A 144,179-nucleotide genomic window follows, 5' to 3' on the forward strand; every position below is an offset into this window, starting at 1 on the left:
TTGTTCGAACAGTAATGCACACCGTATACAAATCACTTTTGAGCAGGTAACATGTTTATTTTGCCTTTTTCTATTAAAATAGCTTGTATTGAAACTGTTATGCACTCTACCATAAAGCTTATTTCAGCATAATAAGCTTTACGGTAGAGTGCATAACAGTTCTCAAAAGTAATTTATATACTGTGTGCATTACCGTTCGATTACATTCACAACAAATACAAAGACGTCCTTGTTTCAGGTGGCTCGCTTTGGAATGGATGGAACAACGGCGTCCCCTTTTGGACAGTTCCTGATTGTACCAATCCACCATGTACCATAATGATATCTGATTACATGGCATTTTGAATGTAATTAAAACGTCCAAGGCTATGTATTGATAAAATAATGTTCTCACCGTACGTAATTATGTCGATTACCATTACAGACGCTGCCCGATTTACGAACAAGTTAGATTCATGACGATCGTTCGTAGGTTGAATTTGTTCGTAAGTTGCTTCAGTGCTATATTTTGTATGTTTAAGTTTTATACAAGTATGTTTAAGGCTTATATAAGTAACCTGCATTGTTTTGTACTTAAAAATAAACATTTCATAAAATAGTATGCTCTATAAAGATAAATAAAGTGAGATTTAACTTACTTTTGGGAGATGCACTTCTCCATGGTAAAAAGTGGCAGAAAAAAAAGCGTTCCGACCATTTTCCCAACCGCATCAGGCTTTCTTATCCCGCTTGCCTCTGCTTTACACCAACCATATTGAATGGATGCACAAGATAATAAATAATAAAATGGCAAAGTTCTTAGCACGCTAAAGATAGTGTAGGCGTAGAATGTGAGGTGCGCATGAATGATGTCAGTAGGGCGAAAGTTGGAGCGAGAGTTTAGCTTTGGAGTTCGGTATGTTTACAATAGACGGACGGCTGCTGACGCTTGTCACTCTCCAAAGAGACCGTAAGTGTTTCTGAGTATTTTTTCATGAACGAGGAACAATCCATTACCTACACCAAACGACAAGCTACATTGGTGGATTTTTTTTTTAACTTCTGGGTGGATGCTGAATAATCTCTCACAGCGCCACAGAAGCACAACTCTAATGTCCTGTACTCGAAAAAAGGTGCACACACTACAAAATCTAACTTACAGCAATATTTTCCGACACCCTGAAAAAAATTTTGTATCTATCGTTTTACGTAAGTCAAACGGTTGTAAATAGGGAAGCGTCTGTATAGCGTGAAACTTTATTTTTGCGCTCGTAACTTTCAGCGGTCGAAAACTCTCATAATCTCTGGCGCCTTCCCTTTCCTTTTTTCCCATCATTAATCTCTGTTTTAATAAATTGTGTGTGTCAATCGGCCTGGTCCATTGAATCCATTTTCTTGGGATTAGTTATTCATATCAGAACTCTACGAACTCAAAGTAACAATGTACTTTAACTTTTTTTTATCAGTGTAGGAAATTCGAGCATCCTTCACATAGTTGTTATGTATGTCGATAGCCGTACTTGTTACAGTGGCAATACTGGTATCTGCTGGACCTCAGTGGTCGTTTTAAAAGTGACAAATATAGCAAAATAAGAGAAAAAAATCCATCATTTATTGTTAAATAGTTCCTTCATTTTTAAAGTAAATAAATTAATTTATATAAATAAATAATGATAATTTTAATAATCGTAATTCTTTCATGCCAATGAGGTAATTTGGTTTTGTGTTTGTTTTCTGATGTCATGCACTCGGTGGCCAGACTACCTGGAGACCACTGCTGCTCTACAGTGGTAGTGTTTGAAACTCACTTGCGTGTCCAACTTTTTTGTTCGCAACGGATTGCAAACAGAATAACAGTTGACTCACTTTCGGCAAACATGAATCAACAGGTATAGTTCATAACGTGTTTCCGTGGTGTAGTGGTTAGTATATTCGCCTAACACATGAAAGCTCCACGCTTCAAGACTGGAAAACATATGTATCCCTGAAGAGGGATGAGCGCCATTAGGTAATTGCCCAATTCACACCATATAGGAAATGATGCCCCTATTTGGTTAAGAGATAGAAATTAACAAACACGTATATAAAAATGTATTTAAGAAGTTCCTAACTTTGATTTGTGAATACATGTCTTTTGTACATTTTCCCCATTTTGTGGCGAACACATGAGCTGTTAACACGGTTTTGCTTTTCGTGTGGTCGGTCCTTGGGGCTTTTAAATACTGCCGCAGATCAGAGTGAAAAACATAAGGCGTTCACTGTCCATGTCATTGCTGCTCGTATTTAACCATCATCATTAAATCCTCGTATCAGCCGCTTGGGACATTCCTTTTCCGGTAAAATTTGAGATGTCAAATTGTTTTGTGTCTTTTCAAGGTGTTCTCTGAAATGTACATTTGTTTCAAAACTGTTGTGTTTTATGATATGTAAAAGTGTTTCCTAAAATGTTAAAGTGTTTTCAAAAATATAAGTGTTTTACACAATTAAAATTGTTTTCTAAAATGCAAACGTGTTGTACACAATGTAAAAGTGTTTTCCTCTCGGCCACCGAACTTTTGGGACAAAACCGAGTTCACCACAAAAATTTAAAACGAGCATTAAACACCGGAAGCCCCCCACAAAGGAGACTGGGAAAAGAGGTGTAGTTTACTGAAAGGAGGCGGGGCTGCTAGGTGGGGTGTGCCCGGGTCCTGAACGGACAGCTCCCACCTCATAAAGCATCTGGTCTCCCCCTCCTCACCCCAGTCCAGCCAGTCCCAGCCATGAACCAATCCAGCTCCCCGTCGTCCAGACCCGCGCTCGCTCTTGGCCCGACCTGCTGACGCACGAAGTAGCCATGAAGAGGCAAAACGTGCGCACCCTTGCCCTCATCATCTGCACCTTCACCTACCTGATGGTTGGCGCGGCCATTTTTGATGCGCTAGAATCGCAGACCGAGACGAGCCAGAGGAGAGAGATGTCCCTGCGCCGAACCGAACTGCTGCACGCCTTGAACTTGTCCATTAAGGACTTTGAGCGGCTGGAGAAGGTCGTGCTGCAGCTCAAGCCACATAAAGCCGGCATACAATGGAAATTCACAGGCTCCTTTTACTTTGCCATCACTGTCATCACCACTATAGGTAAGTCCCGCGTCACGTTTCTCCGGCAGTGACTTGTTGAGTTTTGCCACGCGGGGGTTAGTGGGGGAAAGAAAAAGTGCAATGCGTATGTTGAATGAGCAAACTCTTGAAAAGAACACTAACACACCACAGTTGTCCTGTTTGCATGTCACGTGTCATTTACGATTTCAAAGCACGTATGTGCAGAAAGATAGAGTTATCTTTAAAACAAATAGAATGTATATCTATTGAGAAAACGATCATCATTTAAAGTGAGGAATATGATTGACAAAAAGGTGCAAAAGATATCACAAGGACAAAAATGCATCTTTGCGGCAATAAAATATATTTAAAATATTTTAGGAGTTGTATAAAATGTCCTTTACTTCTCACCAGTAAAATCACTACGGTTACATTTACAGTAGAACGTGTTTTGAGTGTCCAGACATGTGAAAAAAAGCTTATTTATTTTAATTGGTATTGGAAACACTATAAACACGATAGAACAGGGAGACTCATAGTGGTGCCCGTGGGCACCAGGGTGCACCCTAAGGACAACCTAAGTGACCGTGCATCTGTTCTAAAAATAGCTCACGAGTGCTGGTTCATTTGGATTTTCTTGTAAAATGATTGTTTTAGTTGCTGACCGAGTCTATGTAACCTCACCTCTAATAATAATTAATCTGATAATAACATAGTGATCTAACAACATTGCAATAACATGATAATGTTGCTATTTTAGAAATACATATAAAACTTGGTGCCCTTTGTACTAACTAGAAACAAAAATAACTCTCAGCTTGAAAAAGTTGGTGATCCCTGTGACAGAATGTTATGGCAAAACAAGCTCCTTGCAAACAAAAAAGGGACACTTATAAAAGTGTTATATACCCCTGGATTCTTGAAAATGTAAAAGGTTAATCTGAATTTGGTATTTGTGGTATGTAGAGCAGGGGTCACCAATCTTTTTAAGGCCGAGAACAACACAAAGGGCACCTCGTTATCGCTTTTCCGAAATGAGAATTTTAATTAAATTAATTAATTTAATTTTCTATCTTACAGATACTTTACATGAGACCTGTTTTTAATGATTAATAATTATTCAGAATGATTCAACAAGGTAGAGAACATATAAACTTCAACATGCAATATTTTATTTCTTCTTTACCATTCCAATTATTTCAATTGCAGATGCTCAAAAGGAAACAAAAAAAAAAACAAAACAACAACTTTCACAACATTTTGCAGGAAATCACGGAAAATTTTTCAAGACGTTATCATCAGTTTTAATTTCATGAACTTTTACAAATGTTAAATAAAACATATCTTTTAAACTTAGTATCACATTTTCAAGAGTGTTTCAATATTTGAACTCCATCTTTTCCACGGCGCTGAACTGTTGCCACCAACAACATTGTAATTTGTTTGTTTGCCTCTTTAAGAACCTCCCTGTCAGGAAATGCCTTCTTTCTCTTTATCAAAAATTGTATGTGCTTTTTTGAGAGTTTTCTTTACTGGCCTTGTAAAAAAAGACTGCTGTTTGCCCAGAGTTGCCTTTAACCCGCGGGCCTTTTCTGTCGTGGTGTGCTGCAAGGCTGGTAATTACGGTAGCATCGAAGCTTTTCTGACAAGGGCTGCAGTGGCGATCCACGTTGAGCCGCTTTCCGGTGGCCACAGTCAGCCCGCAAAAAAGATGCGCAGATTTTTCTTTTACATTAATCAAAAAAAATTCTTCTCATTCACTATGAATTTATTTTTCATTTATTCTGCCACATTTATGTACGTAAAAATCAATTTTGACTCATTCGCGACGTTTAAGATCAAGGCTGCAATTGCCATGCGCACTCACCTCTGCCCCGTGTTACGTCAGAGTTCTTAGATCATCGAACTCTTCTACTTTGATTTTTTTTTTTAAGTTTTTGTTTATTTTTTTAACTTTTTGTTTTTAATTTAAATCACTGTGAATGCAATTTAAAAAAATGAAACATAAATTAATCACATTGTTGTTTCGTGGTTAGGTCCGTTGGCAGGTGATAATGTTACCGTGGGTGTCGGCGTTCCCGCGGGCACGGGGTTAACGACCCCTGATGTAAGGCTTACTTTTTCAATAATTGAAAAAACACCACTAAAAATTGTGAACTCCAACATAAACTTGCTACTATTAAGACATGATCATTTCCCATTGTCAAACATTTTTTAAAAAGCACTAAGGAGCCATGAAGGAGGGCCACAAAGCTGCATGCGGCTACAAAGAAACCTGTTGTTGAGCATGAAACTGGCTTGTTACGTATGTAACATACATTAGGTAAGGTTCGTAACAAGCCAGTCATATTGTGCAAAAACCTTTATGACAAATTCTGTTGAAGCACAAAAGGAAAAAGATTGAGTACCAATACCAGGTGTCTACTTCTATTCCGCCTCCGGTAGCAGGCAACAACTTTCAAATTGGTAGACACACTACGGCATTAGCATCCATGAGTACTTCCACAAACAATTCACTCATTGTGTGTGACATTACCCATCCTCTTTTACACAAGCTGGACGCTTGTGGCGCACTCACAGGAGACACTTAATAGTCACAGGAGAATGATTACAAGTCACATTTAGTTGGAAATGTGAACCATTTCACTAAAGCATCAGAAATGGACCCAAAAAATGGAATTAAGCATTAGGCTCTGCAGTGTATCCTCAGCTACGTTCGCCGCTTTATACACACCGCACAGTAGGGCACGCGTGTGTGGCGCCAGTCGGAGAGGACACCCTTATAAATAGAAAACATTGTTCCACATCAGAGCTCAAAGAGCTCGGAGCATTTGGATAAGTTTCAGCATAGGGCCAGGGGTCCCCTTAAAGTCAAGAAGTGATCTGCAGCTGTGCTGCCTTTGAAACACAAACGGGCCCCAATAAGAAAACAAAACCCATTTTACAGCTTGCTGACCGTCTCTCCCAAATAAAACCAGAAGCTGTTTCGTTTGTTTGGGCTAGCATTACACTAAGCTCTAAATAGGTACACTTTGTCGAGAGAAAATCTAGTACAACACTTAAAATATGTATGTCTTAATGTAGAGTAGTGTTCCTTAAAGTTCTTCTATTCATTATTCATGTTTTCTATTTTTAGAGTTATTATATAAAAACGTGTATTTAGCAAAACTAAAAAAATACTGTAAAATGAGCAAAAATATCTGCTACCCACACATTATGTTATTGTGAGAACCCAAACAAACCGACCTAAATGGGTAACGTTTTCACACCAAGCTTTATTTACGGAAGCGGAGCAGTCATGCACAGGAACACAAACACCGGCGATTCAGCAATCGCTGGGCAGAAGCAGGACAGAGAAGTCAGGCGCGGTAAAACAGGAAGCCAGGGGCATATGATCAGGATACCAGACAGGACAGGACAGATGGGATCGACACAGGATAACCGGGCTTGGATAAGGGATCGATACAGGATATGGGATAGACGGGACCGATTCTGAATACAGGATACAAGATAACGGGGTTTGGATCCGGGATTGATACAGGATACAGGACAGACGGGATCGATAACGAGCAGCATATCTGACAGGACGGGACAGACGGAATCGAAAAACAGTTAAATTCCGTGGATGGCGGAGTCCCCTGTGGAAATTGTGTAAAAATAAACCGATTAAAATAAACCACGTGGCTTCAGTAAAAAGAAAGTGTGCACGTTTTAATTTAAACAAAATTAATTAGAAGTTCGTTTGTCTGGGCCCTGTGTATGTCTTATTTGTTGTCTTGTGAATTGTTTTATGTCTACTTTGCTATAAATTTTTTCTTCCATTGTCTTACGTGTTTAATGTCACTTGCGTTTAGAAAAACCGGCTCAAACAATGTGCTCCTAAAATGGTGAAAAACACTTTTAAAAATAGCGGAGATTGTTTAAAAATGTGATGTTTTAAGAGGAATTGATAGAACATATCGTAAAGAGTCAAAAAAATTGACTTTTTGAGAAATTGGCGTTCAACACGGATGGTGCGCAACACAGGGAGCGCGGGCCACAGACGGCTCCGGAGATTTTTTTTCCCGGTCCAAATTTTTGTTGTTGATTTTTAATTGAAAATCGATAAATTAAAGAGTGAGAAGCTTAGGAAAAATATGAGTGAGTGATTTTAGATGCGTTAAATCAAGATAATGCCATAATAATACAGAAAATGATAAAATATTCCTGTTTTCAGTTCAAAATTGGAAAATTAAGGACTGGGAAGACTAGGAAAAATCTAATTGAGTGAATTGAAATAGATTAATTTGAGATAAAGGCATTTTATACAAAAATATTGAAAAATCGTTAATAAACACTTTCTTCTAAAAAAATTATGTAATGAAAATTTATCGATTGGAATACAAAAGAGTAAGATAACTTGTTGCAGATCAAGATACGTCATTTTCACATTAAATAGGTGAAGCAAAAATGATTTAATTGGAAAAGAGAGACAAAGAGCATACAAGAAAGAAAGAAATGTAAAGGGGAAAGTTAATTAAATAAAAAAATAATAATGATAATTTGTTGAAAATTAAATGAGACTAACCGTTATACCATAGATTCGGACCAATAATTGAACTTTTTCAACATTGAACAGCAGTGGCTCAGGAGGTAGAGTGCTCGTCTTGGGATCAAGAGATCGCAGTTCGAATTCCCGGCTCCTCCGTGTTACATGTTGAAGTGTCCTTGGGTAAAACACTGAACCCCTAATGCCCCCAAAAAGCAGGTTAGCGCCTTACATGGCTGCACAGCCGCTATTGGGAAATGTGAAGCACACTGTAAAGCGCTTTGGGAAGTCTTGACTTGAAAAGCGCGATGTAAATGCAGATCATTTCATTTTAAATCTAGCTGATTTTAAGTGAATGGGTAAGTATGAAACACAACACTTTCCATTTCCGGTTCCAACATGGCGGCGCGTATTTACGTTGCGGCTAGTTACTCTCCGGCTATCCTGCTACTTACTATCGTTCTCCTGCTTTCTTTTTTGGACACATGCGTGGCCAATAAGACTTATAGTCAGGAGGAACTTATTCAATTGGGTGGGCGTCTAAATTTCGACTTCTCGGGCACTTTTTATACCACCTATGATATCCCGAACGAGCTTCAAAGCGACTCGGTTCGCCGTGGCTACCCACTCTAACTAAGAAAAGACGAAGACGGCGCAAAGACAGAAAGCAGAAGCGGGGCTGTCGTGCAGGGAAGCGTGTAAGGTCGAAGGACCAAGAAGGACATGAAGATGTGTCTAATCCAACCATTATTTCTTCATCGATCTTGCCGGTCAACCGACGCCTGAAGCCCAACGCACCCGAACGGCGACATCTTGTGACGATCTCGACAAAGACTACAGCTAAGTTAAATGATTCAGCAAAGCAAAAATTTGGTCTTTTAAATGTTAGATCGCTTGCTCCTAAAGCTTTACTTGTTAATAGAGCAATTAATAATATTATTCGCGATTATAAACTTAACTGTATCGGTCTCTGTGAAACTTATTTACGCCCGGACGAGTTTTTACTGCTAAATCACGCTTTTCCTCAAGACTACGTGAGTAGCCATGTAGCGCGCACGATGAAGAAGGGTTGCGGTGTCGTGCTAATTTCTGAAAAAACACTCAAATTTACTCTTCGTACCTCTAATAATGACAGGCGTTCGAGGCTTTTGTTTTGCGGTCCTCTCCATTGTCAAATTATGTAGTAACTATTTATCGCGCACCAGGGCCATACACAGCTTTCTTGGACAAATTCGCTGAACTATTGTCTGAACTAGTAACCTATGCAGACAAAATTATAATTATGGGGGACTTTAACATTCATATGAACTCCCCACTCAATTCACTCACTGTTGTGTTTCAGTCTCTAATTGATGCATTTGGTTTTAACCAACTCGTTGATTTGCCAACTCATAAAGATGGAAACACGCTGGACTTGGTTCTGACTCGAGGAGTTTCAACCTATAACATGATGGTGTTACCGTGTACTACAGTTATCTCGGATCATTATTTAGTTACATTCGAGGTACTAGCTAAATGTAGTACTAAAAAAGCTGAAGGGTTTAGTGAACGCAATATAAGCACTGGCACACTTTCTGAGCTCTCCGATCGTCTTCCAGGAGCAGTTGTGTCCATTCCTTCATACAAAGGCTCTATCGACTCACTCATGAATGAGTTAAATGCTACCCTGGCTAGTGTCCTGGATTCAGTAGCGCCCATACGGCTTAAATCACGACCTAAAAGACGCACGCCTTGGTTTGATGATGAAACTAGATCCCTTAATCAAGAATGCAGGAAATCTGAAAGAAAATAGCGCGCTACCAAGCTTGAGGTTTTCCACCAAACCTGGTGTGACAGTCTGTTGAAGTATAAAGCGGCCCTTGCCTCTGCAAAATCAGCCTACCTTTCGAAGGTGATTGCGTTACAAAAGAACAATCCCAAAGTCCTTTTCGAAACTGTAGCATCGCTTACAAGGCAACAGACTATCCCAGATAGTTCCACCCATTCAGCCCATGACTTAATGGTCTTCTTTACTAAGAAGATTCAATGCATACAGGAAGAAATTGCTAAAGACAGTATTAATACAACACATACTAAAGCGCTGAAATCTATAGATGCACGACATGGTGGCTGTCCAGGGAATTTGTCCCGTTTTAGTGAACTGTCACTTGATAATCTTAAACAGATGGTGAATACCGCCAAACCGACGACTTGCCAGTTCACCCGCTTCCAGGTTCACTTATTAAAGGTCTTTTTGGCGTCTTTGCACCTTCAGTTATAAATATTATAAACATATCACTCTCCTCAGGAGTAGTTCCAGCGGCTTTTAAGTCCGCCGTTATTAAACCCACACTGAAACGACCCAACCTTGATCCAGAAAGCTTATGTAATTATAGACCTGTGTCAAACCTACCATTTCTTTCTAAAGTACTTGAAAAAGTAGTGGCACAGCAGCTGAATGATTTCATATCCGGGAACAATCTTTTTGAATCAATGCAATCAGGATTCAGGGCTAACCACTCTACTGAGACAGCTCTGATTAAGGTAACCAATGATCTCCTACGGGTAATGGACTCTGGCGCTTCATCACTTTTGCTGCTGCTGGACCTTAGTGCTGCTTTTGACACAGTGGACCATAATAACTTACTAGAAGTTGGAAAAATTGATTGGTCTCTCAGGAAACGTCCTCTTATGGTTCAGATCCTACCTCTCAGATAAGACACACTGTGTTAAATATGGCTAAATGACATCTGAGCCCTTTAGTGTTACCGCAGGGTTCAGTGCTTGGCCCCCTTCTTTTCAGCATTTACATGCTTCCATTAGGTGATATTATTCGCAAGGATAATATCAGTTTCCATTGCTACGCAGATGACACTCAACTATATCTCCCGATGAAGGAATCTGCCACACTAAACTGTGCAAATTTGGAGGCCTGCCTTACTGAGATAAAAGAGTGGATGTCACTCAATTTCTTGCGTCTTAACTTTGAAAAGACTGAAATTTTAGTTATTGGTCCATCTAAATGCCGCGACTTATTCTCTAAAACTGCCGTGAACATTGACAAATGTCACATCACACAGAGTGACTCACATAAAAATTTAGGTGTCACATTTGACCCCGATCTGTCCTTCAAAACACATGTGAAGAAAATTACTAAAACCGCTTTCTTCCATCTTCGTAACATTGCTAAAATTCGTCCTTTACTGTCCCAGTCGGATGCAGAGACTATAATTCACGCGTTTGTTACCTCCCGTCTCGATTATTATAATGCACTACTCTCCGGTCTTCCGATGACCGGACTCAAGAGTCTTCAGCTGGTACAAAATGCTGCAGCGAGGCTTTTAACTCGAACAAAAAAGTCAGATCACATCACCCCAATTTTGGCTAACCTGCATTGTTTCCCTGTTAGCCTAAGATGTGATTTCAAGGTTCTCTTATTATTATACAAAATTATACATGGACTTTCCCCCTCATATCTTTCAGATCTGATTTCCCCCTATGTTCCGGCCCGAAGCCTTCGTTCCGAGAGCGCCGGTCTTCTGGTGATCCCAAGAGCCAAGAAGTGTTCCGCAGGTTCGAGAGCGTTCTCCATCCGGGCATCGCTGTTGTGGAATGCTCTTCCCTCTGAGATCCGATCTGCAACCTCAGTGGAAATTTTTAAATCTAAGCTTAAAACTAATTTCTACTCTATAGCATATGAATAACCTAAACTGCTTATGTTTAATAACCTGTGAAGCCCTTTGAGACTCTTTGTGATTAAGGGCTATGCAAATAAAAATGACTTGACTTGACTTAACACATTATAGAGTTCTTTTGGAGGTCTTAATTGACTTAAAAAGCACTGTATAAATGCAGACCATTTTACCATTTATAACAGTACTTTTATAGAAAAGCTACAAAAATTATTACAAGGATGAATATGTAATTGAATTCTTATAAACATGGACATAATATATTGTTTTGCTTTAGAAGAAGAAGAAAGAAATACCACAGAATTCATACACAAATAATATTATAAAGGGAAGATGCTGAGCACAGAGGTACGCAAAATAATCAAATAAGTTGTTCCACACTTGGGTCCGAGTTAAACCTCTCGGATTTAATTTCTTTTAATTCAGCCATTCACTTGCAGTTAATCACAAAGGAAGAAAAAATGCAATGGCAAAGTGTTACAATAATAAAAGTTCTACTACATAAATACTTAAGAATACTACTACACGAATATTATGACAGAAATACTATAATAATGAGACTAAAAAATACAAAAATACTATAGAAATACTATACAAACACTACACTACTTAATTCTTACAATAATAAAATACTGGTACATAAATATTACTAAAATACAACTACAGGAACATTAGAAAATATTACGAATATACTACGAAAATATTACCATGGAACTACTTTGAAAATTCTACCATGGAATACTTCAAAATTAAGTCTACAGTGACACTACTTCACTAACACTACTTTATAAGTCCTAAAGATGGAGCCAGATAACAATGAAAAGCGCCTCTTGTCTCATTTGGACTCCACATGCCGACCCCCATGGCCAGACCAAGGAGGTACAGAAAAGAGAACAAGATGTAAAAGGTAAGAAAGTCGATATTCATTTTGCAGATATTCAAGTTATTACCAGAATCACAGAAGATAGAAGAACCAAGAAATGGAATGAAGGTATCAAAAATGAAGGTGAGTAAAATAACAATGATGACAATATTAAATGAGTTAATAAAAGTGAGTAAAATAACAATGATGCCAATATTAAAGGAATATGACAATGTGATATGTTGGTCGTTTTGGTTGTAATATTTCTCAGAATTCACTGTGTGAATATAACTTGTTTTTATATTCCTAAATATAAAAACAATCTTTCACACACACACACACACACACACACACACACACACACACACACACACACACACACACACACACACACACACACACACACACACACACACACACCCATGAAGTAACGTTTCAATAATCAGTCTAATTGCATCTCTTGTATGTTTATCAGTCTTGTACTCTTTTATTTTGAAGTCGCATTTCCGGTGTTTCCTGTGTGAATAAAGTTAACTACACACACGGGAGGGGGCAGTGCTGCCGAGGTCCTGGCCCGGATGATGAGTAATTATGCCAACATAGAGTTTATATAAGTTTTAACTTTAACTCAATGACTAAGTGTGTTAATAGGTGAAAAACAAGAAAATGTTTTATGTGTTTGTATTCAGCCGGTATGAACCATAGACATGACATACATACATACATACACATATATATATATATATATATATATATATATATATATATATATATATATATATATATATATATATATATATATATATATATATATATATATATATATATATATATATATATATACAGGACTGTCTCAGAAAATTTGAATATTGTGATAAAGTTCTTTATTTTCTGTAATGCAATTAAAAAAACAAAAATGTCATACATTCTGGATTCATTACACATCAACTGAACTATTTCAAGCCTTTTATTATTTTAATATTGCTGAATTTGGCTTACAGCTTAAGAAAACTCAAAAATCCTATATCAAAATATTAGAATATCATGAAAAAGTATACAAGTAGGCTATTCAACTAATCACCTGAATCATCTAATTAACTTGAAACACCTTGCGAGGTTTTCCTGAGCCTTAAAAACACTCAGCTTGGTTCAGTAAACTAAATCACAAGTATGGGGAAGACTGCTGATCTGACTGCTGTCCAGAGGACCATCATTGATACCCTCCATCAGGAGGGTAAGACACAAAAAGAAATTTCTCAAAGAGCAGGCTGTTCACAGAGTGCAGTTTCAAAGCATATCCACAAAAAGTCTGTTGGAAGGGAAAAATGTGGCCGGAAACGCTGCACAACCAAGAGAGATGACCGCAGCCTTAACAAAATTGTGAAGAAGAGCCGCTTCCAGAATTTGGGGGAGCTTCAAAGACAGTGGGCTGAAGCTGGAGTCCAGGTATCAAAAGCCACAGTTCACAGACGTGTCTGGGAAATGGGCTACAATAGCCTTATTCCCATGGTCAAGCCACTTCTGAACTCAAGACAACGGAAGAAGCGTCTGACTTGGGCTATGGAGAAGAAGCACTGGACAGTTGCAGAGTGGTCCAAAGTCCTCTTTTCAGACGAAAGCAAGTTTTGCATTTCATTTGGAAGTCAAGGCGCCAGAGTCTGGAGAAAGGCTGGAGAGGAGCAAAATCCAAGTTGCTTGAAATCCAGTGTGACGTTCCCACAGTCAGCAATGGTTTGGGGAGCCATGTCAGCTGCTGGTGTTGGTCCACTGTGTTTCATCAAGTCCAGAGTAAATGCAACTGTGTACCAAGAGATTTTAGAGCACTACATGCTTCCATCTGCTGAAAAGCTCTATGGAGATGAGGATTTCATTTTCCAGCATGATCTGGCACCTGCCCACAGTGCCAATACCACCAGTAACTGGTGCACTGACCATGGCATCACTGTCCTTGATTGGCCTGATAATTCCCCTGACCTGAACCCCATCGAGAATTTGTGGGGTATAGTTAAGAAGAAGATGAAAGACACCAGACCTACAAATGCAAATGAGCTGAAGGCCGCTATCGAAGCATCCTGGGCATCAATAACACCTCAGCAATGCCACAGGCTGATTGCCTCCATGCCACGCCGGATTGATGCAGTAATCCGTGCAAAAGGATTCCCAACCAAGTACTGAGTGCATCAATGGACATTTTCAAATGTTTGATTTAGTTTTGCTGTAATAAAATTATTTTTTTACTTGGTCTGAGGAAGTATTCTAATATTTTGAGATAGGATTTTTGAGTTTTTTTCAGCTGTAAGCCAAAATCAGCAATATTCAAATAACAAAAGGCTTGAAATAGTTCAGTTGATGTGTAATGAATCCAGAATGTATGACATTTTTGTTTTTTTAATTGCATTACAGAAAATAAAGAACTTTATCACAATATTCTAATTTTCTGAGACAGTCATGTATATATATATATATATATATATATATATATGAAATCATTTGACATCTGAACTTTCAATAATGACAATTTTGTGGCAAAAAAGTTGCGTCCCCGAGACGCACGCTGATTTGAGACTATGCGTCCCCAGCAAAAATGATGCGTCTAGGATGCAGGGACGCGGTCAAACGAGAACACTGAGTGTATAATACTACGTAATTATACAGAATAGTTTAGGAAGAAAAAATATGTAAATAACAAGACTAATCATTTCTCGTTGGACATGTGAATAGCGAAATGGTAAAAACTCCTAATACGTGTAGTTTTGCTCCTAATAAAGCAAAGACGAATAAAGCAAAGACGGTGACTGGGAACCAATGATTTTAGTGTCCATCTTCTCGTTCGTTCGTAAATGGACCAGTTCGGGAGAGGCGTAATGTAGAAAAAATATATTATTTCCTTAGTTTTTACCCATATTCAATAACAGATTACTCTCAATAGAATATTGCACACAAAAGAGCAGGTGATCTGAATCGTTTTAAATAATCAAAATTTTAAAATAAGTTTGTAAATAACGACGTATTAACACAGAAAAGAAAATTTGAGATTAGAAATCATTAATAACGTAGCTGATGCTATTTCAGTCACTGAATGAAGTGTGTTTTCTTTTTAAAAGAAGGAAAAAAGACACACAAGGATTTATATTTGTTTTTTTGTATAGCCCTTAATCACAAAGGATCTCGAAAAGCTGCACAGAACAAAGACTATTGCACGGAGCAAAGACTATGACAATAGTATAATATAAATGCAAGTCAACAAGATAATTCATATTTACAAACACAACACCCGGAGGCTGCAATGTTAATCTCTGGGGACTTCAACCACGTGACTCTTGATAAGACACTGCCCTCTTTCGTCCAGTATGTGGACTGCAAGACCAGGGGAAATAGGACTATTGACCTTCTGTATGCAAACATCAAAAATGCATACAGTGCAAAACCACTGCCTGCCCTTGGAAAAGGAGACCACAACCTCATTCTGCTTAAACCTCAGTACAAACCAAAAGTGAGGAGGCTACCAACAACCACACGCTCTTTTAGAAAATGGTCCACCGAGGCAGAGAATGCTCTGAGAGACTGCTTTGGACGTACGGACTGGGATGTCCTGCTAGGGTCCAGCAGTGGGGACATTGAGGAGATGGCAAACTGCACTACTGACTACATTAACTTCTGCATGGACAATGTTGTTCCTATAAAGACTGTACGCTGCTATGCCAACAACAAGCCTTGGATCACGAGCGACATCAAGTGCCTTCTGAACCAAAAGAAGAGGGCCTTTAAAAATGGTGATCAGCAGGAGCTAAAACGAGTACAGACGGAGCTCAGAGTCCAGCTCCGGAAAGGGAACGAGCAGTACAGGAGGAAGTTGGAGAAAAAGCTGCAGAACAACAACATGAAGGAGGTGTGGGAAGGGATGAAAACAATTACTGGCTGCAGCACCAAGCAGGGTGTGGCTGTAGATGTAGATGTGGGGCGAGTCAACCAGTTGAACAACTTTTTCAACACGTTTGACCACTCCGCCTCATCCTCACCCCTGAGTACTGCAGCTGTCTTTCCACCTCCCCCTCTGGACACTAGGATGGAAGACATCCCCCCACTCAAAATAACTACAGCCCAGGTGTGTGGAGAGCTGAGGAGGCTGCGAACCAGCAAGGCAGCTGGTCCAGATGGAGTACCCCCCCAACTGCTGAAAGCCTGTGCGTCTGAGCTGGGAGACCCTCTACAGCGCATCTTCAACCTGAGCCTTGAACACCGATCCCTCTCTCACCTGGATAGGGCTAAGAGGGCTGTGAGGATTACATTTTTGGACTTCTCCAGTGCCTTCAATACCATATAGCCTCTGCTACTGAGTAGGAAACTGACAGAGATGGGAGTTAGCTCACACCTTGTAGAATGGATTACGGACTACCTGACAGGGAGACCCCAGTATGTGAAACAGGGGGGCTGTACATCGGACACTGTGGTTAGCAGCACAGGATCTCCGCAGGGGACCGTGCTCTCTCTGTTCCTATTCACTCTGTATACATTAGACTTTAAGTACAACTCTGAGTCCTGCCATGTGCAAAAGTTTGCCGACGACACTGCGATCGTGGGATGTATCAGAAATGGGCAGGAAGAAGAGTACAGGAAATTGATTCAGGACTTTGTCCGATGGAGCGACGCAAACCACCTGCACCTGAACCCCACCAAGACCAGGGAGATGGTGGTGGATTTCAGGAGAACTAGAACTCACCCAGTTCCTGTAACCATCATTTTGCGTAGAATTTGTCCAGACCTACAAATACCTGGGTGTGCAGCTGGACAACAAACTGGACTGGACTGCCAACACAGACGCTCTATGTAGGAAAGGTCAAAGCCGACTTTACTTCCTCAGAAGACTGGCTTCCTTCAAAATCTGCAAAAAGCTCCTGAAAATATTCTATGAGACAGTTGTGGCAAGCACCCTCTTCTATGCGGCAGCGTGTTGGGGAGGCAGCGTCAAGAAGAAGGATGCCTCTCGTCTCAATAAACTGGCTAGGAAAAAGAGCTCTGTTGTGGGCACAGAGCTGGACAGCCTGACAACAGTAGATGAGAGACGGGCACTGGAAAAGCTGCGGTCAATCATGGACAATCCATCGCATCCACTACACAGCATTATCTCCAGACAGAAGAGCAGTTTCAGCGACAGACTGCTGTCAATGTCTTGTACTACGGACAGACTGAAGAGATCTTTTCTTCCTCATGCCATGAGGCTCTTTAACTCTACCCGGCAGAGTAAAAGCCCACATTAAACCACACACCCTACGTTGCATATTACCGAATTTTATTGCAATATGTATTCTGTGTAGCACTATTTAGATATTCTATATAACACGCTACAGTGGGCATTTGCACGTCACACTGGATATTTGTATATTGTATTCTTTTTGCTTTATTATTGTATTGTTCTCAGCTCAGGGATGCCGCTGGAAATGTGAATTTCCCTTCGGGGATGAATAAAGTATCTATCCATCCATCTATCTATCTATAAGTGACAAGTATGCATTGTTTTGTATTGAATCAATGAGAAAAGAATGATTATGATTATAGAGAGAGGAAATGACAATTAAAAAGTTTTGACATTGAGTTCCATCTGGCAATTTTTGAGATTTTTGATGTTTAGACAGTGTGAGGGTTTGGAATTTTGATAAGTTTAACCCAAAGGACAAGATCCCCTAGGAGGACAACTGATGCCACACTTAATTTTTTTAAGTATGAGCGCGTTACGATTGACAAATGAATAATAAATATGTAACAAATACTGACTTATAGTTTGGTTAAATTAAAAGGAAACAGTTTCTATGGAAAGAGCATTTTTAGAAGACAATGAGAAACAGATTGACCAATTATGGAAAATATCATAGGAATTTAAAAATAACGGATTAATTGATTTAGAGACAGATCATGATAATTTAAAAATATAACTGCACGCGAAATAAATGGATAAAAATAATTAAACTAAGATAATGTCTACATGGTAATTTAATTTAGAGAAAAATTTAGGCCATTGAATAGTCCAGCTAATTTACCAAGACATCCCAGTACACAGGCACGATGAACTTAACAAGACTCCACTAAAAAGAAAATACCTTTTTTGAAAATCAATGGACTCTCCAAAGGACATATCAAACTGTCAAAAAGGGGGAACATCAGAATGAAGATGGACAAAATGTTATTTGCTGTGATGGGGAACACAGTTGAGAAAGATTAACAAAGACATCCATTCATCCATTGTCTGCGCCGCTTGTCAACAGCGAGGTCACGGGGGTGGTGGAGCACACCCCAGCTGCTTTTCGGACAGCTAACAGGAGATACCTGAACTGGTTGTCAGCTAGTTGCAGTGGAACTGACAAAAGACAATGGAGTCATTTCATTTTTGAGATGGACACATTTTGGAAAAGTACTTTTGATGGGCCAAGAGCAACATTCAAACTGTGAATGTACTGTGGAATATGCAAATCAAGGCCTGGAACACAAGAACATTCAAGAATACGTCTGCTTGAAGTTACATAGAGTCTTGTTAATAAAATGTGTATATGTACATGAGGAAGATTGCTAAATTTATCTTGCAAAATTATATATGCTGTTTTATTTCACTTATATTCATAAAAGTTGAACTGAGTTTTGAACTCAGTTGGGGGGAAGTTTTTAAGAGGCTGGTAAATTCTAACTTCAGAACGAGACACGAGAAATGTTTTTGGTCAGACTTCAGTATAATAAGGGTTAAAATCTTACACTAGTTTGGTCCGCAATTGATGAAATTGTCCTCTGAATAAGCTCTCCAAATTATTGTTTTTTTGAAATTCAAATTATGATGTTTTGGACGGATAGAAAAATATTACACAAAAAGAATATGCTATATTATAAAACAATAAAACAATCCAAATGTTTGTCAAATAGCTTAACAATAATCAATTAGAATGACCACACACCGTTAGAGTATTGCCCACATTGACAACATTTTTGGATGGCATTTTTCATTTTGGCGGGGTCATTCACCTTGAGCATGAATTACCTGCCTTCTTTGTAAAATATTGTTATCTTAAACTTACTTACTGAGAAGATAATGCATCAGTTATGATTTTTACAAAAAGCTAAACAAAGAGTGAATCATAACAGTAAAAGCGTTTTATTTGGCTAAATTGATGATTTAACGATCTACCCTGGTCATATACCTCGAGAGGGATGGCCAACCGCAAGATAATGCATATAAAAATCAGGAGAAGAAAATAAAAATAAGAAGGGAAAATAGAATTTTTGGACAATGACCAATCCACAAACAATAAAACACGAGGTCATTCAAATCAGAGTGAGTGATTCTGATGATGATAATAGTTAAACAAATTCAGTGACTAAAATTAGTAAAAAGCCAAATTTGACATTTAGAGCTAACAATTTTGAAAAATAAATTGTTTATTTTTGATTTGGAGTCTTGGGATCTAGTGCTCAGAACGGATATTGCAACTTAAAGCGGGGATTTTGCCTTCACAAATATACGAATATATAAATAAATGAATGGTTTTTCACGTTAAATTGAGCTATAAGAAAATAATGTCTCAACAGGGGGATAAAGGACATCTAATTAGTATAACCCATTTAAAAAAAGAAAATAAAGACATCTAATTAGTATAACCTATTTTAGATTTTTTTTGTAGGATCTCTCTCTCTCTCTCTCTCTCTCTCTCTCTCTCTCTCTCTCTTTCTCTCTCTCTCTCTCTCTCTCTCTCTCTCTCATCCACACAGGAGACGGTGACCCCTGGTGACCTGATACTGGTAAAGCAAAAAACCTAGTCGAGTCCACGCTGGGACGGCCGTTACAAGGTTCTGCTCATCGCCCCCCACGGCTGTCAAAATACCTGGATCCACCAGGGCCACTGCAAGGGGATGAAAACGAGACAATCATCGATGCCCTAGCCACCATGAAAAACCTCAGGAACACAATGGCCAAAGAAAAAGACGTTCAACAGCCATGGCTCGATTGGCTGTACTCTGGCAACTGGTCTCAGGTGCTGATGAAGATCCTGTCGCCATTTGCCGGAATTTTGGTAATCTTCCTTCTCCTGTGTGGTGTATGTTCCTGCTGCGTCGTGCCCGCAACTAAAAGGATGATGTAAAGAATGTTTGTTGCTCATATGTACCATTACAAATTGATTCCCGACCCACAAGACTGATGACGATACTGACCCAGACAGCGTTGTCTAAAGAACTTATCCCTACAAGCTAAAGGGAAACCCCCTCACTGCACACACCACTGACACACGAATATCCGAGTGGGTAAGGCCAGTCGGGCCCCTGCTTACATTGCCGCCGGCAGACGGCCAACAAAGTCACCCAGGCCCGGGTTAAGCCCTGTGGAGACCACCGTGCAGGCGAAGTTCCTTTTTGTAGTTTTGTTTTGTTTTTTTCTTTGTTTTAATTCTCCCGGACCCTTATGGTTAACGATTGCTTACTACTTTGTGTTCGAAGAGATTTGTTTTTATTCTTGAGAAGAATAAACTACACTGAAAAAAATAAGCGTTTTTTTGTTGTTCGTTTTAGTTGTCCAATTTTTGTTTTTGTTTTTGTTTTATCCCCTGTTTTTCCAGAAAAAAACCTTCCTGGGAGGAGAGAACTTTTTTCCTTTTTTGAAGGTTTTCGCCTCTCCATGAAATTACCAATCTGATGTTTTTTTTTTTAATGATGTGTTAATTTGAAACCGCTGGTATTGTTTTTATTAATGTTCTTTGAAATTCACAACAGGGGGGAAATGTAAAGTAAGCTACTTTTAGTTGTGTATTTCTCAGACTCCTATGCTATGAAATTAAATTGTTAATTCTATTTTTTATATACAAGTAATCATCACACACACACATAGTCACGTTTCAAAGACACATGTTTTCAGTCAGTCTATTTTCATTGTTTGTAATGTAACACGCATGCGTGACTCCATTCATTTACTGCGCATGCGTGACCTTTCAATAAATACGCCTACTGAAACCGGATGTAGTCAGAGCAATCCAGCTAGCCAAACAAGATGGCTGCCGGGTCGACCTCCTACATGCGCAGTAGTAAAACTCTTATTTTTTGTGCCTTTACCTGAATACTATGGTCAGCAATGGGTTTATATCTTTATAAACTCCGACAGCGTTCAGAGAGACCTGCTCCCCGCGACCAGCAATCACCGGATCGTGTGTGCAATCCTTTCCCTTCTTCCCAATAAAACCAAGAGAAACGCACGCAAGTGGGTTCTGTCTCTGTTCGGGTCCTGACAATCTGAAAATAAAACAATTTTTTTGGAGGGGCAGCCTAAATTGCATTTGTAACTTAGGCATTAGTTAAAAACAATTTTTTTAAATGACAAAATACAATATCTAGTACGTGTGACAGCCCGCTAAAATACAGCTGGCAGGCCTCAAATGGCTGCCAGGCCACAGTTGTGCTGTCTTTAAAAAACATTAAAAAACATTTTTTAGGAACTAATATTGTGAGATTCTGCCCCAATTACAAACTGATTAGGCACCCCCTGGTGGGCGGAGACACATAGCGTCCCTCTCAAGATGGCTGCAGCAACGGGACAGCTGAAGATCCTTGCCTGTCCTTGCGGCAGGGGCTGTGAGCTGAATCAGTTGAGGCCCTCCGGTGAGCCGAAGCAGCTGGAAACTCTCTTCACAGCCGAGGAATGGAGCCGAAGCAGTCAGGGAATCTCCTCGAAGCCGCGGCAGGTAGCCGAGGTAGCTGGAGACTCTCCTAGCAGCCGGGAAAGGGACCCAAAGCAGCCGGGGACTCTCCTCGAAGCTGGGGCAGGGAGCTGAAGCAGCCGGGGACTCTTTGAAGCCGGGGATACTCTTTGGAGCCAAGGCAGGGAGCTGAAGCAACCAGGGACTCTCCTTGCAGCTAGGGCACTTGCTGCTGGAAATTTTGGATGTTATTAAATGTTAAATTGGCTTAGCAGAGGCATACATTCACTCAGAAGGATCTAAAGAAGATATATATTTGTATATATATATATAAAAACAGAGGTTGGAGCAATGGGATAGCTGAAGGTCCTTGCCTGGACAGGATACCGAAGCAGCCAGGGCCTTCCCTCAGGGGGCCAAAGCGGTTAGGGTCCTCTTAAAAGCGGCTGGAGACTCTCCTCGCAGCCAGGGAAGGGAGCCAAAGCAGCCTGGGACTCTCTTCGAAGCCGCGGCAGGGAGCCGCAGCTGGGGCGCTTCCTGCTGAGAATTTTGGATGTTGTTACATTTGTAATGGAGGCCTAATGGAGGCATAAATCCACTGAGAAGGATTCATAAGAAATAAAAAAAAACAAGAATTCATCTAATGAAAGTGAAAATTGAGTAAACAGTACTACTCAGAATTCATATATTGCACGAATAAACTTGCTATTTTTTACAACCTTTGGATGATGCAACAAAGTATGGCCTGAACGTATTTAAAATATTGCTGTCTCACAAACAAAAGGTAAATAACACTGCTAACTCAGAGGTAAACAAAAACACCGTCCAAGAAATATTCATTTTTTTACACAAATCTGCTGAAAAATATGCCTGGTATTCACTGGTTGATATTTGTTAAAGATAAATAAAGCAAACATTTTTGACAAAACATAGTCTCATTGAACCAGCTATAACATAAAACGTGTAATCAAGCTAGCTAGCAAACTTACAACTTAAATAAGTAATTAAGATTAGTTATTTAAGCTATAGTTTACCTAACTAACACAAGATGTGTAATCAACATGGCTACATAACTTACAACTTGCAATGTCTTTTTTTTAATCGTGCTAGCTACAGTCGCAACAAACACAACATGTGTAAAGTATTTCCTTAAATAATGGCTTCAAATCAGTGGTCTGATTTTCACAAAAATATTTGTAATGTTTTTTATCCTGTTTTTATTCTCTGATATTTTTGTAATTTTTGTACAAGGCAGGGGAGTCGAACAGACAGGCAGGGGTGTCGAACAGGCAGGCAGGGGAGTCGAACAGGCAGGCAGGGGAGTCGAACAGGCAGGCAGGGGAGTCGAACAGGCAGGCAGGGGAGTCGAACAGGCAGGCAGGAGAATCGAACAGGCAGGCAGGAGAGTCGAACAGGCAGGCTGGAGAGTCGGACAGGTCGGCGTCAAATCTTCCGGGGCAATACCCAAAACCCCCCTCGCATCCCGGAATGGGTCGACGCTCTCGATTAGGGCAACCCCGCTCCCTCCTCCGAACAAGCAGGAACTGGGAGAGGCAGGCGCCATCGGCGTCGGACGGATCGGACTCGGCGCTCGGCAGGGGGGTCGGACAGGCAGGCACGGGAGTCGGATGGGATCGTTCGCTGAGTTCATTTCTTGGCTGACTCATTCTGACACGGGGGGACCGGACCAGAACGGAGGCAGGAGGCAGGAAGGGAGTACTCAATTGCATTGACGATCAAAACTTTTATTTAGCAAAATAAAAGTCGTCCAAAACTCAGGGACAAGACAGAACAAACAGGCTTTAACTAAAAACGAGCAAACACAGGTTTCTTCCGACTCAAACAAAACAGAATGGGAAATTCAGACAGAAAATGCAATGAGCCAGCCTCCGCAAAACCCCAAAACCCCCCTTAAGAAGCAAACGCGCAATTTGGCGATCTGCTTCAGCCCAGGGGGCGGGGCCAGCCGGTTGCCACGGCGAACATGCTGGACACGACACTATCGTATACAGATTCAGATCCAGATGTTGGAAAACAAAACAAAAAAAAACACGTTAGCGATTGCATATTTATTGGGGCTATACATTTCTAAAGGTAATTACTTACATTAGCATCACGGTTAATATTCATTCGACACCGGTGGCTTGTAAAGTGAGTGGTCGAGTGCAGGGGGACAGAAATGTTTGCAAGTTGGTAAACTAAGCTAGCTAGCGGGGAACTTATTTTTCTAAATTGCAGCAGTCGTACACCTTTTTCATGGCCAAATTCACACCTATTTAAGCACTTTCAAAGCCATTTTTTCAATTATTCCAGTACCTTCAAAGGAATAAATCCAGTGCTGATCAAAAGAAAATGTTCTCTATGTTGACTTGGATGACTAAAATAATAATAATAATAATTTCCTTTGTATTGTCATTCTTTGTAACAATGTACGCAGAACGAAATGTCGATACACCTGACCCGTTGTAGCGAGTCGATGCAGCCGCAGCGCGCAGCCATTATATTAATTAGGAATGTCTCGGTCGAGGCGCGAACCAGCGACCTCCCAGTCTCAAAGCGGGCACACTACCATCTAGGCTACTGAGCTGGTATAGCGCATACTTTGTGCTATTTGAGCTGTTCCACTTTTTTTGTCAATGGGCTGCTTTATATTGACATTCTGCTTCAAGAATGCAGGCCCAGCTTCATTACATCACACTTGTTTACAAATACGGAAAGGTGTTGGGTAATAATTGAGTTATATATGGAAGACAAAAAAAAAGAAAGCACTATAAGTATAAAAAGCAGAAAAAATGGCCAAATTTGTTCTCATTTTAATAATATACATTTATTTGAGTACATTCAATCTTTCAATCCTTGCGACTGCTTACCTTTTGCTTTTTGTTTTTACTTATTTTAATTTATATTTTTGCGTGTTATTAGAGCATCTGTGTGTGATTTGGTTGGAATCGAAAAGTTACTACATATATATATATATATATATATATATATATATATATATATATATATATATATATATATATATATATATATATATATATATATATATATATATATATATATATATATATATATAAAATATTGAATATGGATTAGTAAATATTCTAATTTATTTTTATTGTGTTTTTCAGGCATTCCCTGTAAAACATAGGAAATGACTAATTCCTAAATAATTTGGTGAATATGAATGTTTTATTATCATTAACAATGGGGTGGGGGGATAGTAAAAATATAAATTACACAATGTGTGTTATTCACATAACAAATACAGTGAGTTACATTCTGGGTGTTTTATTATGCACTAAAAATGTTTTGACAGGCAATGATACAATGAGTGCAGAAGTCCCCGCCATGTTTGTATCTTACTGCTTCGCTGTGATCTCGGTACTGGTTCTCTTTCACATTAGACAGCAGTGTCAACTAGTGGTCAAATATTACAAATTAAGGCTTTAATGGCCTTTAACTTTGGTGTGAAATGGCCGGTTTTGACCCAAGTTTGCATTGAATTATTGCAATATAATACTAAAGGGGGGCAGCACGGCGGCGCAGTGGTTAGCGCGTGTGCGGCACAATTCTAAGGTCTCGGAAACCTCCTGTGTGGGTTCAAATCCAACTACCGGACTTCCTGTGCGGAGTTTGTATGTTCTCCCCGTGCTTGCGTGGGTTCCCTCCGGGCACTCTGGTTTCCTCCCACATTCCAAAGACATGCATTTCAGGTGGATTGGCCGGTCCAAAATGTCCCAAGGTGTGAAGGAGCGAGCGAGTTGTCTGTCCCTGTGTGACCTGCGATTGGCTGGCAACCAGTTCAGGGTGTCCCCTGCCCACTGCCCGATGATTGCTGGGATGGGCTCCAGCACCAGAGTTTTCTTAAGCTGTAAGCCAAATTCAGCAATATTCAAATAATAAAAGGCTTGAAATAGTTCAGTTGATGTGTAATGAATCCAGAATGTATGACATTTTTGTTTTTTTAATTGCATTACAGAAAATAAAGAACTTTATCACAATATTCTAATTTTCTGAGACAGTCCAGTATATATATATATATATATATATATATATATATATATATATATATATATATATATATATATATATATATATATATATATATATATACATGTTAGTCTAGAAATTTGTATTTCTTCTACATAAGTGGAAGTCCCACCTAGAAGGTTCCACAATTGCTGTGGCACTGGTTTTCATTCACATTAGATAAAATTGCCATCTAGTGGTCAATTATTACACACTGGGGTTTTAGTCAAGTCAAGTCAAGTCATTTTTATTTGTATAGCCCTAAATCACGAAGAGTCTCAAAGGGCTTCACAGATTGTTACACTATATTACACAAACTATTTTCAACCGACAAGAGGAGTAGGTTATTCGTATGCAATGGAGTAGAAGTGAGTTTTAAGTTTAGATTTAAACATTTCCACTGAGGTTGCAGATCGAATCTCAGGGGGAAGAGCATTCCACAGCACCGGTGCCCGGATGGAGAACGCTCTCGAACCAGCAGAAGACTTCTTTGCTCTCGGGATCATCATAAGACCAGCACTCTCAGATCGTAGGCTTCGGACCGGGACATAGTGGCAGATCAGATCTGAAAGATAAGAGGGAGCAAGTCCATGTATGATTTTGTACAATACTAAGAGAACTTTGAAGTCACATCTTTGGCTAACTGGGAGCCAATGCAGGTTAGCCAAAATCGGTGTTATGTGATCGTACTTTTTTGTCCTGGTTAAGAGCCTCGCTGCGGCATTTTGTACTAGCTGAAGAGACTTGATTCTGGACTTCGGGAGACCGGAGAGTAGTGCATTGCAGTAATCGAGACGGGAGGTAACAAATGCATGAATTATTGTTTCCGCATCAGACTGAGACAGTATTGAACGGATTTTAGCAATGTTGCGAAGATGGAAGAAGGCAGTTCTAGTAATTTGTTTTACATGCATCTCAAAGGATAGTTCAGGGTCAAATATGACACCTAAATTTTTAACTGAGTCACTCTGTGTGATGTGACATTTGTCAATGTTCACAGCAGTTTTTGAGAATAAGTCCCGGCATTTAGAAGGACCAATGACTAACATTTCAGTCTTTTCAGAGTTAAGACGCAAGAAGTTGAGTGACATCCACTCTTTTATCTCAGTGAGACAGGCCTCCAAATTTCCACAGTTTAGTGTGGAAGATTCCTCCAACGGAAGATATAGTTGAGTGTCGTCTGCATAGCAATGGAAGCTGATATTGTACTTGCGAATAATATCACCTAACGGAAGCATGTAAATGTTGAACAGTAGGGGGCCGAGCACTGAACCCTGCGGAACACCGCAGGTAACATTAAAGGGCTCAGATGTCGTTTCACCATATTTAACACAGTGTGTCCTATCTGAGAGGTAGGATTTGAACCACGAGAGGACAGCTCCTGAGAGACCAATCCATTTTTCCAACCGTTCTAGTAGGATATTGTGGCGCACTGTGTCAAAAGCAGCACTAAGATCCAGCAGCAGCAAAAGTGATGAAGCGCCAGAATCCATTGACATTAGGAGATCATTTGTTACCTTGATCAGAGCTGTCTCAGTAGAGTGGTTAGCCCTGAATCCTGATTGCATGGATTCAAAAAGGTTATTCTCCGATATGAAAGCATTCAGCTGCTGTGCCACTACTCTTTCGAGTACTTTAGAGAGGAAAGGTAGGTTTGACACAGGTCTGTAATTACTTAATATTTCTGGATCAAGGTTGGGTCGTTTCAGTGTGGGTTTAATAACGGCGGACTTAAAAGCTGCTGGAACTACACCTGAGGAGAGTGATGTATTTATAATATTTAGAACTGAAGGCCCAAGGACGCTAAAAAGACTTTTAATAAGTGAACCTGGGAGCGGGTCGAACTGGCAAGTTGTCGGTTTGGCCGCATTCACCACTTGTTTGAGATCATCAAGTGACAGTTCACTAAAACCGGCCATTTTCCCAGGGCAGCCACCCTGTCGTGCATCTGTAAATTTCAGTCCTTTAATACGTGTGGTACTAACAATATCTTTTGCAATTTCTTCCTGTATGCATTGAATCTTCTTAGTGAAGAAGACCATTAAGTCCTGAGCAGAGTGTGTCGAACTGTCTGCGATAGGCTGTTGCCTTGTAAGTGATGCTACAGTGTCAAAAAGGGCTTTGGGGTTGTTCTTTTGAGACGCAATCACCTTCGAAAGGTAGGCCGATTTTGCAGAGGCAAGGGCCGCTTTATACTTTAACAAGCTGTCACACCAGGTTTGATGTAAAACCTCAAGCTTGGTAGCGCGCCATTTTCTCTCCCATTTCCTGCATTCTTTTTTAAGGGTTCTAGTTTCATCAGTAAACCAAGGTGTGCGTCTTTTAGGACGTGATTTTAGTTTTATGGGCGCTATTGAATCCAGCACACTAGTCAGGGTGGTATTGAACTCATTCATGAGTGAGTCAATCGAGCCATTGTATTTAGGAAAGGACGCAACTGCTCCAGGAAGGAGTTCAAAGAGCTCAGAAACTGTGCCAGTGCTTATATTGCGTCCGCTAGATCCCTCAGCTTTATTAACTTTACAATTAGTTAGCACCTCAAATGTCACTAAATAATGATCAGAGATAACAGTAGTACACGGTAGCACCATAATGTTTGAGGTTAAAACTCCTCGAGTCAGAATCAAGTCTAGCGTGTTCCCATTTTTATGGGTTGGCAAGTCAACCAGTTGAGTAAAACCAAATGCATCAATTAGAGAACTAAACGCAATAGTAAGTGAACTGTGTGGGGAGTTCATATGAATGTTAAAGTCTCCCATAATTATAATTTTGTCTGCATAGGTTACTAGTTCAGACAAAAGTTCAGCAAATTCGTCTAAGAAAGTTGTGTATGGCCCAGGTGCACGATAGATAGTTATTACATCAATTGACAATTGAGGGGACCGCATCACAAGAGCCTCAAACGTTTTGTAATTATTAGAGGTACGTGTATTAAATTTGAGCGATTTTTCAGAGATTAGCGCAACACCACCACCTCTTTTCAGCGTGCGTGCTATATGACTACTCTCGTAGTCTGGGGGAGAGGCATAATTTAGCGCTAAGTGCTCATCCGGGCGTAACCACGTTTCACAAAGACCCATACAGTTAAGTTTATAATCACGAATAATGTTATCAACAAGTAAAGCTTTTGGAGCAAGCGATCTAATATTTAACAGACCAAATTTCAGCTTTGCTGAATCATTTGACTTAGCTGAACTCTTTGTAGTCTTTGTCGAGATCTTCAAAAGCTCCCGGCGTTGTGGCCGCTCGTGAGCGCTGAGTTCAAAGCGTCGGTTGTCCGGCGAGGAATGAATGGTGGAATTAGTTACATCCTCGCGTCCATCTTGCTGCTTGGACTTCACACGCTTCACACATCTACCTGCACGGCAACCACGTTTCTGTTTTCTTTCTTTACGGGGCCGCCGCCGCCGTTTTTTAAGAGGAATAGCTGTCCACAAGGATGCCGGGTCTCTTTGAAGTTCGCTCGGTATATCATGGGCGGTATAAAAAGTGCCCGAATAATCGAAATTTAGACGCTCACCCAACCGAATAAGTTCGTCCCTACTGTAAGTGTTTTTGGCCACACATGTGTCCAAAAGTGAAAGCAAAAAAGACAAGAGAACGGCAATAAATAGAAGATTAGCTGGAGAGCTCGCCGCAAGCATGTATCCATGCGCAGTCGCCATCTTTTAATACCGTAACGTTCCTGTAAAATTTGCCTAAAATCCCAACCCAAGATTTACCCAGGTAAATTGAATGTTGCCTTGAACCGCTTAGAGAATCTGGAAGGTTTTGGTCTCTGTTGAAAGGTATCTCTTCGAGATTTTGTCCCAAACTGAAATAAGATTGGTAACAGTGAATAATCCAAGTTGGTTTTTATTCTTGCCTGAATTTTTTTTGCAATCGCATGCCTGCAGAATAGTGCAGAATCGGCATCTTAGCTGGAAAACAGCTAGGACACTACCATGAAGCCTTATCTAGTCAAAGGTCATATTTGAGCACAATCTGAAAAACTAAACATTGTATTTTACACATGTTTGTAAAGGTTTTTCACAGCGTTTCCAAAAATGGCCATTTGAATATCACCAGTTTCCAGTTTTAAAACCTCTGCAACCATCTATTCTACTTAATTATTAGACATTGTAAATGTTTGACTTTTCTTTCCAGAAATCAATCATTGATAGTGCTCACTTTTTGGGGCGGCAGTAGCTCAGGAGGTAGAGCGCTCGTCTTGGGATCGAATCCCGGCTCGTCCGTGTTACATGTCGAAGTGTTAGACACTGAACCCCTAATAAGCAGGTTAGCGTCTTACATGGCTGCAATACAAGGCCGCTATTGGGAAATGTGAAGCACACTGTAAAGCGCTTTGGGAAGTCATTGACTTGAAAAGCGCTATATAAATGCAGATCATTTCATTTCATTTCACTTGCGCGGAAAATCACACGTAAAAATGGATCGTGGATTGCATTTACGCACATTTTATTTCGGCTCTAATTTCAATACGCCCTGTAAAATTGCATAAAATTATATTGGAAATTTATTGGGTCACCTACGTGTCAATAAACATTTAAATTGGTCACTACTGGCTAAAAGTGTTTTCAATACAGGCCCTCATAGTTTGCCACAGGCTAAGGACCGTGAAAAAAAGTTTGCAATTGGCTGAAAGTGGTGTCAACCAAAAGGTCGCAGCAGATTCTGCTTATTTTAAAGGGGAATTATGGGGCGATACGAATTTTTACAAAAATGATCGTCAAACAATGCCGTAATGCTTTTCGGCGGATTTCTTTCATCTTTTGGCATTATCGTGTGTTTTGGAGTACATATTTTACACAGTTGGATTCACTGGAATGTCGTGAATGTAATGAGTGTTTGCAAAAAAATAATTTTGTTTGTTGACTGCCAGGGGGCAGCACGGCGGCGCAGTGGTTAGCGCATTTGCGGCACAGTTCATGTCTTGGGAACCTCCTGCGTGGGTTCAAATCCAGCTCCAGACTTCCTGTGCGGAATTTGTATGTTCTCCCCGTGCTTGCGTGGGTTTCTTCCGGGCACTCCGGTTTCCTCCCACATTCCAAAAACATGCATTTCAGGTGAATTGGCCGGTCCAAATTGTCCCTAGGTGTGAATGAGCGAGTGAGTTGTCTGTCCATGTGTGCCCTGCGATTGGCTGGCAACCAGTTCAGGGTGTCCCCTCTCCCCTGCCCACTGCCCGATGATTGCTGGGATGGGCTCCAGCACCCCCGGGACCCTACTGAGGATAAGCGGTGCAGCTGATGAGATGAGATGAGATGAGACTGCCAGGGGACGTCATTTGCGAGCTTCACAGTTTTCGGGTATCTTGTTTCAGACTGATGGTGATGTTTCTGTAATGAGAACATATTGAAACAGTCATCATATCTTGATCCCAAGAGTTTGAGCTTTCCAATGATATGTGGCAAGACCAATTTCAGTGACTGGTGCCATCATGAAGACACAACTTCTTTTTTTCAAGTGTCTTTTTCCAAGTGCGGAACGTTAATACACCTCCATCCCTATTTTTTTATTTTGCAGCAAAGCGGATGCACTCTTTACCGCTGGGAAAGTTTGACACAAACGAAAATGTTATTACTGTGTAGTGAATCCTAGCTAGTGTATATATGGAAGGCCAAAACATGGACATCTTTTCCCGCTCGCTCGCACATCTCGCAAACAAAACATTTGTATTTATTAGACTGCGCGCCTGCAAGGCCGCCGCAAGACTGATTGGACTGAGACCAAAGCAAATAACAGTGAGGGCTGAGTGTGTTCGACTTGAAATTCCCTCCTGACCTCATTCTGGGTTTAATTACCCTGCTCAATTTAACAGCTGAACTTGTATCTTGGTTTTTTTCATGTCAAAGGAAGGCTACCTAGAATCCTATGCCCTGCCAATATGACTTGTGCACAGACTTGAGCTTGGATGTCCTCAAGTCGTCAGTGGATGTTTCATCACAGCTTAATGGACGATGCCAAAAATGTGGTGATTATTTACAAATTATAATTGTAAATATTACCTTTTTAAATGTAAATGGTCTGCATTTATATAGTGCTTTTCAAGTTAATGAAGAGCTCCCAAAGCGCTTTACAATGTGCTTACCCATTCACACACACCAATAGTGGCCATGCAGCCATGCAAGGCCGACCTGCTTATTGGGGACATTAGGGATTCAGTGTCTTGCCCAAGGACACTTTGACATATAACACGGAGAGAATCGAACCTGCGATCTCTTGATCCCAAGACGAGCGCTCTACCCCCTGAGCTAATGCAGCCCTGCAAGTCTCAACCCTTTTAATAGTTGAAAGTTTCAATTGGAGCCTAATCTTTAAACGTCTTCATCTAAGTCAGGGGTCACAAACTCGCTGCCCAGGGACCAATTGCAGCCCCCAGAATGATGGATCGAGGCCCTCGCCTCAATATGAAACTTAAAGGGCCAATGTGGATTATTTTCCCACTAGATGTTGCTGTATTCTGTTGTGCCACCGAAAACGAGTGCTCAAAGCAGAATGGAAGAAGACAAATACAGATACTTAAAGTGACTTACACTTTTGAAAAGAAGAGAAATAAGAAAAGAAAAGAAAAAAAAGAAAAACTGGAAAACATGGGCCAAAAAGGGAGAAAAAAGAAAAGTAATGAAAAGTAAAAAGTAAAATTTCATAAAAAAAGGAAAAGTCAAGTCAAGTCAAGTCATTTTTATTTGTATAGCCCTAAATCACGAAGAGTCTCAAAGGGCTTCACAGATTATTACACTATATTACACAGACTATTTTTCAGCCGACGAGAAGAGTAGGTTATTCATATGCTATGGAGTAGAAGTGAGTTTTAAGCTTAGATTTAAACATTTCCACTGAGGTTGCAGATCGGATCTCAGGGGGAAGAGCATTCCACAGCACCGGTGCCCGGATGGAGAACGCTCTCGAACCAGCAGAGCACTTCTTTCCTCTTGGGATCACCAGAAGACCGGCACTCTCAGATCGTAGGCTTCAGACCGGGACATAGGGCGAAATCAGATCTGAAAGATAAGAGGGAGCACGTCCATGTATGATTTTGTATAATACTAAGAGAACCTTGAAATCACATCTAAGGCTAACTGGGAGCCAATGCAGGTTAGCCAAAATGTGTTATGTGATCGTACTTTTTTGTCCTAGTTAAAAGACTCGCTGCGGCATTTTGTACCAGCTGAAGAGACTTGATTCTAGACTTCGGGAGACCAGAGAGTAGTGCATTATAGTAATTGAGACGGGAGGTAACAAAAGCATGAATTATAATTTCCGCATCCGACTGAGACAGATTGAACATATTTTAGCAATGTTACGAAGATGGAAGAAAGCGGTTCTAGTAATTTTCTTTACATGCGTTTCAAAGGATAGATCAGGGTCAAATATGACACCTACATTTTTAACTGAGTCATTCTGTGTGATGTGACATTTGTCAATGTTCACAGCAGTTTTTGAGAATAAGTCACGGCATTTAAATGGACCAATGACTAACATTTCGGTCTTTTCAGAGTTAAGACGCAAGAAATTGAGCGACATCCACTCTTTTATCTAAATGAGGCAGGCCTGCAAATTTCCACAGTTTAGTGTGGGAGATTCCTCGAACGGAAGATATAGTTGAGTGTCGTCTGCGTAGCAGTGGAAGCTGATATTGTACTTGCGAATAATATCACCTAATGGAAGCATGTAAGTGCTGAAAAGAGCCATAAAACCAAACCTCAGAAAGCAGGACTGCCTCAAATAGGTGAACACAACCCAACAATGGGTGCTGTCTGAAAAGTCCTTATAAAGATTCAGGCTAATTAGGGACATGTGTGTGGTGATTGAACACACTTTCAATGACAAACCCATTAGGCGCCTTTTTGACAGAGGTGCGCCAGACCCATACAAATATGATATGAATCAGAAAATGAAAGCAGCAAATGTAACTGATAAAATTGAGAGAGTTTTAAATCATTATATGTATTTTTTTATACAGAATGTTCCTTTAGTCGAACATCATTAAATATATATATATATTTTTTTTAAATTTTGATCGATTAAAATTCCCAAAAGTAAGTCTTCATTTTATTTTTGGGCATGCTGTATCCATTGTATCAAGAGAAAATACCTTTTTTTAATTAAAGAACATATATTATTCATTTTTGTTGATTATTATTACTATCTTTTTTATCATCATAATTTTTCCTAGTGTGGTTATTTTTGTTTTTGAAGACTAATAATATCCAATCATTATTACTACTGTAATCCCTCATACTGTATATTGTGGTTACAGGGAACCAGAACCCTCCTACAATATGCGAAGATATGTAAAATATAGCTACAAAAATGCCGTCTGTCAGCCACTGCTCAAAGCAAAAGGCAACCAGGGATAATTTCTTACAACCAAAAGAGTGCAGTTCAATTTAGGCGGGCCACAATGGCATGCTTCAATGGTCTAAACAAAAAAAAAAGCGCTCTGATTGCCCCTGATTTCACCATTAGTCGACGAAGGAAAATAGATTGTGGCCATAACCGTGCATTTCATTTTAGACAGCCCTAAAAGGCACGCCTTTTGACAAAAGTGCCTTCTGCCAGTCCCAGCTTTTAGCATTATGAGATCGGGGATAATGGATCGTGGTCTCACAAGTGCAGTCTTACTTGATGGTGGACAAAACGGAAAAAAATGATTTCCAGGCCCACAAAAGTGCACTCTGCCATCCCCCGCTTGCAGCAATATGTGATTAAGGATAATGGATTTTCGAAAAACTTTCCACCCATGATGCAGGAAGCTTGAAGTAAAGAGGGTTTACATTATTGTTATTATAGTGCTTTGTATTATTTTTGCACGCCAAAAATACTAAGAAAGAGCTGGTTGTCTTTTGGATGTTTATAAGATAAATGATCAATGTGACCTTGAAATGGGGGACTGAGTGTGCTGCGTGTGTTAATGAGACCGCAGAGAGAGAGGAGCGAACGTAAACAAAGCTAATGTGGACAAGTAAAAGAATAGAAAAAGTTACAACTAATACACCCATCTTTAATATTGTCCCGTGTAGTGTGAAACATAAAAATGCTTTAAAATATATGTGTAATCTTGCAAAGTGATAATTTTTTAGGTAAATGTATTTGTAATTCGATTACGTCTTTTTTGTAACTGTAACAGAAAACAATAAAAAAAAGTTATATCCTGATTACGTCAAGCTGTTACATGTATTACTCCCCAAGCCAAGTAACAACATCGTGATAACACGAAAAAATGTAATTTCAGAAATGCTTATCAAATTGGGTGCCTTTTGTGCTAATTAGTAACAAAAATAGCTTTAAGCTTGAAAACCGTAGAGACCCCTGACATAAAGTAACATAAATTTAGCAAATTGCTATGTAGCTTTGTTAGCGCAAGTAGCATACACAGGTTGAACCGGTTGCTATTTTCTTTTTACAACAGATGCTAAGTTTTATTACATTCTTTCTGTTGGGCACATTATGAACCATTGATGTTGTTTTTTCCAGGCCTCAAAATACAAGTGACATAGAAAAAAAATAATTTGCTAATTTTATTTGTTTAAATTGATCAAAACAATTAAAGGGTGAGTGTGTAATATTTAGTACCCGCTAGTGGTAAAAAATAACTTTCATTCAGTAAAAGAAAAAAAACTAAATACTAGGCAAAATACATGAACTATCATACCAATGTTAATTTTTATTGAAAAAAAAAAATCACCGGGCTAGCTTGTTGTTCCGCCTGCAGCGCCTGTTAAAAAAAGTACTAAAGCTTTAAATGTGCTACTTGTACTTAATTGATTTATTTGATTTATACTGTCATAATTGTAATCTTTATTTAAGTACTTGAATTTACCTTGATTACTTTAATCTATTTTTGAATTAAATGTAATCTATTTTTGATTGGATGTACTTTGATGGTTTGATAATCTGGTTGAATACTTGTTCAAAAAAATTCAATGAATAAGACAATACTACAGTCATTCAGTACTTGAGTAGTTTTTTTCCGAGTACTTTTTTACATTTACTCAAGTAATTATTTGGTTGACTACTTTTTACTTCAAGTTGAGTCATTAAATTCAGAATAACACAACTTTTACATATGTAACATTTTTGGCTACTCTACCCACCTCTGCAAAAACTGTGCCTCAAGGCCTCTTTGTTTTTCACATGGCTGTCTGCCTTTCGCTTTGTCTTCTCGTGGCCCAAAAAGGAAAGGTATTGAGAACGTGAGTCGCACGTTGACACTTTGTTAGGATTGCCAGAACAAGCATTGCGAACATTAAAGCCATCGTTGCCGCAAGACAACGTTTCCAAGAAAAGCTCAGAGTTCGTAGAAACATCGTATTTGCACTCACAACGAAATAACCACAGTGAAGATATTTTATAGATGGCATGAGTGGGGCTAGCGTCTCAAAAAGGGAAATGAGAAAAGGCAGGAGATGCTGGGTTTCCTCTTTAGAGACCAAGACGGACGTGTTGCTCACCGAGTGAAATTGCACAAGTTGTCGATGCTATAAAACAAACACACCGGCTGGAGAGTTTAAAAAAAATTTGAGCTTTTTGAGCTTTGTTTTACTTCGTACATTCCAAGTAAACGTTCGTACAACCAACTGAGCTGTCCTGCAATGATCTGTTTCTTTGTCGAAATAAACATACCTTAAATTCAATGAATGAACAATAGTTATTATTCTCACCAATGGAATATTTAAAAAAAGTTTTTTTTTCAGGTTATTTTTCTCATTTTGATAGGAAACAATAAAGCCCTATCATGTGTTTTCATGCTTCATGTTCAAATGAAAAAAAGTACTGACGATGGGAATATTAAGGTGTAAAACCATATAAATTATAAGGTAGGTCAAAGCGCAAAAGTTTTGTACAAAGGTATAACTTACTTTAACAAAAATGTAAAGATCATCATTTGTTATAATGTTATAATAAAATTGCGATTTGTCTCATCTCATTAGCCGTACCGCTTATCCTCATTAGGGTCGCGGGGGGGCTGGAGCCCATCCCAGCCATCTTCGGGCAGTGGGCAGGGGACAACCTGCACTGGTTGCCAGCCAATCGCAGGGCACACGGGGACAGACAACTCATTCGCTCATTCACACCTAGGGACAATTTGGACCGGCCAATTCACCTGAAATGCATGTTTTTGGAATTGCGATTTGTGTAAAAGATAAACAAAATAGAATTATTGTTGTCAGACCATGATAGACAAATCAAGCGTCATATCATATTTTTTGTAAATCTTCTGTTTTTACATGGTACATTTGTTTGGAGTCATTTTTACGTTTGCACATCATTTTTATGCAATCGATTAAATGTTTTGTTCTGTTGAGTTTGATTTTCATTTTTATATTTTAATGTGAAAAATCTTAAAACAGAAAAGTCTGTAAAAATACATTTTTGTACTTTTTACTTTTAAAGAGCTTATATACCGTTAATTTGCATATTCAATTTATTAATACATAAATAAACGCAATGAGGTGAAAATTGGCTTGAAACTTGATTGACAACACTTAAGTGGGTGATTTCGGTAGGGGTCATTTTTACAGTTGGCATATTTAACTTTTTAGTCTATATATACATTCATATAAACATTTATACATATATACATAATATGTGTGTATACATATATATGTATACATAATATATATATATATATATATATGTATATATATACATACTGCAGGGGAAGGAGTGGTCTTTTACTGCCACAGTAGCACATTGAGCACAGGAACGCTTCAAGAAAGATTGCAATAAAGCGGACTAAAAATAAATTTTGAAAAATGAGTCACAGCAGAAAAAATATCCTTATTTGGACTTATTTTAATTATATTTTCTAGCTGTTTGGGAGCTGAGCTGAAATAGTTGGTTCTCTAAAAATAGCACTAATTGCCATTACTAAAAGGATGCGCTTTACAAAAAAACATACCTGTAAAAGTATATGTTTTACCTATATTTTATTCATATATTTGATTATTTCTAATTGTGTATGCAGCACTATCAAAAAGACACGGGAAGCTTGTCGATAATAACAGTAACAGTAGCAGGTGAGCCGTGTTTTCCCTTAAGGCCGCTGTTGCCGCTTTTCGAGTACGCAATAAGTGCCAATAGAAACACGGACATTTACATAACCTTGGGCTAAAATGACAGATCGCAGGCTCATGGAGGCTTTCTCGGCTCTCTGTCTTTGTGCTGCAGGGGGGAAAAAGTGACAAGAGCATGTTACGACGATTATATTTTTACAACTGACAAAATCAATTTCAAATGTGGAGAGACTCCACAAGCTGGGAATTAAAGATGGGCTTATGTTATTTTCAAACGGCACACTAAAGCTCAAGCTACAGTGCCTGTCAAAAGTATTGGTCACCCTAAGAAATGTTTGACATGCAAACACCCATCGCTTCGGTTATCGCTGGTTCACTCTTTCATGGGTTTTGAACTAAATTGTTTTTAATGTCATTAATGTCAACATATCGTGCATTGTAATCTGATAGACAGCAGGTTGCAGGGGGAAATGATTGAGGGATTTCTGTGTTGGGTGGGTGTGACTGTCTGTGCGCAACTTGTTGGACATGTTATTTGTATCTCCTAAGTGGCTTCCTGCAAATGCCAAACGTGCTTTTTATGGTATTTTTTTCAGAATGGGCTTTCTACTTACCAGTCTTCCACAAATGTCAGATTTATGCAGAGTGCATCAAATAGTTGACTTATGAAAAGATTGTCCCACCTCAGCTGTTTATCCCTGCATGTCATCCAACGTTATAATGGTCCCTTTGTTTGCTTCTCTGATTAGTTTTCTCCTTGTTTCGGCCGAAAATTTACAGAGACTGCCAAGTCCAGTTAGGTTTGAAGTTGCCTTGTGCTTTTTCAGTTGTTATATTATTGGGAGATGTGTAAATGTTTCAAAATCTTTTTGTATTCTATTCCTGCTTTAAACGTATCCACAACTTTATCCCGGACCTGCCTGGTGTGTTCTTTGGTCTTCATAATGCTGTCGGTTCTCCAGTGTCTTCTTTCACAGACCTCTGAGCCCATCACAGAGCAGGTTCTTCTCAACTGTGAGTTTGTCATTCTTAGTAATTTATATATGCAAATATGTTGAAAATAATTTGCTTTCACTTCTCGATTGTGTCTCACATGTTGTTGATTCTTAGAAAATATTTTCAGTTTTTTAGCTTTAAATTTAAAGCCTTAAATGTAGCAACATGGCCCTGTGCATTTGTTCTGTTTGAGGACTTTTTTTAAAATTGTACTTTGCAGAATAACCCCATAACTAAATTAAAATACGTTCACTCTATCGTGGTCAAGACAGAGATGGATATTTAGGTCCAGGATGACCCTGATGTATTAAGGTGAAAGCTTTAAATTTAAGGGGGTGGAGCGGCTCCACTTCCTGTCTGCTAGCATGCACAATGTGGTTGGCCCAAGGCAGCAGTTGTCCTGCAAAGAAATTACAACATACACACAGTTTAAACTTCAGTGATATATTAACACAGATGTGATTTATGAAAAATAAAAAAAATTGGGGTCCTACTTGATAACCACAAGGCATTGAACCATAGTTTTTTTCTGATTAAAATAGATATCAAATGAATAAAGACCGATGTAGATAAAATATATAAAGATCAATATGAATATAGTAAATGTATAATAAATACATAGATATATAGATGTAATAAAAAAGTATTTGCTTTGTTTAGCAGATAATCTTGTGCATTTTAATGGTTTTTATTTAATATTATGTATCAGTTGTTATGTTTTATTGACAAAAATGTATCAAATTAAAACTACACGGAAACATTTGTACCAATGTGATTTTTATATTGTTTATTTTTTTTAAATTTGAGTTGATTGCGAGGCTTTGAATAATTGAATCATCAAGAAGCCTAGTTTTACTAAATCTTTTTCAGAATTTGTTCCATGATTTTTTTTTGTTTAAAGTGAAGTGAGTTTGACTAAAACTGTAATTGTATATATAGTTTATTGTGCTTGTAAAGAGCCAATTCTGTATGAAAAAATCTCTTTTGCTTGCTTTTGTCTATGTCTGATTATATCTGTGAAGTATTTTTGTTATACTTAAATATAAATAAATATCTCATCTCATCTCATCTCATTAGCTGCACCGCTTATCCTCAGTAGGGTCGCGGGGGTGCTGGAGCCCATCCCAGCAATCATCGGGCAGTGGGCAGGGGGCACCCTGAACTGGTTGCCAGCCAATCGCAGGGCACACAGGGACAGACAACTCATTCGCTCATTCACACCTAGGGACAATTTGGACAATTTGGACGGGGAGAACATACAAACTCCGCACAGGAAGTCTGGAGCTGGATTTGAACCCACGACAGGTTCCCATGACATGAACTGAGCCGCACAAGCGCTAACCACTGCGCCGCCATGCTGCCTTATAAATAAATATAGATACACATATTTTTTTACTGTATTATATATTGTTCTTACTATTTACAGCATAAATAAATGACAAAATTGGGTAAAAATATTAAGTAAAGAAATAAATAAAGAAGCAAAATGAACAACTAAAGGAACAAGGATGTTTTATTATAAACTATTTTTGTAAGTTTTATTTTACTATATTTTGTCGACCATTTTTTTGCATGACGTTTCTATTAACGTTATAGAATAAATGATAATCATAATAGAAGATCTGCTTTTTATTAATACTGTTTGCTGCTCCATACTAGGGTTATAGAATATATGATAATAGTCAAGTCAAGTAAAGTCATTTTTATCTGTATAGCCCTTAATCACAAATAGTCTCTAAGGGCTTCACAGGTTATTAAATATAAGAAGTTTAGGTTATTCGTATGCTATAGAGTAGAAGTGAGTTTTAAGCTTAGATTTAAACATTTCCACTGAGGTTGCAGATCGGATCTCAGGGGAAGAGCATTCCACAACACCGGTGCCCGGATGGAGAACGCTCTCGAACCAGCGGAACACTTCTTGGCTCTTGGGATCACCAGGAGACCGGCGCTCTCGGAACGAAGGCTTCGGGCCGGGACATAGGGGGAAATCAGATCTGAAAGATATGAGGGGGAAAGTCCATGTATGATTTTGTATAGTAATAGGAGAACCTTAAAATCGCATCTTAGGCTAACAGGGAGCCAATGCAGGTTGGCCAAAATTGGGGTGATGTGATCGTACTTTTTTGTCCTTGTTAAAAGCCTCGCTGCAGCATTTTGTACCAGCTGAAGACTCTTGAGTCTGGTCATCGGAAGACCGGCAAGTAGTGCATTACAGTAGTCGAGACGGGAGGTAACAAACGCGTGAATTATGATTTCCGCATCCGACTAAAAAATTGTATAGGACGAATTTTAGCAATGTTACGAAGATGGAAGAAAGCGGTTCTAGTAATTTTCTTCACATGTGTTTGAAAGGACAGATCGGGGTCGAAAATGACACCTAAATTTTTAAGTGAGTCGCTCTGTGTGATGTGGCAATTGTCTATGTTCACAGCGGTTTTAGAGAATAAGTCACGGGACTTAGATGGACCAATAACTAACATTTCTGTCTTTTCAGAGTTAAGACGCAGGAAATTGAGTGACATCCACTCTTTTATCTCAGTGAGGCAGGCCTCCAAATTTCCACAGTTTAGTGTGGCAGATTCCTCCATCGGGAGATAGAGTTGAGTGTCATCTGCGTAGCAATGGAAACTGATATTATACTTGCGAATAATATCACCTAGTGGAAGCATATAAATGCTGAAGAGAAGGGGGCCAAGCACTGAACCCTGCGGAACACCACAGGTAACACTAAATGGCTCAGATGTCAATTCGCCATATTTAACGCAGTGTGTCCTATCTGAGAGGTAGGATCTGAACCATAAGAGGACGTTTCCTGAGAGACCCATCCATTTTTCCAACCGTTCTAGCAAGATATTATAGTCGACTGTGTCAAATGCAGCACTAAGGTCCAGCAGCAGCAAAGAGTCCATAATAGTAATAAAAGCTCTATTTTTTTTATATTGTTTGTTGATCCATACTACGGTTATACAATAAATTATAATAATAATAACAGAAACTTCTTTTTCAAATACATTTTGCTGCTCATCACTAGGGTTATACAATAAAAATGATAGAAACTGTACTATTCAAAATGCTCTCTGCTGCTCCATTGATGACTCTAAAACCCTAATGTTTATTCAGACAGGAAGTGCTTCGGTAACTGTGCACACAGATAACAACTGGCGGTCAGCTAACTCCGGGGAGGCTTAACGCACGGAACGTCATGTGTGCCACTGGGCTCTGATGTTTATCAGCGGGGCCTCTCGGTGTCCCCATTTTAATCCGGCCCTTTTTCCATATTGCATTAACGCTTTCACTAAGTAAAGTGATCCGCGTAGCGTGTGCCCAGTTACCTTCACTTTATGAACGCACCTCCTCAGTGAAAGCCGCCGTGTCGCTTTACTGCCCCAGTGTTGGCATAAAGTGGTGGAATCAGGTGGCAGCAGCAAGTGAGTACCCTGCATAACACTCAAAAGTGGCAATGTTCGTCAAATAAGTGAAAAAATCAGACCAAAGCTGCAGCTGTTTATGGGCACGAAATTTCTATTAAAAAAAAAAAAGGCGTAAAATGAGTATTAGACTACTTTTTGGTGTGTTTTAGTCCTTTTAAGTGCATTATTATTGTCCAATAATATTTAAAATAAAGCCTTTGTTCGGTAACCCACTGTGTGGTCTGATGAGTGCTTCGTTAGGAGTTTGTGAATCGACATTATGCTTTCTGGGGGGAGCTCAGTGTATCTGATTTTAAATCATACATTATAGCATCATTGCTCATTTTTTAAATGTATGTGTGTGTATGTGTGTCTGTGTGTGTGTGTGTCTGTCTGTCTGTCTCGCTGTCTGTCTTTCTGTTTGTGTGCATTTGTCCTCTTCAATATATCTCCTTGTAATACATTAGCCATTCCTGTGCATCTTTGAATCCAAGCTGATTCAAGCAGACAGGAAGCCCACACAGGTGAATAGTGGATGTAGCAGTGTGAAAAAGAGAGCGCAAAATAATTCTGGGTGGGGCCGAGGTGATGGGTATAACAAGCTCCTAGTCTTCCCTTGATTTGCCAACTCATTTTCCTTCACCAAATGCGGTTTCAACAAGGCCAGTGCCTATCGTCTGTAGAAAACTAAGAGAGGAATGAGAATTATTAGCATAGGCAGATTGTTAGCCACAAACACCAGTATCTATCATCTGAATGATATTAAAGGGTATAATTCTCCCAAATCAAGGTGGTTGAGGATAGAGCTGAACATGTAAAAAACACCACTTCATAATCAAAACGGGTGTAGGGCCCAACAGGGCAGCATTTTCTTCCATCCCCCTACCCAACCTACTCACCAAGGCCCCGGTAGCACCTAAGCATGCCACTTCCAGCCCAGCGACGCAGCACAGGGTCACCCGGCCCTCACTGTCAAGTTTTAGTTTTAAAACCATGCCCAATTAAGTATTTTAGACAACTTTTGGGTTTCCTCCGAGCGACAGCGGTAAGCCCCAAAACACAGAAGAAGTGGTCCATTGTTATAATGAAAGGAACACAACGTCAAGTTAATAATCTCATCTCATCTCATTAGCTGCACCGCTCATCCTCAGTAGGGTCGCGGGGGTAATGGAGCCCATCCCAGCAATCACCGGGCAGTGGGCAGGGGACATCCTGAACTGGTTGCCAGCCAATCGCAGGGCACACAGGGACAGACAACTCGCTTGCTCATTCACACCTAGGGACAATTTGGACCGGCCAATCCACCTGAAATGCATGTCTTTGGAATGTGGGAGGAAACCGGAGTGCCCGGAGCACCCCCACAAGCACGGGGAGAACATACAAACTCCGCACAGGAAGTCCAGTAGCTGGATTTTAACCCACACAGGAGGTTCCCAAGACCTTAGAACTGTGCCGCACATGCGCTAACCACTGCACGCCGTGCTGCCCAATTTAATAATGATTTCCTTAATTATTTCTTGACTTGATCTGTTGACCATGAAATTGCTCTTCTTTATTAAAGTGTACATTGTGTGTAATATTAAGCTCATTTTTTATCATAATAGTCAAGTCAAGTCATGTTTATTTGTAAAGCCCTTAATCACAAAGAGTCTCAAAGGGCTGCACAGATCAAAGACTATTGCAAACTACAGATTATTATAACACCATCCCCTTATATTGTCAACATAAAATATAGGTTATTCATATGCTATAAAAAAGAAGTGTGTTTTAAGCTTAGATTTAAACATTTCCGCTGAGGTTGCAGATCGAATCTCAGGGGGAAGAGCATTCCACAGCACTGGGCCCCGAATGGAGAAAGCTCTCGAACCTGCGGATCTCTTCTTAGCTCTTGGGATTACTAGTAAACCAGCATTTTCAGAGCGAAGGCCCCGGACCGGAACATAGGGGGGAATTAAATCTGAAAGATATCAGGGAGCAAGTCCATGCATGATTTTGTATACTACCAACAGAACCTTGATATCACATCTTAAGCTAACAGGGAGCCAATGCAGGTTAGCTGAAATCGGGGTAATGTGGTCAAACTTTCTTGTCTTAATTAAAGACCTCGCATCCGACTGAGACAGCATAGGGCGAATTATAGCAATGTTGCGAAGATGGAAAAAAGCTGTTCTTGTAATATTCTTAACGTGTGTTTGAAAGGACAGAAATTTTTGACTGACTCACTATGGGTGATATTACATTTGTCAATGCTCAGAGCTGTTTTTGAGAACATGTCACGGCATTTAGATGGACCAATAACTAGCATTTTGGTCTTTTCAGGGTTAAGGCTCAAGAAGTTGAGTGACATCCATTCTTTTATCCCAGTGAGGCAGGCCTCCAAATTTCCAAAGTTTAGTGTGGAAGATTCCTCCATCGGAAGATATAGTTGAGTGTCATCTGTGTAGCAATGAAAACTGATATTATACTTGCGAATAATATCAACTAATGGAAGCACGTAAATGCTGAAAAGAAGGGGGCTCGTAGCATATTATCAGAGGGGAAAAATTGACAATATATTTGTCAATCGTGATTATTTGTGTGACAATTCGTAGCCTCCAAAAATTCCCAATTGTGACAGCTCAACTGTAGTTGTCAAATAATTCCAATTGTCCCTTTAAGCTTACCGTATCTGTATTTGGACCTGAGATATATGTTGTTTCACAAAAAAAATTATAGATCTAGCTTCTGTTTCACTTTTGCTGTCAAAAAAAAGATACATAAAGGTCCAATTCCACGCGTACTCCCTGGGCTCCTTTTTAGGGGATATGAGAGGAAAAGTTGGCAGCCGTTAAGTTTTCCATGAGCTCAGCAAGCGAGCTATTCCAAATGGAGAGTAAGATCTCTTTTCAAAGTCACAACAAAGCTTTACTGGAAGGCGCTTGCGTCAATATCGGACAAGAAGGGCGTCAAGAGGAGGAGAGATGAAGGGTGAGAATTAGAGCCCTTACATAGTTGTCATGGCGATAACAGACTTTGGTGGTCCATAATTCTGCACTAGTCACTTTGTTTAGTGAAGAATGTATCGCTCTCTAATAAGGTTCAAGTAATGTTGTCAATTCAGTGTGTAAATACCAAGACAAACAAAATATTACTCCATGGGCCATTTGTACAAAAACAAATGTTTGCATCACAGGCTTTTAAGAGGTCAACGCAAGGAACCAGCGGATCTGTTTTAAGTGTTCCATTTGGGCTTTCATACACCAGAGAGGAAAAAGAGAATGGGAAGAGAGCAAATTGGACAATAGGGAACAGGAATATATATATATATATATATATATATATATATATATATATATATATATATATATATATATATATATATATATATTGGGTAAAGTTATTCGGAGGTAAAGGGGGGCGGATCCTTTTTATCATTTACAGGCTCGAATAGGCTAAAGGGGCAAAACAAAGCTTGCAATTGGCCGAAAAAGATGAAAGTGAATAGCATGTTTGGTTGAAAACGGCATAGAGAAAACATGTTTTACTATTCTGTATTTCTAAATATTTTACTCTCTTGGATTTACTACACTCACGGATATAAGAGGACCATGGTTGCACATTATTATTGAACGCAACGACTTCGGTGAGCTACTCCGGCTATATATTTTCCCAGTATCTTGTTTCAGACTGATCTCGATGTTTCTGTGATGAGTCTATTTTTAAATTAAACTCAATTCCAAGTGTTTATTGTCATATGCACAATAAAGTTGCGAGCAGAAAAGAAAATAGAAACTAAGGAATGGTTAGCATTTCTTGAATCCCAAGACTTTAACCTTCCGAATGATATTTGGAACAATGTATTTGAGTAACATCGTACGGACACTGTTTCCGTATATGTCTGAGACACGTATTTGCTTCTTTGCAAGCTTTCGGAATGTTAAGGGGGTAATAAGTTTGACTGAACTATCTGACTGTTTTGTCGACGTTCCCGCCTTATCTATGGAAGATATAGGACGAAAAACTATTTTTTTGGGGTGCGCCCTATAACCCGGTGCGCCTTATAGTGCGGAAAATACGGTATATATATATATATATATATATATATATATATATATATATATATATATATATATATAGGTCTGAGGTCATCAGATCGAACCTCCTGTGTGGAGTTTGCATGTTCTCCCTGTGCTTGCGTGGGTTTCATCGGTGTCCTCCCACATTCCAAGAACATGTATGTTAGGTTAATTGGCCATTGGCCGGTTAATTGTTAGGTTATTTGGCTAGGTGTGAATGAGTGAGCGAATTGTCCGTCCCTGTGTGCCTTGCGATTGGCTGGCAACCAGTTCAGGGTGTCCCCTGCCCACTGCCCGAGGATGGCTGGGATGAGCTCCAGCACCCCCGCAACCCTACTGAGGACAATATGTGCAGATAATGGATGGATGGATATATATATATATATATATATATATATATATATATATATATATATATATATATATATATATATGTGTGTGTGTGTGTGTGTGTGTGTGTGTGTGTGTGTGTGTGTGTGTGTGTGTGTGTGTGTGTGTGTGTGTGTGTGTGTGTGTGTGTGTGTGTGTGTGTGTGTGTGTGAACTAAGGATAAGCAGTTCAGATAATGGACGGATGAAAGTGGGTTAAAGTTGCGTATTTGACAAGAAATACGGGGGAACTGACTTTTTTCATGTTATCATTTTTATTGGCTTATTGTAGTTATTATTATTTTCACTGTTCTTGGCTAATAAAGCTTTGTACTGGACAGTAACTTCATCTTTTGTACTTCTTTAGCCCTATTTCTGGTTTTATTCATACTATGTGGTATATTTATAACCATTGACTGAACATTAGTGTTCCTACAAGGCAGTTGAATTATTAGGGGTTTGGTTGCATTTGATGACCTTGGAACGGATTAATTCAATGGAGAAACACATTTGGATTTAATTTAACCGTTTCTTTACACAACGTCACTGCTGAAATCAATGAAATTCATAAGATGAGTTTTACTTTATTTAATTGCAAATATTTTGGGCCTTCGTTGCCATGAACCTAAACAGTTGTTCCCTTTGTTTTTTTTTAATACAACCAGTTTTAGCACACCAATCAAAATGAAACAACAGTTGTTAGCTTTGTCTGTGTACTTCTTGAATTTACCGTTTAGGTCACATGCTCTTTTCCAAACAGCTGCCAAGGAGGTCAAAAGTACCGAACAAAATGGGGTGAGATTGTGGGAACGCAACAAAGCTGTGTTTATAGTCCAAAGTAAACATTTGACGAGGTCAAGCGAAGTTGGAGGTGTCTACGATTAAGTGAACAAATCTTTCAGCGAGTTGGAATGTGGGAAAAACCACTATTGTGATCTTCTGGTCATTTTGCAGCCTGAAAGGGTCAGTATGATGATGTCTTTGGCTTGCCGCAAACAAAGATGAAAGCAAAAACGTCCCCGGAAAAGCAAGAGGGGCCCCTCGCTCCAAGAAATGATATGTGTGTTTCTCCAAGAAACACACTTTGATATGTGCGTTTATTTGCATTCCCTGATATACATTTTTTAACTAGTGCAGTAAATGTACTGTAGATAAGGGTGACGTCAGGCCGTTAGGACAACTGAGAAACAAACTGAATCTTACTGATAATATTACTATTGTTTTCTTTTATAGTTGGCATTGAACAGGAACTTCTATTCTTTGTCCTATACATTATAAGTCATAACCATTTACATTCTATAACGTTTAATGAAAACATTTATTTATCCGATTTTTTACATTCTTGGGTTCGTTTTTTTGGAACTTATTTATCAAATTTATGATTTTCTGTTTGCATTTTTTATTTACTTTGTGAAAAGGTAAATTAATAAATCAATCCTTTTTTATGTATTTTCTATGTTATGATTTTTTTAGGTAGGGAAAATACTTCTTAAATACAGTAAATAAATATATATCTATACTTTTGTAATTTTTTTTTTTTTAGACAAATTATTTGTTAATGTTTTTGGTTGTTTGTTAAGCAGGGAAAATATCACTCTAAATATAGTACTGTATAAAACTATTCAGGTATACCATCACTAACTAAATTTTATTAATGTGAATAACTGATATTTCATCCAGAAAAAAACTAAAAAGTTATGTGTGTGTGACTTGGTTACCAATAGCAGTCATTAGATTTTATAAGTACTATATCATAGTTTTTTTTTATTCGTTTTTTTTTGTAGAACACAAGAATATGGTATTTGTTTTTTTGCAAAGGATAAAGAATATATGCACATTTGTATTGTTATACCTTTGCAGTAGTTATATTCATAGTATATAAAAGTAGATCAACATTGAATTGTGTTATGTATAGCTTACATCATTTGAATATTTTACATATGTTTCATTTTCTGCAAATGAAGGTCTGAGAAATATGAACTAAGCAGCTCAACATGGGCAGCAAGGTACTGAAAATAGGGTTCGTATGGGTGCTTGAAATTCTTGAAAATGCTTGAATTTTAATGTTCTGTTTTCAAGGTCAGGAAAATGCTATGTGCTTTAAAATGCTAGAAATTGTTGATTGCCACATTTCTTGGCAGTCCGACTCTAAAGTATATATACGGCCCGTTGGTCTTTTTAATCCGGCCCGCCAAACATCTCCCAGTTATATCAAAAAATATACCAGCAAACTTTGTTCATTTACTTTCCCCTGTAATGCCCACATTTCCCCAATAGATAGCTTAAGTATTTGCCCCCTTTTCTTCGCGCTTAAGCTTTTCCCTGAAGAAGCACTCTCCTTCTCGGTTTTCGCAGTAATGCTTTCTTCCTTTTAAAAACAAACATCAGTTTATCAAAGAAAGGAAAAGTCGACAGTGAGTGCCGAGTGTTTAAAACAGAATGGAGTCATGTCAAGTCAAGTAATTTTTATTTGTATAGCCCTTAATCGCAAAGAGTCTCAAAGGGCTTCACAGGTTATTACACATAAACAGTTTAGGTTATTCATATGCTATAGAGTAGAAGTGAGTTTTAAGCTTAGATTTAAACATTTCCACTGAGGTTGCAGATCGGATCTCAGGGGAAAGAGCATTCCACAACACCGGTGCCCGGATGGAGAACGCTCTCAAACCTACGGAACACTTCTTGGCTCTTGGGATCACCAGAAGACCGGCACTCTCAGAACGAAGGCTTCGGGGTGGAACAACAAAATATTTCCGATCAAAGGCTGTATGCTTGATATGTCAAGAAAGCGTCGCGGTTTTTAAGGAGTACAATATTAGCCGTCACTTTGTCACGAAGCATTCCAATAATGCCAGCAAGCTGTCGGTGCAAGAACGGGGAGCTACAGCTGAAAGAATGGCAGCCAATTTACTGTCCCAGCAACATTTTTTTCACCGACAAACTGCGCTTTAGGAGTCAACTACCAAGGCAAGCTTTTTGCTGGCATTCAAATTAGCAGCAGCTAGCAAGCCTTTTTCCGAAGGTGAGTTTTTGAAAGACTGCATGGTGGAGACTGCAGGTGTTCTGTGTCCGGAAAGTCGAGGCAATTTCGAAAAATCAGTTTGTCACGTCGGACTGTGACTCGCCGTGTGGAACTAATTGATGAACATATAGCTAGCCAGCTAAACAAAAAGGCAGAGTTCTTTCAGTTATATTCACTTGCACTGGATGAAAGTAATGACATGAAAGACACAGCGCGGCTCATAATTTTTATCCGAGGAATAAATAACAACTTTGAGATAATGGAGGAGTTTTTGACCATGGAGTCCCTGAAGGGAACAACGCGGGGAGAGGACATACAGTATATGAAAAGGTGTCAGCTGCAATCGAGAAACATAAACTACCTTGTAGTAAACTTGCCATTGTCACGACGGATGGATCACCAAATTCAACAGGAAAAAACGTTGGGCTGCTAAAACGAATCCAGGATAAAGTAAAAGAGGAAAACCCTGAACAGGATGTTATTTTCCTTCACTGTGTCATCCATCAGGAATCACTTTGTAAGTCTGTATTACAGCTTAGTCATTTTGCAAATCCAGTCGGAAACTTGTGAACTTTATACGCGCAAGGGGACTCCAGCATCGTCAGTTCATCACGTTCCTGGAGGAAATTGATGCGGATCATCAGGACATACTTTACCACTCTCGTGTCCGGTGGTTAAATTTGGGCAAAGTGTTTCAACGCATTTGGGACCTGAAAGAGGAGATTGGCGCATTTTTAGAGTTCAATGAGAAATCTGACGAATTTCCTGAGCTACGAGTCCAGAACTGGCTTTGTGATTTTGCGCTTGCTGTGGACATATTTTCACACTTGAATGAGCTGAATGTGAAACTGCGGGGGAAAGATCAGTTTGTGCACGACATGTACAAACATGTTACAGCGTTCAAATCTAAGCTCATATTATTCTCCAGACAAGTTGCGTACACACCTTTCACTCATTTCGCCACACTTGACACTCAAAAAGAGGCGACGCGATATGCAAAGAAATACAGCAAATCACTGGATGACCTGCACAGAGAATTCAGTCGCCGGTTCTCTGATTTTGAAAACATTGATGAGTCACTTCAGCTCGTGTCTTGTCCCTTCTCACAAGACCCGGAAACAGTACCACATGAGGTGCAATTGGAACTGATCGATCTTCAGTCTGACGCCACTTTGAAGGAAAAGTTCAACACTCTTAAACTTAACGACTTTTATGTTTCTCTGAACGAACCCACCTTTCCAAACCTACGGAGGATGGCACAGAAGATGCTGGCCTTGTTTGGCTCGACCTATGTATGTGAGCAGACATTCAGTGTTATGAACATGAACAAAGATCTAGGATAACTGACCAACACCTCGGATCGATCCTGAGAATCGCCACAACAAAACTTACCCCAGACTCTGATGCACTGACAAAACAGGGAGATCAACAACACTGTTCCCACTGAAACTGATGGTGAGTTTTCCTGCTTTGTTTATTCAACTGAAATGTATTTAAATTACTCATAAATCATTAATAAGTCAAATCCTGTATGTAATTTATATAACACTCAATCCATCTGTTCTTGGCTCGGCCCCTCTGTCAAATTTTAGAACTCATTGTGGCCCTCGAGTCAAAAAGTTTGCCCACCCCTGCTCTAAAGTATAGACCAGGGATCAGCAACCTTTTTGGTTTGAAGTCTAAAATTTCCATGTAAATCAGTGTGCAACACCTAGATTAATGATTCGCACAACTTTTTATTACAACTAACAGAGCTGTAATTTTACACCAGTCCAAATATACAACATGAAAATACATTAAGGAAAGCACGGCGGATGAGTGGTCAGCGCGTCCACGGCACAGTTCTGAGGTCATGAGATCGAACCTTCCTGTGGGGAGTTTGCATGTTCTCCCCGTGCTTGCGTGGGCTTCCTCCGGGCTTTCCGTTTTCCTCCCACATTCTAAAAACATGCATGTCAGGTTAATTGGCCGGGCCAAATTGTACCTAGGTGTGAATGAGCAAGTGAGTTGTCTGTCTTTGTGTGCCCTGCGACTGGCTGGCCACCAGTTTGAGGGTGTCCCGTACCCACTGTCTGAAGATGGCTGGGATGGGCTCCAGCACCCTCGCGACCCCACTGAGGATAAGCAGTGCAGATGATAGATGGATGGATGGATGGATGGATGAATATACACTGAAATTGTATAACTGACCAATTCATCTTCCACTATCTTCATCAACAATGAATTACAGTCAAAAAACAAGTAATATGGACAGCTAACATACCATTCATCAATGAAATCTTATTGCAGAAAATATCAAAAATTTAAATAACAGCAACAAGGCAGAAGGCTACTTGAAAATAAGTGCAACAGAAATAACCACTGAACCGCAGCACGCACGCACGCACACACACTCGTGCTCTTCGTTAACGCATTTTTTAAAAAATGATCATTATTTTTTTTATTATTACTCGCGTGCCACTGGTTAACCCCTCGCGTGCCACTGCTGGCACGCGTATCATAGGCTTCCAACCCCTGGTATAGACCATGCAAAAAATTAAGATTTTTTGTTTAAAGTGCGTGAAAATGACACCAACACACCTGCTTTAGTGGCTTGTCTATATGGCGATTTCCTATGAAGTGTCACTGCCCCCTACTGGTCGCACCCAAAAGGACAGCTCTATTAAGAAAACCAGGCTTGTCTTTGGCTTGTCGCCCTGAAAAAAAGACATCTATTGCTCCCAAACGGCTCCTCAAATGTTTTGTTTTTTTAATGACCGAGTGAAAACACATGTTGGCTGGGAGAGAGATAGTTGACACCAGGCTGTCCATGCCCAAGACACACCACAAGAAATGGTGCCCCTACAACCCTAGTGGTTAAAGGATCCAACAAACCAACCATTAAATTTGTATTTTTCTTAATCAAATTTACTTTGCTTTAATCTTTAGTTGTTTTTGGTTAAGGTTAAGGGATCCAAACATCAACCAACCCACCCTATTATTATTAATAACCAAATTGTTCAGTAATTAGTCATTTCATATGTTTTGCAGGGGGTCACTGAAAACACATGAAATAAAAATTAAAATATTCAAAGATCTTCATAAAAAGTAAAATGCAATATTTTTTACACACTGAACAGATATAAAGTTAAACAACATTAAGTCCCTAAAAATCCAAAACAAAAAATAAAAAAATTAAAATAATAACTCTTAAGTGCTATAATTAAATAATACAATGCAAAATAAAAACATTTACAATTAAGTTTTAACCATCTTAAGACATAGATACTCCGAAAAAAAGCAAAAAATATAAATTAAAATAAGTAAACAAACTACAAAAGATCAGCAGTCTCTAAGATTGAAAGATTGAATGCTCATTGCTTTAGAGCAATCAATATAATTAAAATGAGTCCAAATTTGGCTTATTTTCGGTCCTTTTATAATTACACTATTTTCTCTTTTTTTTGTCTTGAACCCCATTATTACCCAACACCTATAGAGCCTTTTCCGTGTTTGTAAACAAGTGTGATGTAGCCAAGCTGTGCATGCATTGTTGAAGAAGAATGGCAGAATTAATGTCAGTTTATAGCAGCTCATTGATCTAGGACCTAGATCATGGATAGGAACAGCTCAAAATAGCACAAAGTATGTGCTAGCAGCAAGACAGCGACCGTATTTTGATCATCAAAGTCAACAACAATAAAAACGTTATTTTGAGCTGTGCTGGATTTCTTCTTTCAATGTACTGGAAAAAATGAAAAATTGGTCTTGAAAGTGCTTGAATTTGGCCATGAAAAAGGTGTACGAACACTGTAAAAAAACTGTATATGCAAAGCGTTCAAGCCACGAAATCAAATACCCCGTCTTAACTAACAAACACCACGTTCAACTCAGCTACATGAGACACTCTATCTTTCAATTACGCCCATGCAATCATACACGGACAACCACATCCAGGGGGCTCCGGTTTCTTCCTTGGTCTCTCTTGTCTCAAGTGGACTTATTTGTAATGTATTTTTCAAATCTCCAAATGAACAAAAAATAATTATGAAATGTAACCGTGTTCCTATTGAATATCATTATTAATGGCAAATTCTAATTGTCGAGACTGGGACAATTGCTTCATCGCAGTTTGTTTGATGCCCTTTGAATGCAGCATCCACTCGAAACTGCTTAATTAATGAGCGAAATAAACATGTTAGAATGCAGTGGTTGGTGTTTTGTCTTCATGTACACAGCTACATGTTAAACTATGCGACAAACAAGTACAGAAAGAGATTCATCCGGGCGCTCCTAATTATATTATCAATAAAGAAGAAGAGATTATGGTGAAATAAAAGAATTGAGAACTAAAATCTTTACTTTGTTCCTTTTGCATCACAAATCTTTAAAAGGCTCTTGGCAATTTTTCTGTGTTGCTGGTACAGAAATCAAGAATGAGCGTGAAGTTCAGGTTGAATCAAATCGTTTTTTTAAGGTAGCTCAGAATTGGAACAGGAGTGAATGTTAAAATTCTAAATCGAAGGAAATTTATGTTATCAGTTTAGCCACTCAAAAGTGCTTTCTGATGGTATGATGGGAAAATGAATTGTGGCAGCATGAGTGAGGTTTTTTTTAGGTGGAAATGCAGTGACTGTGAAAAGAGGGACGCTAGGAAAGACCCAAAATGCATTCTGCCTGTCCCCACTCACAGCAATATGCAATCGGGTATAATGGCTCACAGAATATTTTTTAACAGAGGCCGCGAAAATCGAAGCGCGAAGTTGCAAGGGATAACAGTAATAGTACAGTGCCATATATTTCATGAAACTTAATGGGAAAAAAATATTTGTAAAGGTATGCAAAGGGATGGTTTATGAATAAGGGATATCAGTATTTAATATATTCTATGTGCCTAGTAAAAATGACTAAAATTAGTTCGGAATAGTTAAGCAAACAAATCAGTATTGATACTATGCACATACTGAACCTATTTTTAAGTATCAGGTACTCCTCATGGCCATAGATACCAGCTACTGGAACAAAAAGCAATACAAATATGATGTTGAGAAAGTCTTCTATGGAAATAGGCTCTGCCATACTGCAGTAGCCAGACACTTGTCATTCAATCAAGAGTAGGGCCTACTCCTGGGTTCTGCAATTAATATTAGTGAGTATGTTTTGCCCTTAGACAAGTTTAGTCAACCATCCATAATATTACGATTAAAATATCACCAAGAGTAGGTATAAAAGTAAAGAGTGAATATCAATAAAAAATCAGTAGTTGGTATCCGTACGAAAAAGTGGTATTATGGTATTGAACATAAAAGCGATACAAATCTGATGTTGAGACAGTCTCCTTTATAAATACAGTAGTACAATCTGTACTCTAGCAGTGGGAAACATGGGCACAGGTCAATGAGTTCAACTGTGAATAGGGCCTACTCATGGTATTTGTAATTATATCAGTGAATACGAACTCTGCCTGGCTTGCAAACATTCGAGTATGATGGATTTAAACTGTAAATATGTTATTCTACTGTTGCATACTGTGAGCCATTCTTGCTTATTATGCGATTCTTGCCTAGTTCAATAGTAATAATATTGTTGATACGATAACATGTTGTTGTGAGTGAAAACAGGTGTTGATACGATAACATTTAGTTGTGAGTGAAAACAGGTCTCAACTGTTTTTTCTCACTCGCCCCTCCCTTTAACAGAAAAGACCTTATGTAAACTAGGGCGTTCCTAATACAATAAAAAGGCAAGGACAATGGAGACTGTTTCAGAGTGAGCAGACTGTAAGGGTAGTCTCCGGTCATTCTCCTTGCAAGTAAATTATACTCACGTCTCTGTGTCTTCTTTAAGTGCAGGTTTTATTACAAGTGTTGGGGTTAACCCAACAGAGTATACGAAAAATAGTACATACGAACATTTTTTCAGGATGTCGGAAAATATACAGGCATTGCTGTAAGTTAGATTTTGTATTGTGTGCACCTTTATCTGAGTAGAGGACAGAGCTGTAGTGCTTGTTTCCACCGTGTGACGCTGTGAGATGTCACCCAGCATCCACCCCGAAGAAGAAATCCGGCTTCTACTTCCTGGTTTGTGTGTATACACACTGCACTATATCTCTAGCATGCAAATAACTTTGACAATTTTTTTGTATAATATCTCGTGCATCCATTCGATATGGTTGGTGTATAGCTTAAGAAAGGGTGAGATGTTTCTTTTAAAATAAAAGTAGAAAAAGGAAGCTTGATGCTGTAGAGAAAATTGTTTGATAGCCTTTTTCCGCCCACTTTTTACCACTGAGCAGGAAGTCGCCTAACTCTTCCAGACGTAAGTTCAACTTAACTTTATTTATCTTTACAGTGGCTTGTGAAAACTATTTGGCCCCCCTTGAACTTTGTGACCTTTTACCACATTTCAGACTTCAAACATCAAGATATAAAACTGTAATTTCTTGTGAATCATCAACAATAAGTGGGACACAATCATGAAGTGGAAAACACTTTATTGGATATTTTAAACTTTTTTAACAAATTAGAAACGAAAAAGTGGGTGTGCGAAATTATTCAGCCCCTTTACTTTCAGTGCAGCAAACTCTGTCCAGAAGTTCAGTGAGGATCTCTAAATGATTCAATGTTGATCTAAATGACTAGCGATGATAAATGGAATCCACCTGTGTGTAATCAAGTCTTTGTATAAATTTACCTGCACTGTGCTAGTCTAAGAGGTCTGTTTAAAGCACACAGAGCATCATGAAGAACGAGGAACACACCAGGAAGGTCTGAGATACTGTTTTGGAGAAGTTTAAAGCTGGGTTTGGATACAAAAAGATTTCCCAAGCTTTAAACATCCAAAGGAGCACTGTGCAAGCAATAATATTGAAATGGAAGGAGAATCAGACTACTGAAAATCTACCAACATCGGGCTGTCCCTCTAAACTTTCAGCTCATACGAGGAGAAAACTGATCAGAGATGCAACCAAGAGTCCGACGATCACTCTGGACAAAGTGCAGAGGTCTTCAGCTGAGGTGAGAGAATCCGTCTATAGGACAACAATCAGTTGTATACTGCACAAATCTGGCCTTTATGGAAGAGTGGCAAAAAGAAAGCAATTTCTTAAAGATATCCATAAAATATGTCGTTTAAAGTTTGCTACAAGCTGCCTGGGAGACACACCAAACATGTGGAAGAAGGTGCTCTGGTCAGATGAGACCAAAATCGAACTTTTTGGCAACAATGCAAGACGTTATGTTTGGCGTAAAAGCAGCACAGCTCATCACCCTCAACACACCATCCCCACAGTCAAACATGGTTGTGGCAGCATCATGGTTTGGGCCTGCTTTTCTTCAGCAGGGACAGGGAAGATGGTTAAAATTGATGGGAAGATGGATGGAGCCAAATACAGGACCATTCTGGAAGAAAAACCTGATGGAGTCCGCAAAAGACCTGAGACTGGGACGGAGATTTTTCTTCCATCAAGACAATGATCCAAAACATAAAGCAAAAGCTACAATGGAATGGTTCACCAAAAAAACATATTGAGGTGTTATAATGGCCAAGTCAAAGTCCGGACCTCAATGTACTTGAGAATCTGTGGAAAGAACTGAAAACTGCTGTTTACAAACGCTTTCAATCCCAACTCACTGACCTCGAGCTGTTTTGCAAGGATGAATGGGCAAAAATATCAGTTTCTCGGTGTGCAAAACTGATAGAGACGTATCCCGAGCGACTTGCAGCTGTAATCCCAGCAAAAGGGGGCACTACAAAATATTGTCTCAACGGGGCTGAATAATTTTGCACACCCACTTTTTCTTTTTTTTATTTGTTAAAAAAATTGAAATATCCAATAAAGTGTGTTCCACTTCATGATTGTGTCTCACTTATTGTTGATTCTTCACAAGTAATTACAGTTTTATATCTTTATGTTTAAAGTCTGAAATGTGGCAAAAGGTCACAGAGTTCAAGAGGGGGAAATAGTTTCGCAAGCCACTGTATCTTTATAGTCAAGTCATGTTTATTTGTATAGCTCTTAATAACAAAGAGCCTCAAAGGGCTTCACAGACCACAGAATGTCAACGCCTAATGTGTAGCTTTGTTTTTCAGTACTATGCTTTATCATTCAGTTTGCTTTGGAACGTTATAAAGCATATTGCTTTATTAAACGTTTTTTTTTTTCTGTTTCAAAACAATACAGGTTACTTATACAAGCCTTAAACATACATTACATACAAAATACAGACTGGAGCAACTTACGAACGAATTCAACTTAGGAACGATCGTCCGGAACATATCTCGTTTGTAAATAGGGCAGTGTCTGTATGTCCATCCATTAGAATTACTATTTTTCTTCATGCTATGTAGCACTCAAGCCGGTGGCACGACACATTGCCGCAACACCTAGAAGGTAAACTATACACACTGTCCCTTTAAGTCTTTAAAACAGAGCCATAAAAACAAACATATAAAAAAATTGAGAGAACCACAACTGGTGGTTAGCGCTTGTGCGGCACAGTTCATGTCATGGGAACCTGTCGTGGGTTCAAATCCAGCTCCAGACTTTCTGTGCGAAGTTTGTATGTTCTCCCCGTGCTTGCGTGGGTTTCCTCCGGGCACTCCGGTTTCCTCCCACATTCCAAAAACATGCATTTCAGGTGAATTGGCCGGTCCAAATTGTCCCTAGGTGTGAATGAGCGAATGAGTTGTCTGTCCCCGTGTGTCCTGCGATTGGCTGGCAACCAGTTCAGGGTGTCCCCTGCCCACTGCCCGAAGATGGCTGGGATGGGCTCCAGCCCCCCCGCGACCCTAATGAGGATAAGCGGTACGGCTAATGAGATGAGATGAGACAACTGGTATTTTAAGACAAAATTCAATAAAATCACAAATACCGCTCTCCAGACAAAAGCTAATTCTTCAGCACATTTTATTTCCCTGTGTGTCACTTGAGGATTTGATCAAATCTATGAAATAATCAGGGCCATAGCGACGCAAACGCACATAACGCGCACTGCGTAGGACATCAAGTGCCGAGGAGGGCACCAAAAGAAGACAGGGTTGTGAGAAAAAACTTGTAAAGTGTTAAACGTGTTAATTATATGCGCTAATACGGTTGAACAATACAAGAGCAGCCTTAACCACATTTACCGAGAAAAGGGGTGAATCTGATTTGTGCCCCGACCTATCTCCAGTCTCATGGTGCCCTATTGGCAGGGTTGGGTAGTGTTACTTTAACTTGATTACTTTCAATTACTTTTGGATTACTCCAATACCAAATTGCTAATATAAGACAAAAGAAGCTAAATATGAATAAAATTACAAAATTTTGTGCAGGCTTGGGGAGTAACGGAATACATGGAACGGCAAAAAGGACGTTGGCAAGTTGTTTGGATTTATTTTAATTTTTTTTCTGTCGCATTTTATGTTAGTTTTGCCGGAGATCAAAGAGATCAAAGCCAGGAGAGAAAGCTCACCACGTGTTGTGAGTCATAATCGTATTCATATTTAGTTTCTTTTGTCTTTTATTAGCATATTTGGTATTGGAGTAATCCAAAAGTAATTGAAAGTAATCAAGGTAAAGTAACCCTACCCAACCCTGCCTATTGAATGCGACGGCTCCGGCGACAGCCTTTAATACCAGAACAAGTGTGCGTATTAAAAAAAGAAAAAAGAAAAGCACCAGGAACAAAACTGAATTTGATTGTGGTTTTATCAAGTATTTATTGCGAAGTAAAACACCAGGATACAACAAATTTGTTTGGTAATGATAGTGTTGGGCGGATCGTGAAAAGTGTCAGTAGGAGGCGTGCTTTCACAGTCAGTGACTGTCAGTGAACGTTTTGGATTGATAAAGTGAGTACGAATTAATTAGTTGTCTATGTAAAATATTATTTGTACTTAGGGCTCCCAAATGGCTAGCAACGGCCCTGGAAATTATAATAATGCCAGACCCTATTTCCTATGTCAATAATATACCACTTAAAATTTGTCTCCCTCCCTAAGGGCCCGGTCACACAGCCGTTTGCGTCTGTATCGCGGGTAAAATTTTGCGTTTTTTTTTGCCCGTGGTTGCCCGCGATGGAAAATGCGCAAAATTGGCCGACCCGCTGTTCATCGGTGGTATGCCCGCAAAACAGACGCCGGCGACTGTTCCGCTTCCTCATCGCGTCATTTCCGCGTCATTTTCTCGTGTGGACCACGGGTATAAAAGCTCCCGAGCCGGTGTTGTGCCCAAGAAATAAAAATGGATTAAGACGAGGTCACTACGGTGACGGGGATCCATGTCTACCCCTTGACGTCTCGAGCACAACTGACGTGTGCTCGGCAAATCGCGCTGTATATACGCGGAGAAAGGCGTTTAACCGTCACACGCGTAACGCGCTAATTTCACGTAATAACACCGCGATACAGGCGCAGAACATGCTATTACCAAGCTCCACCCACGATTACCCACTGAAATTTCCCGTCCTACCCATGTGTAACCACGCCCTGGCCGCGCCCAGAGCACGCCGTTCCGCGTCATTTCCGCGTCATTACCTCGTGTGCCGCTCGCGGTTAACACGTGCTCAAAACTTTTTCGCGCGGCCAACCGCGTGTGAATTTCCGACCGCGAGTAAAGCACTGCTGTATCTCGTCTATATGGCGGTCTCAAAGCGTCCAACAGCGCCCAACAGCGTCTGATTCAGCCTCGATACGCCCATGAAAGGCTGTGTACCCGTGCTCTCAAATATTGAGCAGTGCAAAACTTGTCCGCGCTGCCAACCGCGCGTGAATTTCCGACCGCGTATTAAGCACTGCTGTATCTCGTCTGTATGGCGATCTCAAAGCGTCCAATAGCGTCTGCCTCACAGGCAGAAATTTCTGGCCGTGATTCATCCGCAAACGGCTGTGTGACCGGGCCCTAAGTTACTTAAGAGTATTGAAGCTCATTTTGACCATCATGTTTGTCCTAAATTAAGGTTTCAAAACAAGGTGCAAGCAAAGTTATTAAAATATATTAAAATATATACAATTATTGTTGATTCAAAAAGTTTGAAAAGTGGTAAAAAAATGTGGTACCAAAATGATGACGTTTAGAGTTTAGAGTCACCAGACCATGACATGCAGGTCTATTAAACTAAGCTGTCAGGTGGGAGCATTCCAAAATAGTAGAGCAAGGGTGCCCAAGGAGAATAGAATTTACAGTCACACCCTCTGAGATGAAATTTGATTTTCTCCAAGCAAAAAGACTATATCATGTAGCCACGTTTTAAAGGAAGGTGGTTTTGCTTTGGAAAAAACGTAAATAGTATTTTTGTTTGATTTTATTTGAATGTAGCTTTGTTGTCTGTAATAACTATTTCATTGCACAACTGAAAGAAATTAATAATTTTGCAAATTAATCCAGCAACTAAAATGTCTTCTATTTATTTATTTATTTATTCATTAATGAAATGTTCTACAGGCAGCGTGCCTTGAGATTTATTCAAATAAAACTGTGTGCCTTTACTCCAAAATAGTTGCAACGCTGTGGTATAGTAATTCAAAACAAGTTCCCAAAAATGCACAATGCGATATCCTTTTCATAAGAGCTCCAAAAACTGCGGCTGGATAATTGCACTGAAAAATAATTGATTAGGTGAGAACAATAAGCCATGAATTATTGACTCCCTCTCCTCTGTACAAGTACCATCATCACCCATTTCCTTCTGATGTCGCGAAAGGAGGATTTTTTGTAAATTAATCTTCATTACTATCCAAAGCATGCAAATCACCTTTACTTCAGGTTGTGGTGGACAGAGATTCCATTTGTTCCGCCCCAGTAACCGTCTCTTTCCCTATGTCAGGATACGGCCACGCCGCCCCCAGCACGGAAGGAGGAAAGGTGTTCTGCATGATCTACGCCCTCCTGGGAATCCCCCTCACTTTGGTGATGTTCCAGAGCGTAGGCGAGCGCATCAACACCTTCGTTCGCTTCCTTCTCCACCGCCTGAAGAAGTGCCTCGGCATGAGGCGGACCGAGGTCTCTATGTACAACATGGTGACGGTGGGTTTCGTATCCTGCATCGGAACTTTATGCGCAGGGGCGCTAGCTTTCTCCAAATTTGAGGGTTGGAGCTTCTTCCACGCCTACTACTACTGCTTCATCACCCTCACCACCATCGGTTTCGGCGACTACGTGGCGTTGCAGAACGACAGCGCCCTGCAGAACAAGCTGGACTATGTGGCCTTTTGTTTCATCTACATCCTCACCGGCCTGGCTGTGATCGGGGCCTTTCTCAATTTGGTGGTCCTCCGTTTCATGACCATGAACGCAGAGGATGAAAAGCGGGATGCGGAGCAGAGGGCCCTGCTGGATCGCGACGCCCGCTGCCCAGCTGACCGGGCGTCCCCTTCTTCCGGAGCCCCGGGGTGCGTCGGGGGAAGCTCCGCAGGGGCCGGCAGGGGACTGCGGAATGTTTATGCCGAGGTGCTCCACTTCCAGTCCATGTGCTCTTGTCTTTGGTATAAAAGCAGAGAGAAGTTACAATACTCTATCCCCATGATAATCCCCCGTGACCTCTCCAACTCGGACAGCATCATGGAGCAGGGAGATGCCTATTCCGACCACCTCCACTCCAATGGCTGCATGTGCGGTCTACCCCTCCATTCTGGCATCAGTTCTGTGTCCACGGGTTTGCACAGCATCAGTGTGTACAGGAGACTCAATAAACGACGGAGCTCCATCTAAACTTGGAATTTATCCTGTGAGAAAGCCAACGTGGCAGCTCTGGACGTATAAAAGATGATCAGATGATGAACTAAAAACAGGTCATTTGTAATTGCAGTGCAAACTTCAGTTACCATAAACTTAGTGATGTTCAATACCATATTTTGTCTGACTGATACCTGACGCTTGAGCGGTCATCAATACCAATACCATTAGTGCATAAAATTTCCTCCCCTCTTTATAAAGGAATAAAGATTCAGATTCAGATTCAGATTCAGATCTACTTTATTGTCATTCTAGTACACGTGTATACAGAACGAAATAATAATAATAATAATAATTTCCTTTGTATTGTCATTCTTTGTAACAATGTACACAGAACGAAATGTCGATACACCTGACCCGTTGTAGCGAGCCGATGCAGCCGCAGCCAACAGAGGGCGCCGCCATTTTACCAATGTTATAAGTCTTAGGTATGTCGATACATCTGACCCGCACAGTTTCCTTGAATTTACAGATATAAATACAATGTTGTATTGAGTTGTAGTATTGAGTGCTAATAATATACTAAATAATTATGGCTATGTATAGTATTTTACAGTAGCGCAAATAGTGCAAGAGGAGTAGCCAACCAGATGTGCAAGATGGGCAATCAGGTAAACAAGTCAGGTAAACAGAACAATAACACTGTAACAATAACACTGTAAGTACGATAGTCCAGAGAAACAGATGTGCAAGGAGTGGCTAGCTATACAGAACTGCCAGTAGTGCAAAAAGTCAAACAGAACCCACAGATGTACAGATTAGCAGCAGTTTAGATTTACTATGTGTTTGAGTGACCATTTAACAGTCTAATGGCCAGGGGGACAAGACTATTGTGGAACCTGGTGGTCCTGCACCGCACACTGCAGTACCTCTTCCCAGAGGCTAGCAGAGTGAACAGTCCATGATGGGGGTGAGAGGGGTCCTTGATAATGTTCTTAGCTTGGGATAGGCAGCGCTTCTGGCCAATGTCCTGAATGGAGGGAAGAGAAGTCCCGATGATTTTCTCTGCTGTCCTCGTCACTCTCCTCACACTACCCCAGTCGGTAGCGCTGCAGCCTCCACACCACACAGAGATACAGCTGGTCAGGATACTCTCTATGGTGCCCCTGTAGAATGTGATGAGGGAGGGTGGGGGCAGGCGGGCTCTCCTCATCCTCCGCAGGAAGTACAGGCGCTGCTGTGCCCTCTTAACCAGTGATGCAGTGTTCACGGACCAGGTGAGTTTGTTTGTGATGTGCACCCCTAGGAACTTGATGCTGCTGACAACCTCCACAGCCTTGTTGTTGATGAAAAGTGGGGCATGGTTTGGCTGTTTTTTTCTGAAGTCGACAATGATCTCTTTAGTTTTGTCAACATTCAGGACCAGGCTGTTGTCCCTGCACCAGCCCACCAACTGCTCCACCTCCTCTCTGTAGGCCAGGTCGTTGTCGTCCCTGATGAGGCCCACCACTGTTGTGTCGTCCGCAAACTTCACGATGTGGTTTGTGGCGGACCTAGGGACGCAGTCGTGTGTCATCAGGGTGAACAGCAAGGGGCTCAGGACACAGCCTTGGGGGGAGCCCGTGCTGAGGTTGATGACATCGGAGATGTTCTGACCAATCCGCACTGACTGGGGTCTGTCAGTGAGGAAGTCCAGCAGCCAGTTCCGCAGGGGGGTGTTGAAACCCAGGAGTCTCATTTTGTCTACCAGGTGTTGTGGGATGATGGTGTTGAATGCTGAACTGAAGTCCAGGAACAGCATCCGCACATGGGTGTTCTTCTCCTCTAGGTGTGTCAGGCTCAGGTGAAGCGCAGAGGAGATGGCATCCCCGGTGAAGCGGTTTGTCCGGTAGGCAAACTGAAAGGGGTGGAGTGAGGAGGGGAGACTGGAGGTGATGTGCTCTTTAACCAGTCTCTCAAAGCACTTCATTATGATGGGAGTCAGTGCAACGGGCCGGTAATCGTTGAATGATAAGATCTGGGGTTTCTTTGGCACTGGGATGATGGTGGCAATCTTAAAGCATGATGGTACTGTGGCTTGGTCTAGCGAGGTGTTGAATAAAGTGAGTATTGTTCTGAAAGCCGTATAATAAATGGAATATTTCAAAAATAGAAACACATTTTACCTTAAACAGTACTGTAACAGGCTACTGTGTTCTAGAGCACCCAAAAACTCTCATGCAATTTATTCACAAATATTGAAAGTCTTGAAAATCATTGACAACATCTCATCATGGGGAAAGTCGAGATAACACTAGATTACAATTAGATAGCCCTCCTGAGCCAATAGGACGAAGTCCCTCAGCTTAGAATTGCCGCTTTCAAACTAAGAATCAATAAGTATATATTCGGTAACCTGGAATCTCTTCAACGAATGCATAAATATATTATCCAGTACAAGATGTTTTTCAGAAGTGGCCTTCTATTCATTTTAAATTTTGTTGTTCAGATACTTTGATAACAAATCTATTTTTCTCAGGAATGCCTTTATTAAATAGCAGTTTCGCATTCCTTTAATTTGATTTTCCTAATTCTTGAACTGCTCTTGTTGTATCTTCCAGCATTAGGAATACTGATACCTTAAAAAGGCTGATATGTGTATTCATACTTTACCCATGCCTAGTTGACAAAAACATAGATTAACATTTGTGCCCGAACGTTCTGAGGATTTGCGTTGAAATCTTGGCTTCTGCCTCCTATGTGGAGTTTTTATGTTTTGCCATCAAACATCCGACAAGAAAACACCATCCATTCAATTTTCAGAATTGAAATTTTGTGCCTGACAAAACAACATTAAATAGTGATAAAATGACATATTTCTAATTTGAAAAGTACAAGGAAAAATGTAGTAATGTTGGTTCAGTGTGACAGACGCTGCAGCCAGTTACCTAGCCAACTAGCAAGCTAACTAGCAAGGAACCAGCTTCGGCTGGCCAGTAGTGAGATTTAAGAAAACAATTTTAGTGGTAAGTAATTATCGGCTTCATGTGGACAAGCTGACAACTGTCATATGTTGCTTAGGAAGGACTTAAAACCCATGCTAATTGTTATGCTAGCATGAACGCTAATCACAGATGCAGTAACTAAGCACTTGAGTAATAAAGTAATTTTTTTCTCAGAAATCTCGCTTGAATAGTTGTAGTGCAGTTTACAAAATCTGAAGTATCCATTGAATTTAAATTATACACTTAGGCCAAACAGAACCTAAAAAAAATCAATGTAATGTTTCCTGTTTTCACAGAAAAAACAAGTAAGGTGTGATTCATTCGTACCTTGAAGAACCGTGACCTCATTTTCAGCCGACAGCTATTGGCAAAATGGCCGCCTCTAAAATACTACCTATAATAATTTAGAAATGCAAAACAAGGCACAATATTCCTTGTTGACGTTTTGTGAGTCTTATCAAATCAAGTGTAAAATGTTATCGATAATGAACACTAATTGGCTTTCAGTTAGACATTGTGATTTAATGGTACGTTTTTTTAAACACTTACAAATGTATTGAAAAAGGGGAAAAGGAAGAAGGTGTTGTCACATGTAAATATATTTTTAAATGAAGACTGTTCCTTTAACACATTTGAACGGGGAAAAAAAGTATATATCAGAACCTTTTATCTGCCGTCACTATGAGATTTTGTTTACAAAAATACTACCGATACATTATAAGTGTCTTTTCCTCTGTGTCCATAGACTATGCCTTTTATTTCTCTAAAATACTTTATGTTAAAGTTAAGAAGGGTCGTTCGCAATCCAACATGGCAGTACGGGACACTTGTGACTTCCTCCAATCTGACCTCGCAGTTTTATACGGATAATACATTTAATCATTTTTCTATTTTAATTTGTCAACATGCCACCTTTCAACGTCTTGCATGTAAAACCACTTTATTGTACATACTTGAAAATCACTGCTTCACTTGAGAGGATTGTTGTAAGGACAGACTTTTACCTTGTTGTATTGAAACCACATTGTGTTTGTTTTTAATTAAAAAAATACATAAAGTTTAGTGTTGATGACCTCACTAATAAAGAGCTGAACATAATGTACACAAATCAGACAATTTCAGGTGCTTTCCCCCCTACAGTCTATTAATCGTTTTTGTTATATTTTAGTTTCGACAATTTTCCTCTAGAAAAACATCAACACATTTATTTTCCTACTTGGTTGACTGAGGAAAAATGCAAATTTACTTTGGTTTACTTTCAATTCAGTTGAATATTGTGGCTCACGAGCACGACAGATTACATAATGCAAGATGACAGATGCCTGTCAGCACTCGCATGGCGGATCGCAATTAATTTATGAATTATTCTAGTCATGAAATAACTTGCATGACAGGGCGCAGAAAAATTATGTGAGGAAAAACAAGTCATGAAAAACTCACCCACATGAACCCAAAAGTGTTTTAGACATATATTGGATGTTAATCACTTTTTAATCAAAAGAAAGCACCAGAAACAAACCACTGAGTAGTTGAGATAAGATTAAAACAAGTTAAAAAAAACTGGGACCAAACGAGGGTTTATTTAATTTCAAAAAAGAAAGACAGTTTATCATTAAACAGGAGTAATAAAATGCCAGTTTTGGGCACATTGACTTCCATTATGAATAAATATAATTTCTGATAAACACATTCTTCAGCAAATCAGACAGGAAATTGAGGAAATTAGAGGAAAATAGAGAGTTAATTCCGATGATAGTCAAATCCCATGGCTTATTCAAAAAATAATGCACTAAATATACTGTAATACCTCATAAGCAGATGATTAACATAGCAATGTCTCGCTAGCATGCGGTTAACTTTTAACCTTTTAGCTACTTTGCGGATTTGCATTGTGTTCTGCATTCTGATTGCCTAAACAGTCCTGAAGATGGTAGTAATTGGTCATGAATAAATAAATGTTTACAATTGCAAAAAATAAAGGTTTCTTCAATGATTTTGCCCATCACGAGTTCATTGGGGAACCTAACCCCTGCAACAAAAAAGTGATAATCGTATATAAAATAGAATTTAAAAAGGAATCTGGTGACACCCAATAATATTAACAGTTACTTGATTGATCATTGGAAGAAAGCAACAAAACCACCAATGGCATACTTTTTGTGCAAAGACAAGATTGGGGAATTTCCTGTGGCCCACTAGACAACATCTCACGGCACACTGGTTGAAAAACACTGATATACATTTTGGATATTCGTTTTAGACCCTTTTTTAACATGGCACTCACTAAATGGATCAATGTCCTTTTACGCCCATATATGTTGGTGTCAACAACTGGACTGAAATCAACAGCACGCAGCAAAGAGAGAATAATTTTTTTGTGATGCAGTGACAGATGCATTGTTGCATAACCGTCACCTCAAGCTCTGCTAGCATTGACCCGGGTACAGTTCGCCCCATCTCCTCTGTAATTATTCTGCTTACACGGCTCCAAAGCCTGCTTTGCTGCCAAACAAGCTGTTGGGTCTTACTCAAGATGTCCCCCACCCTCCTATTGTCAGGCAAAAGGAAGGCCACTTGAGTGGCTTCGTTAGAGTCAGTGCATGATGTGCCAATAGTAAAATTTAGGGGGATCCACCACATTATAGAAAAAAATCTTGTGGAGCAAAGTTCCAATTGTGAGTGGTTGGAACGTGTCTGCCTCTGATGCCATAATTTAAAAAAAAATTAAAAAAATTGACAATTAGAAAGCGAGCTCTGTTGTGGGCAAAGAGCTGGACAGCCTAACAACAGTAGCTGAGAGACGAGCACTGAAAAAGCTGAGGTCAATCATGGACAATCCATCGCATCCACTACACAGCATTATCTCCAGACAGAAGAGCAGTTTCAGCGACAGACTGCTGTCACTGTCTTGTACTACGGACAGACTGAAGAGATCTTTTCTTCCTCATGCCATGAGGCTCTTTAACTCCACCCGGCAGAGTAAAGGCCCACATTAAACCACACCACCTACATTGGATATTACCGAATCTTACTGCAATATGTATTCTGTGTAGCACTATTTAGTTACTCTATATAACACGCTACAGTGGGCATTTGCACATCACACTGGGTATTTGTATAATGCATTCTTTTGGCTTTATTATTGTACTGTTCTCAGCTCAGGGATGCTGCTGGAAATGTGAATTTCCCTTCGGGGATGAATAAAGTATCTATCTATCTATCTATCTATCTATCTATCTATCTATCTATCTATCTATCTATCTATCTATCTATCTATCTAATTGTAATGCACAGGAAAAATATCATAGGACAAGTTGATATCCTCCAGTTTATTTTGAGAGACGAGAGATGCATGCTCACAAAAGTACCAACTGGTGAAAAAAAAACAGAATATGTATCACATCTCAGCTTTGCCTGCAGTTTCTATTTGTAGCGTTCAATCCCATAGGCTGGGAAAAAAGTGCTGAGAGGCTGAAAATGTTTCTGACTTCCACTGAGATTAGCGTCATGTCTGCAGTCCTGCTTTGGTGTCACTTATGATTAGGTGTCCTTCCAGATGATGTGCAGAGGAAACGTGCCGGGCCTTGTGGAAAAGATACCCAAAAGTCTAAAGATCAGCTAAGATTGAATCCGTTATTTTTCTAGGCCATGTTTTTGCAATTATTTGGTACTGTGGGTCATTCAAATCTCATTAATATTCTGCCCTAATACAGTAGGTAATTATGTTGCAGCAAAAACAAATAAAATAAATAAGATAAATAAGCAAGGTAAAGTGTTGAAACTAGTTTGGTATTGTAAATGGGGTTGCACAGAGTGCCAGGTGGGAAGATCTATGCATATCTACGAAAAAAAAGGTATTTTGATAAGCTATATCACACAAATAAATTGTTAAAAAAATCATGCATTGTGATTTCTGGATTTTTCCTACAGTGCTATGGTGTAGTAAAATGTTGCACACAATGTAATTCCTAATTACAAATTGGCAGCCAGTCGCAGGGCACACAGGGACAGACAATTCGCCGCTCATTCACACCTAGGGACAACCTGGTAAAATGAATGTTAATATTTGGAACAATAACCTTTGTTTGCGTGGATGTGTACAATTTTGTCTCTGGTGTCTTTGGACAGATTCCATATTACAAGTTAAAGTCTAACTGATTGTATGGGGTGGACAGGTGTCTTTATGCAGCTAACGACCTCAAACAGGTGCATCTGTTTCAGGATGATACAAAGAGTGCAGGTGGACTTCCACTGGGTAGACGAACCGAATTCTAGATGTAACGTACGTGTTCAAATACTTATTTGCAGCTGTATAACCCAAATAAATTGTTAAAAAATCATACATTGTGATTTCTGAACTTTTCTTTTTTGTTTATCTTTCTCACTGTGGACATGCACCTACGATAAAAAAAAAATTCTAAGTGAGAGAAATAGCAAAATAGCAGGGTGTTGAAATACTTATTTTCTGTGTATACATATACACACACACCCTACTGAGGATAAGTGGTGCAGATAATGGATGGATCAATAAGCGGTCCAGATAATGGATAGATATTAGTCATCTCATAAAATATATGAAATAACGATCATTTCAGATCCTGTGTCTCACATCAACAAATATCCCACTTATTTTGTCTCCCTTATGCAGTTTTAGCCCATTCCGTTTCAAAAATGCAAATCTTTAACATCTTTGAAATTTATAAACACTTGTGTTAAAAGCATATCATTGATCATCATAACTTTCGCAAACTACAAATTTGAAAAAAAAAACAGGAGATGGTAAAGGCTGATTTCACACCTGTATCCATGTTCTAATGCATTTCATCGGCAAAAAATATGGAAATAATCCTAATGACATTTCTTCCTACCAGCCTTGAGGGTAGAGAAGCACTACAGCACTCTTGCCACTAGAGAAAAAGCCACACCTAGCTTGTGAGCCTTACGCTCTCTACCCCTGCTTTAGAAGAATGTTATATCTTAAATATATATTATACATCAAATGACCCCAAAGTTCCTTGTGGTTGAGAGCTGTTGGGTCTAAAACGACCACTGATGTGTGTGAGAGCTAAAAAAAATATTGGCTAACAGTAGAAGGAAATTCAGGCAAATACTTGTTTTGTATTTTTACAGCTGCAGTTGGAGAAGTACCGGGAGGAGTGGATAATTTAGTGTTCATTTTACCTCTGAAAAGTGATGGGTCCCGGGGACTCGCATGCTCAAAAATCTATGGGTCCCAACAGAGATCTATGGGTCCCCAAAATTTAGTGTTATCGAGGTTGAAATTGTAAATCGGTGACAAATTTATAATACATCTATATATTCATTCAGTTTTAATCATCACAGTTTATTGGTAATACAAATCACTTCAAGATTTTTCAGTTCACAACAATATTGTACATTATACAAAATAATATTGCTGAAATAATTATATTAATCCATATTTTCATTCAGTTTTAATCATCAGTTAATTGGTAATACAAAGCAGTTATCACTTCAGATCTTTCACTTCATATATTCTTTGTGGTTTGCTGTCCCGCCACAGTTTTAATGCCTTCTCAAGGTCCAATCCATTGTCATCCTCCTCATAGCGTAACCAGGAATATAATTTAGTCCATTTTGGCAGAAAAGTCCTTTTCTTGCTAGGAGTATTCTTTTGTTTATTTTCTTTCGTCAAATCGTTCGCTTGAACACACGTGTTTTCCTGCCTCAGCGATCTTCCGAAGAATTTCCATACCTGTCAACCTCCACGGCTCCAATGTTGTATTTTCCCTTACAAAATGATCTTACACCAGATTTTTTTCAAACGTGTTTGTTTATGTAGTTTAACATGTTACATTGTACATGTGTTTCGTTATACCATATATATTGTTAATTAACATTTAATTGTGAGATACTGAGTTGCTCGACATGAATGAGGTTTGTTATAAAAAAGGTTCAAAAATTAAGTAGCTTGGACGTTCACCGTAGAAGGACAAAATACATGCAAATATAATTAAGCGGAATAATACATTTTCTTATTAAATTATTAATTCATTTTCTGCATCAAATTATTTTTGGTAATATACTGATTAAAAGGATAACCACAAACCTGTCTTTTTTTTTCATTTTCTACTTTTATACTTCCTCTCATGTCCTGCACCGTTGTCATGGCGCCCAGCTGGCCCCGCCCCCTGAGACGCATTGGACTGATGAAGTACTTAAGCGCGCTCCTTTGTACCGTGCGTTGCTGGAACGTTTGTAAAACCTGGTTAAACTCAGTGAGACTTCTGTTAAAACCTGTTAAATGCCTAGTTCTGTGAATCTGCCCGTATTTGATCCTGTTTTGCTTTTGATCTGATCCGTTTGTTTGTTTTTGACAACTTGTCTTTTGTCAGGATTTATAATCCCCCCGCGACCATCGATCCCCGGATCAAGTGTGCGCACCCTCCTCATCCTTTCCCCAATAAATTGTGAGTACGTCGAATGGGTCCTTTTTTCCTGTTTCCCGCTCATCGAGTGGTGGGAGTTTCTGTATTGCTCACGTCGTCGCGACTACGAAATTGATTCAGATTCCTACTATAGCAGAATTCTGGACTGAGGTTTTTTATCTCGAACAGTTGAAAAGTTTCAGGTAAGAATCTCGGACGATTAGCGCAAGGTAAGTGGCGCGCACAATTGTTTTACAGTCGTGCTGCTGCCGATCTCTGGTGAAGGGCAACCCCTCCCACGGCTGCTAAGACGCTGTTTTCGGCATCTGACTGCTCACGAGTGAGTATGGGTTGTTGTAAAGGTTGCTCCCGCTTCCGTAGGCAAGTAGCCTTTCTAGAGGGACGTGTCCGTGAGCTAGAGTAGTTTAAAAGGAAAATGTTAGGTGCCGCGGACACCACTGCTAGCGTGGGTTGTAGCGAACCTGCTAGTCCGGTTAGCACTAGCCCTAAACGGCATGCTAATCGCGGTGAGCCAAATCAGACACATAACAAGTTCAGCCCCCTAGCTAGTCCCACTGGCTCCAACCACCCTAGTTATAGGTGACTCCATCACCCGTAATATAAAGCTTAGCACCCCAGCCACGGTTATGTGTATTTCTGGGGCCAGGGCACCCGACATTGAGGCTAATTTGAGGGACTGACATGCAAATCTAGACACCAGGACAGGGCTAGCTACACCGATATAGTCATTCACGTCGGCTCTAATGATACTAAAATGAGGCAATCTGAGATTACAAAGAAAAATATTGCTAGGACCTGTAATCTCGCCAGCAAGATGTGTCGGCATCGAGTAATTGTCTCTGGCCCCTTGCCTGCGAGAGGCAATGATGAGAGGTTTAGCAGACTACTCTTGCTAAACCGGTGGCTGGCAAGTTTTTGTAGTCAGCAGGGATTTAGGTTTGTGGATAACGGCCTGCTTTCTGGGGCCGACCTGACCTGCTGAGGAGAGACGGCCTTCACCCTAACTGGGAAGGTGCTCTCACTCTTTCTAAAAATATAGATTACTGTTTAAGCCTTCCATGACAGGGTACACTAGTGCAGGCCAGGTCACAGGTGATTAGTGAACCTGTAACCACAGGTGTGGAGTCGGTAACGCTAGAGCTAACTAGCGCTATGCTATATTCATGCAAATCACATAGTTTTTGTAGTTTGGAGCGTTCCATTGACTGCTCCACACACCCTGATCTGTACTCTTCTATAGCATCTTCTTCTGTGCTTCTTACCTCAGTTTCTCCCTTGTTAGGTGAGGAGGGAGAAGAAATAACATTATTTTCTACCAATAGTCATCCTGCTACTCCACCTGTCAACAATATTCCTGCGGTATGGAATTCGGGCCGCATCTGACGTCATGCAAGGCACAAGGCCCGGGACCGGCAGTATAATCCTGTGGAAGTTACCACTAAGGTTGCCACTAAGGTTCAAAACACTGGAAAGGTTTCAGCTCAGTCCACAGTGCTGAAGCTTGGCCTTCTGAATATTAGATCACTAGCCTCCAAAGCTTTACTTGTCAATGACCTTATTAATGAACACAATCTCAACCTTATTGGCTATTGTGAGACCTGGTTAAAACCAAATGAGTTTGTAGTGTTAAATGAGGCTTCTCCCCCTAACTTTGTGAGTTCACACTTGGCACGACCATGCAAAAAAGGTGGAGGCGTTGCTCTTATATCGGAAGGTAAGTTGAAATTTTCTCCTGGTATCCCTACTGTTTTTAAAACGTTTGAAGCACTTGTTATGAGGTCCTTAATGTCAACACCAATTCGTGTAGTTGTTGTGTATCGCCCACCTGGACCATACTCAAATTTTTAGATGAATTTTCGGAACTTTTTACAGACTTAGTAACTTATGTGGACAATGTTGTAATTATTGGTGATTTTAATGTTCACATAAACTCCCCATCAAATTCACTGGCAATTGATTTCACTGATTGATACATTTGGTTTCAATCAAATAGTTTATGTGCCCACTCATAAAGATGGGAACACTCTAGATCTCGTTCTGACCCGTGGTGTAGTAGCCTCAAATGTTACAATGTTACCGTATCCTAATGCCATCTCTGATCACTATCTTGTTAAGTGTGAGGTGCTGCTTAATGTCTACTGTGATAAGGAACATTGAGGCCTTAGCAGTCGCAATATCTGCCCTACAACGGTATTAGCTTTAGAATAACTATTACCTACGGTAACTGCAGCCTTCCCTTCGTACACTGGGTCTGTTGACTCAATTACAAACAACTTCAATACTGCTTTGGTTAATGTTCTTGATTCTGTGGCGCCCCTAAGGCATAAATTTCTACCTAAGAAGCACACACCTTGGTTTACTGAAGAAACCAGGTCACTCAAACAAGGTTGCAGAAAACTTGAACGAAAATGGCGCACTACAAAGCTGGAGGTCTTCCGACTGGCCTGGTGTGACAGCTTGCTGAAATATAAAGTAGCTCTTGCCTCAGCTAAAGCATAATTTTTCTCTAAGATTGTTAAACATAAGAATAATCCGGAATTTTTGTTTGACACAGTGGCGAAACTTACCAGACAACAACTTAACCCAAATAGTTGACAATATGGAATTTTTTAATAAAAATATTCAACTAATCAGGAATGAAATTTTAAAAGAACGCTCTGTAACCTCCTCCTATCTCAAAGATGTGGAGGTGTTAGGTAAGGACTGTGTCGGCGGTTGTTCAGAAACATTCTCCAGTTTCAATGATTTGTCCCTTGATAGTCTAACACGGATGGTCAGTAGGGCCAAACAAACTACTTGCCTGCTTGATCCGTTTACAGCTTCACTGGTGAAGGATCTGTTTGGGATCTTAGGACCATCAGTTTTAAATATTATTAATATATCGCTATCCTCGGGTATTGTTCCTGTAGCCTTCAAGTCTGCCGTCATTAAACCCACTCTTAAGCGACCTAACCTTGACCCAGAAAGCCTAGGTAATTATAGGCCAGTGTCAAATCTGCCATTTTTTGCAAAATTACTTGAAAAGATCATTGCACAGCAGCTAAATGACTTCATGTCAGAAAATAACCTCTTTGAAACTGTCCAGTCAGCATTTAGGGCAAATCACTTTACTGAGACAGCTCTGGCTAAAGTAACCAATGATCTCCTTTTAGCAATAGATTCCGGTGCCTCATTAATGTTACTGCTGCTGGATCTCATTGCTGCTTTTGATACTGTCGACCACAATATGTTACTGGTTCGTCTGGAATGCATTGGTATCTCAGGAACTGTACTCTCGTGGTTTAGGTCTAACCTGTCAGAATGCAATTTGTTAACTATGGCAATCTGACCTCTAAACATTCTAATGTCCCCTGTGGTGTTCCACAAGGCTCTGTACTTGGCCCCCTTCTTTTTAGTATTTATATGATCCCGCTTGGTGACATTATCCGCAAGTATAATATTGGTTTCCATTGCTATGCAGATGACACTCAACTGTATGTGCCACGCGAGACAACTGGACATTTAAGTTGTAGAAATCTGGAGGCTTGCCTTCCTGAGATTCAAAGATGGATGTCACTTAATTTTTACGCCTTAACCCAGAAAAAACTGAAATGTTGATTATTGGTCCAGCTCACTGTAGTGAGTTGTTTTCAAACACTAGCCTGAACCTAGACAAATGTAATATCGCCCATTGTGACTCGGTCAAAAATCTAGATGTTATATTTGATCCTAATCTGTCGTTTCAGTCACACGTGAAAAACATTTCTAGAATAGCTTTCTACCACCTCCGTAATATTGCGAAGATTCGTTTGATGCTGTCCCAATCAGATGCAGAGGTTTTAATTCATGCGTTTATTACTTCTCTGCATGATTACTGTAATGTATTGCTTTCTGGTCTCCCGATGTCTTGCATTAAAAGTTGGCAGCTGGTTCAGAATGCGGCAGCTAGACTTTTGACTAAGACCAAAAAGTTTGAGCATATTACTCCTGTATTGGCCAACTTGCACTGGCTCCCAGTCCACTTAATATGTGACTTTAAGGTTCCCTTATTAACATATAAATGTTTGCATGGACTTGCACCCTCTTATCTCTCTGATTTGATTTCCCCCTATGTTCCTGCACGGAGTCTGCGCTCGGAAAATGCCGGTCTACTTGTTACTCCGAGAGCCAAGAAGTCTGCAGGCTCGAGAGCGTTCTGCATCCGGGCCCCGGTGTTATGGAATGCCCTGCCTCCGGGGATAAGATCTGCAACCTCAATGGAAGTTTTTAAATCGAGGCTTAAGACACACTTCTATTCCAAAGCTTATGATTGATGCCCACCTCATATTCTGTATTGTCCTGTCTTTTTCCGACTGCCTGCCTGGTGGTGATACGAAGGAGAAGGACGATTTGGAGATGAGTCAGCAGACCAGGGTTTGACCTGAAGCATGTGAACGCCTGCATGGACCAGCTGGCAGAGATGGAAAACTGCGTTGTGGCCGTCATAGACTTTCTGGACTAGTTTACAGGCTGGGGGCGTCACTGCTGTCATGCACTTTCCGTACAAATATTCAACATGTTACCTGGTGTTTACTATGCTTGTGTATAATAATGCTAATTGTGATTCACCCTGGTTATCCTGGAAGGGGGATTACCACTTGTGAAGTCCTCTCTCAAGGTTTCTCTTTTTCCTCACGCTGAGGTTTTGAGTTGTTCCTTGCCCGCATATTGGTTTAAGAGCAGGTAATTGTGTCATTGTAATCCTGTGCAGTCCTTTGAGACATTTTTGTGATTAAGGGCTATATAAATAAATGTTACTTGACTTTAAATGTGACTTCGTGACACTTCCTTTTTTTTCTTAACTTCTTTATACGACATAATTCGTGATATGAATCATGAAAGCAAGCGAGCCGTTTGAGAGCCGTCTCTCTTTAATGAGTTGAGCCAAAAAAGCCAGTTCTCTAAAAAAAAAGACGGACTTCTTTGACAGGTATGGATTTCTCCGCCGTTTTTTCGTGCCAGAATTATTGCCGTTGTTATAACTTTCTGCATTATGTTTCGATTTATGACTGACACTGAAGAAATTAATAATTTTGTGTTGATTTTCACCTTCCTTTGACGACAACCACCACAACAATGACGTGATCTCGAAGCGCCGAGATCGGCGTGCAGATAAAAACTCAAACCGCAAGACCAAAACAACAACGGCAGATCTGCCTGATGAAAAGTTTGGAGTGCGGTAAATCTTTGTTTAAAAAAAAGTTATCGGGTAATAATGACAACTTGTGTCAAAAAAGTTGCGTCCCGGGGACGCACGTTGATTTGAGACTATGCGTCCCCAGCAAAAATGATGCGTCTAGGACGCAGGGACGCGGGCAAACGAGAACACTGACAATTTACTCTCTGTCTCGCTGGCCAACGCTCCTTCTGGCTTTCCCCCAGCCTGCCTTTGTGTTGTATTGAGACTACAAGACATGGAAAAGTACTGGTATGTTGAGACAAGCACAAGAGAAAAGATAAAAGATCAGCCGTCCCCCTAGAAAAATACCAACACCTTCAAACAAAGACAGGGAAACGCCAAAAGGGAACATCAAGACGCCAAAAGGGAACATCAAATTGATTAGAAATACACACCTTCAGCAAATACGTTCAAGCCTTCTTTACAGAGCCAAGAAGAGATCTGCAGGTTCGAGAACGTTCTCCACTTGGGCCACTGTGTTGTGGAATGCTCTGCCACCTGCGATTTGATCTGCAACCTCAGTGGAACTGTTTAAATCTCGGCTTAAAACACACTTATATCCTGTAGCTGTTGAATGACCTATATTTCATGGTGAAAATATTATCTGTTATTGCAACATCAGTTGTAGCCTGGTCATCCTGGAAGGGGGATTACCTTATGTGCGGTCTCGTCTCAAGGTTTCTTCATTTTCCTAATGCTGAGGTTTTTTAGTTTTTCCTTGTCCTCATGTAAGGTTTTAGATCAGGGGATGGTGTAATAATAGTCTTAAATTTGCAATAATATGTGGTCTGCGTAGCCCTTTGAGACTCCTTGGGATTAAGGGCTTTACAAATAAACATGACTTGAGTTTGATGTAAAGAAACTAATAAAGTATTCAGTTACTGTGCCCCCAGGCGATTTCAAGTCGGTCAATTGTCTCAAAAAAACTTGTTACATCTTAGCTCGCCCTATAAAACCTTTCAAGAAAACGAGGCCATTTGGAAAAAGTGTCGTGTTTTTGTGGGCCTCTTGTGGCCAAACGCAGACTGATTCTGGCCATTAGGCATGGCTGGAGTCTGAGTTGCGTAAGCAATGACATCCCTCGGTGGCTCACACGCACTCACGACAAGCACCCTGCCTTGTCGTTGATACAGTAGATAATGTTTGTGGAGCAGAAAGGACAGCGGGGCCACGGGTCAGGCGGCACCGCATTGCCGCAGGTTTTCTTTTCTTAAAAACACATAAAGGGATTAGTCAGGGTTGCGAAGCATTGTGGTTTTTGCCTGCCTGGAGTGAAGTTGATGAGTGAGCTATAAAGTCAAATTGGAGCGGTTAACTATAAAACAATAAAACATGGTTAAAAGGTGTCAATTCTTCGTTTGACATCCCAACAAACCGATAGATATGCTGACCATATGAATTATTCAGGATTGTTGGTGGTGGCACTTATATTTCAAAGTGTTAGGTGGACCTCTCCTGGAGAGCTCCTTATGACTTCAGGTAAGCTAGATCAGCAAGAGAGTAAAAAGCTTTTGGAGAAGAGACTGGATCTAAAGAAATCTTTTAGAAGTCTGTGTATAGTTTTAAAATATCTACTTTATAAAATGTATGTCTACAATATGAATTGAGCAATAAGATACACCATTTGCTATCCATGTGGCGACGATTTTACAACTAGCTATAAGTGTTTGTTACTTAATGCACTGTTGGAGAAAGGTCAGACTTTTTCCGCTTCATACTGTACTAGAAAATAAGAGCAATGTAATTATTGTGATTGACACAATTTTATCTGGGTCTCTAAATTCACATAGTTCTTAACTTTGTTGAAAACAATTAAAAAGTCTCAATTTAGTGCAAGTGCTGAATTTGTTACATCAAACAAACATCCTATAAAAAGTGTGACAGTGTGTATTATTCAGTGCCTCCTAGTGGTAAAGAAATCTTAATTCATTGAATGAAATATTAATTTAAAAATGAGCAACAACAAAATAAATATAGATGAGTACGCCATTTCTGTGTCAGCCTATATCAGTAAATGCGCAGAAGACGTCAGCAATACCAAAACTATATGCACCCGTGCCAATCAGAAGCCCTGGATGACTGCTGAGATACGCAAACAACTAAAAGTAAGGAACCTTGTCTTTAAATCTGGTGACAAGGAGGCGCTGAGATCATCGAGGGCTAACCTGAACCGTGCTATCAGACTAGCAAAGCGAACGTACAGTCAAAAAATCCAGGAACGTTTCCTCAATAAAACCAACACCAGGGATATGTGGAAAGGCATTCAGGCCATTACCAAATACAAGCCAACCACCACCCCAGTGCAGGACACTAGCATGGACTTTCTGAATGACCTCAACAAATTCTTTGGAAGGTTCGAGGCACAAAAAGGCACCACTGCAGCGAAAGAGGTTCCAAATCTGGACGAAAGGGCACTCCACCTGGACTCAACCGACGTGAGAAAGACCCTGAGAGGGGTCAACACAAGGAAGGCTCCAGGCCCGGACAACATTCCGGGGCGGGTACTTAGGGAGTGCGCCGATCAGCTGGCTTGTGTACTAACAGACATTTTCAACACCTCGCTAGACCAAGCCAAAGTACCATCATGCTTCAAAATTGCCAACATCATCCCTGTGCCAAAGAAACCCCAGATCTTATCATTCAATGATTACCGGCCCGTTGCACTGACTCCTATCATAATGAAGTGCTTTGAGAGACTGGTTAAAGAGCACATCACCTCCAGTCTCCCCTCCTCATTCGACCCCTTTCAGTTTGCCTACCGGACAAACCGCTCCACCAGGGATGCCATCTCCTCTGCGCTTCACCTGAGCCTGACACACCTAGATACGTAGCCATAATACAATACAACTTTTACTTATATCTGTACATTCGAGGAAACTGTGCGGGTCAGATGTATCGACATTTCGTTCTGTATACACGTGTACTAGAATGACAATAAAGTAGATCTGAATCTGAATCTGAATCTGAATCTGAATCTGAACTATGATACAAGCATGCATTTTAAAAATACCTGTAGTTCAAGAAACGTCCATTTATTTTACATAACATAAGCCTCACCTAGAGGGAGTTGAGATAATTGTCGGCCATCTTGCTGCTATAGGTACCCGAAAACCAAAAACATTGTGAAAGTTAGCAAAAAACTAAAAAGAAAAATAGTGCAGTTTGATCAATTTGAGTCTCCGTAGTCTTAGTTATCCCCTGTGTTTTGTAGCATTCGTTTTCAATTTCACTACTCAGTACAGGGACATCGAGTGATCAAATAATTCACACAGTCCCTTTAGAATAGAATAGAATAGAATAGAATATACCTTTATTGTCATCGTTACAAATGGGCTAACATATTGTGACAACGAAATTGGGCATGACACTCCAGTTTTACACATAGTGAGGGTATGAGCAAGAAGATAAAGGAACAGAGAAGATAATGTTATAAAACAAGGGGAATAAGGCTATAGTTATAATTTACATGGTATTTACACAACAATGTCAGCATGTGGGATGTTACATACAGGGTTGTCGTGATAACGTTGTATCGTAACGGTTGTGCAATATTGCATTTGGTGCAAAGTCATCATGGTGCAAAAATAGTCCGCATATACATTGGTGCAAGCATAGACATCATAGTGCAAAAAAAGGAATGGTCAGACATTGTGCAATTTGAGCATTAAACGTAGTGCAGTCGACATGTGCAAGAACAAGACTTGAGTAACATTATTTTCGTATGAGGTAGTGTTGGCACGAGTTTTCAGTTTTTGTGCGGTGTCTGTTGAGCAGTGAACAAACATAGTGCAGACAGCATGTACGTGAGTACCATTTTACATACGTGTGAGGTTTTTTTTTTTTTTTTTTTTTTTTTTTGCAACAGTTTTCAGTTGTTTGTGCGGTGTCTGTTTAGGGTGGTAATGGCTGTGGGGAAGAAACTGTCTCTGAGTCTGTTCGTTTTTGCTTTGTGTGACCTGTAGCGCTTGCCGGAAGGCAGCAGGTCGAAGAGATGGTGGCCGGGGTGAGAAAAGTCCTTGACGATGTTTTCTGCTCTGCTGAGGTAGCGAGAGCAGGCAATGTCCTCCAGACTGGGCAGAGAGCAGCCGACGATTCTCTGGGCTGTTTTTATGATCCTCTGGAGCTTTTTCCTGTCTGCTGCTGTGCACCCCGCATACCACACCGTGATGCAGTATGTTAGGATGCTCTCCACTGTGGCTTTGTAGAAAGACACCTGCAGCTGCTGTTTTAGGTTATTTTTCCTGAGCAATCTCAGGAAGTGCAGTCGCTGCTGGGCCTTCCCTACCACCGCTCTGGTGTTTGCAGACCAGGAGAGGTCGTCGGCGATGTGCACGCCCAGAAATTTGAACGAGTGGACTCTCTCTACGCAGTCTCCTTTTATGATGAGTGGTGCTGGATTCCTGCTATTCCTTCTGAAATCCAGAATCAGTTCTTTTGTTTTTGTTGTGTTCAATATGAGGTGGTTTTCCGAGCACCACGTTGAAAGTGACTCAACCTCATCCCTGTATGCCGCCTCGTCCCCTTCAGAGATGAGGCCGATCAAGGTGGTGTCGTCAGCAAACTTAATAATAGTGTTTGTGGGGTGGGTCGGTGAGCAGTCGGAGCTGTAGAGGGTGAAAAGCAGGGGGCTCAGTGCACAACCTTGGGGGGAGCCAGTGTTCAGTGTTAGGGTGGGAGAGACGTGGGTACCGAGTTTCACCGACTGTGGGCGGTTGGAGAGGAAGGAAAATCCATTTAATTTAATGGGATCATAGAAGACCCATCTAAGGATTCATTTTTAGAGGTTGATGCCAAGATCTGACTCATCTCTGAAAAATGGGATGACACTTTACAGCGAAAAACAACAACGACCAAATGATAGATGTACTGTATCTGAGTCAGATCCGAAGGCGTCTCCTACTACTGGTAAACATGGAAACAGTACTATTTGTTTCATGTGGGGTAGCAAACCCTTACACCCCCAAAAAACGGGCCAGGAGAGAGATTGTCACCACCAGGCTGTACTTCCCGAAGACACACTACAGAAAGTTGTGCCCCAGCGACCCTGGTGGTTAAGGGATCCGTAAAGTGTGATGCATTTGACAAAATTTTGACTTTTTATACTTCATGTCAGGAAGTTAACGGAATGTAAAGGGGTGTTTTGGGGTTAATTTCCCTTTTAAAGCAACTTTTTCCCGCATACTATTGAGGCAGTGGTAGAATTAGACTTTCTTTTTTCTGGAAAGTCTGTTCTTTCATTTGATTCAAAAACATTGAACACAATAATTTTAGGTCCCTAAAGTAGTGTACCGTGTGTTTTGTGTGGGTAATGGATTGCTCCTCGTTCATAAAACAATACTCCGAAACACTTACGGTCTCTTTGGAGAGCGACAACCATCAGCCCCCATTTATTAAAAACACACCGAACTCTAAAACTAAATTCTGGCCCTCCCCCAAAACTCTAGCACCAACTCTCGCAAAATTCGTCACCCTACTGACATAATTCATGCGCACCTCACATTCTACGCCTACATGCGTTCTCCCTGACTCAAATAAATGTCCACATTTACACAAAAAGGAAAAATAAAACCAAAACAAAAAAGGTGACTTTTTTTTCAACAGAAGAAGCAAAAGTGCATTTCTTTTTTTTAGAACCAAATAGTGTTGTTTTTTCCAAACAGAAGTTTTTTCTTTTTTTCTTAAACAGAGCAAAAACTGCATTTTTTAAAATAATTAACAAAACTAAATTGGGCTTAACATCACTGACACAAGCTTTACCCACACACATAATCCTCAAGACGGGCAAGAGGTTGTGATGGTCGACCAAACCATGGAGAATTTAGATGCCTTAACCTCCCCTGCAAGCAACCCACTCAACCTCTGGTCTGGTTCCTCTGTGGATGGTGGGAGAGAAACGTCCTCACCTGAGTGCACTGAGGGGAGAACCACCGGCAGACTGCACCGCCGCAATCAGTCATAGTGGACTGTCTGCAGCGGAGATACTGTATATCAAGGGAACCGTTGAGAGTGTTGATGTGAATGTATCAAAAGACTCTGTTCTCCAATGTCTCACTGGTTTTGGAGGAGTTTAAGATGTCCCTCCCAACACTACGGCTGCGTCCCATTCTTCTCACTTTCCCTCGCTATTTTCCCTAGTCACACGGTTTTGCGCGTCCACGTGCAAATGTGATGTGTCCCAATACTCTTAAGACCGAAAGAGAAGTGCCCTTCAACCCACAAAATAACCACTTCTGATGGAGGGAGGTCAGGAGCTGACTTGGAATGAAGTGACTTTCCTGAAGACTTTGCAAATTCTCAATATCAACAAACATGGCTGAAAAGGAACCGCACAAATGTAAGTCCTTTTCCACAACTGTGCATGTATTTGTAACGGAATATATTGAGATATCTTAGTTAGACATAAATGCAATAGAAAATCATATTTTTGTGTTAAAACATGAACATTGCAAAATCGCTACTTTACACAGTGCACAAATCTACCGAAGGAGCCAAAAAAACTCTTCACACTCCAAGCCTCTTACAGCCATAAGAATAACGTGTCAGGTCTGTGTATCTATTCACTATCAAATAATTATACACATCCTATAATTTCCTGTCTCACATCAAGTTGCATCGGCCTATAGTGAGCAACTTGTGTCTAATGTGGGCATGCGGTCTAATGTTTCAGAGACTGTGGAGCAAACCAAAGCCCTGATTAAATTCAGGGCAGAAAATGATGAGCAGTTCACAAAGAAAAAGTTGACCACAAAACAACTGTGGGAGTGAGTAGACTGACCTGCAATTTTCCAATCTCATTGTGACAATGCATTAACCCACTCTAATGTCATAGGGCAGTTTTTGAAGTGATCGGCCTGGAGGGGAGAATCCCAGGACAACAGGCAGCAAAAACATGGGAAAACTTAAAAATGAAATACAAGGTAGAGCAAAATTCAATTTGATCTACATCATCCTAACCCGTTAACTGTTATGTATATCATGTTTCAAATACATGGTGTCTCAAAAAAATTTACTCACTGTTTTTATGTGTTTCGCGACGTTTGCGCGTTATCAGCATTGTCTGAACAATAATGGTCATCACTTTGAACATTTGCGAACATGATTCTTCAATTACATTTGTCTCATGTATTCGATGCTATTTCACTTCACTCTATGTTTATAAATAAAGGTTTTCTCGTCATTCTAAGAGTGAGTACATTATTTTGAGACACCCTGTACATACACAATATATTACAGTGTCATGTTACTGTGAGTGTTGGGATTGCAGAACCTAAAAATGCCCAAAACATTTTTATTAAGAACTCCATGAAGTTCCAGTTTGTGTTTTCCAGTTTTATGGAAGTATTGGTATATCTTTCTGTGATTATACGTTATTTATTTACTCTTATGTATTTCGGCCCAATGTGAGTTTGTTTTTCTGAAAGTAAATTATTATTTAACCCAGAGTGATTTGAAGTTGTTTTCTGTCCAACAATCACACAGTTCACACACAGTATGTCACATCATTATGAAATAAACCACCAAGGTGTTACTCAAAATAAAGACATTTAATGAATAGTAGTTGTACTTAAGAGAAACAATATACCAAATACACATGACGCACAGGTCAAGTATGAATATTAACTTGTGTAGAACTCAAGACAAATAGTGACTGCTGCAGTAATAACTCATAGTGATCCAAAATAAAAGAGGAAAAAACTTTTTTCAAGATGACCTACCTATGTAATGCGGGGCTTGCGCTTTGTTACATCAGTGAGGCAAGTCGATCTCTTCTGGCATTTACAGCGGTTTCATTGGGGTCAGAAAGTTCTGGAATAGGAATATTGTCCTCTGATACATCTTGATCTGGGTCTCGGATGTCCCCGTTGTCTTTGAGAACATGCAGAAAAGCACAGGAAATGTGGGTCTGACTTCCAGAGCCTGATACATGGCTTTGGGCAATTTCTTCCATATTAACTGTGTAACTCGGTGGACAATTCTGTGTGACTTGGGAACCCTGAAGACCCGTGACACCACACGGTAGGACAGACCGTGGGCCCGCCAGTACACGTAGATCAGGACCTCCAGCCATGGTCCTGTTCCCTCTTCAGTAGCTCCTGCAAGGTCCACATGGCCTTCTTGCTCAACTTGAAGTCCTGGATGAGTTCTGACTCCACATCGACCCATAAGCACAGGATGGGAACATTGCTGTCCAACCTGTCCACCCTTATGAGACAGCCACTCTGGAACGCAATAGATAAGATAAACAATTTAGACATAAATGTGGCATATAGGATAAAACGACTGCTTTTACTGTGATGTAGATAGATAGATAGATAGATAGATAGATAGATAGATAGATAGATAGATAGATAGATAGATAGATAGATAGATAGATAGATAGATAGATAGATAGATACTTTATTCATCCCCTAAGGGAAATTCACATTTCCAGCAGCATCCCTGAGCTGAGAACAGTACAATAATAAAGCCAAAAGAATACAATATACAAATACCCAGTGTGACGTGCAAATGCCCACTGTAGCGTGTTATATAGAGTAACTAAATAGTGCTACACAGAATACATATTGCAGTAAGATTCGGTAATATCCAAAGTAGGTGGTGTGGTTTAATGTGGGCCTTTACTCTGCCGGGTGGAGTTAAAGAGCCTCATGGCATTAGGAAGAAAAGATCTCTTCAGTCTGTCCGTAGTACAAGACAGTGACAGCAGTCTGTCGCTGAAACTGCTCTTCTGTCTGGAGATAATGCTGTGTAGTGGATGCGATGGATTGTCCATGATTGACCTCAGCTTTTTCAGTGCTCGTCTCTCAGCTACTGTTGTTAGGCTGTCCAGCTCTTTGCCCACAACTGAGCTCGCTTTCCTAGCCAGTTTATTGAGACGAGAGGCATCCTTCTTCTTGACGCTGCCTCCCCAACACGTTGCCGCATAGAAGTGGGCGCTTGCCACTACTGTCTCCTAGAATATTTTCAGGAGCTTTTTGCAGATGTTGAAGGAGGCCAGCCTTCTGAGGAAGTAAAGTCGGCTTTGCCCTTTCCGACATAGAGCTTCTGTGTTGGCAGTCCAGTCCAGTTTGTTGTCCAGCTGCACACCCAGGTATTTGTAGGTCTGGACAAATTCTACACATTCTCCCTTGATGGTTACAGGAACCGGGTGAGTTCTGGTTCTCCTGAAGTCCACCACCATCTCTCTGGTCTTGGTGGTGTTTAGGTGCAGGTGGTTTGCGTCGCTCCATCGGACAAAGTCCTGAATCAATTTCCTGTACTCCTCCTCCTGCCCGTTTCTGATACATCCCACGATCGCAGTGTCGTCGGCAAACTTTTGCACATGGCAGGACTCAGAGATGTACTTAAAGTCCGATGTATATAGAGTGAATAGGAACGGAGAGAGAACAGTCCCCTGCGGAGATCCTGTGCTGCTAACCACAGTGTCCGATGTACAGCCCCCCTATTTCACATACTGGGGTCTGCCTGTCAGGTAGTCCGTAATCCATTCTACAAGGTGTGAGCTAACTCCCATTTCTGTCAGTTTCCTACTCAGTAGCAGAGGCTGTATGGTATTGAAGGCACTGGAGAAGTCCAAAAATGTAATCCTCACAGCCCCCTTCGCCCTATCCAGGTGAGAGAGGGATCGGTGTAACATGTATACTATAGCATCCTCCACTCCCACCTTCTCCTGGTAAGCAAATTGCAGTGGGTCGATGGCGTGACGGACCTGTAGCCTCAGGTGGTGCAGCAGCAGCCGCTCCATGGTCTTCATCACATGTGATGTCAGGGCGACCGGCCTGAAGTCGTTGAGTTCCTCAGGTCTTGATTTCTTTGGGACTGGGATGATGCAGGATGTTTTCCACAGCTGAGGGACCCTCCCCTGTTCAAGGGGAGGGTATGCATCACGAAAAAATGTAGAAATTATATTTTTTTTATATATTTAATGGCAACTCTTTTTGATTAAATTACTTATGAACTAAGGTGTTTGGGCGCTACAGGGAAGGTTTGGTGAGGATATTATGTCAGCTCAAGGGTCAGGTGGACTTTTCTTGTGTTTGTTTACTTTTGTCACACGTTAAAGACACCTACTATATGTCATAAAATAGCATTAAGATACGAATAAGTAGGTTGTCATTTATTTCCACACAAACATAGGGTATTATGTGAACGTGGGTTGTACGTTAACCCTTACTGTATTTGACCGAACGGGTCATTTTTTTTAATGAGTGGACGTACCTTGTAAAGATGAATCAGCGCTACATAGCGCCTAAGCCGTCTTCAGTTTAGCGGATTTCTCCTCCGTCGATTGGAGAGACGGAAAAGGTGATGAGCTTTCAGGCGATCGGTAGTAACACAGCTGTAGCGGTCATTTTAAACGTTGCACGGACTCTCCAACTGCCACACCACAGGTTGAGACTTGAGTTGTTCACATGTGACGTAGGCCAATATGTCACTGAGGTCCACAGCCAATTAATATTACCACCATCTCCTGGACTGGGGTGGAACCTTGCAAGTGCCGTCCAATTTCTTAGGCGATAATGTTCACTTGCAGTCCTCTCACTGAGGGGACTTCCCTATGGAGGGACCTCACTGGAGGGTTCTAAGGGCCAAGTGAGAGGAATGGGATTGGGCGTAGGTAAAAATGTCTTGGACAGACAGTTTATATTTGCGCGGGCCATGAATGGACAACTTTTGGACACATTAGGTACTGTCACCCTTGTGATACAATTGGGGAAAGTCCTACAAACAAATTGTGCATGTTGTGCGGGAGCTACAAACGCCATCTTGCTGGGCTTCGATTTTATGCAACAGAATGGAGTCATAATGGAGGTGCGTCATCAACTTCTAATTATAGGAAATTTTCACATCCCTCTTCTCCGGGCAACTGACCTAATACCAAATTGTTGTAATTTTTCACTGCCTATTAATGCTACTATTCCCCCGCTCAACGAAATGATCGTCCCGGTCCAAAATAAGTCTCCTCGCGTCTCTGGACCGAGGCTGAGAAGACCTAGGCTAGGCTATGTAGAACCCAAATTGTGTGAGAGCACTGGACTTGTTGTTGCGCATACACTAGCGCAGGTGAGTAACGGGTGTACAGTGGTTCGGTTACTTAACCACACGAACAGCGAATTAAAATTACACTCAGCTTCACATATAAGTTTTTTTGAGCACGTTGACAAATGTGACATACTTAATCCTGCTGAGTTTTCAAGTCAAGTAGAAGACAATGTACCTTTACCAAACGTCTCAAATTCCTCCTTGTCTACTGCACAGAAAAAGCAACTGCAGACTTTGTTGGGGAAGCATTGTGATGTATTCAGCCGGACAAGAGGAGGTGTGAATAAGCCAACCTTAATCAGACATCACATTCTAACTGGTAACCATCAGCCAATAAAATAAAAAGCCTACCGTACCTCCCCTGACAAGCCAAAATACAGTGCATCCGGAAAGTATTCACAGCGCTTCACTTTTTCCACATTTTGTTATGTTACAGCCTTATTCCAAATTGTATTAATTTAATCTCTTATCTCAAAATTCTACACAAAATACTCCATTATGACAATGTGAGAAAGTTTTTTTTTTTTTTACTTTTTTTGAATTTTAAAAAAAATAGAAAACTAAGAAATCACATTTACATAAGTATTCACAGCCTTTGCCATGAAGCTCAAAATTGAGCTCAGGTGCATCTTTTTTCCACTGATCATCCTTGAGATCTTTCTACAGCCTAATTAGAGTCCACCTGCAGTAAATTCAGTTGATTGGACATGATTTGGAAAGGCACACACCTGTCTATATAAGGTCCCACAGTTGAGTGTGCATGTCAGAGCACAAACACCAAGCATAAAGTCAAAAGTACTGTCTGTAGACCTGCGAGACAGGATTGTCTTGAGGCACAAATCTGGGGAAGGATACAGAAAAATTTCTGCTGCTTTGAAGGTCCCTATGAGCACAGTGGCCTCCATTATTCGTAAATGGAAGACATTTGGAACCACCAGGACTCTTCCTAGAGCTGGCCGGCCTTCTAAACTCAGCGATCGGGGAAGAAGGGTCTTAGTCAGGGAGGTGACCAAGAACCCGATGGTCACTCTGTCAGAGCTCCAGCGTTCCTCTGTGGAGAGTAGAGAGCCTTCCAGAAGGACAACCATCTCTGCAGCAATCCACCAATCAGGCCTGTATGGTAGAGGGGCCAGACGAAAGCCACTCCTTAGTAAAAGGAACATGGAAGCCCGTCTGGAATTTGCCAAAAAGCACCTGAATGACTCTCAGACCATGAGAAACAAAATTCTCTGGTCTGATGAGACAAAGATTGAACTCTTTGGTGTGAATGCCAGGCGCCATGTTTGGAGGAAACCAGGCCAATACCATCCCTACAGTGAAGCATGGTGGTGGCAGCATCATGCTGTGGGGATGTTTTTCAGCAGCAGGAACTAGCAGACTAGTCAGGATAGAAGGAAAAATGAATGCAGCAATATATAGAGATATCCTGGAAGAAAACCTGCTCCAGAGCGCTCTTGACCTCAGGCTGGGGCGAAGGTTCATTTTTCAGCAGGACAACGATCCAAAGCACATAGCCAAGATCTCAAAAGATTGGCTTCAGAACCACTCCGTGGATGTCCTGGAGTGGCCCAGCCAGAGTCCAGACTTGATTCCGATCGAACATCTCTGGAGAGATCTGAAAATGGCTGTGCACAAACGTCTCCTATCCAACCTGATTGAGCTTGAGACTTATTGCAAAGAAGAATGGGCAAAACTGCCTAAAGATAGGTGTGCTAAACTTGTGGGATCATATTCAAAAAGACTTGAGGCTGTATTTGCTCCCAAAGGTGGCTCAACAAAGTATTAAGCAAAGGCTGTGAGTACTTATGTAAATGTGATTTCTTAGTTTTCTATTTTTAATAAATTCAAAAAAAGTTAAAAAAAAACGTTTTCACATTGTCATAATGGAGTATTTTGTGTAGAATTTTGAGATAAGAGTTTAAATTAATACAATTTGGAATGAGGCTGTAACATAAAATGTGGAAAAAGTGAAGCGCTGTGAATACTTTCCGGATGCACTGTATATAAATAGGCAGGAACAGCACATATTGGAAGATGGAGTGATTGAAGAGACCTGTAGCCCCTGGTCTTCTCCTGTGGTTCTGGTCGGGAAAAAGAATGGTTGATGGCGATTCTGCATTGATGATAGGGGTCTTAATGCTGTGACCATTAAGGAATCGCATCCGCAGCAATGCAGTGATGATTCACTCGACGCCCTGGCTGGGGCACTATGGTTGAGTTATTTGGAGTTTTCCAATGAGTAATGGCAAGTGGGGGTGGCGCCAGAAGACCGTGAGAAGACTACCGGTCAAGGTCTGTACCAGTTTAGATCAATGCCCATGGGCCTCACAAATGCGCCTGCAACGTTCCAGCGGGTCATGAGGTTAGTGTTGAAGGGGTTGCCATGACATATCTGCCTGGAGTGCCTAGAATACATATTGAGTTTCAATAAGTCTTTCGAATACCACATGTCTGCACTTGAGAAGGTCTTGGGTCGGCTGGACTATGGGTTAATGCTAAGAAATAACATCTTTCCCGGGACCATGGGGTTTTCCTTGGGCAGGTTGTGTCGGCCAAGGGGCTTCGCCCGGACCCCAAATATACAGACAAAGTCAAATCAGGGCCTGTGCCACAGTCTGTCACCGAGGTATGTGCTTTCCTGGGGCTCTGCTCGTACTTTCAAAGATTTGTGAAGGGTTTGGTCAGTGGGCTGCCCCCATTACTCAGCTCACAGGGAAGGACGTGCCTTTTACATGGTCTTCAGAATGCCAAGAAGCGTTTGAATTCTTTCGGCATGCCCTTTGTGTTGAACCTATTATCAGACATCCTGATTTTGCTTACCCGTTCATTCTGCATACTGATGCATCACAGGCAGTGTTCATTTTACCTGTGAAAAGTGATGGGTCCCAGGGACTCGCATGCTCAAAAATCTATGGGTCCCAACAGAGATCTATGGGTTCCCAAAATTTAGTGTAATCGCGGTTGAAATTGTAAATCGGCGACAAATATATCATATAAATCTATATATTCATTCAGTTTTAATCATCACAGTTTATTGGTAATACAAATCAGTTATCACTTCAAGATTTTTCAGTTCACAACAATATTGTAAATTATTTCATCTCATCTCATTAGCTGCACCACTTATCCTCAGTAGGGTCGCGGGGGTGCTGGAGCCCATCCCAGCAATCATCAGGCAGTGGCCAGGGGACACCCTGAACTGGTTAACAGCCAATCGCAGGGCACACGGGGACAGACAACTCACTCGCTCAGTCACACCTAGGGACAATTTGGACCGGCCAATCCACCTGAAATGCATGTCTTCGGAATGTGGAAGGAAACCGGAGTGCCCGGAGGAAACCCACACAAGCACGGGGAGAACATACAAACTCCGCACAGTAAGGCCGGGAGCTGGATTTGAACCCACGCAGGAGGTTCCCACGACCTCAGAACTGTGCCGCACACGCGCTAACCACTGCCCCGCCGTGCTGCCCTATTGTACATTATACAAAATATTATTGCTGAAATAATTATATGAATCTATATTTTCATTCAGTTTTAATCATCACAGTTAATTGGTAATACAAAGCAGTTATCACTTCAGATTTTTCAGTTCATATATTCTTTGTGGTTTGCTGTCCCGCCATAGTTGTAATGCCTTTTCAAGGTCCAATCCATTATCATCCTCCTCATAGTGTAACCAAGAATATAATTTAGTCCATTTTGGCAGAAAAGTCATTTTCTTGCTAGTATTCTTTTGTTTATTTTCTTTCGTCGAATCGTTCGCTTCAAAACACGTGTTTTCCTTGCCTTCGCGGTCTTCTGAAGAATTTCTCCGCCGTTTTTTCGTGCCGGAATCATTGCCGTTGTTACCACTTTCTGTGTTATGTTTCGACTTATTACCGACACTGAAGAAATGTTTTTGTTGATTTGCACCTAGTACCAACTGTTTTTTGGAGGGATACTTCTCTTTCACTCGACAACCGCCACAACAATGACGTCATCTCGAAGCAATGAGATCTCGTTTGCCGAGATGGCGCGAGACCAAAACAACAATGGCGGATGGCGGATCTGCCTGCCGAAAAGTTTGGAGTGTGGTAAATCTTTGTTAAAAAAAAAAAAAAGTAAACGGGTAATAATGACAATTTGGTGTCAAAAAACGTTGCGTCCCGGGGACGCACATTGATTCGACACAATGCGTCCCCAGCAAAAATGATGCATCTAAGACGCAGGGACACGGGCAAACGAGAACACTGCACAGGTGGCGGTTGGAGCAGTGCTGGCACAAAATGTTGATGGACTTAAAACAGTAGTGGCCTATACCAGTTGCTCTCTCACAGCGGTTGAGCGGTGGTGGTCCAGATACGACAGGGTGCTGTGTGCGATAGTCTGGGCAGTCCATAACTTCCGGCACTACTTGGGCCTTTGACCCTTCACTATTGTTACCGACCACCGGCCTCTGGTGGGCCTTTGGTGTCTCTCCATTGATAATGACCGAACAGGCCGCCGGAGCCGATGGGCACTGGAACTTACTCCGTATGATTGATTAATACAACACAAAGAGGGTTCACAGCATACCAACACTGATGCTCTGTCCCGCAGGCCTACTTCCAGTATTCTACTGGATGATTTCTAGGGTGCAGCGGACAGTCACACGTACAACGGTACTCAGGTGGTACCAAATGGTACTGTATGTGCAGTTGAGACTCCTACCAAGGTTTCTACAACAGGTTTCAGTCCTTTTTCTACACATTGTCCCACAATGGATCCAATGTAAAGCTACTGCAAAAACTGGATATTTGTAAGCTTCGGGCCCGGTTGGAAGAGGGCCGGCAACCCCCAAGATGGAGGTTGAAGACGGCAGGCCAAACCTTTTGGCGAGAGTTCCATCTGCTTGAGCTCACTGGTGGGTTGTTATGTAGGACTATGTGGCTGACAGATATAGGGCAGACCACTCACGTGGTGGTCCCTGCTGTGTTGGTCTCTGACTTCCTGGCACAACTGCATGGCACTGCGCTCACAGCCCACCTTGCACAAATGAACGAGTTGTGGCGCAGGCTCGGAGTGTATGTTATTAGTCCCCCATGGACAAGGACATCAGATCCTGGTGTCACCAGTGTCATGCTTGTCAAAGGAGGTAAGCCCAGGTTCTTTGACATTGTGGCCCCATGCAAACCTCGCATGTGGAGAATTTTTTCCAATGCGTCGCAGCAGACATACTAGAGTTGCCTCTGACATCTAAAGGCAACCATTATGTTTTGGTTGTGGAGGTTTATTTTACCAAATCTGTTAATTTATGTGCCCTCACTGATCAGAAGGCTGCCACTGTCGCCGAATGCCTTTTCCAGAATTACATCCTTGAACACGGAGTGATGGAAACCTTTCACACCGACATGGGGAGGCAATTTGAGTTGGACATTATCAAAGTTTTGTGCGAAGAGTTGAGGATGAAAAAAAAACATACCACACTTTATAATCCTAAATCAGATGGCATGGTGGAGAGGTTCAATAGGACCTTGATCGACCAACTGGCTAAGACGGTTTTGTCATGTGAGGGGAATGGGATTCCTCTCTGCAACAGATTACCTTTGCTTATAATACAAGTGTACATTCCAGCACTGGATTTACACCGTATTTCCTCACTCATGGCAGAGAAGCTCAAACGCCAGTTGAAGTGGTCCTCAGGTCGATGTTAAAGGGCAACCCTAAAAGTATGCTCTCGTCGGATTTTGCAAGCTCTCCTCACACGATTGGAAACTACTTTTGGCCAAGCCAGGGAAAACAGTGTGGTGGCAAGTCAAAAGCAGAAGGCCTTGTATGATTCTAGAAGTAGGCATGATCCTTATGACATAGGGGACTTTGTGTGGCTGAATGACCCCACTGAAGTCCTTTGTAAATTGGCACCGCACTGAAAGGGTCCTTATGTGGTGAAGAAACGAAATGACAGGGACGATAAGGTTGGGGTCACCTATAAGATTGCTAGCCCGTTTGAGGAGGTACAGTAAGAAGTGGCCTCGACTCACCCACCATACAGGCCCTCACCCCCAGCAACGATGGCACCACACGGATGTTTTTGTTATTGTGACCCAATGAAAACAATGCTGGCATCTGGGTCTCGATCCCAGCTACTGTCCTTTCCCCACAACCCGCCCATTAGGCGAGGAAGAACGTGGGGAAGGAGGCAAAAATCTCACATCACATCTGGCCTGTTGGTCATCCATGTAAAATGGACCCCTAGGACCCTCGTTGTCCAGCCGACAGGGAGAGAACCTGGTTGGCGTGTCTTCCCCCGCTGCTCGGCGGTGTGGTGACCGTTCCCTATTGCGATCCCCCTTGTAACATCCTTGCTGGGGAGAGCGCAAGCCGGGTAGCAGTTCATTTCGAAGCTGCTGGGGGTGGAACCATCATCACCACAGTCACAGCGGCAGGTTCGTCGGAGTCCACTCCGCTCTCCTGAGCTCAGGTGATGGTTACTCGTGAAAGAGGATCGGCAGCTCTCATAGTCCTCCTCTCGGGAGCTTAAAGTGAAGCAAGGCACACCAGTGTCAATTGAACATGCGAGGCTAAAAGATTTTTATTCGCGGAAAAGCAGATAATAAGGGACTGAAAAGCCATAAACATGCGTGGGTTGATTCACTTTAGCAAAATTAATGATATCCAAATGACCTCTATTCCCGCTGCCAATTACGGTGCTCCAATTGAGCTAAAAATAAACCTCGCGCAGTGATATATCAGCACTGCCAGACGACTTGCAGTGGTGATATAGCCGTTGTTTGAAATGGTACTTTGTCTCCATCTTGCGGTGGAATGTTTTTACGATTTAGTTTTTTTTTTTAAGGGAAAACCGTAGTTTATGTGACCCAACCGTAGCACCGTAGTGGGTTAAAGAAAACCGTACTCATTACGGCAAAATCGGAGTGCTTAGCAGGTATGCATTTAGCCTGGAGAATAAGGTCTAGACCAGCCAAAAAGCACCGGAAAGTCTCCCCGTCTTTGGCCACCCTATCATATTCTGGTAATGCTTCAGCCACCAGTCTGGAGAGATCCATGTCATACATGTCTAAACTCTCCTCTTGCTGACGTGGCCGCGCATTAATACACGTTTGGAAGTATTGTGAAAATTGTCTTTGACCAAAAGCCTCCTTCAATCTCTCCTTCACCTGCTCGTAATCCCCCTTGACATCCAATGGCAAACTGTCCCACAACAAAAAAAACGTGCCGTCCAGACGCGTTGGGAGAAGGTTCACTAGTAATGGTAACTCGCCTGCGCACGAACAGCTGCCTCAAATTGTTTAATCCACGTTGCAAAAGGCTTTTCACCGTCCCCATGGAATGGCATCGTACACCACTTGAACTTCCAGTCTAAGTACACGCTCCCCCGAACCAGCCTTCATCCAGCTCCGAGCTCGTAGAGGCTTGTTTCACATGCCTAAACATGCCACTTCCATTCCGTACTGCTAGTCAGTTGGCCTAGCTGACGAGCGTGCTTGATAAATGTTCAAGAAAGAGGAGGGGAAAAGAAAATCCACAAAATAAACTGCCTCTGCCACCAATGTACCGTGTGTTTTGTGTGGGTAATGGATTGCTCCTCATTCATTAAAAAAAAATATACTCCGAAACACTTAGGTCTCTTTGGAGAGCGACAACCGTCAGCACCCGAACTCTAAAACTAAACTCTGGCGCTTCCCCTACTCTCGCACCAACTCTCGCTACATTTGTCGGCCTACTGACATCATTCATGCGCGCCTACAGTAGGCTCAAAAATTGCTTAGAGATTTATCTCATGAAAAACACTTCAAAAGTCAAAATTTAGCTCAGCCACCGTGCTTATTACAACAATGAACAAACACAAGTAAATTCGCTAATTGTGACTTTTTAGAATTCATTTAGAGCCTGATAACTCTTTCTATGAAAGTCGTACCACTGCAAAAAAGTAAGAAAATTGTGAAAAAGACACAATAACTTTGAGTCTCTTAAGTAATACTCTAAAATTGCTGACTGATTTATGTTGTTAAAACACTTCAAAATTCTAAATTTAGTTTAGCTACTGTGTTTATTACACCAAACAAATAATTAAAGGTACGTTATTTATCAAACAATGATAAAGAAAATAGACATTTTGTTAATAGTTTAAAGTCTGATGTAACTAGAAAACATTTTGATGACTTTTTTATTACAATTCCCACTCATGATCACATGACAGATATTAATCAAGGTTAATGTTTTGCTGAGAAAGTACTTTGAATGGCTAAGTTATTTTACATATTTTTCAAAACTCTAAGAACTGAATGAGTTTGAATGAGAACAGTTTTTTTCCCTGTTTATCTGGTGAGTAAGTAGCGATCAAAGGACGGTTTCAAGAAAACTGAATAATAAATAAGGTCAAGTGGTATTGAACATGGGTCCTGTGTTGAGGGGCCCTCTCCTTGTGAGAGGTAAGATAATTCTCCTTCCATGGTCCCCTGTGTGTCGTAAGAGGCGACCAAAGTGTAGGGAGCGAGTGGACTGGTGACCCTCTATCTCTACTCCCTAAGAATCAGCAAGGCAAAGAAAGGGGGGCGGGAGACCGAAAGGTCTCGCAAACCCTCGTTATAGGGTCACTAAATGTGAGAGGATGTGGAAGTAAAGCGACTGAGTGGAAGAAAGAGGAGATCTGAAGTATGATGACTAAAAGGAAGGTTCATGTGTTAGCCTTGAGTGAAACAAAGATGAAAGGAAAGTGTGAATTACAACTTGGAGGTATGTATGGTAGAAGGTCTGGAGTTACGGGTGGACATGCTAGAGAAGGAGTGGCTGTGCTTGTGAGTGAGAAAGCAAAGGAAAAACTGGTGGAGTGGAAAGAGATATCCTCCAGATTGATGTGGGTGAGGTTGAAGTGGGGTGTAGAAGTATGGATGTTTATAGGTGCATATGGACCTGGTTCAGAAAGAAGCGCTAAGGAGAGAGAGGAGTTCTGGAGGGACTTGTCCGAATGTGTGGCAAGTGCGAAAGAAGGGTGGAAAGTGGTAAGACTAGGTGACCTAAATGCTAGAGTGGGTGATGAAACGGTTGAAAATGTGATTGGTAGATATGGAATACCAGGAAGAAATGAGAGTGGGAAGAAATTGATTGAGTTATGTGTGGAAAATGAGTTGGTGATTGGAAATACATTGTTTAAAATAAGGGACGTGAATAAGTATACCTTTGTCAGAGTGGATAGTGGCAAGATGGTGGACAGAGCACTGATAGATTATGTAATGGTTAAGAAAGGGATGTTAAGTAGATTGTTGGATGTGCATGTTTACAGAGGTGAAATGAGTGGTATGTCTGATAATTTTTATGTGGAAGGAAAAATGAGAATAGATGGATCGTGGAGGGCTAGTTATAAGAATAGTGTGAGGGAAGAGGTGAAAATGTCAGAGTTCAATAAGGCAGAAAAGGAAAGAGAGTTTAAAGAAAGGATAAGGGGAGAGTATGAACGGATTAGTAGAAGAGAGATGGAGAGTGTGGAAATTGAATGGAAGTGGTTTAAAGAGGCAGTGTTGAGGAGTGCAAAAGAAGTGTGTGGAATGAGAAAAGTTGGTCGAGGTATTGGGAAAGGAAGTGAATGGTGGAATGATGAGGTATCAGAGGCTGTGACAGAAAAGAGACGTGCCTTTGAGGAGTGGCTGCAAGATAAGAGTGGCGATGCGTATGAAAGATATAAAGTGAAAAAAGGTTGGTAAAAGGGGCAGTGGAAGCAGCGAAAAGGAAAGCAAATGATGAATGGTGTCGAAAGATAGGAGTGAACTCTGAGGAAAGGAGAAAAGTGTTCTGGAAAGAAGTGAAAAGAGTAAGAAAGATCGAGTCTGGAAAGAAAGAGGAAGTGAAAGATAAGGACAGTAGATTGCTGGTTAGCGGTAGTGCAGTCAGGACGAGATGGGCAGAGTATTTTGAGGAGTTGCCAAATGTGGAGGATGGGAGAGAATGAGAGTCGAGGCGATCGATGGTATGGAGAGAATGCCCGTGTCGGGTGATTTAAATGTGAATCCTGTGGAAACATGGGAGGTGCAAGAGGCATTGAAAGAAATGAAAGCAGGGAGGGCACCTGGGTTGGATGGTTGTACTGCTGAATGCTTGAAAAAAAGTAGCATGGCTATGACTGACGGGTTAGTACGCTTGTTGAATGTATGCTTTTTAAGTGGTGTGGTTCCTGTTGATTGGTGTAGTGCATGTGTGGTGCCAGTGTGTAAGGGTAAAGGTGATAAGTATAAATATAGCAATTTGAAAGGTATCAGTTTGTTGTAAACTGTATGGAAGAGTCTTGATTATGAGTGTGAGAGGAAGAATGGATGAGGTGGTGATGCAGGAGCAGAGTGGTTTCAGGAAAGGAATTGGATGTGTGGATCAGGTGTTTGCAGTACGACAGGTGAGTGAAAAATATTTTGCAAAAGTTAAGGATGTTTATTTGGCTTTCATGGACTTGGAAAAGGCGTATGACAGAGTTGATAGAGAGGCATTGTGGCAGGTGATGGTAATGTATGGAGTGGGTGGAAAGTTGTTGGAAGCATTGAGGAGTTTTTATATGAACAGCAGAGCATGTGTAAGAGTAGGGAGTGAGACAAGTGAGTGGTTCCCTGTGTTGACTGGTGTGAGACAGGGGTGTGTGATGTCACCATGGCTGTTTAATGTGTACATGGATGGTGTGGTGAGAGAGGTGAATGCAAGAGTATTTGGCAGAGGTGTATAGATGATGGACAACAGTGTGGGAGGTAAGTCAGTTGTTGTTTGCAGATGACACAGCGCTTGTGGCTGATTCTGAGGAAACATTGAGAAGGTTGGTAACGGAGTTTGGAAGAGTATGTGATAGGCGTTAGTTATGTGTCAATGTTGGGAAGAGTAAAGTGATGAAGTGTTCATGTGATGGAGTGGGCATGACGTTAGAAATCAGTTGCATGGACGGGTGCTGGAAGAAGTTGAAAGCTTTAGGTACTTGGGTTGTGATGTGGCTGCAGTTGGTGGAATGGAGTGTGAGGTATTGCACAGAGTGAATCAAGGAAGCAAGGTTTTGGGTGCTCTGAGGAGAGTGTTGAACAACAAGAGTATGAGTATGGATGTTAAGAGGGGACTGTATGAGAGTGTGATTGTGCCGACTGTGTTGTATGGTGCAGAGTCTTGGAGCCTGAACGTAGATTTAAGAAGGAAATTTAATGTTTTTGAGATGAAGTGTTTGAGGACTATGTTGGAGTGACAAGATTGGATAGATTAAGAAATGTAATTGTGAGAGACAGAATTGGAGAAGTTGTGGAACCGAGCAAGCGTGTTGATAAGAGAGTAGGTTTGGACACATGGAGAGGATGGATGAGGAGCGAATGTTGAAGAGGATCTACAGAGCAGAAGTCAATGGAAGGAGACCAAGAGGAAGGCCGCGATTGACGTGGATGGATGGTGTTATGAGTGCACTGCAGGAAAGAGGTCAAAATATAATGGAAGCTAGAGCTCTTGTTGGTGATAGAAAGGAGTGGAGAGGTGTTGTGAAAGGATAGCGGGATTGTGGATGCGTTCTTAAGGATGGGCTGGGCACCCGCATGATGCGGCAGGGGTAAACCAGTGAAAGCTGTCGGGTCCTGCTGTTGAACAAAAGAGTGTGTTGTGTCACCCTGACCCGAGTGAAATGGCCGCTTTCTGGTGTCCCGTTTCATCTGGAGGGACGAAAGCATGACCAACTTAGGTGCCGAGGTGCCTAACTTGTTTGGGTGTTTGGGCAATTGGGTTGGCCATGGTCCAAAAAATTTTGTGTGTGTGTTTTTGCTATTTTTTTCCCTTTTATTTTCTTTGTTATTGTATGTGTTTGTTTTTCTGTCGGTCACCCCTCTTGAGGGATATGAACAAAGTAGGTAGGTAGGTAGGTAGGTAGGTAGGTAGGTAGGTAGGTAGGTAGGTAGGTAGGTGGGTGGGTGGATGGATGGATGGATGGATGGATAGATAGATAGATAGATAGATAGATAGATAGATAGATAGATAGATAGATAGATAGATAGATAGATAGATAGATAGATAGATAGATAGATAGATAGATAGATAGATAGATAGATAGATAGATAGATAGATAGATAGATAGATAGATAGATAGATAGATAGATGATACATGAAAAAAATAATTTTTGGTCCGGTGAAAAACTTTTTGGAAAAACAACACCGCTGCTGAACATTCATGAACAATTTTGAGTTTAGCAACAAAAAACACAAACACTTTGTACTGCCTGGATGTGGAAAATTGATTTATATTATTCAATTATTGCGTTTACATTTTTAAGACTTTAGTAAACTGGATTTAAGACATTTTAATGCCAACTAAGGTCTTATTTTTAGAATAATGAATACAATGCATTTCAAGTATCCACAGGAACGAATAATTTGATAAACTTAAATCCTATTTACAGCACGGCGGTGCAGTGGTTAGCGCCTGTGCGGCACAGTTCTAAGGTCTTGGGAACCTCCTGTGTGGGTTCAAATCCAGCTACCGGACTTCCTGTGCGGAGTTTGTATGTTCTCCCCGTGCTTGCGTTGGTTTCCTCCGGGCACTCCGGTTTCCTCCCACATTCCAAAGACATGCATTTCAGGTGGATTGGCCGGTCCAAATTGTCCCTAGGTGTGAATGAGCGAGCGAGTTGTCTGTACCTGTGTGCCCTGTGATTGGCTGGCAACCAGTTCAGGGTGTCCCCTGCCCACTGCCCGATGATTGCTGGGATGGGCTCCAGCACCCCCGCGACCCTACTGAGGATAAGCGGTGCAGCTAATGAGATGAGAATCCTATTTATGCATTTGGACATACTTCGAAGATAAAAAATCTTCACACTTCTTGAGGAGGTGATGCTTAAGTTGCAATTTCAAATAAGACTTACCTTACGCACACATGAACAACCCAAACAGAATTCATTCCAAACTGTCGCGTGACTTTCAGAGGCCTTCCATGAAAGTTTTTTTTGTCCCCATAAACAAAAAAATGCAAGATGAGAAGTAAAGAGGTTCTGCTTCTGTGGACAAAGAAACACAATGTTATAATTCTTGAAACTGTGGAGACAATAACAGAAGTGAAACCGAGGGAAAAGAAATGACTACTAGTTTGGAACATTCCAGGAGTCAGACGAGCATGAATTTGCTTTCAAAACGCTCCTCCTTACGTCAATATGTTGGATCACATTCCCTTTGTATTTTTAAACTAATAACAAAAATACTTAAACAACTTTATGCTCTACCGCAGGGGTGTCAAAGTCAAATGGACGGAGGGCCGAATAAAACATTTGGCTACAAGCCGAGGGCCGGACTGTCCAATCTTTACTGAAACCAAGATTTAACCTACTGAAAACACAACAAATATATTACAATATGATTGTATAAATAAAGCAATATTTTCTTATGACTCTGTCAGTCATTTTTAATTTCAGCAGGCACAAAATACAAATGTCCTTTATATAAAAAACTCATAACATATCTCATAACAACAACTCATAACCATTTTCTATCATTCAATCATCTGAAATTATTAAAAATAAATATTGCCTCGAAATACAATAAAATAAAGTGCAAAAATCTCTTGTTACTTAAAACCAATAGCAATCAACACACTGGACCTCATCTGTCCTGCTCAAATGTACATTGACTTTCCTTTCTGGGCTTTCTCTGGGTTAGTGTGAAAAAAAGGAGTTACTGATTAACAAATAATAACAATCAAAAGTCATTTTCTCTGCTAAATAGGAGACAATTTTATCAAAAGACTGTTGTCCACATCAAGATCTATTTTCCATGAAAAGCCGAAAAACAAGAAACACTCCCAGGACAGAGTCGGCAAACAAAAACAACATAGTCAACATAGACAATAAAGCTTTAAAATTCCCGAGGGGAACAACAAAAAACAAGACCTTCTTTATGTGCATATTTAACTTTTAAACTTGAACGGAGTAAAAACTTCAAATGTGTAATTGCACAGGAAACATTACTGTATTATTACTGTATTTACATACATTTATATACAGTACTGTATTACTACAACTCTACATTACTTGTTTGAGGCTGACGCTGATACTTTTCCAGCTACCTCCGTGAACATGTACTCCAACTCCCACCTTGTTTGAAAGCCCCGGTTTTCAGTGTCCACCTTCCGTTTAGCCATTTTTGATAGGTATATGTGGGCTAATTTTTGCTGTTATGCTAATGACTGCTGCTGATCGACTGCTGAATAAATCAAACCGCCTCCCGCTTTGCTCCCGCTCGGCGCGTCCCCGTTGCATTGTGGGAAATGTAGTATTCATGCGTACTGCGGGCTGCTGGCTTGCAGCGGCCTGCGGGCCGGATCTAATAATATATTGATATCGTCACGCGGGCCAGGTAAAACCCGCTCGCGGGCCTAATGTGGCCCGCGGGCCTTGACTCTGACGTATGTGCTCTACCGTATACTTTTTATTTCCGCTTCTGGCTAGTCTTTGTCTCCCTCTAGTGTTTAACAAAATGGCCGTTATTATCTATTCGTGTACAGCAGAAATTTTACCACACGCTTTCAAAGCATTCCTCTTTATGTCATACTATCAACGGGTTGAATCATTGACGTTTTATCCTGTTTAATCCTTACCGTACACTTTTATTGCAACTTCTAGCTGGCCTTTGTCTCTCTCTCTCTAGCGTTTCATAAAATGGCCATCATGGTCACAGCGACCAAGTTTGGTTGCCAACAAGTAAAAAAAGTCACGTGAATACAAATACAACGGAAAAAAATCAGTTTAAAACTATTTCAGAAGAATTTAAACTGTTAAAGTTCAAATTAAGCATAAACATATTGTGTGTTTTTTATGTACTTTACTTCGCTCTCAATAGTCCGCTAGTTTTGAATGCGGCACATTTTCTTTCTTCAGTCACCTGACTGTAAGTGTCACGTGGCGTTCACAGGCTGCTCAGACTCCTCGGAGTCTCCATGAGTATATTTTTTTACTGTCTGGCCTTGTTTGTCCTGTCACACTCCCCGGCATGGCGTGGACCAAATACCAGCTTTTCCTCGCCGGGCTTATGCTTGTAACTGGCTCTATTAACACGTTATCAGCGAAGTAAGTTAGAAAATTCATGTTTTCTACCTGTTGTGATGCTAAGCTAACTGGTAAACATAGTTTACTTGTTATGTCGTGTTATTACACTCATAAGTGTATATCTCAAAAGAATGTATACAAATTACATTATTTTAGATTTTGTATATTGAATTTTGGACAATGTAGATGCACTTTAACCTCTTTTTCGCTTCATGTCCACCCATGTATATGTAATTACAATAGAAGAGAGTTATCTTCATTATCATTGAACACAACATTGTGTACCTTGGTTACAACTCGATTTGTCGTTACCAAATTTGTTAGTTGACAATCTCACTTTTTATTATTAAAGACATTAAATGGATTTGTACTTTTTCGTGAGTGAGCAATTACCATCATAATAGGACAACAATATCATCAAGACTCAGTGGGATTTACATCGTGCCTTGAGGCACGTCGTAATTTTTAACGAGGGTGCATGTTTGCACAAGTGTAATTCTATATTAATCTTACTATACAATATATTACATAATGCATTGTACTCAATAAAATAAGTAAAGGGAATACATTTTCTTGACTTCTCCAACAAACTGTGATGCTGCATTCCAGAAAAGCGGAAAGACCCATTTCTTATGTTTCGATGGTACCAGATCAAACCATCAAGGGTTCCAAGCCAATGTTAACATGAAAGATGGCTGATCAGGAAAAGTTGTTTGCTCATTAAAAATACATTTGGACCTCAAGCAAATGTGCTTTCTTGCAAGTGCTCAACTTGTATAGGAAAATCAGCGTCTTAGTCAAGTAGCGCACACTGTAATCGTGTTAATCATGTTTTACCAGTCCTTGGGCATCGCCATTCTGTCGAGTGATGTCAGATGAAGTCTGGGTATCAATTTTTTCTCCGACTTTGCAAAAACAACCTCCCACCTTGATTGTCATTTTAGTGATATTATCCTGGTCAGAGGTTTGGAGAACTCCCACTTCCCACTTTTCTGGAATGCAGCATGAGATCAGCTTTTTTTCTGTCTGACTCACGTATTCCTAAAGTGATGATCAGGGGGTCAGCTGAGCAGCATCCATGAGGAAATTATTGCAGTTCAAAGTTCAAAACCCTGAGTGCAGGTTTTATGACACGGTTACAGGAGCTTATTGAACGCAAATGAATCAGGTGATTTTGTGAAGTTCCGTGACAGAATGAGCGTGGTCCAAATGCTGCGCCATCACTTTTGGAAAACCACATTGAAACGAACGACGCATCAGTCACACTTCCTCTTACTGACTTTAAAAGCCAGTGGATTTGTGGATCAGTGCATCAGATATACAATTCTGTATGCTTTTTTTGCGTATTTGATACTTAGCATTACTATGACCTTTAATATCATGCACTGTTCATTTTACCTCTGAAAAGCGATGGGTCCCGGGGATTCGCATGCTCAAAAATCTATGGGTCCCAACAGAGATCTATGGGTCCCCAAAATTTAGTGTGCTCCATGCCCTTACAAACTGACGTATTTTCCCTTACAAAATACAATTTTTTTTTTTTTTTCCAAACATGTTTATTTATGTAGTTTAACATGTTATATTGTACATGTGTTTCCTTATATCATATATATATTGTTAATGAACATTTTGTTGTGAGACACTGAGTTGCACGACAAGGATGAGGTTTATTATAAAAAAAATTCAAAAATGAAGTCGCTTGGACGTTCACTGTAGTAAGAAAAAATACATGCCAATATAATTAAGTAGAATAATACATTTTCTTATTCAAATTATGAATTCATTTTCTGGATTAAATTATTGTTGGTTATATACTGATTAAAAGGGATCACCAGAAACCTGTATTTTTTTTCATTTTCTCCTTTTATACTTCCTTTTTTTCTTAACTTCTTTATACAACATAATCCTTCGTAATATAATGCATCAAAGCAAGTGAGCCGTTTGAGAGCCGGCTCTCTTTAATGAGTTGAGCCGAAAAAGCCGGTTCTCTAGAAAGAAACTACACAACTCGAACTGGAGATCGGCGTGCAGACGAAAACTCGAACCGCGAGACCAAAACAACAATGGCGGATCTGCCTCACGAAAAGTTTGGAGTGTGGTAAATCTTTGTTAAAAATGAAAATGACAATTTTGTGTCAAAAAAGTTGCTTCCCTGGGACGCACATTGATTTGACACGATGCGTCCCCAGCAAAAATAATGCGTCTAGGACGCAGGGACGCGGGCAAACGAAAACACTGATCATGTATCAGGCCTTAACAATACTGATATCAGCCAGGGGTTCATCAGCAGTATCGGAAATACCCTTATTTTTTCAAATAGCTAGAAACTGAAAATAAGAAAATTAACAAATTTATTTTCTGCTATGGCAGCACCGCGGCGCAGTGCTTAGCGCATGTGCGGCACAGTTCTAAGGTCTTGGGAACCTCCTGTGTTGGTTCAAATCCAGCTATCAGACTTCCTGTGTGGAGTTTGTATGTTATCCCCGTGCTTGCGTGGGTTTCCTCTGGGTACTCCGGTTTCCTTCCACATTTCGAAGACATGCATTTCAGGTGGATTGGCCGGTTCAAATTGTCCCTAGGTGTGAATGAGCGAGCGAGTTGTCTGTCCCTGTGTGCCCTACGATTGGCTGGCAACCATTTCAGGGTGTCCCCTGCCCACCGCCCGATGATTGCTGGGATGGGCTCCAGCACCCCCGCGACCCTACTGAAGATAAGCGGTGCAGCTAATGAGATGAGATTTTCTGCTGTTTTAGGGTACATATAGACATACTGTATGTACTAACATAAAACTTTATATCAAATTTTGTGCCGAAGTATATTTAAACCAACCAGCAAATTTGGTTGAAATATTGTTGAAAAAGATTTGGATGTTCCGTCCAAAAGACGTCTTTGTTTAGTTGGGAAATAAAAGTTGAAAAAACACTTTGTGAAAACATTATTTTACCCTTTTTTTTGGACTATATCACAGTGCTTGTTGTAGATTTTTTTTAGATCCTGGTGGCTGCACATCCTGGGAGCATTGTCTCTCGGAAAAAAATGTGTACACCTTAAATTCAAAACCATCAATCTGTTAAAAAGCAAAATAAAGAAGCTAGATCAATTTTATCTTACTGTTCAATTCTAATTATTGTAAGTGACAAATTTATTGTCTTTGATAATGACATAACACCGACTTACTTTTTATAAATTATTGATATCACTCGTGGTCCAGTGGTAACGGTTTGGTGCTCTCACTGCTGCGACTGGGGTTTGATTTCTCTTGCATCCAAACGCAAAGTATGAGCGGAGAAAACGAGAGACAAGATATCATACTGATTTAAAAAAGAATGGGTGGGTGCGCATTATACACAAGTGCAGATTATACACAAGTGCGCATAATACACCATTAATTATATATGATATGCACAATATTAGCATATTTTCTCGACAAGTTTATGAGACTCTGGTGGGACCAATTAACTCCTTGTGGCCCGCCATAATGCTTTCTGTTAAGGGAACCACTGAAATCATGACTAAAATGAACTGAAGCATAATTAGTCCAAAATACAAATTGTTAACTTTGTTTCATGAGGAAAGTCAAACGTTACAAAGTTAAACCTTCATACCAATTTGGTTTGTAGTTATATAATGTTTAAAATATGATTATAAAAAAGTTAGATGACCTTTTTATAAAAACGGCGTCAGTGCCCATGGCCGGACCAAAGTGGTACTAGATTTCAGTACTGCGGGGCGGCAGTAGCTCAGGAGGTAGAGCGCTCGTCTTGGGATCAAGGGATCCCAGTTCGAATCCCGGCTCGTCGAAGTGTACTTGGGTAAGACACTGAACCCCTAATACCCCCAATAAGCAGGTTAGCGTCTTACATGGCTGCAATACAAGGCCGCTATTGGGAAATGTGGAGCACATTGTAAACACTTTGGGAAGTCATTGACTTGAAAAGCGCTATATAAATGCAGATCATTTTGTTTTCATTACTACAACTCTAAGTGGGAGACGAAATGATTCGTTGCCTATGCTTTTGATAATAGATTTCAATCCATTTTATCGATTAGTTTTAGTCATAATTTTGACTGCAATCATGTTTTCTTTCGTGACAGATGGGCAGACACGTTCAGTGCACTGGGTTGCCATGGTACCCCAGAACATGCATTCTCACACCCATTTGTCCAGGTAATAGCTTTGCTTAGACTTTAATGTGACACATTTTAAAAACTCTAGCAGGTACATGTGCTTAAAATGGAATTATTTGATTTCGATGCAGGCAGTGGGGATGTTCCTTGGAGAGTTCAGCTGCTTGGGCGTCTTCTATATTCTCCTGTGCCATGATCGACGCAGGCTCCAGCCCAGTATGAACCCGGTTCAGAGTTTCAACCCGTTTCTTTTTTTCCCACCCGCTATGTGTGACATGTTGGCCACCTCGACTATGTATGTTGGTGAGTGGGTCCCAATTTATGAATAAAAACAACATAAATATTATTTTTTTCATATTTTTGGGATCGCTGCAACAAAACAATAACAAAAACACAGTTGAAATGATTCTATTTTTTTTTTCTGCCATTTTGGTCCAACTTTTTTGCACCGTAATGGTATGCAGACGCTCCCCTACTTACGACCATTCGAGTTACGAAAAACGGTAGATACGAATATTTTTTCGGGATATAGAAAAATACTTCGACATTGCTTTAAGTTAGATTTCGTATTGTGTGCACCTTTTTCCAAGTACAGGACAGCACTGTAGAGCTTCTTTCCGCCGCTACCGGCGTGTGGCGCTATGAGAGGTCACCCAGCATCCACCCCGAAGAAGAAATCTGCTTCCTCTTCCTAGTTTGAGTGTAAACATACTGCACTGTATCTCCAGTGTGCTAAGAATTTTGACATTTGGCCTTGAACGACTCTTTTACTATCAGTAATTTAAAACTATTAGATTACAGTCAGAACCAATTGCCTCTATAGTACAATTTTAAAAAAATCCAAGTATTTCTATTTACAGTGCCTTGCGAAACTATTTGGCCCCCTTGAAATTTGTTACCTTTTGCCACATTTAAGACTTCAAACATGATGATATAAAACTGTAATCTCTTGTGAAGCATCAACAATAATTGGGACACAATCATTAAGTGGAACACACTTTATTGGATATTTTAAACTTTTTTAACAAATAAAAAGCGAAAAGTGTGTGTGCAAAATTATTCAGCCCCTTTACTTTCAGTGCAGCAAACTCCAGAAGTTCAGTGAGGATCTCTGAAAGATTCAATGTTGATCTAAATGACTAACGATGATAAATGGAATCCACCTGTGTGTAATCAAGTCTCTGTATAAATGCAACTGCACTGTGATAGTCTCAGAGGTCTGTTTAAAGCTCAGAGAGCATCATGAAGAACAAGGAACACACCAGGCTGGTCCGAGATACTGATGTGGAGAAGTTTAAAGCTGAGTTTGAATACAAAAAGATTTTCCAAGCTTGGAACATCCCAAGGAGCACTGTGCAAGCAATAATATTTAAATGAAGGGGGTTCAGACCACTGCAAATCTACCAAGAATGGGCCGTCCCCCTAAACTTTCAGCTAATACAAGGAGAAAACTGATCAAAGATGCAGCCAAGAGGCCCATGATCACTCTGGATGAACTGCAGAGGTCTACAGCTGAGGTGGGAGAATCTGTCCATAGGACAACAATCAGCCGTATACTGCACAAATCTGGCGTTTATGGAAGAGTGGCAAGAAGGAAGCCATTTGTTAAAGATATCCATAAAAAGTGTCGTTTAATGTTTGCCACAAGCCACCCGGGAGACACATCAAACATGTGGAAGTAGGTGCCTCAGTCAGATGAAACAAAAATTGAACTTTTTGGCAACACTGCAAGACATTATGTTTGGCGTAAAAGCAGCACAGCTCATCACCCTCAACACACCATCCCCACAGTAAACGTGGTGGCAGCATCATGGTTTGGGCCTACTTTTCTTCAGCAGGGACAGGGAAGATGGTTAACTCTATTTTATTATTCTAACATTGATGGGAAGATGGATGGAGCCAAATACAGGACCATTCTGGAAGAAAAACCTGATGGAGTCCGCAAAAGACCTGAGACTGGGACGGAGATTTTTCTTCCAACAAGACAACGATCCAAGACATAAAGCAAAAGCTAAAATGAAATGGTTCACCAACAAACATATCAAGGTGTTATAATGGCCCAGTCAAAGTCCAGACCTCAATCCAATTGAGAATCTGTGGAAAGAACTGAAAACTGCTGTTCACAAACGCTTTCTATCCAACCTCACTGAGCTCGAGCTGTTTTGAAAGGAGGAATAAGCAAAAATATCAGTTTTTTGATGTGCAAAACTGAGAGACATACACCAAGCGACTTGCAGCTGTAATCGCAGCAAAAGGTGGCGCTACAAAGTATTAATTCAATGGGGCTGAATAGTTTTTCACACCCACTTTTTCATTATTCATTTGTTAAAAAAGTTTGAAATATCCAATAAAGTGTGTTCCACTTCATGATTGTGTCCCACTTGTTGTTGATTCTTCACAAGAAAATACATTTTTATATCTTGATGTTTGAAGTCTGAAATGTGGCAAAAGGTCACAAAGTTCAAGGGGGCCAAATAATTTCGCAAGCCACTGTAAATAAATATAAGTATATGTTATGAATGAATGAATGGCCTTTATTGTTTTCACACAAGTATATTGAAATTGAAAGTCTCCTCCTTTCAGTGCAAGTAAAACTAATAAAAAAAAATAAAAATGTGCAAAAGGATAAAAAAAAATGTTAAAAACAATATACTGATGGTAAATCAGTATAAATATGTGTATATTCTTATCTGGTATTCTTATCCTGCACCCTTTCAAAGGACATTTTGATCTGCACATGTTGTCGGGTCAGTTTCATATCCCATCTTAATTTTTACGATCAACTATCAACCTTACTGTTTTATCCTGATTGGTGAGCACCATGCCATTGTTCCTGCTTTCCTGCGTTTGGATCCACCGCAAAACCACAACAGTTACATATTTATTATTGGTATTGTTATCGATATCGATGACTTCTCATTTGAGTATTGGGATTAGTATCAATCAGACAAAAAATGTTATCATACTCCCGAATATCATTCGTCCCATTTCTAATTTAACATCCTATTGTTTAATGGCAGGTTATTAACCTCTAAACATCTCACCTGGTTTTTTTTTTGTTTTTGTTTCCCAGCTCTCAACATGACGAGCGCCTCCAGCTTCCAAATGCTGAGAGGGGCCGTCATTATCTTCACAGGGCTCCTCTCGGTGGCTTTTCTGGGACGTCGACTGCTTGTAAGCCAGTGGATTGGAATCCTCGTCACCATCCTGGGTTTGGTCATTGTGGGCCTTGCCGACTTTGTTAGCGGGCATCAGGATGATGCCCACAAACTCAGTGATGTTATCACCGGTATGAAGTCCTGTAACAGTTGCACTAAGTGTTGTCACCAGACATGAGTCCTCGGAGAGGCACCTCAAATGCATGGGTGGCACATCAATTACTGTTTTTTCTTTTATTCCTTTGCTTCCTTATTCCAGTTTTTTACTTATTTTTATTGCTTTATCCTTTTTTTTTTTTTCTCATGTTTCTTTTTTCTAGCTTTTTACTTCTTCTTTTTGTTTTTTCCTATTTTTCTCCTCCCTTTTTTTCTCCTTTTATTTTTTTTCTTCAATTCTTTTGTTTCTTTTTTCCTAGCTTATTATTTCTCTTTTCTTGCTTATTCACTTTCTTCATTTGATTTATTTCTTCTTTGATTCTTTTTTTTTAAATTGTTGTCTTTTTCTAAAATGTTTTTTCCCTCTCTCCCAAAGTTATTTGTGCATAAGGTTACATAAAAAATGGTAATATATTGATTAATGCAACAAAAACAAGTTGAACAGTCGGTTGGGAGCTAAAATAATCTTTTTAGTGAGCCAAGCCGAAAGAGCAGCTACTCTAAAAAGAGACGAAACTTCCCAGGAGAGGGCCTACTCCCTCCCTAGTTCGTGTGGACTGCGCTGACTTTGTGTGCGTTGTAGAATTAAAAAAAACCCGCCAAAATTGATTAAAATCCATGATTAAAATCATTGGTAACCAATCAAATCATCGATTCGTAGTATCACGTGATTTATGAGCCACCAAGAACATTAAATAAATGCAAATTAGAGTGCACACCATTCCGTTGTAATGCTGGGAATTGGAGCTCCGCAGAGGGCGCCAAGACAGTTTTTATTGAAAAGCTATGTTTATCTTTTTATGCACTACATTTTGAACATTGCATAATTTACAAATAAAATTGAAAGTTTCAACTTTGTAGTGTTTGACTGTTTCGTCACGAAACAAAGTTACCAATTTTCAAGGGAACAGACAGATATACAGAGAAAAACAATCAGAAAATAAAATTAAAATAAAATAAATAAAGTAAAAAGGAAAATAATAATGATATGTTTAACTCTACCCGAGGGGCACATTCTTGAGCATATATCCTTTTTATATTGGCAATGTTTATCCCCAAAACATTTTGAAAAGTGGGTTTGGTTACATTTTATTTATTTTAGTTTTTATTTTTGTGCTTCAAATTAGATATGATCAGTGATAAGGATGTAGGAAAAGAGTATCTTACATATTTGCAGGTGTATAGCATAGATTTCTATGCATTTTTTTATAATCAAGGTAATTGACAAGCACTTCTATTTTTTTTATTGTTTTATATCATAGAATATTTATAATATCGTCTGTCTGTCCAAAACTTTAACATTATGATAAATAGGAGGAAATTTAGAAATCAAATTCATTGATTAATCAAAAAATATAATCGACCGATTTATCGATTATTTTGCAGCTCTAATACATGATAGTGTCTGCAGATGCGGTGCCCATCTACTTTTCTATGGGTGAGCAAAGCATGGTGTCTGAAAGGCACTGCCTGACTCTTCAACCCCCTATCTCCCTCGTAACATCCCTGGTTGCACTTCTCAGCCAGATAAATAGAATATCATGTGCAGCAGAAAATTAGTTGTGAATAGAGTGAAATATTTGCCATTTTAAGACCTTAGAAATAAACAAATTCAAAGCTAACAAAAAATGAATAAATAAAATAACCACCATCCCTTTTGATGTGTTCTACAGGCGATCTTCTCATCATCATGGCACAGGTCATTGTTGCCGTGCAGATGGTCCTCGAAGAAAAGTTTGTGTACAAACATGAGGTCCATCCCCTGCAGGCTGTCGGAACGGAAGGTGAAGAAAACATCTGCTCAAAACTCAATAAGGACATTAGTCAATATTAATTAAAAAAAGAGGAAAAGAGCAAGAAAAAATAAGTTAAGAGCTAGGAAAAAATAATCAAAATGAAAAATTAAAATTTATAAACAATCCGTTTTTATAAGTAGAAAAAAAGCAGGGAAAAAGAAGAAAAAGTCTGGAAAAAAGAGAGAGAAAAGACTGATTTTTGGGGGTCTCTGAATGGTCTTGTGTTGCATTCAAATAATTAAAAAAAAAAAAAATCAATCTTGTTGCCAGCATTGTACTTTCACTGAAACGTGTGATTAAATACAGTGCAACCAGCTAAATCAAACATTTAAAATGTAGGTAATATGTATTAAAAGATACTTAAAAAATGGGAATCATATGTATAAGTTGTTGTAAAAACAACTAACATATTTGGGCCGTGCAACCTTTCCAATAGTACATTAGTAAATTCATCAAAATGTGAAAAATAATTAGCATTGCTGTAAACCCAGCAAAATGTAACTTGATGTAAGGTTTTGCACATGTTTGCTAATGCTTTGGTTGCCACACTTGGGATTGATGTTCCTCACCCTTATTTCAAGCTGACAGAACACTCAGACCCACAGAACCTTATTTGGAACATTGGTCCTGACCACCAAAACGTACTGAGTATCGCTTGTTAGTTTATTACAACATCCTAAAAAATGTTATATCCACCCATAAGCTTATACTCTTATTGTAATTTGATTTTAAGGCCCCTGAGACCCTTCGTTTATAACATTTTATAATTGACGTTTAGAAAGTTATATGTATTTTTTGGGAAGTATGGAACCACTTTCTTAGACTGATAAGAATACAGGTACCAAAAATTGTCAGGTTTTTGATCCATACACTTTTTCCAAAAAGCCAATGACATATGATTTACAGAAAAAAACAACTTTACTGTCCCTGTACTTTTTAAAAGAATATTGCATAAAATAAATAACCAAATATTAATTCTTAGTATTTTTGTGTGTGACAGTTATGGTATCAGTCTAATACTGATACCTGGTATTACTAGTACCCCACTTCCTGGTATTTATGTATTATTTTCTCTTGTAATAGATGGGACGGCTGTACAAATGCGCCAAAAGAACATAGTATTTTTCCCAAAAGATTTTTTTAACTCCCACGTTTGATGTGCCTTTTAAGGGTTGCAATTACACAACTTCACCATATCTACCCAAACACATGTGTTATTTATTCATTTTACAATTATTAAGTGGTGTATGATAGGACCTTTTAAAAAATGATACCGTACGAGGACTTATCCTGTGTAATCACTGCTAGCAATAACATATATGTTAATGTAACCCCTTTTTAATGCTCCCAATATTCTTATAGTGTGAATAATGCTAGTTTTAATTGTAGTGGACACTCAAAATAAGGGGAGAAAACATCAATTGATTTTGAACTTCTATGGAGAAATGGAGAGAGAAGCCTTTAGATAAGATCGTTCAATGTTTTTTGTTTTCAACCCTCCGCTGAGCCTCCTCTTTTTATTAAATCTTCAAGGTTACAAAAATCAGTTCAACCTTAAAGGGTGTTAAAATCAAAGAACATCAACATGATTGATAGATAGATAGATAGACAGACAGACAGACAGACAGACAGACAGACAGACAGACAGACAGACAGACAGACAGACAGACAGACAGACAGACAGACAGACAGACAGACAGACAGACAGACAGACAGACAGACAGATAGATAGATAGATAGATAGATAGATACTTTATTCATCCCCGCTGGGAAATTCACATTTCCAGCAGCATCCCTTCGCTGAGAACAATACAATAATAAAGCAAAAGGAATACAATATACAAATACCCAATGTGACGTGCTAAAACCCACTGTAGCGTGTTGTATAGAGTATTTAAATAGTGCTACATAAAATACACACTGCAATAAAAGTACGGTAATATGCAATATAGGGGTGTGTGGTTTAATGTGGGCCTTTACTCCGCCGGGTGGAGTTAAAGAGCCTCATGGCATGAGGAAGAAAAGATCTCTTCAGTCTGTCCGTGGTACAAGTCAGTGACAGCAGTCTGTCGCTAAAGTTGCTCTTCTGTCTGGATATAATGCTGTGTAGTGGATGTCGTGAATTGTCCATGATTGACCGCAGCTTTTTCTGTGCCCGTCTCTCTGCTACTGTTGTCAGGCTGTCGAGCTCTGTGCCCACAACAGAGCTCGCTTTCCTCGCCAGTTTATTGAGACGAGAGGCATCCTTCTTCTTGACGCTGCCTCCCCAACACGCTGCCGCATATAAAAGGGCGCTTGCCACAACTGTCTCATAGAATATTATTAGGAGCTTTTTGCAGATGTTGAAGGAGGCCAGCCTTCTGAGGAAGTAAAGTCGGCTTTGACCTTTCCTACATAGAGCTTCTGTGTCGGAAGTCCAGTCCAGTTTGTTGTCCAGCTGCACACCCAGGTATTTGTAGGTCTGGACAAATTCTACACCTTCTCCTTTGATGGTTACAGGAACCGGGTGAGTTTTAGTTCTCCTGAAATCCACCACCATCTCCCTGGTCTTGGTGGTGTTCAGGTGCAGGTGGTTTGCGTTGCTCCATTGGACAAAGTCCTGAATCAATTTCCTGTACTTCTCCTCCTGCCCACTTCTGATACATCCCACGATCGCAGTGTCATCAGCAAACTTTTGCACGTGGCAGGACTCAGAGTTGTACTGAAAGTCCGATGTATACAGAGTGAATAGGAACGGAGAAAGCACGGTCCCCTGCGTAGATCCTGTGCTGCTAACCACAGTGTCCGATGTACAGCCCCCCTGATTCACATACTGGGGTATGCCTGTCAGGTAGTCCGTAATCCATTCTACAAGGTGTGCGCTAACTCCCATCTGTGTCAGTTTCCTACTTAATAGCAGAGGCTGTATGGTATTGAAGGCACTGGAGAAGTCCAAAAATGTAATCCTCACAGTCCCCTTAGCCTTATCCAGGTGAGAGAGGGATCGGTGTAGCATGTAGATTATAGCATTTTCCACTCCCACCTTCTCGTGGTAAGCATATTGCAGAGGGTCGATGGCGTGACGGACCTGTAGCCTCAGGTGGTGCAGCAGCAACCGCTCCATGGTTTTCATCACATGTGATGTCAGGGCGACCGGCCTGAAGTCGTTGAGTTCCTCAGGTCTTGATTTTTTTCGGGACTGGAATGATGCAGGATGTTGAAGATGTGCTGTAGAGGGTCTCCCAGCTCCAACGCACAGGCCTTCAGCAGTCGGGGGGATACTCGATCTGGACCAGCTGCCTTGCTGGTTCGCAGCCTCCTCAGCTCTCCACACACCTGGGCTGCAGTTATCTTGAGTGATTGGCCAAAAGCTACAAGTATGTAATAGTCAAAACAACAAACAACAGTGCGCAATAAACGCAATAAGTCAAAATAAGAAACTGGCATCTTTTGAGGTGTCCAATATTAAAAGCAGAATAAACATATCAGCTATCGACTTAAAAAGCTTGTGCAAATCCTAAGACTTCTAGCGTTAGCGACTATCCTCTTAGTCTCACAAATGCGATTAAATTTACTGACGCTGATTAGCAATTTGCTACACAAGAATGTTTCTTGCTAAACAAAGAAAAAACACTGTTAAGCATCTGTTAAGGCTATATTAATAGGATGATTAAACTTTTCATACTGCATTTTTTGGGACAGGTTTCTTCGGTTTCTTTGTCCTCTCTCTGCTGCTCATCCCCATGTACTTCATCCATGTGGGCGAATTCAGTGACAACCCGAGGCAAGTCCTGGAGGACGCCCTGGACGCCTTTTGTCAAATCGGTTTCCGTCCCCTCATTCTACTCGCCCTGCTTGGCAACACGGTTAGCATCGCCTTCTTCAACTTCGCCGGCATCAGCGTCACCAAGGAGATTAGCGCCACAACGCGGATGGTCCTGGACAGTCTGCGTACGCTTGTTATTTGGGTGGTGAGCCTGGCGCTGGGGTGGGAACTGTTCCATGTCATGCAGGTTCTCGGGTTTTTGGTTCTCCTTGTGGGGACAGCACTCTATAATGGACTGCATCGCCCTGTGCTGGCTAGGATACCGTACTGTGCCGGGTTGGCAGGGGTGGAAGAAGGCAACGAGGAAGAGAGGGAGAGACTTATGGGGGACGGCATGGTGCAGAATCAGGATGAAAGCTAAAAAAGCCAACACAGAGGTTCTCTTTGCAAAAATGCTCTAACTTCAGGTCGAGACACTGGACATTTTTTTTACATTTTAATTACTGTTAACAAATTTAGGCATGTTACTCGGGGTCCTTTTCTCTTGCATGTTCGACAAAAAATGACAGATCATGAGGAAGTTTTCCTTGTGTTCCATTGCCTGACTTTTTCTTAATATTTTAAAATACTTTTTTCAATAGTTTGTTTTTTACCTGAATTGTATTACTTGTTTACTATTTTTGATCATGCCAAGTGGGCAGGGAGAAGCCAAAAGAGAACCTGTTATCTCCCAAAAAAAAAAAAAAAAAGATTATGACCTCATGGAACTACAAGTACGTTATCACCATCATTATGTTAGTTATGAATTTGAGGTTCAGTATTGAAAGTCATTTGAGCTTGCTAGTGACCCCTGGTGCTTATTGTGGGAATTACAGATGACTGACCTCTGACATTCTCTCTTTTTGTTCTTAATATAAAAAGGGAACTGCCATTCCATCACACGTTTTCAATTCTAAACTTATGATGTGCTGTTTCTTTAAACACGCCATTAAAAAAGAAAAAGCTCAAGGTTTGTGCTTGGAGTTTAGACATGTGATCTTCAAGATGAGACGGGACTGGTTGTTTCTTTCTTTGAGACGTCAGAACATTTGACTACAATTATTTTTGGAAATACAGGTAACTGACGCCTGTCATCTAGATATGGGAATTCTAGCTATTTTTTAAGAGAACTGGAGCTCTTTTGGCTTGGCTCACCTAAAGGAGTCGTCTCCCAAAGGGGTCTTCAGATATTTTTTGTTGCTTTAAAGGGACATTGTATACTATTTGACCACTAAATGTCGCTGTATCATGTCGCGCGACTGGAAACGAGTGATAAAAGCACAAGGAAGACTGCAGACACTCAAAGTGACCTAACTGCATGAAATTTTCTAAACATGGGAAAAAAGAAATAAAGAGAATAGGAACTAAACAAAAAACATAGTAAGAAAAAGAAAAATACCAGGAAGAAAAAAAAAACAAAAAAAGGATATAGCAAAAAGAAAATTAGAAAAATAGATAAGAAAGAAAAGCGGGAAAAAAAGATCTTTTAATAACGTAAATCAAAAATGAATTTTAAAAAAATGTATAAAAATGCTTGAACAAAAATCCATATTGACCAATCAAATCTGCCTTCAAAAGATAAATAAAGCATTTGGATAGGAGCCATTCTCTGATGGGTGTTACAACATGAATTATAATCCCCGCATCAGACTGGGACATCATAGAGCAATTTTTTGCGATGTTGCAAAGATTGAAAAATAAGTTGTTCAAGTCATGCTCTTAACATGTGTTCAGAAGGACAGATTGGGGTCAAATATGACACCCAAATTTTCGACTTATTCACTCTGGGTTATATGACATTTATCAATGTTCAGAGCAGTGTTTGAGAACAAGTCACGAAATTTAGATAGACCAATTACTAGCATTTTGGTCCTTTTAGAGTTAAGGCGCAAGAAATTGAGTGACATCCATTCTTTTTTCTCAGTGAGGCAGGCCTCCAAATTTCCACAGTTTAGTGGGGTAGATTCCTCCATCGGAAGATACAGATGAGTGTCATCTGCTTAGCAATGGAAACTGATATACTTGTAAATAATACCACTTAATGGAAGCAGGTTCATGCTGAAAAGAAGGACTGAACCATGTGGAACGCCACAGGTGACACTACAGGGCTCAGATGTCATTTTACAATATTTAACATAATGCGTCCTATCTGAAAGGTAAGATCTGAACCATTGGAGGTCAGGAACCTGCGTCTTTGCTGTCATGAACTTTTTGGACTAGTACAGGCTTGAGGCGTTGCTGTCATGCACTTTCTGGACAAATTTCAACATATTACCTATTGTTTTCTTTTAATAAATAATAATAATAAATTATGTTCACTAAGTTTTGTGTCGTGTTATTGCACCCTGGTCATCCTGAAAGGGGGATTACTACTTGTGAGGCCCCCTCTTAAGGTTTTTTATTTTCTTCCTGCTGAGGTTTTGAATTTTCCTTGTCTGCATGTTGGTTTAAGATCAGGTGATGGTTTAATTGTAACCTGTGCAGTCCTTTGAGACATTTTGTAATTAAGGGCTGTACAAATTGTTGGAATTTCTTTTTAAATTAACACAAATATCCAATTTGTGACCTTTCCCAATCACCACTCATCCAAACAATTTTCTGCATAGAAAGCTCTCGGGAAGTTGGCATTTTCACCCACGAGTGGATATATTCCTAACACACAAATCAATACAGCTCTGCACGCTTCTCCTTCCAACAGACGACTGACTTCCTTCTTCCGAGTTGCTCAGCAAGGAATCTCCTCCGTCACTTGGCTTGCTCCCATTGGTCTCCCGTCCTGGAAGAATGGCGTGTCGACTTCGCCTGGTTGAGGCGTAGCCCGCTCCCATTGGTCTCCTCTTCCTTGTAGAATGGCGTGTCAACCTCTACCGGCTGCAGCCCCCAGACAGCTGGTCACCTCCCACTGCCTGCGAGCTGCCCTACATAATCTGCTCTAGAACACTTTTGCACAGAGACGTCCAACAGACAAACCCAAGTTCAAACTTCCATATTCCTTTATTCCCTTTCATGACCTCAGACGACTGAGGTCATCACTTGAACACCACATTTCCTGCCATACACTGAAAATCAGTAAACGATTAAAAAATTAGCAGAAAATTAAAAATCAATAAAAAAAAATATTCTAGTATAAAATCAGTAGAAAATTTCATTCCAGTATAAAATCATTAGTAAATTTCATTCCATTATAAAATCATTAGTAAATTTAATTCCATTATAAAATCATTAGTAAATTTCATTTCATCCTCATGGCCCCAGGTCCCCGAGGCCACCTTCACATACTGACACCCCAAACTCCCGGAGGGCCACCGCTGTCTCCGCCTCCTGGGGGTCCTTCTGAGGGATTAACATGTACTGGCCACCCTGAGGGAGTGGCCCCAACGTACGCTCAATTGTTCTTACAGTTAATGATCTAATACAGGGAATACAGCAACAGCCACATAATACCATAATAGCGGCAAACACCGCAATAGAAGTTAGTACTGATGCAATCAAGCCTTTATATTTCCCGAAGACATTCAACCAGTCAGAATGCCAACTGGTGTCCACACCAGAATGTTCTCTCATTTTGTTACTCAGCGTGCGCAGACCCTCCAATGCCCTGGTAAGTCGGCCATCTAGAGATGTATTGTTGGGGATCAGAGTGCAACACTGGTCTCCAAAAATACCGCAAACATCTCCCCTTTTAGCTAATACCATATCTAACCCCATCCGATTTTGAAATACCATCAGAGACGTGGCCGCCAATTGTTCATGCACCGCCTGGAGTGCCGAGGTGGTGAAATTAGCCAATCGTTGGACATTGTAATGCACCTAATTGATTCTATCCACATTCTTGTTTACGGTCACATACATGAAAATGCTCTCCCATCCCGCTGCAACTTGCTTCACTAATTTGTATTCATCAGGGACCCCTCTTTGTACTCCAAGTGCATCAATGTATGTAGGGTCCCCTGCACTCAACCATTCCTGCATGTCTCTCTTCCTTCTCATGAGGAAGGGAATTCTTCCCCATTGTCCAACGTTTCCCCTATTCATTTTGGCCAGGTCCAATGCTGTCACACTAACTGGCATGATCAGCGTAACTAGGGCATTGGTGGGCAGCCTATCATACAATACTTTCTCTCTTCACCACAGCCAAACATCCGCACGAGCAAGAGGGGCTCCTGCTGGCAAAGACACATTTGCATTACACCATGACTCCTGGATGTTCCCAACCCCATTCAACTTCAAGCAGGTGACATTTTGCTTTGCAACCTGGGTGTCAAAAAAGGCTTTTTCTTTTCCATTCCTGTCAGTGGAAAGGCAGAGTCCAATTGGCTACACTCTCCTTGGAGAGTCTTATTATACAACCCAAGAGGCAAGTTTTGGATATAGCCGTTGCTGCCATGATTTTCAAGACTGCTCTTGCACTTAAGCAAACCAAACAATTCTCGTTTGTATTATTAGCTACCTGCTCAGCCATGAGTAGCCAATTATTCGTAACCAAAGAAATACCTGTGTGAATCATAAACCAGTCATCCACTGTCGTCACTGTCTTTGCAATCACTCCCAATATTTCAGTATATCTATTCATCAATGGGACATCTATGCATGGTATTATTTTCACAAATTACGATAGGAAAATATGGGTCTTTCCCTGATGTGTATGCCCATAATAAGAACCCCCGACATGAAGTATTAGCAATCATTATCTCCTGCTGTGGGTATGCAATAGATGTGTTCCCCATAGCTACTGTTAACTCTTAACACCTCCCCCTCCTTACTCAGTTACTTTGTGCCTATAGCACTTACTTATGTCATTTTGAGGGGGACTCCAATAGTCACCTACCTGTGTTGCTATCAGCTCATCCCAACCAAATCTCATCACGTGTCGTCCTGTCAAGTACCACCAATAACGCGGAAACATGTCCCCAGTTACTTGCGACATATCTAACCACGCATATGTATACCATGCTTCTCGAAAACCCCTCAACGCTTTTATTGGGATAATAATCTGTGTGATTGTGTTGGACTGTAAAACGCAACGAATTATTATATGCCCACTTGACCATCCAAGGTTGATATCCCTTCTCATATTGGTCCCAGTAATCTTGTCCTGTTTGTCTTTTCACCCTCTGAATCGATGGGGATCTCACCAGCCAGTCTTGATATCGGGGCTGATAATTATCCAATTTATCGATCAAATCATTCCACTGATGTGTCCAATTAAAAATTGTCACCCAAGTGTTCACCCATTTCAGTTGTTTACATATCAGATTTAACAGTAATTGTTGTGTCTGTGTCAGCGTCTTACCACCATCTTGATCTGCTCCATACCATACTGTTCCATTACAGGAATGGTACATCATCACTCGTTCCTCCTTCACTCCATCACTCCTTTCATCCTGTATAGTAAATTCGAATGCCAACATTGTCCACACAAAGCATAAACCAACTAGCAAAAAAACGACTAAACTTACGCGTTTACAATAATATTGTTTGTTCGATCCCATTTGACATTTTTTAATCCGATTCTTACTACCGTCCCTCTCTTGACCAGCCCGTCCGGGCAGTCAACCCGTAGGCTCACCATTAATAGGCACAAAATCAGGTGCCGGCCCCAACTGTGAGTAATGACACCACTTATTTCCTTTAGAGTCCAGCTGTACGGCGTGTGAGGTTCTAGCCAGAACCATGAACGGTCCCTTCCAGTGCGGTTCAGTCCACTTCCAGGAAAGCACCCGGAGGTAGACGTACAGAGTGATGTCCGAGTCCAAGGAAGGCGAATACGCCTTCGCAACTGCCTTGTCAGCCACCTGGGAAGACACACTGGATACAAGTGAGTGAAGAGTATGCTTCCAGTATGCTGCGTGTGACAAATCCGGCGTCGGCAGATCGGCTGGTGGCACCAAAGTGGAGGCAGGGCCAGGCAATAATTCAAACGGGGCAAAGCCCGTAATTTTATGGACAGTTTGGCGGACAACTAGGAGTGCCAAGGGCAAGGATTGCAACCACGTCATTTTGGTTTGAGCTATGATTTTCGCCAATTTCTCTTTCAAAGTCCTATTGTATCTTTCCACTTTGCCTTGGCTTTGAGGGTAATAAACACACCCAAAGCGATGTTTCAGCCCCAATAGGGCCTCAACCTTGGCCATAGCTTTGTTGTTGAAATGAGTACCATTGTCTGATCTAATCAATGCAAGAAAGCCATGTGTAGGGATATAATGATTCACTAGAGCTTTAATCACTGACGTGGTGTCTTCCTTGGCACACGGATAAGCCTCTGGCCAACATGAATATGAATCCACAATGACCAGAAGGAAACGCTTACCATTTACTCTTTCAATCATGTCCGTAAAGTCAATGACAATTTCAGCTCCAGGCCAGGCCACAGGAGAGAATGCCCCTGGTTTAGGTTTCAATGTCGGCCTGGCATTAAAAGTTTGGCATAGGTCACAGGCCGCCACAAACTGCCAGACCACCTCTTGTAACTTTGGATGCCACCATTGACGGAGTTTGGGAAGCATTGCCTGAGGCCCCACATGCGCCACTCTATGGGCCTCAGACAACACTGAGGTCATGAGTTGTCCTTCCGGGAGGACCGGCTGACCCCTGGGTCCCTCCCAGAGACCATCCGATCGCCTGACTGCTTTTGACACGATCCACACTGATTTTTTTTCGGGTGACGACTTACCTTGTGCCTCCATGATCTCATCCAGTGCCATCTCGGGGGCCACTGGGAGATCCGGAGGTTCGCCATCCCAAACCACAGCGGAGGATGCTAACATCATCTCCCGTCTGCCCTCTCATACCTTTCGCCACCATCGTGTTGGCTTTCGAGTGTCCCGGGACCTTCACAATTGCCAATTCGTGAGGGCCCTTGATTGCTTCATACAAGCTCTCCATTAAGGTTTTGTAAGCAATTTCCTTGCCTTTTGCTGTCAGCCAGCCATTGTGTAGCCACCCTTCGAGGTCAATGAGGTCCGCTGAACCTGCATATGCCGAATCAGTATATACAGTCAATTGCTGCTGCGGACACTGTTCCATGGCCAACACCAAGGCTAATACTTCCGCAGCTTGAGCAGAAGGTTTCTTTGTCAACCGTTGAGCTTTTACAGGCACAAAAGCACCCTCCGTCCAGTCCACCTTTGCCGCCGCGGCATTGAGTGTTCCATCCTTTGCACGCCAACAGCACCCATCCGTGTACATCACCCGACCACCATCCAATGGTTCAGCATATAGGTCCCCCCGGACCTTCTGGTCTTTTTGCACTTTCAATGCACACTCATGTGCACCCTCAAGAAGGTGATTCGCCATGTGAACACCGTCATGCACATACGTAACATTAGGGGCCATTAATGTTTTCATCATCCGTGTTTGTCTCAGGGGCGTCAATGTGAACGCTGCCGAGGCAACAAAGGCCGACACGGCATGGTCAGTCAGCACCTGAACTGGATATCCCATGACCACATGTGCCGTTTTCTGCAGGACCTTCGCCAGTACCTCACACAATCTGCCTGTTTTTGTTCTATTCTGTCAAATGGCACACTGCAATACATCAAGACTTCCCTGTTGACACCCTGCCTTTGATACAATGCCGCGTGTTTTCATTTGTCGCCACATCCAGATGAAATACCTTAGGATAATCCAAAGAAGCCAAGGCTGCTGCTGACGCCAATTCATGAATTAATTGCACAAACAACGCATCATCCTCGGGGGTCCACTGTGGAGTGGCCTTCAAATTGCGGACCCCATGTTGTTTAACGAGGGCCCGCAAGCCCACTGTTTTATCCACATAACATGGGATGTAAGCTCGACTGTAGCCACACAGTCCCAGAAATGACAACATCTCCTGTACCGTTTCTGGACGTGGATGTAGTAAAATAGAGCTGCGGTGATCTTTGGACATTGCCAAGCCAGCAGGTGTGATCACACGGCCCAGAAAAACCACCGACTTTCTGCAGCATTGTAACTTCTTCCTCGAGACTTTGAAGCCCAGGTCTGCAGGCTTCAACAGCACTGCACGTGTGGCTTCCACACACTGGTGGGAGGTTTCCGCAGCAATGAGAAGATTATCCACATACTGTAGGAGCATTGAGCCCTGAGGTAATTCACATAAAAACAGCAAATCCTTTACCACCTGATTAAAAATCCCTGGTGAATTTTTAAACCCTTGTGGGAGTTGTTTGTATCGCACTCTCATACAAAGGTATGAGAGTGCGAACACAAGTGGTATGTTTTCAGCCAAGGGTAGACAGAAATAAGCGTTGACCAAATCAATCACCGTATACCACTGCTTCTGGGGTCCAGTGAGGACAAAATGCGGTAAGGGTCAGGAACCAGAAAGACTGGAGTTATCGTTATATCATCTACTTGCCGCAAATCGTGGGCCATCCTCCATGTCACCCCATCGGCCTTTTGGACCGGCCTTAGAGGTGTGTTCCAAGAGGACGCCAAAGTTTCCAGCACCCCCGCACCCCATAGTCCCACCGCTGTATCCTCCATACCCTTATCTTCTTCCCTCGGCCAGCGATATTGAGGACGGCGCACCGGAATGGAACAATCAACTTCCAATTTAATTGGCTCGACTGTATGACAAAACCCTACCTTAAATGGACCCTGTGACCACAAGGTCTGTGGCATGTGATCCATCATTACCTGCGCGGACTCATGGTCAGTCTGTTCCCGTCCATGATGGCGATCCAAAAAGACTAGTTCCAGTTCTGACTCATCTACCATTTTAGTCAATATCCTATAACTTTTTGTTGAGGCTGAATGCCACACATCTGGAATCTCAGTTATCATCCAATTATGTTGTTGTGTCAGTCACTTCACCATGGGACCCAATTGGCGGGGCTCACGGCCTGGCGACACAGCCAATGACATGTGAGGCAAACCTTCCTCGCCCATTCAGTACCAAGGCTCCTGCTCAGACGACAACCGCACATATGCTGCCACCCCCTCGGGGCCCACAAAGATGCATGGTGATTGTAATGTCCAATCATCTCCCTCAATCTTTTCAAACGCATCTCTATGTATCTCATCCGAATTTCTATCATAATATAGAGTGCAATGCAATGGATCCACCGGGGGATGGTACGGTGCCAGCGCCTGGATCCAGGGTTTCCACTGAAGGTAAATGGAATAAACACCTCCCCCAAATCTGGTTTCAGGACTCAGCTTGGCCCAATAAATCCGTGCCGTCTCTGGCACCGTGGGAGTGGCGCCATCAACTACTGACCCCTGGGTGTGACTGGCTGGGAACATTCCAAAATCTGGCCATCAGGAAATGTCATAGAGTCCCTTTTCTCCACACAAAATTTGAGCTCTTAATAATGACAACATGTCTCTTCCCATCAAGTTAATGGGAGTGTCCACTGCATGGACATATAAATGATATAGTTTCTGTCCAGTGTTTGTAATTTCAGTTTTCAACGCCCGGGTGAAAGGCAGAGTCTGAGGACGTCCCGAGAAGCCGACTAACGTTGCAACTCGTCTCGACAACGCTATGCTTGGCAGTGGCATATTGATTGATGAATGTGTCGCCCCCGTATCCACCAACATCTGGACTGGAGTGCCCGCCACTGTCAACTGAAGCATTGGCTCTGCCTGGCCAGTGCTTCCCGAGCTTCCCAGGCCCCCTTATTCGTCATGGCGATGCCACGGCTCAGCCTGGTAATACTGACCCTGTGGATTCGGCTGTGGCCATGGACGGGGCTGCTGCAGTCCCCCTTGTGGTGGAGGCCCCGCTGGTTGGTTCTGCTGCACCGCCCCGGGTGGTGGTGGATTTCCATGGCAATCACGTGCCCAGTGGTCTGGAGATCCACAATTGAAACATGTCCCTCGGGGAAACCTGTTCCTTCCCCGACCTGGGGGGGGCGCCGCGCCCACGCCCTCTGTATCCACCCCGGAACCCGTGGTCCCGGCCCCGTCCAGCCCCCGCTGGAGCCAGATACATCTGGCTTTGTTTTGCCTTTTCCTGTTTTGCCTCACCATGCAACTTTGCCAACTGCAGCTTGACCAAGCTAGTTGCCAGAGCATCAGTTTACTTTGATCTTTGCTCGCTTTTTCCATATATATACGGCAATGGTGTATCAAATGCCTCTTAAATCTCTGCTCCGGACAAACCAAAATTTCTGGATCAACTCTCAAAATCGTCTGTACCTCATTTGGGAGGCCATTCAACATTGCTGTCTTGAACATCATTTCGGCTTTAGGAGTGCTACCTGGATGTTTACCTGTTGTGTCAATCCATATTTCTAACGCCTGAGCATAATGCTGTTCAGGTGTCACATCTTTTCCATAATTAAAGATTGTTGCTGCGTCCGTGTCTGATAACCTCGCACACTTTCCTCCTCATTGCTATGTGCAGCTCCCCTGCTCAGAGCCCTAAGCATCCGTGTCTGCTCTCTTATCAGCTCTTCATCCTCATCATCATCACTTTCCTTCGCTCCGTCACGGCAACCCATGTCACAAGGCTTTGCCTGCCCCTGATTCTTTATTTCTGCCATTGCCTCCTCTGACATTTCTTTCCTCACTCTGTACTCTCTCTCCTTCAAACATCTTACGTGATGCCTCATTTCTCCTTAATTTTGGTGTCCGCTTACTTCCTGTGCTTGCCGTGCCCTCATTTCCACCTAGCGTCAGCCCGGGTGACTCGACACTTCCTTGCTGCTCCCCCCCTCAATTTTTTTCTCTCATTATTCACAGCCTGTTCGATCAACTGTATGGTCGCGGTTGTCATGTGGGAATCCTCTCCTTCTACATCTAAAACCATTCTTCCACCCAGCGTAATTACCGGAGCCATGAGTGGCGGCGCTGGATATGGCGGCGGCCCAAAGACATACTGTCGCGAATTAGGCAACTGTGGATATATGCCTCTCAAACATTTCGTCTTTTCAACTACTCCCTTTTCTTTCTCCGCACTCTTATCAATGTCCTCCCCTGTAACCACTGCCAATGCCGTCGCTATGACCGCCAACTGGTGAATGCCTCGTCTATCTTTTTCCAATTCTTTCACTTCTTTCTTAAGTTTGTTACGTTGTCTCCATCAGCCTTGACTCTGATCCTCCATTTCTCGGATAACTGCCAACATTTTACTTTCCTTCTTCTGCAGTTGTCTCGCTACCTTTGAAATGTCCCATGTTACCGGTTCTCCGCGGAACAAATCATCCTTTTTTTGACTTTAGAGGCAGTTTCTTACTCCGTTCCTTTTCTTTCTTAATTTTCTTACTCTCGATCCCGCTAATCGGATGCGTTTCTAACTTTGCATAATGACCATTAATCTCAGACCATACTTCCGCCCGTTCGTCTGCGGTGCCACACCTAAGATCACTATTACACTTCTTTTCCTCCGTCATTCTCCAATCCACTCGTGCATGTCCTAATCACTTTTACGCAGAACAATTTTACTTCACACTCCGCTTCCACACAGATACGTAAATCCCAGATTTTAAACCGTATCGTAACCACGAATAGTTCTAAACTATTTTAGTAGGTAAATCCCAGATTTTAAACCCTACTGATGTCCACACTATTACTCTTTTACGCCGTTCCGCTCCTCTTTCCTCTTATGATTTAGCATAGCCAATTTGCAGAATTTTGAAAAGGATTTTGCTTACCTTGTTTTCACTGTGGGGCCCAAGAGGAAAGACGGTCGGACGCGTGGCTCCTTTATCAGGTCGTCACATGATGTGGACGTGGTTCCCAGATCTGTGTCCCAGACTCTTGTGGGTTTTTTTCTCAAAGTCCCGGACTTCTTTTACCTCTCTTGCAGTCACGTTGTGGGTTACCAGAAATTGTTGGAATTTCTTTTTAAATTATCACAAACTTCAATTAATCATCTGACTCCAATTTGTGACCTTTCCCAATCACCACTCATCCAAACAATTTGCGTGCTCTTGTCTGCATAGAAAGCTCTCAGGAAGCCGGCATTTTCATCCACGAGTGGATTTATTCCTAACACACAAATCAATACAGCTCTGCACGCTTTTACTTCCATCAGCCGACTGACTTCCTTCTTCCGAGTTGCTCAGCAAATAATCTCCTCCGTCACTTGGCTTGCTCCCATTGGTCTCCCGTACCGGAAGAATGGCGTGTCGACTCCGCCTGGTTGCGGCGTAGCCCGCTCCCATTGGTCTCCTCTTCCTTGTAAAATGGCATGTCAACCTCTCCCGGCTGCAGCCCCCAGAAAGCTGGTCACCTACCACTGCCTGCGAGCTGCTCTACGTCATAATCTGCTCTGGAACACTTTTGCACAAAACACTGAGATGTCCAACGGACAAACCCAAATTCAAACTTCCATATTCCTTTAAAATAAATTTGACTTAACTTGACGGTACCTGAGAGACCAATCCATTTTCCAGCCGATCTAGTAAGATACCAGTCCACAGTGTCAAAGGCAGCACTAAGGTTCAGCAGCAGCAAAAGCGATGAGGCGCTGGAGTCAATTGCCAGTAGAAGATCCTTGGTTGCTTTAACCAGGACTCTCTCAGTAGAGTGATTAGCCAATAATCCTTATTACATAGAGTCAAAATATTTTTCTCAAATATAAAATCATTCAGATGCTGTGCCACAACTTTTTAAAATACTTTAGAAAGAAACAGTAGGTGTGTAATTACATATGCTTTCTGGTTCACGATTGGGTTTTTAGAGAGTAGGTTTAATCACAGCGGACTTAAAAGCCACTGGAATAACCCCTACAGGAGAGTGATGTGTGGATAATATCTATAAGTGAAGGTCCAAAGACCCCGAAAAGACCTTCATTCAGCAATCCCGTAAGTGGGTCAAACAGGCAAGTAGTCTGGCTGTACTCACCACTTGTGTGAATTATCAAGTGACGGATCACTAAATTAGGAAAAAAATCACCAGCTACTATCTCGCGCATCTTTAATTTTCAGACCTTGGACATATGACGTTTTTACATAGTCTTTAGAAATCTCTTCCCATATGCATTGAATCTTCCTATTAAAGAAGACCATAAAGTCATGGCTGAATGGATAAAACGATCTGGAACTATCTGTTGCCTAGTGAGCGATGCTACAGTGTTGAATAGGATTTTAAGGTTATGAAAGGAAAGGGTGAATTACAGCTTGGTGGTATGTATGGTAGAAAGTCTGGAGTTACGTGTGGACATGCTAGAGAAGGAGTGGCTGTGCTTGTGAGTGAGAAAGCAAAGGAAAAGCTGGTGGAGTGGAAAGAGATATCTTCCAGGTTGATGTGGATGAGGTTAAAGTGGGGTGTAGAAGTATGGATTTTTTAAGTGCATATGGAACTGGTTCAGAAAGAAGTGCTGAGGAGAGAGAGGAGTTCTGGAAGGATTCGTCTGAATGTGTGGTAGGTGCATAAAAAGGATGGAAAGTGGTAATACTAGGTGACCTGAATGCTAGAGTGGGTGATGGAACGGTTGAAAATGTCTGAAGGTATGGAGTACCAGGAAGAATAGAGAGTGGGAAGAAATTTATTGAGTTATGTGTGGAAAAGTGATTGCCAATACATTGTTTAAAAAGAGGAACGTGAATAAGTATACCTCTGTCAGAGTGGATGGTGGTGGGATGGTGGACAGAGCACTGATGGATTATGTAGTGGTTAGGAAAGGATGTTAAGTAGATTGTTGGATGTGCATGTTTACAGAGGTGAAGTGGTATGTCTGATAATTTTTATGTGGAAGGAAAACTGAAGATAGATGGATAATAGAGGGCGAGTTATAAGAAGAGTGTGAGGGAAGAGGTAAAAATGTCAGAGTTCAATAAGGCAGAAAAGGAAAGAGAGTTTAAAGAGCGGATAGGGTATGGTCCTGGGTCGCGGTAAATGATTACCATAAAAATCGACATGAAAGACGACCGCATGACAAGAGCCTCAAAGGCCATATAGTTATTAGAGGCAAGGAGAGTAAATTTGAGTATATTGTCCGAAATAAGCACAACACCACCCTTCTTTAAAGAGCGCACTACATGAGAGCCTACATAATCAGGGGGAAAAGCCTCATTTAGTGGTAAAAACTCATCTTGTCTCAACAATGTTTCACACAGACCAATCAGTTTAAGTTTTTTATCACGAATAAAATCATTAACAAAGCTTTAGGAGCAAGCAATCTAATAATTGAAAGACCAAGTTTCAGCTCTACTGAATCTTTAAAGTCTTAGTAGTAACGGCCACAATATGTCGCCGTTCGGCCATGTTGTGTCTCAGACGTCGGTTGTACTGTATATGTTATCAGGTGAGATCGGTCAAGAAATATTGGTAGGCTTAGGCACAATTCTGTCATCAACGTGTCCTTCTCTGTCGTTTTCCAAATCAGTTTTGCAGTCTCGCCGATGTAGCTCCCTTAGCCTAGCACCATGGCCCGAGCGATAGCCTCCCTTTTGTTTACGATTTTAATTATTATTATTATTATTGAATTTTTAAATGCTTTTTTGGAACAAAACGCAAAGGTATTTACATTCAAGTCTTGCAGCAATGTTGTGTTTACAGTACCAACAAACTTAACAAACCAAAATACCAGAAAATAAAAATCATGTCAGGGGGTAAACAGAGATACGTTACATAAAAAATACCAAAATGTTTGCAAATATTGGTTTTAATGGCATGGGGGGGGCTTGGCTGTCGTTGTTGACATCCTAAATGGCATCCTTTGTTTTGGTTTGAAAACATAAAAAGTGTATCAATTATAAACTGTGATGTGATGTTTCTTTGAAAAAAGAGTGCAAAAGAAAATACTATAGTGTTTTAGTTTTCAGTGTTAGGTCATTTGATCTTCATAAACAGCTGCGGGTTAGTAATTCTATATAACTTGTTGGGCACATTACTTTAAAAATGAATAGAGATGAACAGACAATATGCTGCCCTCGCTTCCAAGTTTTACCGATTTGGCCGAACTAGTCAGCTAGCGAACGACGTCCTGAATAACATTTTTGCCTTTTATTTAGGCAATGGCCTCGACCACTATTCTTATAAGGTTGCCATATAAAGACAATAATTTTCCAATGCAATAACAAATTTGAGGAACTTTCACAGAGCGTAACACCATGCTTCTGAAATGCTTCAGTCTGTGTTTCTCCTGCTTTCATTTTCTCTTCCAAAACAATTAACATTTTGCACTGTTAATTGAGACTACTCTATATTTGTTACTTCAAGGCAGAACAGAGAGATAGTTGTGTTATAGAATGTTGTAAAATGTATTACACCTCACCAGCAACAGATTTTCCCCCTACACTTGAAGTGCAAAAAAAAAACAGTAAACAACATAATAAAATACAGTACAGTAGCATATATCTACTTGAGCAGTAGGCTTACTAGAGATAGGGATTTATTCTATAGTGAAACTCACTTTCTATTTTTTATACTGTTGACTTTTGATGTTAAAAAAAATACTTGATGTACAGTAGGCTATCTCTATTTGACCAGGTGTCTCAGGGTGGTGATATGATTTATTAAACTTACTTTATGTTGTTTACTACTGATTGTTATATTATTATATTGTTTATTGTTTGTTTTTGTTGCACTTTACGTGTAGAATAAATAAAAATGTTGCTGGTAAATATTAAATCATTAAGTTTTATTACACAATTTCCTCTTCTTCTCCATTGAACTGTCTCAAATACTGCTCTGAAAATGTTGAATTTGAATTGAAATTGACAATCAACAAAAAACAACTTTTTAAAAAGTAACAGAAAAAGGTACTTTCCCTGGTAACTAGTTACTTTTTGGAAGAAGTAGTGAGTAACTATAACTATTTACTTGTTTTAGGTAATGCACCCAACACTGATTGCGAGTGACACAAAAGTGAACACCATCCACTCCACCACTATTAAAAGTAACTCACTGCTTTTAACCATCAGTAACTGTAACGGCGGTGTAACAGCTGAAAAAAATAATTGGTTTGATCAACCCATACTTGAAAAAAAATGAAGCCATTACGTGACAGCGTCATTTATAACAGCATTATTCCAAACACTGTGCATACGTGATGTCATTTTCAGTTTACAAGTGAGAGATAAAACCGCACTAATGCCGTTTAATATCTGTTAAAATATTTATTATTCTGTAGAATACTTTGCGTTATTTTTTTAATGTTGGGTTTAAGCAATAGCAGCAACAGCTGACCTGCCTCACCCTGACTCAGCCCCTGAGGACTCTTGTAACACTTGGTGGTCAAAGGTTAAACCAAAGATTTCCCAGGGGAATTATGCACATGACCCTCAAACAGGATGAAGGTATGTGTTAATAAGCACCAAAGATGCAATGATTTATTCTCTTCTAAACAGGGAGAAAAAGTAAAAGCTTTATACCAGACACATAAAACTACATTATAATCAGAGAGAAAAAGAACATGGGAGGGGAGAAAACATAAGTTCATAAAAATACCGAAATGTTTCCAAATGTTGTTAGCTTTAATGTCCTTTTGGTTGGGGGGAAGCTTGATAGACACAATAAATTGTTTTATATCACATTATAAAGTGTATAATATTTCTTTCTGCAAATAAATTTCCACCTATGAATGTAAAATGTAGCCAATAAAATGTAGCCAAAATGATAAAATTGCCAACATATGTTATCTTGACTTTGATTTAAATTTGACTTAAATTTCTCAGGGTCAAATTTTCCAAACATGTCATGGGCCACCTCGGGTGCAGCAGGAGCAAAATGCAGAAGCAAGGATGAGAGCAACAATGGGTTGTTTTTTCAGTATTCAATGTTATCCATCCATTATCTGCATCACCTATCCTCACTAGGGTTGTGGGGGTGCTGGAGCCCATCCCAGCTATCTTCAGGCAGTGGGCAAGGGACACCCTTAACTGGTTGCCAGCTAGTCGCAGGGCACACGTATAGACAGACAACTTACTCCCTCATTCACACCTAGGTACAATTTGTACCGGCCAATTAACCTGACATGCATGTTTTAGGAATCCCACACAAGCACAGGGAGAACATGCAAACTCCACACGGGGAGGCTGCGGTAGCTGGACATAAACCCTGAACATCTGCACCGTTGGGCTAGGCGCTAGCCACCCAGCTGCCGTGCCGCCCGGTACTCAATGTTATATTAAAAAAAATACTTGGGAAGAAATTGATTGAGTTATGTGTGGAAAGAGAAAAGAAAGAGTTTAAAGAGAGGATAATGGAAGAGTATGAATGGATTAGTAGAAGAAAAGTGGAGAGTGTGGAAATGGAATTGAAGTGCTTTAAAGAGGCAGTGTTGAGGAGTGAGAAAGAAGTGTGTGGAATGAGAGAAGTTGGTCAAGTTATAAGGAAAGGAAGTGAATGGTGGAATGATGAGGTCTTCGAGGCTGTGACAGAGAAGAAATGAGGAGTGGCTGCAAGTTAAGAGTGGTGATTCGTGTGAAAGGTTGGTAAAAGCGGTAGTGGAAGCAGCAATAAGGAAAGCAAATGATGAATGGTGTCGAAAGATAGGAGTGAACTTTGAGGAAAGGAGAAAAAAGATTTGGAAAGAAGTGAAAAGACTAAGAAAGAGCAAGTCTGGAAAGGAAGAGAAAGTGAAAGATAAGGACGGTAGATTACTGGTTAGCGGTAGTGCGGTCAGGACGAGATGGGCAGAGTATTTTGAGGAGTTACTAAATGTGGATGATGGGAGAGAAGTGAGAGTCGAGACGATCGGTGCCATGGGGAGAATGCCCGTGCTGGGTGATTTAAATGTAAAGCCTGTGGAAACATGGGAGGTGCAAGAGGCACTGAAAGGAATGAAAGCGGGGAAGGCAACCCAGACGGGTGGATGGTTGTACTGCTGAATGCTTGAAGAAAGGTGGCGCAGCCATGATTGACTGGTTAGTATGCTTGTTGAATGTATGCTTTTTAAGTGGTGTGGTTCCTGTTGCTAGGTGTAGTACATGTGTGGTGCCATTGCATAAAGGATAAAGGTGATAAGTATGAATGTAACAATTCGAGAGGTATCAGTTTGTTGTCCGTGCCGGATAAGCTGTATGGAGGTCTTGATAAAGAGAGTGAGAGGAAGAACAGATAAGGTGGTGATGGAGGAGCAGAGTGGTTTCAGAAAAGGAAGCGGATTTATGGATCAGGTGTTTGCAGTATGACAGGTGTGTGAAAAATATTTCGCAAAAGGCAAGGATGTTTGTTTGGCTTTTATGGATCTGGAAAAGGCGTATGACAGGGTTGATAGAGAGGTGTTTGTGGCATGTGATGGTAATGTATGGTAGAAGCAATGTTGTTGGAAGCATTGACGAGTTTTTAGGTGAACAGCAGATTAGGGAATTAGACAAGTGAGTGGTTTCCTGTGTTGACTGGTGTGAGACAGTGGTGTGTGCTCTCACCATGGCTGTTTAATGTGTGCATGGATAGTGTGGAGAGAGAGTTGAAGGCAAGAGTATTTGGCAGAGGTGAAGAGATGATGGATGACAGTGGAACGGTGTGGCAGGTAAGTCAGTTGTTGTTTGCAGATGACACAGCACTTGAGGCTGATTTGGGGGAAACATTGAGAAGGTTGGTAATGGAGTTAGGAAGGGTGTGCGATAGGCGTTATGTGTGAATGCTGGGAAGAGTAAGATGATGAGGTGTTCATGTGATGGAGTGGGCATAGCGTTGAAAATAAGGTTGCATGGACAGGTGCTGGAAGAAGTTGAAAGCTTTCGGTACTTGGGTTGTGATGTGGCTGCAGTTGGTGGGATGGAGTGAGAGGTATTGCACTAAGTGAATCAAAGAAGCAAGGTTTTGGGTGCTTGATGAGAGTGATGATCAACAAGAGAGAGTGATGAGCATCAAGAGTATGAGTATGAATGTTAAGAGGGTAAAGTATGAGAGTGTGAATGTATCGACTGTGTTGTATAGTGCAGAGACTTGGAGCCTGAATGCAGATTTGAGAAGGACATTAAATGTTTTTGAGATGAAGTGTTTGAAGACTATGTTAGGAGTGACAAGATTGGATAGATAAAGTAATGAAACTGTGGGAGACAGAACTGGAGTAGTAGTGTAACTGAGCAAGCATGTGGATAAGAGAGTAATCGGTTGGTTTAGACACATGGAGAGGATGGATGAGGAGAGAATGTTGAAGAGGATCTACAGAGCAGAAGTAAATGGTAAGAGACTAAGAGGAAGGCCGCAATTGACGTGGATGGATGGTGTTATGAGTGCACTGCAGGAGAGAGGTCTAAATATAGTGGAAACTAGAGCTCTTGTTGGTGATAGGAATGAGTGGAGAGGTGTTGTGAAAGAATAGGGGGATGTTTAGACGTGTTCCAAGGGATGGGCAAGGCACCTGTATGATGTGGCAGGGGTAAAACAGTAAAAGCTGTCAGGCTCTGTGTTGTGTATGTAGTAGGATTGTAGAAGGGTTGTAGTAGATTCAAGACCGGCACGGACGGTACATTCATAGAGTGTTTACTTAACTTCTTCTTCGGCAGTTCTCAAGCACAAGTACAAGGCTGCATATTAGTATACAGCGACACCGCAGGAAGGGGAGTGTATTACACGACACCACATATTCCCTTTTTGTTAGAATAGGACACAAACCTTAGCATTAATCTGAAATACGCAATAACTCTTCGGTAAGTATGAGCTTATAGAAAAAAGACATTTCAATATTCATTACCAGATTATAGGTAAATATTTATCAAAGGTAAGCAATAATGTAAGGAACTATACTGTCAATATTGGTAAGCAAAAGTGTGTAAACCTTGTAAACGTAAGCAGACTGTATGAAGATCACATCATAAACAAACATGACAATTTTTAAAACAATGAACATTCATCATGTCTTTTTTTTTTAACATCACCACATCTTTTCTGTATCTTTTTTTTTTAAGTCACGTAATCTTGAAGCCATGCAGGAGCATGTCGTATTCTTGGTGCACTCGGAGAGGGATGTGGTGAGGGCAGACTTCCAGTTTCAGGTTCAGGTGGCTCAGCACCTTGGTTGCTTGGCAGGAGGCAAGCATCAGCTTCAGCAGGCTGTGGCGCTGAGGCAGCAGCACTGGTGGAAGAATGGGCAAGGTGGAAAGCATTCCACACCTTTCCATCAGACAGCAGATAAGTGGCTGGACCCTTTTGGGCTACCACTGTCAGTGGCTTGGTGAACTTTGAGTGTCCTTTGGCAATGATTCCAGGTTTGCGGATACGAACCGCAGAGCCAATCTGGAAGCTTTGTCGGTGTATTGTTTTGACTTCCGTTGTTTGTTTTGTATGTTTTGTAGCATGTTGCTATGTTGTTGTATGTTTTGTAGCATGTTGCCTTTGTCAGCAGTGGGGCGCATGGAGTGAAGACCTGTGATTTGAAGCTTTGTATTCAGTGGTCTACCATGCAACAGTTCAGCGGGGGACACTGAAGTCACGGTATGTGGTGTGGCTCTTTAAGTGTGTAAAAACTCAGTGAAGAAGGCTTTCAGTGGTTTACCTTCGATGTTGGCTGTTTGTAGACAGTCCTTGAAGACTCTGTTGAAACGCTCAATTTCACCGTTGGCCTGTGGGTAGTACACAGAGCTGCGACGGTGTGTGATGTTCCTGTCAATAAGGAATGCTTCAAACTCGGTCGACACGAACTGAGGGCCATTGTCAGTAACAATTTCCTGTGGATTACCTTCTCTGCTAAAAACAGTGGAAAGAAAAGTCATAACAGAGGCAGAAGTAACATTTGAGCAGAAGGCAATCTCAAGCCATTGGCTGTAATAGTCAATGAGGGTGATGGCAAAGCGGCAATCAGCAGGCGCAGAGTGAATAGGACCAACAATGTCCACAGCAACTTTTTCCCAGGCAGCAGTTGGGGTAGGCACAGGCTGTAACGGGGCAGTACGCAAGCAGGTGGTGCATGATTTGATGGCGAGCTCAACGTGAGAATCCATTCCAGGCCACCAGTACAAGTCTCTCAGTCTTTGTTTTGTGCGGACGATCCCTTGGTGTGTAGCATGAGCAAGTTGGATCATTTTTCCCTGTAGCTGTTGTGGTATCACAACACGATGAGTGCCACGCACAATGACACTGCTCTGCACGGCAAGCTCATTTTGCACATGGAAGTATGGCACGATGAGGGGGTCAAGGCCTTTTGCAGTACGAGGCCATGTAGTAGATTCAAGACAGGCACGGACGGTACATTCATAGAGTGTTTACTTAACTTCTTCCTCGGTAGTTCTCAAGCACAAGTACAAGGCTGCACATTAGAATACAGCGACACCGCAGGAAGGGGAGTGTATTACACGACACCACACCCTGCTTTTGAACAGAATAGTGTGTTGTGTCACCCTTTACCCGAGTGACACGGCTGCTTTCTTGTGTCCCATTTTTGGAGGGACGAAAAGCATGACCGACTTGGGTGCTTAACTTGTTTGGGTGTTTGGGCATTTGGGTTGGCCATGGTCCAAATATTTTTGTGTGTGTTTTTTGCTACATTTTCCCTTTTTTCGAGGGATATGACCAGGGTATTAGATAGATAGTCAGACTAATGGCAAGAAACCAGCCTAATGGCCAGAAACTGTTGAAGTGCATTGATGAAACTGGATGGAGTGACTCTATCACTTCAAATTGAACCACTCTTACACTTAAACATTTGAAAATAACATGACATGGATGACATGTCCTCTGGTTCTTTTTGAGAAAACAAACCATGGGCCGAATACAGCTATAACGACATTTGTGAAAGGAGGATCTGTTGAAGGACGGTCTAAAGCACATATGTCAGAGTCAAGGCCCGCGGGCCACATTAGGCCCGCGAGAGGGTTTTACCTGGCCCGCGTGACGATATCAATATATTATTAGATCCGGCCCGCAGGCCGCTGCAAGCCAGCAGCCCGCAGTACGCATGAATACTACATTTCCCACAATGCAACGGGGACGCGCCGAGCGGGAGCGAAGCGGGAGGCGGTTTGATTTATTCAGCAGTCGATCAGCAGCAGTCATTAGCATAACAGCAAAAATTAGCCCACAGATACCCATCAACAATGGCTAAACGGAAGGTGGACACTGAAAACCGGGGCTTTCAAACAAGGTGGGAGTTGGAGTACATGTTCACGGAGGTAGCTGGAAAACCTGTGTGTCTGCTATGTGGAGAAAGTGTGGCGGTGATGAAAGAGTATAATATTAGACGGCATCATGAAACAAAACACACGCCTCAAACGAGTAATGTAGAGTTGTAGTAATACAGTACTGTATATAAATGTATGTAAATACAGTAATAATACAGTAATGTTTCCTGTGCAATTACACATTTGAAGTTTTTACTCCGTTCAAGTTTAAAAGTTAAATATGCACATAAAGAAGGTCTTGTTTTTTGTTGTTCCCCTCGGGAATTTTAAAGCTTTATTGTCTATGTTGACTATGTTGTTTTTGTTTGCCGACTCTGTCCTGGGAGTGTTTCTTGTTTTTCGGCTTTTCATGGAAAATAGATCTTGATGTGGACAACAGTCTTTTGATAAAATTGTCTCCTATTTAGCAGAGAAAATGACTTTTGATTGTTATTATTTGTTAATCAGTAATTCCTTTTTTTCACACTAACCCAGAGAAAGCACAGAAAGGAAAGTCAATGTACATTTGAGCAGGACAGATGAGGTCCAGTGTGTTGATTGCTATTGGTTTTAAGTAACAAGAGATTTTTGCACTTTATTTTATTGTATTTCGAGGCAATATTTCTTTTTAATAATTTCAGATGATTGAATGATAGAAAATGGTTATGAGTTGTTGTTATGAGATATGTTATGAGTTTTTTATATAAAGGACATTTGTATTTTGTGCCTGCTGAAATTAAAAATGACTGACAGAGTCATAAGAAAATATTGCTTTATTTATCCAATCATATTGTAATATATTTGTTGTGTTTTCAGTAGGTTAAATCTTGGTTTCAGTAAAGATTGGACAGTCCGGCCCTCGGCTTGTAGCCAAATGTTTTATTTGGCCCTCCGTCCATTTGACTTTGACACCCCTGGTCTAAAGGGAGCTATGGCATCTTCTGTGTAGTAAGGGGAGGTCAAAGGTGTTTGCAAGTCACACAGTGATGGATAATTGTACTATCTTTCCTTTTGCCTCCTACTGTCCACCATTCTGCAGCCCGAACAGCTCCTTTAGTGAACAAGCTTCCTTGGTAACGAGTTTGCTCATGTTAGTGCCTTATTAGAAATGCTGAAATGTGATGGCCACGAAGAATAAAAGGGGTCTTCTCGTCTTCATTGAGGCTTCAGTTACTGATTCGACCACCCATTCATAAAAGTCTACCTGTGTCCAAGTAAGGTTCCATGTTCTTCAAAGGACCAGTTTGAGGCAACTTGTCTTGTATTTTTATACACACAATAAAGGTCTTATTGTACTTCTAGAATAACAACGTTTTGGCCTGATTGTGTTTAGCTACAGTGAGTCCTGTTTCACAGTATTGAAAGCCATGACACAGTTTTGGTATGCGTGAACATGACCTGAAGTTCTGGATATACTATATATATATATATATATATATATATATATATATATATATATATATATATATATATATATATATATATATATATATATATATATATATATATATATATATAAAATCCGGACTATAGAGCGCACCTGATTATTAGCCGCACGCACTACATTTTACGGGCATTATTAGTTTTGTCCTTACACAAGCCGCACCTGTATATAAGCCGCATGCGCCCACATTAAAACATGTTGCCAAGTCAAAAGCTTATCCCAAATTTGATTAGGTGATGCGATTGTGACTATAAATATGGTATACAATCCAAACACCACATTCGGCAACATGAATGGAAAATGATACCTGTAATTAGAATTTAATGTAGACCTTTAAAGTCCGGGTCCCGTTGATGAAAATGAAAAAAATGTACATTTCCAAAGTTAAGGGTGGGAAAAATATATACTGGTATCCACTATTGTCCGCTGCAACAACAAAGAGATTCAACTCAGCTTCACCCCACTTCCCGTCAGCCCGTGTTTGCTCCGCCCCTTCTTTTTGATTCACTCGTAGAAAACATATCACAATAAGTCTCTAAAATAAATACATTACAAAAATATACAGTTGCAAACACATATTATACATAGTTACACATATTTACAAAGAAAGACGGTACACCGAGAGAGTTTTCAAAGCTTTAATAATAATAATATAATTTTCATCCCAAACCGTGCCTGTGAAAGGTACCAACGCGCTACAAATGACACGCTCGCAACGCATCATGCGTATGTTAAAAAAAGCCATACCCCAAATATGAAATTCACGAAACCCCAAAACCCCCAGTTACCTGGCAGAGGAGATACCATGATCATGAAGGAGGTTGTCATGAAGGAGGTTGTCCACTCCACGCATCGGCCCGGTATTGCAGTACCTCCGGGAACGGTGCATTCGCAATGATCGCAGCAAGGCTTTAGGGCTAGGACCTTAGCTTGGCCTTTTGGCTGAGAGTAAGAGTCCCGGCACCTTGGCTTTGTAGCGTATTATGAACTGACCGATAACGGATAATGGATAATGAATAACGAAGATAGAACAATAACCCTTAAAAACAGCAACCCCCCCCTCAACTTTCTCTTTATAACTGCCACCATCAAGGGCGATTTCCTCATTATTGGAAAGAACCTTTGTCAAACTGACAATTCGTACATAAACTAAGAGGATGCCGTCTACCTTGGCGCACTTATTCCACCGGTCTAAATCTTACCTTATGTACTCGAGTGCCGCTGGTGGCAGTTAGACAAATTACATAAATTGGCTGCTTCACTGAATAAGCCGCAGGGCTGAACTTTTGGGAAAAAAGTAGCGGCTTATAGTCCGGAATTTTATATTTTATATATATACCGTAAATATATTGTCATTTTGTCACTGTTTTGTAATAGCTCTAAAGGACCATTTACTGATGTAACTTGGTGTAAAACATACTGCTTTGTTTGCTCTGCTGTTTCAAAAGGAGATGGATTACTTTGTATATATCTGAGACGCGGCTGCTAACTCTAAAACTTCTGCTTTTGCTATTGCTACATCTTTCTCTTGTAGTGGTAAATCAAAATATGCCTCAAGTTTGGCATTTTCTTTTTTCTCTGCAAAACAAAGGCAGGCTTCGGCTGCCTCAGCTTTCACCCCTGTCTTTGCTGCGGCTGAACCTGTTTTGTGCTGAATTACTGCTGTATGCCGTGCTTCTTTAGGCGTAGTAGTGTTCAGCGTAGATTCACTTTAGTCACGTGGATGACTGCAGAAACTTATAAATGGATGCTTGCAGAATCTTCAACATGCATTCCCCTGTTTTACTGTGCTGCCTTTGCAACCATGCATTTGACCAACACGTTTCTGTTACCAGGGACTCTGTAAACGTGGCTGTGTCAAGCAGGTTTAATGGTATTCAAAAGGGTTAAATTGAAAATACAGACAAAAATATATTAAAATATGTATATCTGATGTTTGCCAACCATATAAAACAAAGATGCGTCCAAGACGCTATTTTGACAAGCATCCTTGCGGGAATATAAGTGGATTTGCGCTGCACTATAAAAGCGAGTCCTCAAAACCAGACTTACACAGCCCTTATGGAAGGTCACCCCTCACCAAAAGACTTCTTGGTAGCAAAGGTCCTTGCAGATGTTTATAAGGGGGGTGCTCCTGTAAAAGAAGTTACTATGTCCTGTCATCCTATCACTGTGAAGCCCTTCACCCACCTAGCCAATCCTTTCCTGGTGGACAATGTTTTCTAAGCAAAAAAAAAAAGAAAAATGCAGGGATGAAGTGAACAAAGAAGCCAGCCTGAGCCTTAATTAAGTGGTGACCAACTGTAAGGTGGATTTGAGTGAGGCAGCCCTAGAAAATGAGCACCAATAGGTTCTTCTGAAGAAGCTGATGGAACAAAACAAAAGTGTCCTTTCCTAACACTGCACCAAAACTATCCAAATAATGGATGCATGGATGGACTTTCAAACTTTATTGAATATTGTAACTGCAATTTTAATCATCAGAGCAATATCCCTTGTGTTTAAAATATTGACATTCTTTTCAATCTTGTTTCTCCAATTGCTACTTAATTTAGCTATTTTCATTATTTTCAAATTCATTTGAAAGTATTGGTTATTTGAAACTATTAACTCAAATCTATCTTTTGCTCTTTTCTGTGCATTATTCTTTTATTTTCCATACTTTTTCCAACCCCAAACTGTATGTAACATCCTACATGCCCACTCTTATTGTGTAAATATTGTGTAAATTATAACCTTTATCTTCTTTGTTCCTTTATCTTCTTTGTTTTCTTTTATCCTCACTGTTAAATGTGAAACTGGAGTTCCACGTCCAATTTCGTTGTCGCAATATGACCAACACATTTTGTAACATTGACAATAAAGGTATATTCTATGTATTCTATTCCAAACATAAACACCTTTAGGTATCGTCATACCCATTTAATATTATCATAATTTTCCTTTATTATATGCAAATTCATCTGTCCAGTAAATATTTTATAATCCCGTTTATCTAAATATTTTGATTAATCTGGGTTTTGCACTCACAGATTTCCAATCGTAAATTAACCCTTTCCTCTCTATTGTTTTAATTTCAGCAGCCTTATCCCCAGCCACCTCCTCCAGCTCATCCGTCGGGATCCAGAGGCGTTCTCATGCCAGCCGAGAGACATAGTCTCTCCAGCGTGTCCTGGTTTGCCCTCGGGGCCTCCTGCCGGTGGGACCTGCAAGCAACACCTCCCGAGGGAGGCGTCCAGGAAACATCCTTGTCAGATGCCCGAGCCACCTCAACTGGCTCCTCTCAATGCTGATGAGAAGTGGCTCTACACACAGTCCCTCCCAGATGACAGAGCTTCCTGCGGAGGAAACTCATTTCGGCCACTTGTATTCGGGATCGTGTTCTTTCGGTCATAACCCACAGTTCATGACCATAGGTGAGGGTAGGAACGTAGATCGACCGGTAGATCGAGAGCTTTGCCTTTCGGCTCAGCTCCCTCTTCACCACGACGGACCGGTACAGGGTCCGAATAACGGCAGATGCTGCACCGACCCGTCTGTCGATCTCCCGTTCTATCCTACCCTCACTCGTGAAAAAGACCCAAAGATACTTGACCACCAGATCAGTCTCATCCTCAACCCGGAGGTAGCATGCCACCCTTTTCCAAATGAGTACCATGGTCATGAACTTAGAGGTGCTGATCCTCATCTTGGCCGCTTCAAACTCAGCTGCGAATCGCTCCAGCAAGAGCTGACGATCACAGCCCGAGGAAGCCAACAGCACCACGTCATCTGCAAAAAGCAGTGACGCAATGCTGAGGCCCCCAAACCGGACTCCAAGAAATTCTGTCCATAAAATTAAAATTTATGAACAGAATCGGTGACAAAGGGCAGCCCTGGCAAAGTCCAACCCTCACCGGGAACGAATCCGACTCACTGCTGGCAATGCGGACCAGACTCTGGCACCGGGCATACAGGGACCGCACAACCCGGACAAGACTGTGCGGTACCCCATACTCCCGAAACACTCCCCACAGGGCCTCCTGAGTAACACGGTCAAATGCCTTCTCCAAGCCCACAAAACACATGTAGACCGGACAGGCAAACTCCCATGCACCTTCAAGGACCCTGCAGAGTGTGTAGAGCTGGTCCAGTGTTCCACGGCCAGGACGAAAACCACACTGTTCCTCCTGAATCCGAGATTCGACCTCCTGGCAGACCCTCCTCTCCAGTACCCCTGAATTGACCTTACCAGGGAGGCTCAAAAGTAAAGAGGGAAACACCACCCCAGTCTGCCAGTCCAGAGCCACTGTCCCCGATGTCCACGCGATGTTGCTGTCCCCGATGTCCACGCGATGTTGCACAACCTCCAGAGCAGGGGTCGGGAACCTTTGGCTCGCGAGCCATATATGGCTCTTTCGATGAGTATCTGTGGCTCAGAGACAAATTTGCGTGCAAAAATACTATTTTAAGTCTATTCAACTCAGGTACACGCAAAGCCAAACCAATATTAAATAAAAGAGCATTACTTCACAGTATATATAGGGCACGTTTTTCACTACAATTTACAGTCAAGGTGTCACACAAAAAAAAGGGGGAAAAAACTTGTTTTGGCTGTACAACGCTAAAGAATCCTTTCTATAAAAGTTCACTATATAATCTGTGTTCAGTGTTCAGATACCTTATGATGAATCCACAGAACTGTAAATACGCCAAAACACCGGAAGAGAACTTAGTCATTTGATTGGGTGAGTGGGAGGTATGGGTGGAGCTATGCAAAAAGTGCAAGCACTCCCTCCCAT

At 40.9% G+C, this 144,179-nt stretch overlaps 2 protein-coding genes across 3 annotated transcripts; both read left to right on the top strand.

Annotated features, from left to right (window-relative positions):
* Positions 1 to 2,734: 2,734 nt before the first annotated feature.
* On the top strand, positions 2,735 to 62,845 carry kcnk3a (potassium channel, subfamily K, member 3a). The gene is made up of 2 exons (XM_088324794.1): positions 2,735 to 3,098; positions 61,478 to 62,845. The coding sequence occupies exons 1-2, from the start codon at positions 2,816 to 2,818 to the stop codon at positions 62,359 to 62,361; spliced, it is 1,167 nt and encodes a 388-aa protein (XP_088180920.1). The 5' UTR covers positions 2,735 to 2,815; the 3' UTR covers positions 62,362 to 62,845.
* Positions 62,846 to 82,892: 20,047 nt separating this feature from the next.
* slc35f6 (solute carrier family 35 member F6) lies at positions 82,893 to 118,336 on the top strand. Of its 2 annotated transcripts, XM_088325362.1 has the most exons (7): positions 82,893 to 83,695; positions 83,764 to 83,851; positions 107,087 to 107,159; positions 107,251 to 107,422; positions 110,193 to 110,408; positions 112,107 to 112,217; positions 115,911 to 118,336. In XM_088325362.1, exons 4-7 carry the CDS (start codon positions 107,260 to 107,262, stop codon positions 116,393 to 116,395), a joined length of 975 nt encoding a protein of 324 aa, XP_088181488.1. In that variant the 5' UTR covers positions 82,893 to 83,695; positions 83,764 to 83,851; positions 107,087 to 107,159; positions 107,251 to 107,259; the 3' UTR covers positions 116,396 to 118,336. The 2 variants fall into 2 exon arrangements, with proteins under 2 accessions (XP_088181488.1, XP_088181487.1); XM_088325361.1 differs by lacking the exons at positions 82,893 to 83,695; positions 83,764 to 83,851 and adding an exon at positions 102,839 to 103,012.
* The last annotated feature ends 25,843 nt before the right edge of the window (positions 118,337 to 144,179 follow it).

This window comes from Urocampus carinirostris, chromosome 20, assembly GCF_059441175.1.
Source record: "Urocampus carinirostris isolate Australia breed hairy pipefish chromosome 20, RoL_Ucar_1.0, whole genome shotgun sequence".
NCBI lineage: Eukaryota > Metazoa > Chordata > Actinopteri > Syngnathiformes > Syngnathidae > Urocampus > Urocampus carinirostris.

What these genes read in the sequence shown, in the direction of transcription:
- kcnk3a (XM_088324794.1), top strand. Translation starts at nt 2,816, where the DNA reads ATGAAGAGGCAAAACGTGCGCACCCTTGCCCTCATCATCTGCACCTTC. An exon ending in CACTGTCATCACCACTATAG is followed by an intron (nt 3,099 to 61,477) that starts GTAAGTCCCGCG and finishes TCCCTATGTCAG; the next exon opens with GATACGGCCACGCCGCCCCC.
- slc35f6 (XM_088325361.1), top strand. Translation starts at nt 102,936, where the DNA reads ATGGCGTGGACCAAATACCAGCTTTTCCTCGCCGGGCTTATGCTTGTA. An exon ending in TCTCACACCCATTTGTCCAG is followed by an intron (nt 107,160 to 107,250) that starts GTAATAGCTTTG and finishes ATTTCGATGCAG; the next exon opens with GCAGTGGGGATGTTCCTTGG. An exon ending in GCAGGCTGTCGGAACGGAAG is followed by an intron (nt 112,218 to 115,910) that starts GTGAAGAAAACA and finishes TTTTTGGGACAG; the next exon opens with GTTTCTTCGGTTTCTTTGTC.